At 38.5% G+C, this 118,497-nt stretch overlaps 1 protein-coding gene across 1 annotated transcript; it reads left to right on the top strand.

The window, feature by feature from the left end:
* Positions 1–1,252: 1,252 nt before the first annotated feature.
* ACSL6 (acyl-CoA synthetase long chain family member 6) lies at positions 1,253–92,943 on the top strand (the record flags this gene model as incomplete). The annotated part of the gene is made up of 21 exons (XM_083356917.1): positions 1,253–1,301; positions 48,800–49,020; positions 55,492–55,606; positions 56,766–56,830; positions 58,039–58,140; positions 58,229–58,328; positions 59,368–59,546; positions 60,105–60,137; positions 62,083–62,134; positions 63,875–63,948; positions 65,761–65,838; positions 67,447–67,581; positions 74,679–74,813; positions 76,857–76,952; positions 77,819–77,891; positions 78,455–78,543; positions 80,267–80,383; positions 81,094–81,237; positions 81,710–81,811; positions 90,250–90,321; positions 92,301–92,943. 21 exons carry the CDS (start codon positions 1,253–1,255, stop codon positions 92,439–92,441), a joined length of 2,172 nt encoding a protein of 723 aa, XP_083213043.1. The 3' UTR covers positions 92,442–92,943.
* Between the last annotated feature and the right edge of the window lie 25,554 nt (positions 92,944–118,497).

Raw genomic sequence — 118,497 nt, 5'->3', positions numbered from 1 at the left:
AGAAGGCAAGACAAGAAACAATGGGTAGAAACTAATCTAACTAAACTATCTAAACTAACTAACCTAGAACTAAGGAGAATTTCCTGACAGTGAGGACAATTAACCAGTGGAACACCTTGCCTCCAGAAGTTATGGATGCTCCCATCACTGGAGGCTTTTAAGAAGAGACTGGATAGCTTCTTACTTGTCTTGAATGGTAAAGGGTCTCCTGCTTGAGCAGAGGGTTGGACTAGAAGACCTCCAGGGTCCCTTCCAACTCTTAGTATTCTGTTATTCAAAGGAGACGCCATCAATGATCTAAGAATTTCATAATATATTGTTTATTTTTAGACAAGCCCGATCTAAGAATTTCATAATATATTTTTTATTTTTAGACAAGCCCGTCTTGCTTGTACCGGAATCCTTGAGGTGAATTGCCAATTTACACCATTATTTCCCCCCATATACTTGAAAAAAAAATCATGCATCTGCTTAAGTATATTTACAAGAGGTAGAGTGGAATTGTGACTATAGCCAGGGCTTTTTTTCTCATAGAATGCTCAGAACGGAGTTCCGGCACCTTTTTTGGGATGGAACCTTGTAGGATAGGTAAGGCAGGTTGTATGACATGTGTGAGTTCCGGCACCTTTTTCTTTTACAAAAAAAGCACTGACTATAGCACTACACGAAACTCACTTGTCAAACCAACAACGGAGCCGGATTGGCTGAAGAAACGGGTGAACAAAGGTTTTCACCGTTGGGCGAGGCGAGACACTGCATGCAATCCGATGCCTACTGGAGGACACCTCCGACCTTCGCTGCGTCCCGGACGAGATATTTCTTCCTGACCCACCGGGCTTTGTCAGCCCGCTGCTGCCGGTACCCGGGCTGGGGTCCACGCCTCCTCCGCCCGCCCAGGTTCGCGGCGGGCTCGGAAGGGGTTGCTGCGCGCGCCGGGAGACCGGTAGGTAGGTAGGTCCGGCTGCGTGGGTTGCCCAGGCGCGCGCGCGCCGCCACCTTTGTGGCGTCGGAGGAGCACGTTGCCTTCTCTCCTAGAGCCCGGGGCGCGAGGGGCGGGGCTAAAAAATAAATAAATAACCTTCGCCGCCGCGGGAACGCAGCGGCAGGCGGGCTTGCGCCTGGCAGCCGGGCGAGCGCCGCCGCTGTCACTGCAGCGAGTTTGCTGCAGTTTCCCCCCCCCCCCCGCCCCACACACACACTCGAGCTGCCTTGGCGCCTCAGGCCGCCCGTGCTGCAGCCCGCTCCGGTAGGCATGCTCACCCTTTTGCTGGTCTCGGGAGGCTCCATCTGGCTCTTTTGGGGTAAGTCTCAGCCCTTCGCCCGCAGTGCCTGTGCCGCAGTCCGAGGGCTTATAAAGAGGGGTTTCTCTTCACTCCCCACCCCACCCCCCCAATTGTAAGAAAATGAAGTAAGGTATCTTTGCCCGTTGGTCAACGGCACAAGCTCTGGCTTCCTCCCCCCCCCGCCCCTCCACCTCTCCCGGCTGCAGCTGCTTGAACGTGTCGCGGCTTCTAGGGGTCACCTCTTCGTCCTCTTCTCGTGTGAATGAGCTTAAGAGAGGTTGTTTAGCTGCCATTCCAGGAAAAGCGGGACAAAAGGCGGCGGGGTGGTTGTGGTTGTGTGTGTGTCTGTGTGTGTGTGTGTGTGAGAGAGAGAGAGAGGGGGGGGAACGGTGTTGGAAAATGACGGGTGCGCTCGGATCGACACTTTTGCAGTCCTGGGTCTAGAACAGGGGTCGGCAACCTCGGCTCTTTTATGACTCGTGGACTTTAACTCCCAGAATTCCTGAGCCAGCTATGCTGGCTCAGGAATTCTGGGAGTTGAAGTCCACGAGTCATAAAAGAGCCGAGGTTGCCGACCCCTGGTCTAGAATAAAAGGCTCGAGCCGGGGATGGACCGAAACGGATAAATAAATCACTCCGTTTCTCCGTAGCGACTTGGGGGGGGGAAACTGTACACACGCCTGAGCGTTGGTGAAGCCGAGGTTCGGTTTCTCCGCTCTGATGTCAAAAGTGGGGCGAGATGCGGGGATGGGTGGGCGCATGCGCCTCGGGAAACCGCTTTACGGCGGCATTGCACGTAGAAATGACGCTCGGCGATTTAAAGAGGAGGGGATCAAAGCCGAAAAAAGGATTACCGTACTCGGGATCTGGAGTAGTGGCCGTCGTCTTCGTAGTTTCCCGAATTAGGTTCTAAGTTGCGTGATCGAAATGATTTGACATACAACTTTTGGGAGGTTAGGGCACTGAAAGGGAGACGGGGCTGAATTTGTAACTGCTGTTGTTGATTGTAATTTGCAAGCGACCCGCACATTTTATATGCTGGACATTTTTTTTAATTCCATTTATATCCCGCCCTTCTCCGAAGACTCAGGGCGGCTTACAAGCTTAGCAGTAGCCTTCATTCTATGTATATGCCTGCTTATTAGGGCTTTCACACACACCCCCAAGCGGCATTTGCAAGACATTAACTTGTTTATATCTGAAATTGTTGAGGTGCACTATTCCTAGGGACTCGATTCTTGGTCTGAAACGGATAAATGGCCTCTGAGGGTATGAAACAGTTTTGTAATCCTAGGGACGCCTGTTCTCACCAATTTAACCGTTTCTACTTGTAAGAAAAAATTCTTGCGCAGCTTTGTTTGGAGTGGGATGCACTGTATAAATCGGTCATCAAATCAATATTTATTCATGGACAGAAGCACAAAAACAAAAACGAGGGGGGATAGCCATGATTTATTTTTACAGAAAACGAAGAGTCCGGTTAATGGATGTCATGTCCATTGTTTTGGGAGATGGCTATGATCGTCCTAGTATTTGAAAGTGTAGGTAGGCATAGATAGTGTGTTTTTTGTTTTATGCATTCCAGCAGCATGCTGGTGGGAAGAGCTTTTACAACTGGTCCTGAAACTCAGCCCTCTAGTTTAGCAACTATATCTCCAGCCTCAGAAAGACTTTGTCCCTTGCAGCTATCACCACCGTAGCCTCTGCAGAAGTCTTTCACTTGACTTCCCATTTCCAGTCAGCTGTAACTGAAGGACTCAAGTAGAACCTCAAGCCAATAACGCAAGGCAGGTCACTTTAGGAAAGGTAATTTTACTGTGAATAATGGTATTGAATGCTTCCGGGAAGAAAAATACTTCCAAAGGATATCAGTGTCTCAGAATAAAAATTCTTCAATATTAACTCATTTAATTGGGAACTCATGGTGAGACTATTACTTAAGACAAGATAATTCAGATCAAATTGTTATATTTGAAGTGGGGAAAATGAGGGACACATTGGTTGAATATTTGTTTATACAGTTGGCTCTGTGCTAAACTGATGTCACTGCCTTAATATCTACTGGTTTTAGGCATGCGCAGGTGCTCATCCAGAAGACCATCTAATTCACCTAAAATAAACTCAGTTTGCTCAGTCATCCTATGACACAGTCACTTCTGGGCTGCCTAGTCCAGTTTCTGAATTTTGCAGGGATGGAGGCAAATTATTATATTTTATAACAAAGCAAAGAGGATGTCTTGGGTGAGCTTTGTCTAACGTACCTATTTACCCATTGTTTAATGGAGCCTCAGATTTTGGGAGGATTTTTATCAATTGCCGGTCATGTTTATGCATTGTTTAAATGGTTGTTAAATACAGATTTGTATTTGTCTTGTTTGTGTGAGGTTCTTAAACAGTGTTAGGGTTGTTACTTAAGAAAATACAAACTAAAGATACAAATGCATGAACTGAATGAGTACCAGAACATTTGCTGTTGTGACTGTGGAATCGTCGGAAGGCAGAAGTTGGCTTTTCTTTTTGCGCACTGTATTAGTGCTCAAATTCCCCTCTGCCCCACCCAACCCTGTTCTGCAGCCAGAGACAGCAGTCTGTCAGCAAGTTGCTTTCATCCACTCTATTTTTGCAGGTCTAAAAAGCCTCAGAAAGATCCTTAAGGAAGCATAGGCAAACCACTCGGTGCATCCAGTAGGTCATGCAAGTTGTAGCTCACAAATTGTAGAAGCCTTGAATAACCACCAGACTTGCCTCAGGTCACTACATGTAAATCTGTATAATAAGAATATACTATATACTGTTCTTGTTTTGGAAATTTAAAATACTTTTCTCACATAGATGTATGTTTCGGTGTATGTGCTAAAATGTAAAGCTATGATACTCATTTATGTATAAGCTTCATCCATAAAAATAAGAGGAATAAAAGAGCTCCTCAGTTCATTAGACCAAAGTTGATTAAGTCAAATTAAATCATGCTGTGGGAAGTCAGCCCCCCCCAGAGAAAGAAATATTTTTGGAAATATTTAAAAGGCAGAATATATTTCCTAAAGAATTTTAAAAGCAGAAACCAACCCCGTCCCCAAGTCTCTCTGTCCCAAACAGAAACCAAATCTGCAAAAATGCAGATGTGATAATCTTGTCAGAAAGACTGGAGTCAGGAAGCTGGGATTAGGAAGAAAGATTCCTAGAATCAACAATTCCTCACTAAGAGTTATCAGCCACAGCCCCAGGAAAGCAGGACTGACCTTTGGGACATAATAGGATTAACCTCAAGGCAGAAAACATACATCCTTCCTCCTCCTATTTTCCCCACCACAACAACGCTCTGAATTGGGTTAAATTGAAGGAGAGTGACTGGCCCAAAGTCACCCAGCTAACTTTCATGCCTAAGGCAGGACTAGAACTCCCCGTCTCCTGGTTTCTATGCCAGCACTTCACCACTAGACCAAACTGGCTCTCTTAGTCATTTTATCTGGCCCTGGATAACAAATGATTTGTCATATTCTGATTTAAATTAGATCATGGAATTTAGTTGGAGATCTAAAAGCTTTAATCACTTTAAAATAACTAGACTGGTCCTGGGAGGTAGGAACGCTCAGTGTTACAGTACAAATTTACGTATTCCATTTAAGTAATCTTGCTTTGCTTTCCTTGATTTGTTTCTCATCCTTTGTAGTGGAAAAATAAATTTAACATTGTTTTTGTAGTACTTTAATCATATATTAGACAAAATTAGGGACAGAGAGAGTGAGTTTCGCTCTGACAGCTATCCCATAGTAAATCTCATTAAGCTCAATGGGCTGCATTTTTAATAAACATATATAGGACTGCTTGTATCATTTGTCCTGCACTCTTATATGTTACTACCTTTCAACTTTATTGCCATTTTTGGTATGTTTAATAGATTTGATACTTACCTTTAGTAGACATAATAGGAGTAAGCTGAAACTATGGATTATCTATCAGGATAGCACTATGCCTTCTACACTAACCTCATGGGAAAACTACAAATAATGAAATACATTCAGCCACACTTAAACAAGTTATGATAGGCTACATCAGATTCTAGGAATTCTACCAGATTCATATCCCCAAGTTTCAAAGAAAAAATTTATGGAAAAAGAACATTTTTCTCATAACCTCACCCTTCCGCATTTTTATTTGCTCTTCATCTTCATCTAGACCAATAGTTCTTAAACTGTTTATCCCAATTACCCTTTTACTGATGTCAAATAATGTGATTGTGCTCACCTTCCCAAAACCTCAGTCTTTATTGCTTTATAGTAAGTAGCATCTCAGCAGCAGCAGTTCCAAACTAGATTCTTAACCCACAAAGAAGTGATTGCAAATTGCTCCATTATCCCCAGAATATGCCCAAATTACTGTCTTTGTAAGAACCACTGATGTAGACTTTCCCAATTTTTTGACATCTAAGCAAGTTCATGCATCATCTTCATAATACTGAGACCAAATCCCATATTACTTAAGATCTTTCCTGACGGTTCAGTGAAGATATTTTGAAAGGTATGAGACAAATGTAAAACATAAGAAATCACATAGAGGAGTTTGCACAAGAATTTTTCTCTCTCTCCAGTCCCATTGCTGCATATTTATTTTTCAAAAGATTGAGAGGCAATCTCAAAAAGAAAAATGCCATGGTTACTGGCAAGAAATGTCTCGAGATATTTAGGAGAATAATACAATTATCTTATTTTTGTAGATTGTTTCCCAAGCAACTTGCAGATGAACAAGGCTACAGACCAGACTGATAAAGAACAGACTGGATTTCTCTACTTCAAAGTCTTAATAGTTATGCTGATTCTTTCAAAAGGAAAAAATATATATTTCACTTTCCATCAATTAAAAATACAGGCTTTATTTTCTATCAGATACCTTGAGTATTTACAGCCCAGGTCACGTCTTTTACTATTATCATACTATCTTTGACATGAAGATGTTCTGTTTGCAGAATAAATATAAAAAGGTAAAGGTAAAACTATTCTTGTCTTAGAATAAGTGATAGAAGTAAGATGGCTGACCTTGGTAGACGCTAAGTAGGATCAGCTCTGGTTAATACTTGTATAAAGGATCATTTAGGAATATTAAGGAATAGACTGGGAGGTACAGAACACAACTGGAGACAGTAGCTAACCACTTTAGCCACATGTGAGAAGCCTACAGGGTACAATAACCAGAAGTCAAGCTTGACTAAAAATGACCTTACCTTTCTATTTTGGATAATTGAAGGTTTAATATCCTGTTCTAAAAACAATTTTATTAAAGATAATAATTGCTATAGTAAAAATAATACAAAAAGAAAGAATAGAAAGAAAGTACTAAGTATAGATAGTCCTTGACTTACAACAGTTCACTTAGTCACTGAAAAAAATGACTGTTTTTCAGACTTACGGCCATTGCAGCATCCCTATGGTCACATGAACAAAATTCAGATGCTTGGCATCTATGGTATGTATTTATGATGGTTCCAGTGCTCCTGGGGTTGTGTGGTCAGCTTTTGACAAGCAAAGTCAATAGGGAAGCCAGATTCACTTGACAATGGTGTCATTAACTTAACTGCGGTGATTCACTTAACAGCTGTGCAAGAAAGGTCGTAAGATGGGGCAAGTCACTCAACAAATGTTTCACTTAGCAACATAAATTTTGGGCTCAATTATGGTCATAACTCGAGGACTACCTGTACAAAGGAAAAGGAAAAAAATAAGGGAACGGAAGGAAGGATATAGTAAAGAAAGAAAAAAAGGAAGAAAGGAGTTCCTTCCAACCTTCATCACACCAGCAACATTTTACCTCCTTAATTAACATCCAATGATCTTTTTATCGCATGTTCCATCTTTTATCTGTAAACAAATCTATAAAGTATTGTCATTTCAGCCATGGATTCTGGTAATTCTTAATGGACTTCAGCAAAAGTCCATTAAAGATTGCCAGAAATAACAACGTATTCATTTTAGTCTTGAACAAATAAACTTCCAATTTCTTCTTTTTACTTTTAATTCTCTTAATCTAAGGGACGCAGTGGCTCAGTGGGTTAGGACGCTGAGCTTGTCGATCAGAAGGTTGGCAGTTTGGCGGGTCGAATCCCGAGTGCCGTGTAACAGAGTGAGCGCCTGTTACTCGTCCCAGCTTCTGCCAACCTAGCAGTTCGAAAGCACGTAAAAATGCAAGTAGAAAAATAGGGACCACTACGGTGGGAAGGTAACAGCGTTCCGTGCGCCTTTGGTGTCTAGTCATGCCGGCCACATGACCACGGAGACGTCCTTGGACAAGCGCTGGCTCTTCGGCTCTGAAACGGAGATGAGCACCGGCCCCTAGAGTTGGAAACGACTAGCACGCATGTGCGGGGGAACCTTTACCTTTACCTTTACTCTTAATCTATATCCATTAAAGCAGACATGCCAAACTTGTGACGTCACGTGACATCACGCAATGTATCGGGATGGTTTTGCCATTGCCGGCAATGGGGTGGGCATGGCTTCTGGATGATGCGTCTGGCCCGTGGGCGGGCAGTTTGACACCCCTGCATTAATGTCATAGAATGTAATTTTATTTCTTTTTTACCCCTTCTCACGAGATTTATCCAAGCTTTAACTTCTTTTGTAAATCCAATAGAAGAGAATTATCCACTCTCTTAGTTTATTATTTGTAATTCCTTTTTGATTTTTTAAAGCATCAATTAATTTCTGTGTCAAATGAAACATCTTTTTCCATGTCATTCTTGTAGCCTGTCGTTTATAGATCCACTTTCAAAGTCAACTCTGTCTTTTCAGATAAAACTTGCTCCTCTTTTGCCATTTCTTCCCTAAGATCTTGTTATTAACATTGTGGATATTAACTTCTGATTCCATTTTTCAAAAGTGTCTTTCAGTATTTCTAATGTCATAATATTTTGTATTACTCCATAGATGTTAATTAGGTTTATATAGTCTAATTGAAATCTTTAGTTCCCTGTGATGTTCAGCTGTTAAAATTGTTTATCTCTTTTATATCTTAGAAAAAATTCAAAATAAGTTGGCTTTTCCATGGACACTGTATTCCTAGCTTTGTAAGAAGCAAGTTACCCCCTTATTTTCTGCATGCAACATATATCAATAACCAATATGCAGGTGATACACAGTTTTACGTCTCCACCCCCAGTGATACAAAAGATGCTGTGGATATCCTGTCTCAGTGCCTGGATGCTGTAGGGATTCTGGATGGGAGACAATAGGTTTCAGATGAAACCTGGCAAGACAGAATTTTGCAGGGACATTAGGATCCAGTCGTTTATCGTTTTAGTTCTGATGGAGTTGTGTTGCCCCAAAACAGACCTGCTGGAAGAGCAGGTGTTAGTTGTGACTACTACTACATCTGTGTCAGAAACACCTACCCTCCGTCACATTCTCTAAATCACAGGTCCCCAACTTATGTGACTTGGTGGCCCAGTTGGGAAGAGGAGAGGTAAACCGGGCCACGCGAGTGGCGGGCTAATGCGCAAGCGCACAGCTTGACTTATGCAAGCGGCAGGCTGGTGCATATGTGGATGTCTATGCGTGTGCAGCTTGACTTGCAGGTGTGTGTGCGCACTCGCCCACTGATTACATAGCCCAGTTACAAATGGGCCATGGCCTGGTACTGGGCGTGGCCCGGGGCTTGGGGACCCCTGCTTTAAAGGCTAGTTTACAGGAAAAGAAATGAATAATGGGGAATTTTAATTAAAAATAGGTGCCCTCATTTATGGATAGATTTGGTAGGATTGCATTCTGATGTTCATTGACAATTGCGATGTTAATCTATTACCATAACTCTTGGTTTGCTTTACTAAAGCTACGAGTTTTAGCAATTACTATGGCATAATTTTTGGTAATTTTTCCCATAAAAAATTAGTCCATGATAAATGCAGTTCTTTAAGTTCAACATTAATATTTGCTGTCTTCCTTTGCAAAGAATTTTGAGATATTAAAATAGCTTGTTCTTTCTTGTTAATTTCTCAGTATCTGTTCTAGATCTGTGCTGAGTTTCCTGAGCAAGGAATATATTAATAGTAACAATAGTAGAGACAGGCAAATGTTGTAATTTTAATTTCAGTTTTATTTTTGCCATCAGTAAGATAACACATTTCTTCATATATTTATATTGTTTATCTCTCACATACAAATTCGTACCCAACCACACACATTCCCCCTTTCAATTAAAGGTAAAGGTTCCCCCGCACACGCGTGCTGGTCGTTTCCAACTCTAGGGGCCGGTGCTCATCTCTGTTTCAAAGCCGAAGAGCCAGCGCTTGTTTGAGGACGTCTCCATGGTCATGTGGCCAGCATGACTAGACGCCATAGGCACACGGAACGCTGTTACCTTCCCACCGTAGTGGTCCCTATTTTTCTACTTGCATTTTTACGTGCTTTCGAACTGCTAGGTTGGCAGAAGCTGGGACAGTAACAGGGGCTCACTCTGTTACGCGGCGCTTGGGATTCGACCCGCCAAACTGCCGACCATTTCAATTAGATCAACACAATTTAGAAGTCTGTGTAAAAATAATGTTATCTGGGAGCTATGAATTTGGTGGTGTTTTTTTAAAAAAGACTAATATTTATAGTATTGAAGGAGAAATAACTATAGTAGTTAAAAATGAGGCATTGGGAATACGTTGTGTGGGGGTGAGGTTATCAGGATGATGAACATTTCACAGGGGAGAGATTACAGGTGCCTTATTAATTCACCATTGTAACATGTTAAAATCATTGTGCCTGATAAGACCCTCTGAAACAGCCTGAATCTTTTGATGTCAGAAACATTTCTCTTGCCTAAAGCTTCTTAGTTTTACTGGATTAAGCAAGTTGATCTGAGCTCAAGCTGTCATAACTTCAGGAAAAAGAGAAGAATGAACAATTACTTAGTTTAGACAGACGATCATTTAATTGTTCAGGTGAATTAAGAAATTTGAATTATGAAACCACCCTGAGGCTAATCTGAATTTGAACTTTTTCAGAGTGATTTACCCCCCCTCACTGATAGGAAAATCTTAATATCTCTGCTCTTTGTAGCTAGCATTTCTGGTCTCTGGTTCCCATTCTTGGAGTGTATTCTGTTTCATCTCAGAACTACAGCATTCAAAATGAGGCATGTGAGAGAAATTTGCAAGCTACTGTGTGTTTAAGCAATACACAGGTGTGCCTTGAAAATACCGTAAATGCGATTGTAGCTGCACTATTCTACCAGGAAAAAATATATATAAGTATAAAATATATATAAAATATATATAAGTATAAGTTTATACTCTGTTTAGTACCAGTGTGGTTAATCTGAATAAAATACTTTTAGAAGTATTTTATTCAGATTAACCACACTGGTACTAAACAGAGTATAAACTTCAGAGTTTTCCAGAATATTTAATTCAGTAGAAAGTTGCTGAAAGTAGGGAGTGAACAGTAGCAACATAGTGCTCAACATATGACCACAGTTGAGCCCAAAATGTCTGTTGCTAAGCAGACAGTTGTGAAGTGAGTTTTGCCCCATTTTATTACCTTTTTTGCCATAGTTATTAAGTGAATCATGCAGTCACTAATCTGGCTTCCCCCATTGACTTTGCTTGTCAGAAGCCGGCTGGAATGGTTACAAGTGGTGATTGCATGACCCCAGGACACTGCAACCATCATAAATACATGCCATTTGTCAAGTGTCCAAATTTTGATAATGTGACTATGGGGATGCTGCAATGGTTGTAAGTCACTTTTTTCAGTGTGCTGCAGCTGCCAAAAAAGCCAACACAGTGTTAGGCTGCATTAACAGAGGGATAGAATCAAGATCACGTGAAGTACTAATACCACTTTACAATGCCTTGGTATGGCCACACTTGGAATACTGCATCCAGTTTTGGTCACCACAGTGTAAAAAAGATGTTGAGACTCTAGAAAGGGTACAGAGAAGAGCAACAAAGATTATTGGGGGACTGGAGCTAAAACATATAGGGAACGGTTGCTGGAATTGGGTATGTGTAGTAACGAAGAGAAGGGTGAGGGGTGACATGATAGCAGTGTTCCAATATCTCAGGGGCTGCCACAAAGAAGAGGGATTCAAGCTATTCTCCAAAGCACCTGAAAGCAGGACAAGAAGCAACGGATGGAAACTAGTCAAGGAAAGAAGCAACCTAGAACTAAGGAGAAACTTCCTGACAGTTAGAACAATTAACCAGTGGAACAACCTGCCTCCAGAGGTGGTGAATGCTCCAACACTGGAAGTTTTTAAGAAGAGACTGGACAGCCATTTGCCTGAAATGGTATAGGGTTTCCTGCCTGAGCAAGGGGTTGGACTAGATTACCTCCAAGGTCCCTTCCAAATAATAATAATAATAATAATAATAATAATAATAATAATAATAATAATAATAATAATAATAATAATAATTACCTTGACTTGGTGAAGGGATCCAACTGTATTTTGCTGTCTAGCAGTGTTGTAGGTTGGAGATTGGCTTGATGGACAAACAGCTTTCAGATGTTTGAAAACTGTTACTGATTTTTCTCTCTGCACTCCTGGTAAGTTTCTGGGGAACTCTAAACTTTTCTATAGTTGGGAATATCACTTTTAGAGAAACTGCACATTCTGGAATCTGCTTTGCAATTTGCTTCAGACCCTCAAGGTATTTGCTTTGCTTGCCCGGTTTTAGGAAAGGGAGTCATTTGTTTGGATATGCTTGCTGAATTGCATGTTTGTCCTTTCTTCCCTGAGATTGTCTGTCATTTGCTGCAGCAGGACTTGAATAATAAAAATAGATACTTGGAGACAAATGGTAGAAGTGAATTAAGTGACTGTCCACTAAATAATGCTGCTTGAACAGATGCCAAAAACAGAGGAACTCAGTAACACAGCAAAAGGAATAATAATGCAGTTATTATTAGTTCACCATGAAAAAAGTTAATAGTCAGACTGCAGACTTTCTTAATCTACTTCCAGTAATTATTGAAGAATTTTAGGAAGGCTATGGTATTAACCAAACTGGTGAAGAAATGACATTGAAAGCCAAATAAACAAAACTGTGGCTTACAGCAGGTGGCATTATCTAGCTAGCTGACCTTAGTTGACTGAAAACTGAGTAGGGTGGGATATATACAGGACTTGGATAGGAGACCATCAGGAATTATCAGGCTTGCATGCTAGATTTAGAAGTTAAAAAACAAAACAAAAAACAAAACCACGAATAAGGCAATGGCAAACTACTTCCATATTGATGACAGGAAAATTAGACTCATTTCATGTAATTACGGTATGTCTTTGAATAGACATTAATTTTAGCTGGAGAAAATTATACTGGGTGTTTTGAATGTTAACTGCACATTTTAAATCCTCAACATGACTTCTTCAGAGAGCAATAAGAGCGTTGCTCAAATACAGTATTTCTGATTCTCCGAGAAACACTTCAGAAACTGGAAAACTAAAAAAAAAATAGATCCCTTTTTGTATCAGTCTGATTAACCTTGTTGTGATATCATATTATGGACTGTAATGGGATGTGAGAATAACCTTGAGAAACAGGAGGAAGAGCCTCAACTTAAACATGTCCATGTGGACTAACATGATTATGATTGCTTGTATAACTCTTCTCCAAGAATAACAGGCCCCTTCCTGATTTTATCTCCTACTGCTGCATTAGAGTTGAAGCATCCAGTTACATTGGCCTCTTCTTCTGACCAGGAGCTCAGCAGTTAAAGTCACTTGTATCTCTGCTGCTAATGAGAAACCAGCAGTTTCTACCATACCTGCAGCATTCATTGTGTGATCTCAGAGAGAAAAATGTAATGAGTTTAGAATAGGATTCCATTTTTAGGAGTTGGATTTTGCCCACATTAAAAACTCCTAATATCAATTAGCTGATGCATGACAATAGAAAGGGCTTTGAGTAATAGCTTTTGCCATCAAAATGTTAGACAGCTAGCAGTATGATGAAAAGGATCTGCCTTTATCTACCAGGAAATAAAAAGAGATGGTGGGTGCAGGGCAGTGCAGAATAATTTGTTGAGCATCTGTTGAACAAAATCACTAGAATTTGCTGACAGCTGGACATTGGCCTGGGCAGAAGTTTTGCACAGTTATCTAGGAATGGTTTGAACTTGTTGAGCTTGAGGAAGTGAACAGGGCTTTTAGGACTATGAACTCAACCACCTGTTCTTTAGATCCATGCCCCTGCTGGCTTGTTAACATAGATCACAGGTCTGCAACCCGCTGCTCCGGAGCCGCATGCGGCTCTTTCAGCCGTCTCCTGCGGCTCCCAGTCCTCTGCCATGTGCAGTCCCCCCAAAAAAAAGTGGGACTAAAAAAGTTCAACCAATCAATTCAAATATGCAGGGTAGGTGCATATCTCGCCTTGGCTCCACTCTTCAGTCAAACCCTGTTCTGCGCATGTGCGCATGTACATGCATGCGCACATATTTTTTGCGGCTCTCAGGTTTTCCTTTTGTGAGGGAACCGGTTCCGAGTGGCTCTTTCACTGTTTCAGGTTGCTGACCCCTGACATAGACCAAGGAGGTGTTGTGTTCTTCTTTAAGAAGCCACCATTGGACCCCACTATCGGACGTTTTTTGTCTAGTGTCTAACCTCCCCTTTTGGGGGAAGGTGGTTGAGAAAGTGGCTGTGCATCAGCTTAAGAGGACCTTGGATAAAGCAGATTGTTTGGATTTGTTTTAGTCAGGATTCAGAGCCAAATATGGGGTGGAAATGGCATTGTTTGTGCTTTTGAAAGATCCCTGGGAAGAGTGGGATGGGGGCTATGCATCCATCATTGCCCTATTTGATCTTTCTGCAGTTTTCAATAACATCAATCATGGTATCCTTCTTGATCCGACTAGAGGATTGGGGATGGGCAGCAATACGTTGTGCTGGTTCACCTCCTTTCTCTGGGATTGATTGCAGTTGATTGTAATTGAGGAGAGATCCTGTCGTCATCTCCTATTATGTGGGCTATAAGTTTTGGTGTCCTCTCTGCTCTTATTCAACATCTACATGAGGCTGCTAGGTGAGCTCATCAGTCGCATGCTGATGATTGCCAATTTTATATATCTGCCCAGCAAATTAAGTAAAGCCATGAACATCTTATCCTGGTGCATGGAGTTTGAAGAGACTGGATGGGGAACAACAAGCTTCAGTTGAACCCTGGCAAGACTGAATGGCTTTGGGTTTGGGGCCTGTTGGTTCTAGAACTGCCAGACAGATCCAATGCCAAATATGAGGGTCCTCCTGAATGCAACTCCTGCTTGAACAGCAGATGGCAGTGATGGCTAGGAGGGCCTTTGCAGGATTGTGCTCACTCCTGGATTGGGGAGCTCTGCTCACTCATGCCCTATCTTCTCCCAACTGGATTACTGTAATGGGCTCTACATGGTGCTGCCCTTGAAGAGTATTCAGAAGCTTCCGCTGGTGCAGAATGCAGCTGGCAGTTTTGTGCCCTTAGATCACCTTTGTTTTGTGAATTGATTGACAGTGTGCTTCTTGACTCATTTCAAGATTAGGGTTTTCATTTTGAAAGGCCCTTATGACATGAGGATGGGTTGTTTGAGGGACCACCTCTTCTCATTACATCTGCTGGTCCCATGAGATCCAGCAGAAGAGGCATGGTGCTATCAAAGACTTTTTAGGGAACTACATTTGCCGGGTTCCAGGAGGCAGGCCTTCTCTGCCATGACACCCACCTGATAGAACATTCTCCCTGAAGTCAGGTTAACTCAATCTCTGTAGATCTCCTGGAAGTCCCACGGGACCTGGCTTTGTCATCAGGCCTGGGGATCCCAGAGGATCAGTGGGAACCTGAGATGGCTCCATTATTGTTGTTAATAATGCCTTTTTAATATTTTTATGAATTTTTAAAATATCTTTAGTGTTTACTGTTTATAGTTTTGTTGTATGTGTGTCACTTTTGGTGATATTGGCCCTATATAAATTTGATAAGTAAATAAAATGAGAAACCTATTAAGCTAATTTTATAGGGCAGGAAGAATAAAGCTGATTATACTTAAGTGCTTGGTAGACATCTGGTTCAATGATGAATACAACATCCATAAACACCTAGAAAAATTTAACAATATACCGTAATTTGCTACTATAGGAACTAAAAGAAGTGTACATCTCTCCTTTATAGACTGCATCTGGTTCTTTTTCTATATCTCTTTTGAATTTGTGCTGATTGCTGCTCCCAATAAATACATGAGTTAGCTCATACTCTTTTCTTCTTACTTCACATCTTTTTCTTTATTATATGACAGGAGACTTTGTGCCCATCTTCTAATATGCAGGACTAAGATCTCTCTCTTTATATAAATTAGAAAATATATAAATCAGTTTCTAATAACAAAATGTGTTCATTATTCACTGTGCTAGAACATGCATAATTTTACTTGTAACTTGAAAAAAGTAATGATGATTTGGGCACAGTTTAAAAATGATGAGAAATACTTCTTATCCTTTTTTTTCGGTTCAGCAGCAAGACATTTTGTTACATAGCCAGCCTTGCCTAGTTGAAGAACTGGCACCTTCTCAAACTGAATCTTCAGTTTGGTCTTGAGAATAGAGTTGCAAGCTGAACAGTCATGTATAGAGGATCAATTATTCTAGTCAAACTGAATTCATACTCAAGTATAGAAAGATTCTATGTTGATTTTCACATGGGGTTGGAAGGTACGATTAATCTAGCTCAGTATTTATAGCGTATAATTTTTCTTGGACAGAGAGCTAAAATACTTTTCTAAGTGGCCCTCAGGAAGAGTATAAATAGTAGACTCTCTATGAAAATAGGCAGAGCCAGGTCAAAAATGGGGGCAAGACTTGGTCAAATATGACATTTTAATTTGATATAAATCCAGTTCATTAGCATTCACATGATTTATCCCCCCATCTGCTTAATAATTTCCTCCTCCTATGAAATTTAAAATTTAAATTTGAACACTTTGGGAGAGGTTGCGGGTGGGCTTCCAAGATTTGGTGGGGAGAGTCAAACGCATCACTGCTTGGCAGTAACTTTCCAGGTTTTAATGTGCCAGTTTATAGCTGTTACACATTTGGGGATAAGCGTAATATCTCTTTTGCATCTTTATAAATACTAAAGTGTATTAAATCATTGACCTTTCTCTGCTTGTTGAAAAAAGTAGCATATGCTGAAGATTTTTGAACAAGTTGACTTCACACATTCACAACGCAGACACACAAAAGCACCACTCAAAACCAGAGACCCTCCTGATTGAATGAACTAAAATAACCTCTTCACGGTACTTGGGTGTAATGCTTAAGTCCTAATTTTATTTTGTTCTGAATGGAATTTTTCATTGACAACAGCTTTATTCTGGCAGGATTTTTTAGCCAACTATCTGAATATTTTTTTTTAATCCTTTCTGTTCACTGGCTGCTGAGGATGGTGTGATTCTCTGATCTGCCGCCACCAATTCAGGCTTGTGTTTCTTTCAGAGAAGTTATTTGCATATTCTCTGTTCTCCCTATTTGTTCAAACTTATATGAACAGGCAAAGTTCTCAGCCACTCAGGTTGAAGAACTAGGTGTCTGGAAACTTAGCTGAGTTTTAATACTTGTTAGCGTTGCGACAGATTAAAGTCATGAGGTATCACTAAAATTCCTACTCTCGCTGAATAAAATAGTTTTTTTGGGGGGGGGGAGTTCATGGGAGGATGGGAAGTAGATTTTTGTTTTGTTGATTTATTGGCCATTAGATTTGCATGAACTAAAATGCACTAAACACTTGATTTTTTTCTGATTATTGCTTGGTCCCAAATGTTCCATAGCAATCAGAGGAGACACTACTGCTTTACCAAGCAAAATGAGTAAATCAACTTTAAACTTGTTGATGGGGCCAATATAGGAAACGAAAGCCAATGTTATGGTGGTAAAAATAGGAAGGGGAAGAAGAATTGTATATGTTCACTGCCTTGAATTACTTATAAGTAATAAAAGCTGGGTAATTTTTTTTAAAAAAATCTGCAGAATGTTCATTTGAAGATGGCTGATTTATATAATTCATTCAGAGATAATAATGGTCACTACACCTTATTAAATGTTCGTACAGATAGTCCTTAACTTACAACACAATTGGGGTAAGAAAATGTATTACTAAGAGGTGTGGTCATTAAGTGAGGCATCCTATTACTACACTCTGTTTTATGACCTTTTTGCCATTGTGGTTAAATCAATCACCACGTCATTGGAGACATCCTGATCGTGGTTTGTAGCATTCCCTCTCAGAATCTCAATGGGAAGGTGGCAAATCAGGATCACATGACCCCAGGATGCTACCACTGTTGCAAATGCAAGCTCATTACCAATCACCTTGATTGCCATCACTTGATTGTGAGGAGAGTCATATAGGCAAGGACCAGTCATAAGTCAGTTTCAATAGTTTTTAAACAAATGGTCATAAACATAAAAAAGTAAACTCTATTTTATATTTAGTGATTTGGCTTCCTTTTTTTAATGTTCTTTTTAAAAAAAATTAAAATCTCCCATTATCCAAAATTTCATGATTATACAAGACTGTGTAACCTTCTTGTGTTTCAAGACTGGCACAAGATTTATTATGTTCTGTTCTCTGCCTTTGGGGAGTAAGTCTACACAGGTAGTCTTTGACTTATGACCACAATTGAGTCCAAAATTTCCATTGCTAAGCAAGACCATTTTACAACTTTTCTTGCCACAGATGTTAAGGGAGTCACAGCAGCTGTTAAGTTATTAACACAGTTGTTAAAGTGATCTGGCTTCCCCATTGACTTTCCTTATTAGAAGGTCACCATGATGCAGGGACACTGCAACCGTCATAAATATGAGCCAGTTGCCAAGGATCTTAATTTGGATCACGTGACCATGGAGACGCTGCAAAATGGCCATGTCACTTTTTCAGTGCTGTTGTAACTTTGAATGGTCACTAAGGGAATGATTGTAAGTTGAGGACTACCTATATAATTTTTATTTTTCTAGAGCTGATTTGAAGGAAGAGATCCCAGGAGAGAGAGAGAGAGAGAGAGAGAGAGAGAGAGAGAGAGAGAGAGAGGAGGGAGGGAGGGAGGGAGGGAGGGAGGGAGAGAGAGAGAGAGAGAGAGAGAGAGAGAGAGAGAGAATATTCAGATGTTAATTTATTTCTGTTTTAGATAACTTTCCCAGATCCTTTGCCCAGTTTAAATATTTGGCACATTAGCATGTTGTTCAGTGCTTTTATTTTGTTTGTTTACTTAAACATTTATATAGCTTGTAGTCAAATCTTGGCAGCTCCCAGTCAAAAATTAACAAAGTGGATAAAATCATATTAAAGCTACAAAACTAAACAGATGGAAACATTAAAACCCGAAAAGGCCTAGGCCACATCAACCATCTAATCTGCAATTATTCAATTTTATTCCAGCATTTGGGGGGAAATCCAGGGCTTTAAAGTTTTGTGGAAGGTCTGCAGAACTTTAGGAAGTAGAGTATTCCAAGGGGAGGGGGGGCCTGCCATGGAAGAAGCACGCTTCATAGTAGGTGAATGGGTAAATGTCCTTAGGGAAACACAGACCTGCAAATAACTTGCCCCTTTAAAGGGAATAACCAGCACCTGGAAAGAAACTAGAAGCCAGTGCAGCTTGTGCAACATGGGCGCCTCTATTTGCCCATGTAACATCTTATGTTACATGGGCAAACAGAGGGGCCCATTTTGACTGTGCTTCCTCCCCTCCTTATATGGTTAGGACAGCACAAATTCACATGCCCACAGCACGAAGTTAGGTTTCCTGCATCTCTTTGCTGACATTTTGCAGCCATCTGGAGTTTTGCAAACAGATATGGTAGCTCTAAGTTTGGATCAAGCAAAGATGGGCGCTTTTCAGCTAGAGATGATACTGATTTGTGGAGATGGGCTTTGTCTTTATTCTACTGGAGAGCAGCAGAATATAAAGCCATAAGCAGAAATCCATGAGTCTAGGCTTAATAGTGCACACCCTCACACTAGGTACTTTTAAAGTGGAGATGGTGAAGTATCCAATGTCACATGGTCACACAGAGCTATTCTCTTTCCTTCTAAAGCTTCTGTGATATCAAATGTGTCATAGATAGAAGTACATCAGGTTTAGGTTTCTTTCTTGAAAGGATAAACAGATGAGCCTTAAGTTAAATGTACAGAAGTGGGGCTTACCAGCAAATAAAAAAGCCCTAGAAATTATAAATGTGTGACAGTAGATAATACAGCTTCTCGTATTTTAGGTTACAATATTTGGTAAACCCAGCCATCATTATTTTTAAGATCTGTGGCTTTGTGGTGTGGGAAGCCAGCCCCCAGAGAAGGAAATATTAAAAGGGTAGAAAAATATATTTCCTCAAAGGATCTTGAAGAGGCAGGAAAGCATGCCCAGTTTTTCCTTAATAGCCCCAGGTTTCCCTCCCTCCCTCAAGCAGAAAACAGCTCTATAGAAATGCAGATGTAAATCCAGGAAAGTTGGAGCTAGAAGCTTAGGAAGGCAAAGAAACCTAAAATCTACACAGGCCACCTAAACTCTTAAGACAGGACATAATAGGTTTAACCCACAAATGCCAAAGGGCAAACCCAGACTCAGCTCAGAATACATGACACAGGAAATAGCCTCAAACAGGAACAGGAAATCACTCCATACAAAAGGCTCAAGAGGGTATAAAAACCCACTCCCTACATGTGCTCAGTCCCTTTTTTCTGCCAGACCACCTTCCTGTCTCGCTCAGCTCTTCAATAAACTGCAACCTTCTTCCTAAAGCATTCGCCATGTTTATTCCCAGCTTGGATGGAACCATGATGAAGACTTTTCTTCCAACAGTGGAAAATGTAAAGTTAGCTAGCCATGCTGTATTCAGCAGACCATGGTTAAGCAATCTGTAGCTTAGTGCAATGAGTGATCTGGGTCACTGTACTGTTTTAGCGCAAGTTGCTTCTTCTGGGAAATAATTATGGAAGGGTGGAAGTTTATTTATTTGTTTGTTCATTTGTACCATTTATGTAGCTGCCCATCTATTAGCCAACCCTGGGCAGCTCCCAAGATAAGTTTATAAAATAAACTAGGATTGTAAAAAGAGAGCCAGTTTGTAGTAGTTAAAACATCAAGCTAAAAACTGGGAGGCTGTGAGTTCTAGTGGTGCCTTAAGCACGAGCTAGCCACTCACTCTCTCAGCCGTAGGAAGAAGTCAGTATAAAACTACTTTTCAAATTGTGCCAAAAAAACTGCATGGATTTTTCCAGGCAGTCACAAGGAGTCAAGACTGACTCAAAGGTGTGAGAAAAGGAGCTCTGAAAAATCATTGCAATAGGTACTTCAGGAGGCCTAGGAATAACCACAAATCTCTTCTAAAGGCTAAAGCAGCCAGGAATTAGCTCTGTGGAATTGTTTCAGAAGCTGCTCCCAATTGTCTCTATCTGTGCATGCGCAGTTGTTTCACTTTTCCCTGTAAACCAAAGCAGAGGTGCCTGAATATGCATACAGCACCTTGTGAAGGAAGCATCTCCATTGTGGGAAAAAACAGTGAAAACCAAGGAGATAGCATGTGGTGCACATTAAATAGAGATACTTGAATATTGTATTCAAGACAACTGTGTGCAATTTTTTTTTTAATTCCATTTATATCCCGCCCTTCTCCGAAGACTCAGGGCGGCTTACAAGCTTAGCATGAAAGCTGTAGGCATTCTCAGCCTCAGGCACTTTTGCTAGCAGAGATACTACACTAAATCTCTAAAATATATGCATCATCCTAGTTGTAGGACAAAAGATGTATTTAAAATATTTTACAGTATTTTTTTAAAAAATACCTTTCCACCCCAAATACAAATTATCAGCTGATTCTTTCCTCACTGCTATGTGGTCATTTGTGATCCAGTGAAGAACAAACGATATTGAAAGTGGCTCCAAGTGTTTTGCAAATAGGAAGAATATCTCAGCCTGCATAATGCAATTTCACAAGCTGCTGAATTCCTCATCCAGTTTGTAAAAGTCAGACATGGCTTTAATCTTAATCACTGGAATAAATAAATAAGCCAGATCTAAGCCACTGCCCTGCCTGCACGTATTTTTATTAATAGAGAAGTCCTAGATATTTTTTCTGTTTTGTGCCTTCAGTAAGTGTGACATAATTTGAGTAGGGTTTCAGTTAGAGAACCTGTTCAAAATGCTAGGATTCCGTTCTAAAATTTGCACTGGAAAGTACATTACTGTATGTGTAAAATAGTTTCTATTTGTAATCAAGTATACAAATTTGGGCATAGGTCAGGTAGCTTAAAATTCATTAGATATTCATGCATGCTGCTCTTGTTTTGCACATAAACTTCAAACATTTCAAGCAGCACTTCTTTAACATCTGCTTTTATTGAAGGATTGAATTTCTTGTGATGGTAACTCAGCAGGTGGCTGCTTTCTGTGTGAATAGATGAGCACAAAGGGCTCAGCCTTCATTTTCAGGAACAATGAGCATTTTACCAACTGAAAGGTTTTGCTTCTTAAGCAAAGCAATTTCATCTGACTAAATGTGACTGTAATATCCTGCTGCACTGAATACAGGATGGACTAGTTTACATAGTTAAGGCAACCTTGCTTTGTGAAAGAGTTGAATAATGGAAAACGAAGCTATGCACATTTTTTTGGAAAAAAAGTTCTCCCCCTTTGGCAAAATCCTGCATCCCTATATTTTATTTTAAAATCAACTTCTGTTAAAGTCGGGTGAGGTAGAAATTATGAATATATGGATACTGCCCAATCCACTTTGCAGACTGATCTGGAGATCCAGAAACATTCTCCACATTGTCACAATTTGTTCCCGATGTTTCCAGTCCAGTTCAATTATCAGATCTAGGTAACTTTTCCCACAAAAAAGGATCTCTTTTTTGTCTAAATAGGCTGCCCCCTGCCTCCAAGAAATGTCCATAACTCCTGCGGTACAACAGAAGCATCATTTGATTTAGGAAGGTGTCTTATCCTGAGTTGAACAGTTGGTCCATCCAGTAGATCCAATAGAAAGGGTCTTGTACTATACAAGAATAAAATATGTTTGCCCAGAAATTCAGGAAATATGTAATGGAAAGGAGAGAAACAAAAGTGACACTGACATGGAATGCATTATGGCAGGGATCTTCAAACTTGGCCCTGTCAATATGAGGAGACAATGTATGGTACAGAAAGATAGCAGTAGAACTGGCACACAATGGCTTCATTGGTTCCTGTGTTTCTAGAGTTTGGAGGGGGGAAAAATACATTATCACGCAAGAAGAAACCAAATGGCCATTACATTTTTATTCCCAAATCTCCAATATATCATGAATTGTCCAGGTAAATCAATGTAAAAAAGTTTACAGATTTAAGTATATTCTATAAAAGTAGACAAAATAAGCCCACTGTGAGGACACTTCTCTGTTTTTCCCATTCTAGGAGAGTCCTTCACTCTAGGAGTCTGCTTTCAACTGGAAGAAAAGCCTCTGACTGCTGAGAGCTTTCTATTGATGATCCACTGACTTTGTCTCTCTTTAATTAAGCTGTTGATCATGCTTTGAAATTTCTTTTGAAAAATGTATTTTGCTGAATAGAAGAATATGGTACAAATCAAATATTAATAATAATATTTGACTCCTGGAGGCTTGAAAGGAAAAGAGAGAAACCCATGGTCACTACATCATTAAAGGGTATCTTGCCCCCAGATAATAAAAAATTAAAAATAATTAAAATTCACTGCCCCTTGTATGGGTAGTTAGGAGGACCATTGAGCATGGGAAGGTTCATGTGCAAGGCTAATGGGATCATTTAGAAAAATACTATTTCTAAGGCCTCATAAAGTTTGAAGAGTCCTTCACAAAGGCCACTTGGAAGATGGTTTAGAGAACCATTCCTTGGTTGTTCTGTAGTAAGATGCTGACAGGAAAAATAGTGGAATTTATGCAGGAAGGAAAGGTGGTAGCAAAAGCTGTGGGATTCGTTAGGAATGGAATTGTGAGTTTCGTCCTAAAAAACTTTCACATTCAAATTATTATTATTGTACTATATAACTATCTGGATATATTTCCGACGGGTCAAACCTGCTATGGACGCTTGTGAGAAAGAGGGATATTCTAGAAAACATGAGTGTGGAGTCTCAGAAGTTACCTTCCCTCCTCTGACATTACGGGACATTATGACTGATGTTGATTTGGTTTATTTGATTTTGACTTAACATGCTATGCAAACCCAGATATGCTGTAATTTGTCAGCTATGGTGTAGACTTCAATACAGTATGGGAACACTGATGCCACATATTAGGTTGATGCTGGTGTTGAAGGAAAAGTCTTCATCATGTTCAGTCCAAGCTGGGGATAAACAACATGGCGACTGCTGTAGAAAGAAGGTTGTAATTTATTGAAGAGGAGAGCCAGATAGAAAAATGGCTCTGGAAGGAAAAGAGAGCACATGTAGGGAGTGTTTTTTATACCCTCTGGGGCTTTTGTTTGGAGTTGTTTCCTGCTTGAGGCTTTGTATTTCCTGTGTCATGTATTCTGACTTGAGTCTGGGTGTGCCCTTTGGCATCTGTGGGTTAATCCTATTATGTCCTGTCTTAGAGTTTGGGGGGGGCTATGTAGATTTTAGGTGTCTTTGTCTTCCTAAGCTTCTAGCTGGGGGCCTCCAACCTTCCTGGATTATTTACATCTGCATTCCTATAGAGCTGGTTTCTGCTTGGGGGAGGGAGTCTTGGGGCTGTTAAGAAAACTGGGCATGTGTTTCTGCCTCTTTAAGATCCTTTGAGGAAATATATTTTTCTGCCCTTTTAATATTTCCTTCTCTGGGGGGCTGACTTCCCACACTGGCAAAAGAAAGGTGAGGGTGTTTCAAATGGGGCAGAGTAGGAAGAAATGTTCAGATCTTTGCCTCATAAGGTTTCTTTCCATGCTGGACCCATGAGAACGCGAGAGATAAAGGCTTTCCTTCTCTCTCAGAGAGCCTTGTTTGAATAACTCTAGTTCATAAAATTTGCCAAAAATATCTTTAAATAAAATATTTAAAGAATGTTTTTTTTTCTTTTGCTAATTTCCTTTTGCAATTCAAGCCTTTTAAAATCATTTTTCTATTTATAAGTTGTTAACGTGATTAGACTGAATTAAAATTTTATCAGAATAATTTTTCCTGCTTAATTAATTTGGTCTTTCCTTCCTTTTTGATAAGCGTTTTTATAGAAAAGGAATGCTAATCATACACCAGAGGGGATTTGGGGCAAGGACTGGCAGCAAAAGCTACATATTGTAAATGATTTAACTTCCTGAACTTCAAACATTCCGTTCCAGATTTATTCCAGAAAGAATTGGTTCAGCAGAGAATTAGACTTCCACTATGTTGAAATTTCTTCTGCAAAGAGATCCTCAACAGGCCTCCAGTTTAACAAATTAGACATTTTGGATATCTGAGAGAGAAAGTACTATAGTGTGCTCAGTTTGGAGTACAAAGTGTATAGCATTCATGTATAGTTGTCTAAGCTTGCAACCTTCTGAAGAAGGAACAAGGATGTTGGCTGTAGGAGATCCATTCCAACTAAAATCTACCTACAGAAGAGGCAAGCTGAGAGGACAGGTTGCAGGATCTTACCCTTAGGAGAAATAAGTGGAGACACTGAGACTTTTCTATTATGGCTCCCTTCCTGAACCAGCTTGCTCCCCAAATCAGGATGGCTTCCTCCCTTTAAATTTTCAGGAAATTGGTTCAGATCTGCTGTTCAGCAGAGCCAAAGTGAAGCAGAAGGTGACTTCAGAAAGACCTGTCAGATAATTGTAATGAAGCATTTACAATTATTTTTTTCCATTTCCAAATAACCCTTCTCCCCATTCTGTCTGTGAGGCACAAGTCTGACTTAAAGGCAAAATGTTGGCTCCTCATCCCATCACTGAAAACACAAAAGGCGCTTGTTGCAGATTGGCAGATTCTTTCAAGAGTTCTGCAGGGAAAAAAAGTACTTTGGTTTCATCATTCAGGTCAAACCTCTTAAGACATCCAACTGGCTGGCTGGAGCTTTCTTAGCTCTGTTCGTAAGAATTTCTTTCAGCCCTGTTCTAGAAAAAAAGAAAAAGAATGTGCTCTGAATATCAGACTGAACAAAATCCACTGAATATCCTGAAAATACAAAGAGTAGCTACATAACTATAACTCTGCATGTGAAGATGGTTTTAATGAGAGACTCTTGTTTTAAAATTGCTTTACAGTACTTTCATTGTATGCCGCTATCAGTGAGTTCAGCAACCAAACTTCAATTCTATGCTTACATGAAACATTTCATAATTCAAATCTATTTTTATCTAATTTGAGATGTGTTTGAGATCTGTTTTATCTAATTTATATAGCTGCCCATCTTACAAAACAGGTGACTCTGGATGGAGTAGCTACCTATGTACTCTACTATATGCTTTTTTTTACTTTCATTCAGACTTTTTTTTCATTTTTCAATCACTTAATAAAGAGCAAAAATCTGATTTGCATTCCCCACAAAGGTGCATTGTAGTTTCTATATTTTGTTCATTGTAACACTGATTTGATCAGAATTTGGCCAAACTCTTCTCAAGACACCTTTAACAAATGAACATTCCTGGACTTTTTGTATTTCACTTTTGCCACCTTTTCTTTTGTATATGACAACAATAACATTATCTGTATCTGTTGAGAGGCAGATACAGTCTGTTCATGCATTTTAAACAAGTCATGCAAGTATTCCATAAGCAAGCCCATTTCTCTACTTATACTATCTACAACCAGGAAGATTAAAGAATAGCTTTATAGAACACAAATGCTTCTGCACTCTTTGGTATCATTTTGGATGGTCTTCTATTATCCATTAGCCATCAATTTTGGATTATTTTTTTTTATGGAGACCCATGACTGATTTTTCACTAGATTATTCATAGTAAAGCCGTACAGTGGTAGATTAGCATTAACATTTTATTAAGGGCATAAATATGTTGCTATTGGTAACAGACATTTTCTTCTTCCTTTCTGTTGGCATCCAAACATTGATTGACCATAGTGTGGATCAGTACCTTCCATTAAGAATGTGAGAGAACCCATTTTACATTTCTTAAGGAGACTAAAAATTCCGCATGCAGTCGCCTGGAGCCAACGAGAGGAAGGCTATTTTATTTCTGTGTGCTGCAGACTTTGCTTTTGGTGGGATTTGTGCAGGAGGGCAGATGGAGGCTCAACAAGAGATTTCAAGTTATTGGTGTGAGGGTGTGAGGGTGAACTGGCTGTAAGGGGTGATCCTGCCTGCCTTTAGGGGTGGAGTTTCTGTCATTCCTCTGAACACAGCTAGAGTGGAGTGATATTGCAATGCTAAAGAAACTCTCAGAACAGTTTCTTCTCTGCTGCAGCTGTTGTTCACCTGGGGGAATGAGGAAGAAGAGGTAGCTCTGAGTCAAATGATGTGTGGGAGAACCTTACAAATTCTCTTTGGACCAAGTAAGTGAGTGCATTTTGTTTTCTCCATGTAGATAGACAAAGACGGAGCAAGAAAACCTTGAGCATTGTTGTTTCAATTGCTGTTTTGCCCAGCTGAAAAACCTCATTGCAGTTTTTCCATAGCATTTTCTTCCTTTTTCTCTTGGAGCCTAAACGTTTGCTCACAGAAACATTGCTAAACCACAAGAGTGGTAGCTGGTACAAAAAAGAAAGAAAGAAAACTATTGGAGAGGATGTTTTGGGAGAACATTTAGCTAGTGTACCAGGTATACACACTGAAATAAGTAGGTTAGTAGGAATCCTTCTGTTGGGCATTTTTTTATTTTTTTTATCCCATTTATATCCCGCCCTTCTCCGAAGACTCAGGGCGGCTTACAATTTAAAGCACAAATCAATTTATGTAGATCAGGCTGAAAACTTTATTGAATTGAACAGTTTGGCTTCTACCTGCTTTTTAGCGTTTCTTTGTAAGCAACAAAATAGACTTGATACATGATCCTAAGATCAGCAAGCATTAGCAGTAAATACCTTCAAATAAATGACCTGAACTAATTAATTGGACAAGTGAATTCCTGGTGAATTTCACCTATTTCTGACAAAGGAAATGCATGGAAAAGAATCCAGAATGTCACAATAATTTACATCTCCATTTGCCAACCTCATGCTGGGAGAACTGCACGCTTGTAATAAATTAAAGGAGTAATGCTGACTGAAATTGTTGAAATTGTTATTGCAGTACAAAAGAAATTAGTGTTATTAGTGGTGTGCTAGAATAAATAGCAAAAATGCAATTCTTTTGCTATAACATCTTGCTGTTGGTTAATTTTTCCCCCCTAGCTGAACAGCATGGCTTTCTTGACCTATTTCCTTCTGTGTTTTATGTGTATGCACAAGATCAAATATTTTCAGCAGCTTGAAGGCATCAGTGTAACTAGAATGGTGTTACTGGTAACCAAATATCTTGATAATTGGACCTTTTTTCTTTTAACTCAGCAGATCAGTATCAGGCTGCAGCTTTTAAAGATCCTGTTGTAGTAGAACATTTAAGCAAACTGAAGCCCTTTGGCCCTGACCCCTTATACTTGGATATTTGGAGAGCAATAAACTCATTGTTTCCTAAACTGCAATCTAATCAAAGACAGATTAACCAACAGACCTAGTAGGGTGGGATAGTCTTTTTTACATGTTTGCAACTAAGTAGAGTTTGACTTAATGTTATATCCAACACAATAAACCCTCAAGTCAGAAATGAGAATTTGAGACAGGTTCTTTCTTTTTGCCTGCATGCTGCCTACAACTTCAGATTCTTTACTCTCATAAAGTCTTGTGAAATGACAGGAAAATGATGCACATTTGAAGACATTTCTGATTCAGTCTCAAGGAGGAGCACAACACTGAGAAGACCAAGCATTATTGCAACAATCGCTGGGTGCCTGCTTTACCAGAAAGAAGGGGGGCCGAACAATGGAAAAGCAAAAATTTGTATAGATGTTGAAAGATACAAGGTCGGAAATCCTAGGGATCTGATTTACTGGTCAGTTTTAGGGAAGGCAGGCCAGTCATTTTCTGTGTACCTGGATTATTTTTATTGTTAGGCAAAGCAGCCATTTTTGGAGGGGCAGCAGAGCTGCAGAGGTCCATTGGTAAAGGAGAAAGAACATTGAGGTCATCACACTGATTGAGGATGGACCTTGGAATTTTTCTAGTATGCAGTTTCCCTGTGAGGAAAATTCCACTGGCCTGGACTATGAGCTGGTGAGGAGGCTTCCATTCTTTGCTTTAGATGGGATCACAGAGGGCTTTGTTTGGGGGCAGGGAGATTCAGTTTGGGTCTGAGGGATGGGCATAGGAGGGAATGGAGTAGGCAGAGAGATGAACTGGTTTTGACCCGGGTCATGCCCAAAAGATTGACAGGGGGAGAAGGATGCATCTTCCATTTATTAGTTTTGTTTTCTCCACCATACTTCGATATTTAATATTGAAATCATTTTGAAGATCTTGGCATCAATATTTAACAGAGAGTACTTTAAGGATCACAAGTGTTTGATAACAACAATGTTGGTAAAAAGATACACAACCTTATGTAAATGTTTGACTCAGAATCCCAACCATTCAAGGCTGGTAGACCACCCTGTTTTATCAAAGCAGTATCCATTTTTCCCATTCTAAAGTGACTTTATGAGGAAATCCATCATTAAAAATTGAGAAAAAAGTGGTGATATGGAAAAACTGGATGAAAGTCACACTGTTGACTTTGGACCAATTGATAGATGATGAAGATGAATTTTAACATGGGCTGTGCCAGAAGAGAAATATCATCTATTAGATGTAACTCATTGGCAATATTTATAGCTACAACTTCTGTTAACACTGTTTGGACAACCAGCATTTTCAACTTCTGAAATACCCAGGATACTAAAATGACAGGTTAAATCTTTAAAAACTAAAAAAAATATTACTAATTTTTATAGATATGTTATCAATAAATCAGTTTGATATGTGGATGTTAAGAGATGAGTGGAATAAAGAATTAGAGGTTCCTATGTTGCCTAGACCATGAATGAGTGTCTTAACTTCTATAGCAAGAGTGTCAATGGACTTTAAAAATTATGACTTATACAACAAAAATAATACCTAGAATTTATTGGACTCCATTATGTCTGAATGGAAAAGATAATGCTTCTTTAAAACACTTGTTCTAAAAATGTCCTGAACTTTCTAAGTTTTTGAAGAAAGTAGTGGACTATATAAATGTGACTGTGAGACAAAAGCTAAAATTTTTAGAGGAAAATATTATCTTAAATTACATGCTTATTTCATGGAATTTGACAAGTGGACAACATAAAGTCTCTGTGCTCTTGTTATACCATAGCTAAAAGACTGACGTTGCAGCTATGGAAAAATAAATTATGTCCTATTTACATAATGGATTGAAGAACTTGCATTTATGAGCTATGGAACTCATTTATACAAAATACAATAAGTTAAAAACATAATTATACAAGTATATTATATATATATATATATATGTGTGTGTGTGTGTGTGTGTGTGTGTGTGTAGGTCTTGGCATATTCGGGTCTTTTCCCGTGTAAGATTGAGGGTGTCTTGGCGACGTTTCAACAAGGTCCCACTCGTCATCTTCAGGCTGGTGTCTTCGGCTTCGTGCTTGTGTGAGCAAAGCCTGAAGATAACGAGTGGGACCTCGTCAAAACGTCGCCAAGACACCCTCAATCTTACACGGGAAAAGACCCGAATACGCCAAGACCTGCATACCTGTACCTGTGAAAATCTACGAATATATATATATATATATATATATATATATATATATATATATATATTAGATAATTGCAGATAGAATTGGAATTGTTTACTGTTGCAACAACATTCTATATTTTTAGTTTTAAAAATCTTTGTTGTACTTTTCACTTGTTACAATGATTTTGCTCCTTTTGTTTTTTTGTTTTTTCTTTTGTTGCTAATTTAGAAGTAATAAAAAATAAATAAAAAAGCAATGTCCCATTCATTATCTTCTTCATTGGTAGCTTTTGGAAAGAACAGGGAATGGTTTTCCCAGATATCAGCCTTCTGCAGTAATTTGATTGGGCATGACCAGGGCGTTTTTTCTCATAGAACTCCCAGAACGGAGTTCCAGCACCTTTTTTGGATGGAACCTTGTAGGGTAGGCAAGGCAGGTTGTATGACGTGTGAGTTCTGGCACCTTTTTCTTTTACAAAAAAAGCACTGGGCATGACGGTGCTGGGAGGCTGTTGTCCACATTTCATTTATCCAAGCAATTTTGTGGAATGTGCAACAGAACGTAAAATATATTGTAAACATAGGTCTTTTTTCTTTGTCTGTATGAGACTGATTGAAATATGAAATTTCTATTTTCATAAAAATCAATAGGGTTTTTATAGTCATTGGTTGTCTTCCAAAGCAGCAATCTAAAAGGCTTTCACTGAAGTTGGTGGAACTATTGCAAGTAGAATATGCAAATGTTTGCTGACATACTGATTGAATAATATATCATGCTAAGGCTAAGCCATGGCTTTTATAACTGATTTGATTAAAGAACAATTAGGTGTACAGAATGTTGAGGTCTACCCAGGTCAAATACCCATTTGCATCATCAAGTGAGATGATGTAATAGACATCATTGTGTGCACTTTGATGAGGAGTCTGGAGAGTTTCCTGGAAGTTGAAGTGAAAGCTGTTTACTATTTCCAGAGTTTCAGACAGCTTATTTTATCTTGCAGCAATAATGAGAGAGAATTATCTCCCTTCTGTCCTCTTTGTAATATTTGCCCAGAATTGTGATGTGATCCCTAGGAAACACAGAATACTGTTGTTGCCCTGACTTGATTTCAGGTGAGATTTTGTCATTGCTAAATTAGTTCAGAATGGCAACCCTCATTTCTGATTAAATATTTTCTTAAGATATTGTTTGAACCAGAAGGAACCATAGAAAGAATCTGGAAGCAGCCGTTATGTGGCAGTATGCTGTACAAAATAATCAGCATAGTCACTTGATGTGTGCATTTCAGGAACATAAGTCCCACAAACTATGCATTACAGCTGTATTTTGAACGCCCATATGTTAATAAAGGCTGACTGACCCTGTGACGTATTACAATTGTCTTATTTAGCAGAGCTGTATAGCAATCACAAAAAGATTCTATGGGTTGTGAAGGGATAAGGACAGCACCCGGACATAAATAACTGCATCCTTCTTGGGGTACCCTCTCTACTGCTGTTGTGTGCTATCATAAAACAATGTAGCTGCATTCAAGACTTGCAAAAAGATGCTATGTTTGCATCCTTCTTGTCCCAAGGCTCCTTTTGCCATAGAATCTAAAGCACTGAATAGTCCCATGGTACACATACTAATGATAGAAAGTCTTGAGAACAGCTCCTATATACTCTGGTTTTCTGTTAAAATGTAGAAAAATAGAATTTATATTTGTAAAAAGCAAATGCACAACACACATCCAAATTGCCCAAGTAACTATTAGTTCATACAGTGATGTCTGCATATTAAGATAGATGCCTCTTTAATATTTTAATATTTAACAGGCATCATTTATTCAGGTTAATTTGGAAATTACTCCCTCCTCTGAAACCACTTGATCACTCAGAGGTAATTAGGATACTTTATTATATATAGTTTAATTTTTAACTGTTACTGTACAAATGTTTCATTGGGCACAGTGGAAGAGAATTTCCCCTAAAGGATAGTGTGAAGGATATGAAAAAAATTGTTCCTGAATGCTGAGGCTGACCTGTAAGATTTGGGAGGAGCATGCTATTTGTCTTTGAACGTTAATTAAACATTAAGTGTCTTATCTGTGCTGGGAATATTAAAAGGTTCAATTAATATGCTCCATGTGATGGAACCTTTTAAGATGAAAGATGGTTGAAAATTAGCCCGCTAGCCTGCTAATTAGTGAAGGGTAGCTTCCTACCCTTTCTTCCTAGCCTTTGCTGTGGTCCTCGGTGCCTTAACTCTGAAAAATAATTTGTTTGTTTGCTTTGAGTCTGTAAATCTTAGACCCCTGTTCCAAAATGCAGCTGTTTAATCTAGGCAACCAAGGACATAGTCACAAAGCCCTTATAAGCCCTAAATTTCACTGAAGATGTGACCTAGCCTGGTAATGAAACATTCATAAACCAATGCACAAGCTCGGAGAACAAACCTCCACCCTCATCCTACACCCGAGCTACAGATATTCTCCACTGACACAAACATAGTCACTTTCCATCCATTCTGGGATATAAAACAAAGTCAACTTTTGCAGGTATCAAGCCAAATAATACATGCATCACTGAAATGAAGAGACGAAAATAATGATGGAATTTTTTTAAAGAAACATGCTTTTAAAGTTTGTGGTGTGTGTGTGTGTGTGTGAGAGAGAGAGAGAGAGAGAGAGAGAGAGAGCAATACCCATAATATGTAATGTATTTGTTTTTAGATTAATTTAGTGTTTGCTCTGATTTAAATTTATCCTGCAAATTATTAGCAGAGTCTGAGCTTCAAAAGATCTTCTAGGATTACCTAATGATGAGCACAACTGGATTCTTTGTTACACTATGGATTAACATGTCTCCAGTGAAAAATATATTATTTTGTTCAGTTATTTATATAGGCATAATTTGCTCAGGTATTTTATTTCCTTTTTGTTGTATACACAGGGAAGGAGGCCGTACAAACTAAATTATTTTAAGCCTCTTTTGGAAAAAAAATCTGATTTTTTTTAAATCCAGTTGCATTTGTATCTAGGACAAATGGAAGCTGGTTTGTTTTCCCACTGTTTAGCAGAATCACGTGTTAATTATTTTTCCCCTCTTCCATGAAAGTATTTAGAAATATGTTGGCAAAGAACTAATCTTCTTGCAATTAAAAATAGGTTTCCTTTCCGGGAATTTTAGACCAAGCTTTGAAATAAAAACAGTGCTGATTATGACAAACATTTTTCAGACTTCTAATGATGAAAAATTGGATTCTGTGGGCTTCATTTCTTTGTAATATTAGATGGTTAGTTTGGAACCTTTTTATTGAACATTAATACTTAGTTGCATGTACACATTTTGTTTTAAATAAGAATTAAAATAAAAATGGTGAATTAGCAGTGCTTAGTTATGTAAATAATATTTGCAATCAGGAATATAGCCTAGTTCAGGGGTAGGCAACCTTGGCTCTTTTATGACTCATGGACTTCAACTCCCAGAATTCCTGAGCCAGCCATGCTGGCTCAGGAATTCTGGGAGTTGAAGTCCATGAGTCATAAAAGACCCAAGGTTGCCTACCCCTGGCCTAGTTTATGCAGCTGTCTATTCTCTGGTACATATTAAATGCAGCTCCTGTTTATATCCTGTTGTCAGATAAAATAGGAAGCTGAAAGAAGTTGCTTACACTGTAATTTAGGAAGTGTGATCAGTTCACGACAATAAGAACAATAATAATAAAAAACTATCCATATATACAGCCAAGATACTGTAATGGAGTTTGGCCTGGACAAATGTGCTACCTTTACCTTCAACAAGAAAAACTGAAGGAATCAAGATGCTTTGTGGAAATAAAATGGTTGAAGACGATCAGTACAAATTTCTGGGTATCCTTCAAGCTGACTACATAAAGCACATTGAAGCCAAGAAGAAGGCCAGACATGGATACATCATGGGAGTGAAAATCTTACAAGTCCTAACTCAATGGAGGAAATACTATCAAAGCAATTAACATCTGGGCAATTCTAGTCATTAGATACACTGCTGAAATACTGAACTCAAGCAACACTAAAGGCGCTGGATAGGAAGACCAGAAAAATAATGAAAATGAATCATGATCTTCATCCATGCAATGATGTTGACCAACTCTACTTAATAGGGAAAATAAGTGCATGTGGAATGTTGCAAATACACCGGACAGTTGAAGAAGGAAAAAAAGACATTGGAAGAATATATGAAGGACAGTGAAGAAGATGCACTGAAGCTAGTATACTATGAAGACTTTCAGAGTATGTGAGAGACCAAACTGGCCTGCAAGAAAGACCAAATGAAGAAAAGAGACCTGGCAAGGCAAAGTATTACATTGCCAGTACATTAAAAAAGTAGCAGGCAAAGCAGGTAATGAGATCTGGCAGTGGCTAAGAGCAGAAAAGTTGAAGAAAGAAACAGGTGAGAGTTGATTCTGGCTTCCCAAGACCAAGCCTTAAGAACAAATTTTTACAAAGACAGGATTGAGAGTGACAGCTGCAGACAAGCACATGCCACCTCTATAAAGAAGCTAAAGAGACAATGGACCACAAGAAGATCAATCACATAGATTGACTGCAAACAATGGCATGACAAAGTAGCATCAATAGTGCATTGGAAGATCTGCAAGATACCACTTGCCTACAAGCAAAAACTGGTGAGACCACAAAATAGACAAAGTCATCGAAAACAAAGAAGCTAAAGTGCGCTGGGACTTTAGAATTCAAACAGATAGACAGACTTAAAAATTGTCGATAAGAAAGACAAAAAGGCTGGATACTGGAAGTGGCAGTACCTGGAGACAGAAGAATAGAAGAGGAAGAACTGGGAAAAATAACTAGATACAAATAGTTGGTCATAGTTACCCAAAAAGTGGCCAAATTTTATTATTTGGAATAAATAATAATAATAATAATAATAATAATAATAATAATAATAATAATAATAATAATAATAAGAAGAAGAAGAAGAAGAAGAAGAAGAAGAAGAAGAAGAAGAAGAAGTAGTTGTTGGAAGGGACCTTGGAGGTCATCTAGTCCAACCACCTGCTCAGGCAGGAAACCCTATATCATTGCAGACAAAATGGAATCTCTGGACTTTATAGGCTATTTTAGTTAACCTTGTCAGCTATACCGTTATGCATTTATGTCACTGTATTATCAATGTGAGACATTCACACACAGGGCGTTTCTTATAGGCAGTAATATGTTACATGGTAGGAATTAGCTGCATGGAAGAATGAACAGCTGCAGCTACAATCTTGAATTGCAGTTTTTTTGGGAATGTTATCTTTTAAGTAGATGCAGCTTCATCAGCCTTCATGGCAGTTGAAGGATTATAGGACTTGAAATCAAAAGGGCACCAAGTTGCAGAAAGCTTTTGAAGTATTCATTTTCATTAGATTTATATCTTACCTTTAAGCCCAAAGTTCAAGATGGTCTATAAAGCAATCTGTTTGCAACCTCTCTGTTTTCCAGAAAGAGTGACTAATTCAAAATCTTCAACTGAGTTTCTCTGGCAGAAGGAGGACTCGAACCTGGATCTTCTAGTTCATACTCCAGTGTGTATGCCACTTTATCACCTTAGTTCTCATTGGGTGTAGCACTGGTTAGAATGTAACTGCCAAATGTTTGTTGCTAGCATAATTACACTTAGGACTCTGTTGTACTTCGTGGCTTTGAGTTTATGAAATATCTAACATTACTGTCTTGAGATTTCTAATATTTTAGAGAACCAGTGAATCATCTGACTTTTTTTCCCTCTTTGTAAATCTTAGTGCAAAATCTTTCCAGGCTGATTTCTCCTTTGAGTAATAGTCAAAGCCTCTAAACTAGGAGACCTTGAGAGACATTACAAAAACTGAACGTCAGCAAACAATCCCATATCCTATGCCCCAGGCACTAGCAGAGTGGTTTGCAGAAGATATTCTGGAAAGACCCTCAGGATGTGGAGCAATCTTGTTAATGTATTTTGTAGCCTTATTGAATGAGGGCATCAAAAAACCATGTAGGAATACCTGTTAGAGGGTTCAGAAACTGAAGCCATATGGTTGGTCAAGAACAAGGTCTCTAAATAATATATCATTCAAATTTTTATTTACTTGACCCTGCTTATATCACTGCTTATCTCTTGAACCTTGGTTTTGAGTTATTGCTTCAGGTATCTAATTTTTTTCTTCTGAATGCTGCCGTTATTAATTGGTTATACTCTAGAAAAAAGCAGGATACTCAGGGCAAGTATAAAGTTTGTCTTTTTTAAAATTGGTGATGTATGAGGATGAGCAAAAAGAAAGGCAAATGGAGGTATTGTGGGCTGCAATTGAATTACTCTGAATGGATTAATTCCATACTCAGCTTGGATATGAATATATCATTTGGTACTAAAAGCTAATTTACCACTGAGTCTCATTAGTAACCTTATCTATTATGCGTATCAGTTCTTGCCGTGTAATAATCATCTTTAATTTAGGCTATGGTAATTTACAGGTAGTTATCAACTTATAACCGCAACTGAGTGTAAAATTTATGTTGCTGAGACAGTTGTTAAGGGAATTTTGCTCTATTTTACAACCTTTCTTGCTGAAGTTGTTAAGTGAATCACTGCAGTTATTAAGTTAGTAATACAGTTGTTAAGTGAATCTGTCTTCCCCATTGACTTTGCTTATCAGAAGGTCACAAAAGACGATCACATGTCCCTGAGACACTGCAGCCATCATAATTATGAACCAGTTGCCAAGCATCCAAATTTTTACCACCTGACCATGCAATGGCCTAAGTGTGAAAAATGGTAATAAATCACTTTTTTTCAATGCCATAGTAACTTTGAGTAGTCACTAAATGAATTGTTGTAAGTCAAGGACTACCTGTATTTGGGCTGCCTTTAAAAACACTCTTTTATCTTCAGCTGGTACCTGGTGGATGCTACACGTAGCACCAGTTCTTTAAAAGTGGCACTAATTAGTATATTTCTGAACAGTTTAACTGCTGCATCTGTTCCCTAAATCAGCTGCTTTATCTAGCAAGTTACTTAAAATATTGCCCTTGAATAGAGAAACCTGCTCCAGGCACTCTTCTTGTAGGTCTGTTTTTACTGTCAAGATTTATGATTGGTTTGCCTACTATAAATGTTTATTTTATCAGCTCAATGAATTTGTCTAGTGATGTCAATCCATGAAACATATTAATACTTTGCAACTTCTATCAAAGAACTAAATTGTAAATACTCCTTTGGATAAAATTTGATTCAGATGATTACATGAATGTGTACCAACGTACAGAGGTGGATTGTCATTTTACCTCCTTCTGGTACATTTTCCCCCCCTTAATTTCCTAGACTTTCCTAGATCTATGGTGCTTTCCCATCCAATCACTAATTAGCTCTGACCCTTTTTGGGATTTTGTAAGGTCAAGTAAGTGCTTGCTATAACATAGGAGATTTAAAAAAGTTCACATCAGCCTTTCATGAAATTGTACTTAAGTTATTCTGTTTTCACCACACAATACTTATACTCACTGTGAAGTATCAATAAACATTTTCAAAAGCCCATTTTAATGCCTTGCCATCAGCAGCACTGGATGGCAGATTTAATAAACTTCCAATGCCTATGTGTAATAGATGAAAATAAACATATAGAACATAATTCTTTTGCATGTGAATTTTGGTTTAATCAAAGACTTGGTCTGCTTTGGCTTTTAATTAATTTTTTTCCAAACCATTATGTTGGTTTTCACCAAAACCACCATAGTAAATAAAAACTCTTAAGATTAACTATGCAGTTGCAACATTTTATATCCTGACATTAAGTCATTGCTCTCACATAAAATCAAATGCTTACTATACAGGCAAGATAAGAAGCAATGGACGGAAAGTAACCAAAGAGAGAAGCAACCTAGAACTAAGGAGAAATTTCCTAGCAGTTAGAACAATTAATCAGTTGCCTCCAGAAGCTGTGAATGCTCCAACACTGGAGGTTTTTAAGAAGAGCCTGGACAGCCATTTGTCTGAAATGTTATAGGGTTTGCTGCCTGAGCAGGGGGTTGGACTAGATGACCTCTAATGTCCCTTCCAACTTTATTACTATTACTATATATATATGATAAATTCTAGATTGCATGGGCATAAAATAATAGTTGATTTACACAAACTCTGGTACAAGATTATTGCAAATTTTTGCTCTTCTTATTCAGATGACAAAGTTTAGTTATTTGTTTGGGTGAATCTTAATGTAAACATACTGTGAAACTTGCCATGTTTTTGTTGCTATCATTAAAACAAGATTATTGATAGTAGCTTTGAACTGATCTCCATAATTTTAGTTGCTTATTTTGTAAATAGAAATAGACTTTAGAATTTGTTTATTTAAAAGAGACCTCCTAATTTATCTGTTTTATTAATTTGACAGTAAAGTAGCTATTCTTGTATATGTTGTTCACAGTAATTACTGTGATACATAACTGCATTGTTTTATGCACATGATCAAAAATAAAATCTCTCCAGAATGTATATGGGTCAATATAAAAGAGAAAAAAGTGACATTACTATAGGTGTATATTACAGACCATCCAGCCAATCAGAAGAAATAGATGAACTCTTTGCCAAACAGTTAACAAAAGCATGTAGGAAGCATAATATAGTAGTTATGAGAGACTTCAACTATCCAGATATCAGTTGGGAGACAAACTCTGCTGCAAGCCGGAGATCAAACAGATTCGTAACCAACCTAGCTGACAACTTTGTCACCCAAAAGGTGGAGGAGAGAACTAGACGTAAAGCTATACTGGACTTAATCCTTACAAATAGAGAAGTGATAGAGGGAATCGAAATTGCCAGAACCTTGGGTGAAAGTGACCACGTCATAATATAATGCAAATACTAGCAATAGAAAACAATCCAACCAATGTCTTAAACTTCAAAAGAGCCGACTTTAACAAATTCAGAGAGAACCTAGGAAAGATCCCATGGATGAATATCCTAAAGGGGAAAACAACCCAAGAAGCCTGGGAAACCCTGAAAAATGTGATCACAAAAGCTCAGACGAGCACAATACCATTGAGAAAGAAAAACAAGAAATCCAAGAAGAAACCAGCATGGCTGCACAAAGGTCTCTCTAACAAACTGAAAGACAAAAAGGACAAATACAAAAAATGGAAAGAGGGGAACATAACTAAGGCCAATTATCAGCAGACAGTCAGAACATGCAAAGATGAAGTCAGGAAAGCAAAGCCTCAGAAAGAACAACGACTTGCAACAGAAATCAAGGACAATAAAAATGTTTCTTCCAACATATTAACAACAAGAAAAAAGTCAAGGAAACTGTAGGCCCACTAAAGAGAGAAGATGGCAAGGAAATTACAGACAACAGGGAGAAAGCACAGCTGCTTACCTCATACTTTGCGTCAGTCTTCACACAAAAAGAAACTATAGCCCAACATACCAAAAAACCACTGCAAAAGACATACTAGAAACAAAAATTAAAATAAGCAAGAAAACGGTAAGAGAACACCTATCCAACCTTGACAAATATAAATCACTGGGACCTGACAGATTACATCCCAGAGTTCTGAAAAGAGCTGGCAGATGTTATCTCAGAACCATTGCATCACATCTTTCATAAATCCTGGAGCACCGGGGAAGTACCTGAGGATTGGAAAAGGGGTGATGTGGTCCTCATCTTCAAGAAAAGGAAAAAAAAACGGACCCAGGAAACTACAGACCAATCAGTTTAACATCAATACCTGGGAAGATCCTAGAAAAGATAATCAAAAAACAGATTTGCAAACAACTAGAATCAAACAAAGTCATAACTGGTAGCCAGCACAGGTTTGTTAAAAACAGATCATGCCAAACCAATCTTATCTAATTCTTCAATAAAGTGACTAAACTAGTAGACCAGCGAAATGCAGTGGCCGTAGTATCTTAGATTTCAATAAAGCATTTGACAAAGTAGACCACAACCTATTCTTTGGTATGCTAGGAAAAGGTGGAATAGAGACAACATCACCACCTGATGGATCTGTAGCTGGCTGACAAATCATACTCAATGAGTAGTCCTCAATGGCACTACATCCACATGGAGAGAAGTACCACAAGGTTCCGTCTTAGGCCCAGTACTCTTCAATATCTTCATCAATGACTTAGATGAGGGAATTGAAGGGGAACTCATCAAATTTGCAGATGACACCAAACTGACAGGAGTAGTCAACACCCTAGAAGACAAACTCAGGATCCAAAAAGATCTTGACAAACTTGAACAATGAGCCCCAACCAACAAAATAAGTTTCAATGTGGAGAAAACCAAAGTCTTACATTTAGGCAGGAAAAACCAAAGGTATAAATACAGATTGGGTGAGATCTGGCTTAAAAACAGTAACTGTGAAAGGGACCTTGGAGTCCTAGTGGACGATCACTTAACTAAGAGCCAGCAGTGTGCAGCAGCAACCCAAAAAGCTAATACAATCCTGGGTTGTATAAACAGAGGCATAGAATCAAGATCACGTGAAATATTAGTATTGCTTTATAAAACCCTAGTAAGACCACACCTGGAATACTGCAGCCAATTTTGGTCACCATATCACAAAAAAGATCTTGAGTGTCTAGAAAAAATTCAGAGAAAGCAACAAAGATGATCAAAGGCCTGGAGACTAAAACATACAAAGAACGGCTATGGGACTTGGGTTTGGCTAGTCTAAAGAAAAGAAGAAATAGGGGAGACATGATAGCAGTGTTCCAGTATCTGAGGGGCTGCCACAAGTCAGAGGGGGCCAGATTGTTCACCAAAGCACCAAAGGGAAGGACGAGAAACAATGGTTGGAAACTGATCAAAGAGAGAAGCAACCTGGAATTAAGGAGAAATTTCCTAACAGTGAGGACAATCAACCAGTGGAACAGCTTACCCCCAGAAATCGTGGGTGCTCCATCACTGGAGATTTTTAAGAAGAGACTAGACATTCACCTGTCTGAGACGGTATAGGTTCTCCTGCTTGAGCAGGGGGCTGGACCAGAAGACCTCCAAGGTCCCTTCCAGGTCTATTCTATTCTATTCTATTCTATTCTATTCTATTCTATTCTATTCTATTCTATTCTATTCTATTCTATTCTATTCTATTCTACTCTACTCTACTCTACTCTACTCTACTCTACTCTACTCTACTCTACTCTATTCTCATTTAGTTACTATTGAAAGTATGTTTAATTAGTATTATATTGGCATTTACGGAGTGATATTTACAAACATAAATGATGACTTTTATTTGAATAACTGGAAAATTGGGTTGCTATCTACAGCTTATTAGTATCTGCAATTGGAAAGCAGAAAGATTGACAATCAAGCTACACAATATGACTAGAGGACTACATTTAAATTTGGTAAATTGCAAGTTGTATAGGCTTCATATAAATTGAAGTCACTTTCTAAATTGCCCAGCGAGGAGTGAGTAAATGGAGATTGGATCCAAGTACAACTACACTAGATTTGTATTTTCCCCTACTCAAGCAGTAGGTGTGAACTAAAAAAATTCAATTTACAGATGCAAAGGGGGAGTGGTTAAAAGTTGTATCTCATCCTTGTTGTATGAGATATCTTGCAAGTGTGATTACAGGATGTATCCTACACACTCTTTCTGAAAAACAACTCTGTGGGTGCTTCTCAACACAAAGGGTTGCTGCCATAGTAACAGGGTGTTACTTAGCAAGCTTCCACTTTGCTTGGCCAAAGGGAAGAGTTTTGAATATAGAAAGGAGGCACAATCAATTCTGCCAGAATATGAATGGCTGCTTGTAGCAGCAGAAGACTGGTAGGCTTGCAAAAGAAGTCTGGATCTTGAAGTAATTGAAAATGTCCTTCTATTAGCCAGCCAAAGCAGTTACAGCTACGACAGGGGAACAGAAAACTAAGAAAGAGACAAATTCTGGATAGCCAAGATGTATAAAGATCGGAAAAACTGTGAAGTGGCCATGTGAAACCAGGGTCCCAAAAGAATCAGTAAAGCTTGAAGGGCAGTTAAGAGGACAGTGTAGAAAGATACAACATGTCCTTAGTCTGATAATGATGTTGATTTTGGGGTTAAAGTCCACAATGACACGGTAAAAAAGATGCAGCTCCACCAGGAGCTTTCTTAAGGTAGGCAGGCTTCTTGGGTAGGTTAAGTATATTAGCAAAGAGGTAGTGAGGATTGTTGACCTTTGCTGCCAAAAATGTTATATTACAAAGTGTTATATTATAACTGGACTGGATTTGTTTTCCTCTCAAGCAATTGTATGACTGCTCTTTCACACTTAACCAAGGTAAGTGCATATTAATTCTGTGCGACTTCTTTATTTTTTCTATTGTGGAAAATTCTTTTGGATTTTTTGCAAACAACTCTGATGATTGTTTTGTTTATAAAGAAGCAAAAAAAGTTGCTTCCTCACCACTGCTTGATTGCCCATACTTACCAAGTAGCAATGCTATTCTCAGTGTATGTAAAGCCTCACATTGATTGCACTGGCTACTGAAGCAAGATTGGAGCTGAAGTATTAAGAAATAAAATCCTGACTTTGAACGGTCTTCTATCTCCCCTTTGCTGTAGAATTTGAATATTGTTGGCCTTAATGATAGGGTGAGAAAATGAAAACTGGGAGTTTTCAGAAAGGTGAATTCTTGGAACCAAAAACATTATGCATGTATTTTATTCTTTCTAAATCCAAGCAAAAATTATTTGCTTCCTTGAACTAGGTTTTGGGGCTGGCTGTGCATTTTTACTCTTGTGATCTGTAGCGTATAATTTGTTAGAGAAAAGTTTTGTTCTTTTGTTGATGGTTTTTAATTTGGCTAAAAGAAAGAAAATAAAATAGTTTTGTGTGACCCCAAAGAAACAAAAAGAAGCATTGTTATGTACAAGCTGAGTGATTATATTGCAATGGGGCAAAGGTTAAAACTTTACTTTCACCTGCTTTTCCATAATCCTCAAGGTTCACTGTTTCTGTCAAAGTTAAACGGGACACTATCAAATCATTGGCCAGCAAATCATTGCTCTTTAAGATCAGTAGGGTGAAAGACACTGGAGATACATTCATTTCTTTGCTAAGGAGATCTTTCATGACAGCTACTTCATTATTAATATTTGCCATTTGACACCTTTGAATTGTGTATAGTAAAAATGCCCTGAACTAATTGTTCCTTGTTAATATTTCTCAGATGGGTCTAGGACAACTTGGTGTGGCCAGCTTGCCACCATCAAGTCGCCTCTGCCCACTCACCACTGCCAAGTGGCCGCAGGATGACTCAAAATAGCCAATTCACAGTTTGGGCTGTTGGATGACAGTGGCGGTATTCAAGCCATTCGGCGGTGGGCAGGACAGGTGGCAGGGAGGTGGTGGCTGATGTGCCCCATTTTCATATCCCTTGCCTCTGCTGCCAGATGTGAAAATGGGACACTCCCAGCTGCTGCTGCTGCTGCCTGCCTGCTGCCGCCAAATGGCCTGAATTCTGAATGGCCCAGAGTTCAGCGTAGCAGTGGTGGCGAGGGATGTGTGTGAAAATGGGAAGCTCCCACATTCTGCCCACCCACCCACCTGCCTGCCTGCCTGCCCAGTTCTCCCTCCAGCCACCCATAGAGTGTTGTCCCTGCAGTGAATTGGCTGTAGTGAATTGTCCTTCAACGACTCAGAGGTGGTGAGTTGGCAGAGGTGACTTGTGGCGGCGGGCTGGCAGCAGTGAGCTGGCCGCACCAAGTTGCTCCGTTCCATCCTCAGATATGGGAGATTCCTGTTCCCCATCAAAGATCCTGATTCATATCATGTTTTGGGATTTGGTTGGGGAAAGATCTACCTTGTTCCATTCTGAGATGAAGAGCTTTTGGTTGTGCCACAAGGCAGGGCCTTCCTTTGCTGAGCGAGTGCTCGAAATAGCCCTCCAGCAAGAAACTTTATTGATATTGTACTGCCTCATCCACCAGGCATATTTATATATGTTTACTGGCCATTTTTAGAAATGCAATGAGATCTGTTCTTTACATTGTAGTCCCTCTGCTGGTGTATTGTTATATGAATGTGCTTTGCTAATGCTTGATTGACATGTCTTTACATTGTAGCTACTAGTCTGAGGTTTAAATAAAAAATATGAAGGTAAACCACAAGTGAAAAGTTATATTGAATACCTACTTGAAAATATTCAAAATGAATGCATACAGAAGAAAAGTGTACATGAGTCCATTTCCACTAGGATCAGGGGTAGGCAACCTTGGCTCTTTTATGACTCATGGACTTCAACTCCCAGAATTCTGGGAGTTGAAGTCCATGAGTCATAAAAGAGCCAGGTTGCCTACCCCTGCACTAGTCAGTTGAGTAGTTATTATTATAAATATAAATGGTGGAACTCAGATGGGAACAGGTATAGCCAACAAAATTTCTGCCTTTCTCTTTCTCGATCTTCGTGGAACATTTTGGAATAACTACAGCTTGGTTTCATGTTGATTATGAACAATTATTTCTTAAGCCATTTTAACAAAAAAGATACCATACTGTCTATAAATGCAATTCACTCAAAAAGTGACCCACATTCCTTAAGAAGAATTAAATCAAAAGGGTAAGAATTAGAGTAAGTTGCTTGCCTTTGTTAATAAAAGAAATGAAGAATAACCAAGGGATTTTATTTAAAATCATTAGTCCAGTAGTACGGAAAGAAAAAAAGGGGGGGGGAGGAAATGGTACTGTACTCTGTAATTTTTAAAGTATAAGCAAAGAAAAAGCATCTCCCCCTTCTCCCGCAATATTTGGTGCAATTTAACTTGTAAAGAAATGAAAGAAACTGAGAAAGTGGAATAAATAGTGATTTATTGATGTGATGGCTATAACTGGAGCTTCTGAGACAGGACAACTACAGGTAGTCCTCGAGTTATGACCATAATTCAGCCAAAAAATTGTGTTGCTAAATGAGACATTTGTTAAGTGAGTGTTAACATTTTATGACCATTTTACGACCTTTCTTGCCACCGTCGTTAAGTGAATCACTGCAGTTGATAAGTTAGTAACCCGGTCGTTGAGTGAATCTGGCTTCCCCATTGACTTTGCTTCTCAGAAGGTCGCAAAAGGGGATCACATGACCCCAGACCCACAACGGTCATACATAGGAACCAATTGCCAAGCTTCTGAATTTTAATCACATGATCATAGGGATGCTGCTAAGGTCAATAACCACTTTTTTCAGTGCTAGTGCAACTTTGGTCACTAAATGAACTGTTGTAAGTCAAGGACTACCTGTACTGCTGTTAGAGCTCCTTTCTGCTTCTTAATTTCTTCATGATAGCCATCAAAGGTTAGGTTTACCAAGGTTTACCATTCATTTTTGAAATATTCTTCAGTTGTATCATAACTTAAAGTTAAACCCTGACACTATGGTTCATCCCAGAGAGATGATTTCACCTATACTTTGGTGGTTACATAGTCTTTTAATTTTCACTTATGTATATAGAGCAGACATGTCAAACACAAGGCCCGGGGGCCAGATCCGGCCCGCAAAGTGGTTTCATGTGGCCCGCGAAGCCATCCTGGAACCAGTGAGGGAACGGCCTCTACTGCCTTGGCCCTGGCCCAGAGACCCTCAGATCTGTCCCACTCCTGCCCAGGCCCACATAGGCACCCTTGATGTGAACGATGTAGAGCTGGCCATGCCCACCCAGTAGACCATACGCACTTTAGCCACGCCCACCCAGTAGGCCACGCCCACCCACGACACACCCACCCAGCCCCCTGGGGGCAACCGCAATGCTGATACGGCCCTCAATGAAATTGAGTTTGACACCCCTGATATAGAGGAACAGTAAGTTTGTTGTAGCATGTTTGGAGAGAAGCCATACTTGTCCTCTGCTTGTTACCGTATTAGCATAAATAACATTCATTTCTCTGATGCTACCTCATTAATTTATTTATCTGTCGTCTTTATGATTCACTGCTCCCAGTGTGTCAGCCATTAATTATTATAAATACAAATTCTAATTGATGAAATCCAACTATGATAAGAAAACTAAAACTTCAAAGTACAATATAAATTCTATAAATGGGAGCCGTGCCCCTATATATTACATTATATGATTCCTCAATTGAAAACAAATATTAGGAAAGGGAGGCTTGAGTGTAGAAATGAGAGGGAGGACTTCGTACATACGGTGCATCCCGCAGAAAACTCTTAACTTGGCCCTTTTATGACTTGTGGACTTCAACTCCCAGAATTCCTCAGCAGGCATGCTGGCTGAGGAATTCTGGGAGTTGAAGTCCACAAGTCATAAAAGGGCCAAATTTGAAGACCCCTGCTTTTGCCCTGGTCAGTTCCAACAGGTTATCTTTCCGGGTAGGATCATTCAATAAATCTTTGGAGCTCCGGGTCTGTAACATATAATAATAATAATAATAATAATAATAATAATAATAATAATAATAATAATAATAATAATAATAATAATAATAATAATAATAATTTAATTTCTATATGTAAGAAGCTGCTCCTTCAAACAGATAGGCTAATATCTCCAAGCTATTTAAGGAATCATTTCAAAAACTGAAAATGAACATTTGTCAACTATCCTCTGTTCAAAGTTCTGCAGTTGTTCTCACACTGAAGCTCTGCATACTTAGTATGCAGTCAAGGAAAACTGTCATATCTTGTCAGTGTGTTGCAGTATTTTTTACCAGGAGTTAATGCTCAAAATGAAAAGCATCACATTACATACACTATGGCATCTAGAAATGAATTTGTTTTGACAGCATCTTCTCTTAGTAAGAGTTTGTTGTCACAGGATAGGAGTTACCACACATAGACAATAATCTAGAGCTAGTATCTACATTATTTTAGTCAGAAAAGCTGGCAATTATACGCTTAGTAATGGAAAGAAAAAGAGAGGATGAACTTTAAAATTCACTCAACTGGCAGAAATAGTGAAATTAACAGCATTGATTAGAGCAGGTATCCCCAGCCTGTGAGCTTCAGCCCACTACCGGGCCGTGACCTATTTGCAACCAGGCTGCGTGAGTGGTGGGTTGGTGCACATATGCACGCAGCTCCACTCATGTGAGTGATGGACACCCACCAAATTGCCATTCACACAAATGAAACTATGCGCATGCGCACTTGCCCCTCACTCAAAACCATCCTCTTTCCCCCCCCCATGCCGGGTTGCCAAGCCAGAAAAATTGGAGAACGCTGCATTAGAGACAGTGGTTTAGAAAATTTATAAGTCTTTGGAAGCTGTGGAGTTTCTGCTTGTTAACTACAATAATCAATGGTTAAACAGAGGGCTTCAGAGATTAGTTTTATTCTTGGGGTTACCTGTTGACTGTTTTCTTTTTTTATATAAAGTGAACAGATGATGGGTCGACAGATTGTTAAATAGATTGTTAAATAGATTTCCACATAGGTGACTTTTTTATGAAACATAGTATTTTTATTAAATATAAATGGGAAAGTTTCTAATTACTTGCAGACCTGTTATATAACGGGGGAGAATGTACCAAATATATCAGATATATTTTTCAGCATTCAACCAGGGTGGACAATTTATATTTAACCTTAGTGCTAATAAATATGTTTGTCATTTATTATATTTTGTACAAGTAGTTTTTATTTTTATTTTGTCAGCACTTGATGTTTATTTTTTTTCTTCCTTTTTGTTTTTCCCAATTTTGTATTTTAACTTTGGAGATAGATAGATAGATAGATAGATAGATAGATAGATAGATAGATAGATAGATAGATAGATAGATAGATAGGAAAGAAAGAAAGAAAGAAAGAAAGAAAGAAAGAGAAAAGTTTGACAGTTGAGTGGCAAAGGTCCTATTTCTTTCTTTCTTTGGAAATACTGTGAAGCAGAATATATTCTGGAAATCAGAAGCTCACTGACTGGCCTGCTGCAAAGTACTTTACATAACACAGAAAATACAATTGTTTCAAATGGCAGAAGCCCGCATGCTAGCATGTCAGGAACACTTCAATCTTGTGACCCTTACTCTGGCCATTGCATTAACTCCCAGGGATTTCTTAGTTCTCTGGTTTGTCCAGGACACTTTCTCAGAATTAACCCATCCTGTGTGCACATTTTTGTTAGAGATGCTTGGTATATGAGAAATGAGAACTGTGGGAACCTTTAGACCAGGAGTGTCAAACTGCCGGCCTGCAGGCTGGTTACATCATGTGGAGGCCCTGCCCACCCCAGCTCTGGCAATGCAAGAAAAGTCGTGATACGTCACAACACGTCATGTGACGCGGCAAGTTTGACACCCGTGCTTTAGACAATACAGTATTTTCCCATTGCTTTTAGGGCTGCCAAGATAGGACTGTTCCAATGGGCTTTTGAAGTAAAGTGCTGTATTGCCATGATTGATTATACTGGCGCATGTGATTTTTACTTCATCGCTTTTATTGATTGGCCATTGTAATAATATATCTGTTTTATAGTTATGCATATTGTAAATCATCACAGTTTGCTCCAAATATGGTAGTATAAATGTGGAAGGAAGGAAGGAAGAAAGGCCCTCATTTCACAATAGCTTCAAACCTCATTAGAAGTGTTTGAAAGGAGCAATAATGTCAGAATAGAAAGTTGTAGCCCTGTTTTTAAAGTTCTTGGAGAAAATCTATGTGATCACTAAGACTGAACACCATCAATCTATTTAAAAAGTAATGTTTAGGTCAGCCCCTTGGTTTCTGTTTAACTAATTTAAGCCTGGGAACATTTTAACAATTGCACTTCGATTTATTGTGCTGAGATTGTAAGTTGAATTTTGGCCTTCAACCTAATGGAGTAGTTCTTTCTCTGGTCTGCAATTCTTAAACCTTGTCAACTTAATTTCATTATTTCTTTTCTGGATCCTGCAGAGGTAGTGATTTCAGTCTTTGAAAAGATGCAAGCACAAGAAATTCTAAGGAATTTACGCCTTCCAGAATTTGAAGACTTCAGCCAGTTTTTCCGAAGCCTACCAGCTTCTACTTTGGTGGGAATTGGTGCCTTTGCAGCTATCATTGCATATTGGTTTGTCAACCGTCCCAAAGCGGTAAAACCACCATGTGATCTCCTAATGCAATCAGAAGAAATTGAGGTGAGGATTATCTTGGTAGAATTAAATGTTATGGCATGCCTTTTCTCAGCAGTGCTTTTATTAGCAGTTGCTGTTCCTTTTATTACATTGATCTTTTGACAATTTTCATAAGTAGATTTGTAAATATTGTGGTCTGTTCATCTAATAATTAGTACAATGGCTGACCCAGAGAGGCTTTCCTGGGCCTTAGTTGTGAGGGACATGCTATTCTGCAAAATGTGACGTTCATATTTAGGTACATGAAAAGAGTCTGCAAGTGATTCATAGTATGGATTTTATAGGATGTATTCTTTGTGTGATGATGTATGAGTCTTTTTAACAAATAGTCAAATATTGTCTTAGCAAGATTTTCAAGAGAAAAACTTGAGGTTAGCTCTGTGGAAGTGTATGAATTAAGGTAAAATGGTTATGTCCCTTATTTGCTTATTAGAAGAAATTGTATTAGTGAATATGGTAATCCAAATAATACTTCAGCATTTAATTAGCTTGGTGTTGCTTAATAAACCACTTAATTATGGCAGAATGTGCTGAAGTAAAATCTGATTCAGGAAAAAGAATATCTTAAAGATTGGTTTGTGCTTAAATTGTAAGCCGCCCTGAGTCTTCGGAGAAGGGTGGGATATAAATGGGATTAAAATAAAAATAAAATATTCTTTGAAAAATAACATTTTACTGGGTATGTTTCCTGAATAACATGGATGATGCAATCAATTCTCTTAAGATTTTTTTTATATTGTTTATTTGTTTGAAGTATGCTGTGTAATCCTTGGAGATATATTTGTAAAAGCACAGACAAAACAAACTAATTAAGCTATTGAGGTTCCTTTTATAGTATCTGTGAATCTTCATTATTGCCTTATTTAAAATGTATTACATTTCCTTTGGAAACGATACACATACATTATTTGATTGTGCTTGGGAGGGTTAAAACATGGTTATTCAAAAATGTTAATTTGAGATGTTCCATGCCCATGTTTGAGCATGACATCTTAGATCTTTGAAATAATTGTGGTTTGTGGAGCTATTGCTGAATTAATTGAGTTGTTTAATCCAGGATATATCTGGCATTTTTCTTGAGGAAAAATATTAAGCATTCAGTAAGCTGGAGGTGATTCAACTAGAAAGGACAATTCAGCAAAAAAGAACCAAACCAGATATAGAAGATTTAAAACAATAACAACAACCAATTTAACACTATACCATTTTTCATCTCAGCAGTCAAATTAATATTTATTTGCTTTCTACCTTTCCTCCAGGAATTCATGGCAGCTTAGCTTAAATTCCTAGAGTTTATTATATCTCCCCTCATTTTATTCCTACAGAGATTGGCTGGGCTGAGAGTAACTGGCTACATTCATCTAGAGAGCTTTGTGTTTGAGTGGCACTTTGAACCCAAGTTTTTCTGTCCTCACTTCTTAACTATGGCATTGCACTATAGGACAGTGGTGGCAAACCTATGGCATGTATGCCAGAGGTGGCACGCAGAGCCCTCTCTGAGGGCATGCACACCGTTGCCCCAACCCCGCCTCCCCCCTGGCTACTTCCTCACCAGCAGTCCCCCTGGAGGAGAGTCACCCCCGGGCATGGCCCATGCAGAGCAGCGCAACCAAGGACATGGCAGCCGGGCAGTGGGAACAAGACACCGCCCTCGCGCCCCATCACGTGCAGATCATGCTGCGGGGCACATGCGCAGGGCGTGGCTGAAATGGTGCTGCAGGTGCGGTGCGGTGGGCCATGGAGGGAGTGGGTGGCCCTGCAGGAGGACGGGGCGGAGCATGGGGGGCAGTTTTGGGGCACTCTGTGTCTAAAAGGTTCGCCATCACTGCTATAGGACATATATTTTTCTATTTTAATTATAAATTATGAAGGCATCTTCTTTATTTAGTACCACTAGAAGTGACATGAGTTGTTGTGGAGATACCCCTCAGTTATTGATAGCTGGAGGAATTCCTTGGCTGAATAGTTCCTTTTCTGTGACTCTCCATCCCACAGTGATAATTCTTTAAGTCCAGGCTGTAGGCAAGTAGTGTTGAATGATGGATGTTTTTGAGAAAAAGAATCTTTGGGGCATCAAATCGGAGATTGGTCTATGCTTCAACCTTATTCCTTTTTTCCTCCTGAGCTACATAATCTCTATATGTAAAACTGAATATTTAAACAGAATAGTTTTTTAAAACTTAGTTCTTTATTCTATTATTATGGATAAATTTAATGGCTTCCATATTTTATAAATTAAAGATAACCCTACAGTATCAACCAACATTTTGGGGGGACTATTTCCCTGGTGTAGATGTTTGTAAATACATATATTCCAATTCATACATATGTGCCCATGCAGAGATGGATGGAGAATTCACTTTAACTTTGTACTTTGGGGGCTTGCCTGAGGCACAGTAAGGAAAAATATTTACAGATCTGCTTGACATAAGCATTTTAGCAGTGCATTCCCAACAGTTAAACAAAGGAATTGTGCACATATTCTAATACCGAACCTAATAATTAATAAGATACTATTGATGTGTTTCCTCACTCAAATTATACAGAATAATACTGTACTGCAAAATACAAAGCATTGTACTTTGATTTGCTTGCAACCTTCCTTTTTACACCATTTAAGAGGCACGGAAGCTCAGAATTAGTAATGGTGAATCTGAGCAATCTTTTTTTTTATTGAAAAGTTTTAAAATACATTTTTAGAACATATACCCCATCTCCCCCACCCTCCCCTTCCCTCCCTTCCCAACACCCTGCCCCCGACTTCCCAGAGCTGAATACAGGGTATTACATCATACAATCTTACTCTAAAATATTCTAATTACTATAATTACTCTTTAAATCCTATCGCGCTTTAACTCTCCTTAACCATAGAAAAGATAAATAATATATCCTCTAATTATAATAACTAATAACTATTCATATGCTAAATGATACTTTGTAGTCCCATATTTATTCTGAATATAATCAATCCATCTTCTCCATTCCACTATATATCTTGGTTGCGAGTGATCTTTCACATATGCCGAGATTTTGGCCATTTCTGCCAAATTCAAAACTTTCAAAGTCCATTCTTCTATAGTAGGCAGATCCTCCTTCTTCCAGTATTGCGCTACCAAAAGTCTTGCAGCTGTTATTAAGTTCTGCATCAATTTAGTTTCTATAGCAGTACAGTCAGTGATAATACCCAACAAAAACAATTGTGGTGAAAATCTTATCTTTTTCTTAAAGATCTTCTGCATGTTCCACCAGATTTTGATCCAAAAAGCTTTAACTTTTTTACAAGTCCACCATACATGATAATACGTTGTATCATCACAACCACATCTCCAACATTTTGGCTGACAATTTGGATACATACGTGCTAATTTTTTGGGATCTAAATGCCATCTATAAAACATTTTGTAAAAATTCTTCCTTAAGTTTTGTGCCTGTGTAAATTTAACATTCCTAACCCATATTTTCTCCCAAGTGTCCATTATTATTGGTTCTTGAAAATTCTGGGCCCATTTTATCATACAATCCTTAACCAGTTCCGCTTCTGAGTCAATTTCTATCAATGCATTATATATCCTTCTTATATGCGCTCAACTTTGATCTCTAATTTGCTTTACCAAATTCCCATCTGATATTGAAATACCAATTTTCTGATCTTCTTTCCATCTGGCCTGTAACTGCCCATAGTGAAACCAAGTTTGTACTATTTTTTCTTCTTTTAGAATATTAAAAGACTTCAATTGCCATTCATTCTTTTCCAATCTAAGAATTTCTTTATACAGTAAGTTATCACATCATGTTTAAATCCCACATTTATATTTTCTATTGCATGTTTAGGTATTGCCCAAATAGGAATTTTATAATTCAACTTATATTGATATTTTTTCCAAATTCTCAACATGGCAGACCTTAATGTATGTGTTTTAAAAACTTTATCCACTTTTTTGTCATACAATAAATAAGCATGCCAACCATATAACAAATCACACCCTTCAATATTCAATAATCTCCTTTGTGTTAAATTAAACCAATCACTAATTGACGATAATGCCACCGCCTCATAATATAATTTAAGATTGGGCACTTTGAGACTACCTCTTTCATGTACATCTTGCATTATCTTAAATTTAACTCTCAGTCTCTTCCCTGCCCAAATAAATTTATTAATACCTCTCTGCCATTCCTCCAAATTTGAATCTTTTTTGAAATAAAAATAAAAATTTAGGTAAAACATTCATTTTCACAGCTGCAATTCTTCCCAATAAAGACAGTTGTATTTTTCTCCAACTAACTAGCTCTTTTTGTATTTTTGACCATAAGAATTCATAATTATTCTTATATAATTTAGTATTTGAAGCTGAAAGATGTACCCCCAAATATTTAACCTTTTTAACTATTTCAAATCCCGTTAATTTTTCTAAGGCTACCTTTTGTTCTATGGTCATATTTTTAGACAATATCTTAGTTTTTTGTCTGTTTACCTTGAATCCAGAAACTTGTCCATATTGTAAAATTATTTCCATTAAATCTATAACTGATTGAATTGGTTGACTTAACGTAATAACCAAGTCATCTGCAAACGCTCTCAATCTATAGTCTTGATCTTTTATTTTAATTCCCTTTATTTTCTTTGAATCACGTATTTTAATCAATAATATTTCCAATGTTAAAACAAACAACAATGGCAACAGTGGACATCCCTGTCTTGTACCCTTTTCAATTTTACAAGCTTCTGATAAGCTACCATTAGCCCTGATAGGTTGTAAAAACTTATCCTCAAACTGCATCTTCTCTAATACTTTAAATAAGAATTGCCAATCCAATTGATTGAAAGCTTTTTCAGCATCCAGAAAAATCAGCGCTGCAGGGACTTGTTTATTTCTTTCTAAATATTCTAATACATTTACAATATGTCTCACGTTATTTTTCATTTGCCTACCGCTTATGAATCCTGTTTGATCAATATGAATCATTTGTTGCATAACCTTCATCAATCTATTTGCTAAAATTTTTGCAAATATCTAATAATCAGTATTCAACAACGATATAGGTCTATAATTTTTAGTTTGTATAGGATCTTGATCTTCCTTTGGAATCAACATTATAAATGCTGTTTTCCATGATGGAGGAACCTCCCCTCCGGATTGAATTGTTCTAAACAATTCTTTTAAAGGTTCCACCATCTCTAGTTGTAAATTTTTATAATAAGTAGCAGTCAATCCATCTGTCCCAGGTACCTTACCTACTTTTAATTGTTTAATTACTAGAATAATTTCTTCAGTGGTTATCAATTGATTCATCTCTTCCCGTTGCTCTTGTGTGAGCGCCGGGATATTCACTCCTTGCAAATAACTATCTATGTCTAAACCTTGACTTTTATCCCTTGCATACAGCTTAGAATAAAATTCGACAAAGGCCTTTTTAATGAGATTTTGCTGAAACACTTCTTTACCCTTATAAACTATGTTATCTATATGACAAGATCTTTGTTTTTTCCTTAATAAATAAGCTAACCACCTACCAGGTTTATTTGCGTTATTAAAAATATTATGTTTAGCATATCTTAAATTAGTTGCCATCTGATCCGCCATCAGCATATCAAACTGACCTCTTAACAAGTTAATTGAATCTTTTAGCCTCTTGTCAGATGGATCCATAGTAAAAGCTTTCTCTTTCCTCTTTATTTCCTCCTCTATTTCTTTACGCTTAAATTCCATTCTACGTCTATATTTATTATTCAAATATATTAAAACTCCTCTCATATAAGCTTTACTTGCATCCCATACCTTTTCAATAGAAATGCCTTTGTGCACATTCATACTAAAAAATTCTTTCATCTGCTTTTTACATTCTTCCACATTTTCTACATATCTAAATAAATTTTCATTTAATCTCCATGATCTTCTGTCACCATTACCCTGTGAATCTGAGCAATCTTGTATGTAGTTTGTCTGGGGACTGAAAAATATTAAACAAAGTACTGTTATTTCACAATGCAACTTTATTGGCTTCTGTAAACTTCCAGAAACTGGAATAAGGATCTAGCTACAGATACAATGCACCTGTATGTGCACAGATAGTCCTTGACTTATGATCACAATTGAGCCCACTTATGTTGCTAACTTTGCCCCATTTTACAACTTTTCTTGCCACATTTGTTAAATGAATCACTGCAGTTGTTATGTTAGTAACGTGGTTGTTAAGTGAATCTGGCTTCCCCATTGACTTTGCTTGTCATTAAGTTGCAAAACAGGATCACATGACCTCAGGATACTGCAACCATTATAAATATGAACCAGTTCTCAGACATCCGAATGTAAATGCCATGGCCATGGGGATGCTGCAATGGCTATAAGTCACCTTTTTCAGTGATGTTCTAACTCTGAACGGTCACTAAATGAACTGTTGTAAGTCAAGGACTACCTGTTTTGTTTCCCCTTTATAGACTCTTGATCTGCACTTACCTATATTTCATTGTAGGGCTGGAATGGTGCACGGAGATCTGTAATTGGTGACAGGACACATTTGCTAACTCATTACTATGATGACGCAAGGACCATGTATGAAGTTTTTAGAAGGGGTTTTAATATATCTGGTAAGTTTTTGAAAGACAGTCTTTGATCATACTGAATTTATTTTAAGCAAAAATATTGTTACAGCTCTATATGAAACTCCAACTTCTATAGAGGACAGATGTAGGAGCTTGGATGAAGAAAAACTGTATTTAGATGATAATTCATTCTTGGGGCAGTTAAACTTTGTTGTTGAGTGTGTTTGAACTTACCATGCCGACAGTTACAGGGGCTAATCTTAGTTTAGAAGGACTAATAGTTACCTTCAATACACTTGATATTTTACTGCTGTAATAGCATAAATATTGAGTACACATTTTTAATCCCAATTAGGAAACAAGTCACTCTTATTTTTTTCAGTCCCCATAAATTGTAGGGTCACAAAAGTTGTCTTGGAATCTTTCATAATTGAGTGGTTATTTTAGCTTATTTACAGAATTTTTAATCTATTGGGGTAATTTATGATCAGATAGAAAGCCCACAATAGAGGGAAATATTGATTATTTATTCTGGGCTACTATAATACTAAAAAATGTTGATTCTGAACAGCTTATGTACCCATCATCTGTAAATCAAATTAATAAATAACAATTACACCTTAACACTTGTAGGAGGAGAGCTGTGTGACTCCATGGAGTCTGATAACACATTTTCCAAATAATTTCATATGTCGGATGAATGAGATGTCACCGACAAAAGCTTGTGCCTTTTAATAAAATTTATTACTAGTAAAAATCCTTACCACTTCTTCTGACATAAAGCAGCTTCACCATGGCTTTCATGAATATTGCTTATGTTATAGGACACACCAAACCAATGGGATATTATTTGGAATGGAAGCCAATTTTGATTAACTCATTGTAGTATTATAGAGAAAAGATAAATGTTAAGAGAGCATGTGTGCTTCATGTCATGTCAGAGTCATACATCAAAAATAAAATTGTCATTGTTGGAATTATTTAAAAAAATGAAATCCCATTTATCAAGATAACTGTCTTTTGAGTTTTATGATCCTTGATATAAATGGCTGACACGGCACATTGTTAATAATACCACTGGTTTATTTTTAAATATGCTATCCTGCTGAGATATACGTAGGCCATCAGGAAATGCATTATTAAGGAGCTTTGAAAATGGCTTATCACACGTACTATTCCTGGTGTCGGTTTTTTCTCTCTCTAGAAAATGGTCCCTGCTTAGGATTTAGGAAACCTAATCAGCCTTATCAATGGTTATCCTATAAAGAGGTAAGATTGATATTATTACTTTTTCTCTTAATTGTACAACAATAAAAATGGAACTGTAATCTGAAATATTTTTTCTACTGCACTCTGATCTGGATAGCTGAGGAAGATAATTACCTGGTTAGAGATGATTATACTAAGAGAACAGTATATTATAGGGCAGTGGTGGGAGGGCGGTTTTGGGGCACTTGGTCTCTAAAAGGTTTGCCATCACTGTTATAGGGGCTGCTGATGTGCCTTCCCCACTCCCAAGATATCCAAAATCTACTGTAATATAATATAATATATAATATAATATAATATACAGTAATCCTCTATTGTTTAGTTTGTAAGAAGCACCTTTTCGAGTGGACTATGCCTGCAGTAATGGCAAACAGGTAGTACCGTGTTTCTCTGAAAATAAGACCCAACCAGAAAATAAGCCGTAGCGTGATTTTTTCAGGATGCTCGTTAATATAAGCCCCATCCAAAAATAAGCCCCAGTTAAGATTGTCAACCAGATGGATGCATTTAGTACCATATTTCCTCAAAAATAATACCTACCTGGAAAATAAGCCCTAATGTGTCTTTTGGAGCAAAAATTAACATAAGACCTGGTGTTATTTTAGGAAAAACACGGTAGCCTCGACTTACAACAGTTCATTTAATCACCATTTGAAGTTACAATAGCACTGAAAAAAGGGATTTATAACTGTTTTTCACACAACCATTGCAGCATCCCCATTGTCAGGGCAACTGACTCATATTTATGGCGGTTGCAGTGTCCTGGGGCCATGTGATCGCCTTTTGCAACCCTCTGACAAGCAAAGTTAATGGGAAGCCAGATTCACTGAATAACCTTGTTACTAAATTAACAACTGCAGTGATTCACTTAACAACAGTGGCAAGAAAAGTTGTAAAATGGGGCAAAATATACTTAACAAATTCACTTAACAATAGAAATTGTGGGCTCAGTTGTGACTGTAAGTCGTGGACTACCTGTACTGTTGTATAGTCCATTTCTGAATCACCTGGAAATGAAGTAACTGGAAATGAGTGGGGAGAAGGCTCTCTTAAACGATTAGTAAACCTGGAACTGCCTTGAGGTTAGACAACAACTAAATTAATTGGCAGTAACAATTCTCAATTTTGAGGTAAGTTGAAAAATTGCTTGTGGAAATGTCTCAGTGAATTCCACCTGACATTTTAAAGTGCTTAATTTCCACTTTCAGGTTGCTGAAAGAGCAGAAGCATTGGGATCAGGCTTACTCCAAAAGGGATGCAAACCATCACCAAACCAATTTATTGGGGTCTTTGCACAAAACTGTCCAGAGGTGAGACTGCAAGAAACCGAATCTTATTTCCAGACTCTCATTATATTCACATTTCTTTCTATTTATATCTTTTATCATCTTCTTCCAGTGGATCATTTCTGAGCTGGCTTGCTATACCTATTCCATGGTTGTGGTTCCCCTGTATGATACATTAGGCCCCGGATCCATTCGTTATATTATTAATACAGGTAAAGACAGTAGATTTGTTTGAGCAATTTTTTCAAATACACTTTTTGGTATTTTAAGCAGGGGTTTGGTTGTTCAAAAGATGTATTTCAGAAGCAAAAATTCCTTTAAAGTTGATTTTTCAATGAGACGTTAGAAGAAGGACCAAGATCATACAGGAATAAAATTCAATTAATTGGATTTTTACAATTTGCCATTTTACTACATCTCTGCATTTAATATCTGCAGGATCACATGGACCACATGGACTGTAGAAAACCATGTAGCTTTCTTTCTCTGTTTCTTCACTTAAAAGGTCCTCATTCTAAAATCTAGAGATAATATTTTACTCAAAATATTTTGCTTCTTAATCAAAATTGCTTATGTAATTAGAATTTTAGCAGAGAATCAAGGTTCAACTATTAGATCTTAAAATTCATATGAGATTTCCAATATGGGAATTTACTGTTTAAAATTTCTATATTTTGAGCCTTTTCTGCAGCTTTTGAAGTTTACTAATCACTTGGAGAGGCCAGGTTGAGAAAGTCTAGGGATAAATATCTTATGGTTTAAAATATAATTCCCATTCACAAATATATGATACCAGAAATACTTGCCATTTCTCTTCTGACTTTAAAATATAAAAATTATTTAAGCTATGAACTAGTAGTTTGGAATGGAACAGTTTTGAATTGGTTTAATTTAGTTTGAGCTTTGAAGCTCATTTTGATTACAGCTTAAAAATTCAAGTTAGTCAATTCCTTAGTCTAAGTCCCTTCTAAATTTTACTCTTTTAAAATTAGAATAATCCAGACAAGAGGGACAACTAGGGCTGGAAAATTGGGAAGATATTGATTCAGAATAAAAAATTCTGTACCTCTGTATACACAATGGAAATAAAAATACATTTGCAATAGTTGGCTATTAGAGGGTTGGAATTTTCAGGAATTGATACGTATTCTTTGAATAAATGTCACCTATTTTAGATTGCTTGTGATTTGTAAATAAAAATGCGATGATATTTCAGTATAATTATCTGTATCATTTTATTTATTTTATTAGCTGATATTTCTATAGTAGTTTGTGATAAACCTGAAAAAGCCAGAGTCCTACTAGAACATGTAGAGAAAAAACAAACACCAGGCTTGAAATCAATTATCTTGATGGACCCCTTTGAAAAGGATCTTAAAGAAAGAGGACAAAGATGTGGAGTCCAAATCCAGGCAATGTTGGAAGTAGAGGTGCGGTTCTTTTCCAGTGCTTTATCTGAGCTTACGTCATACTTTCGTGAAATGAAAAACTATTTCAAGGGGTGAGAATAAATGTAGTATTTTGTAATGTGATGAAGAAAGACAATTTTAAAAAACCGAAGACAAGTCAAAGTTAATAAATATTACAATTCCATTTTTTTAATGTCTTTGAGTCAGTATTAATTCCGGGTGACTGTATGGACAAGTCCCTGCCATTTTCTTGGAATGGTTTGCCTTTGAATGATTCCTAGGGCTGAGTGAGAAGAACTTAGCTGGCTTTATACCTAAGGCAAGACTAGAACTCACAGTTTCCTGGTTTCTATCTTGATGCCTTAATCACTATGCCAAAGTAGTTCAATAATAATAATGTTCCAAAAAGAATTTACATTTGATAGTGTGAAACTTCTTTATTAGTCCAGTCTTTCCAATATATCACAGCATGATGTAAGTTTAAAGAAGTAAACAGCAATGGGAAAGACAAGTCAGGCCAGAGAACTGTTCACATATTATTACAAATATGAATTATTATTATTTTTTTGTATTCTTCAGAATTGTGGTCGGGAATGCTGGCATGCTCCTGTAGTGAGTATAACCCATCCTTTTCTATCTTTAGTATTATATTGTAAACAAACAACTAAATCCACCATTACCTGTTCGAGGAAAGAATGAAAATCACAGAAGATCACACTGGATGTTTGTTCACATTGCATTTCTCTTAGTGGAAAATGGTACAGATGTTTTAGTGAATTTTTCAATAAGCTACTTATAAATAGCACTTCAGGAAAATATAGCATTTTTAAAAAAATGGCTGTTTGTTCAGAAAAGAGGCACCAGAGTTGCCCAGCACATATGAATACTTACATCCAGAGAATTCCTGTATCTTGTGAGATATTTGGCATATTCTAGACTAAAATACAAAAGAAATAATTATTTCATGCTATTTTTTACTGCCATGGGAGAATGTTACTGAGGAGAAGCTGGGTTTCTTTCCTCTCATAGTGTGAATGTCCTGTGAGAAAATTTTCTGTGCAGAAGGTTCTGATTTTGTTCTGATTTTAATCTTTGTATGCCTTCACAACTAATATGAGCATCCCGAGAAAAATGCTGTGGTTCTTAGCATATGAGAATTGTGTAATGATAACCTTGCCCAAGCTATGGTGTAAAAGCTCCAAAAACTCATTGTTGGATGCGTTGTATATTACTGGAGTGGAGATGATAGTTGATGGGATGTCTGCGGCCTTCCTCTTCTTCTTTGTAAGTCCCAAGCACTCAAAGAGTTATTTGGCAGTACAGGAATGAATGAATGATTGGATAGATAGATAGATAGATAGATAGATAGATAGATAGATAGATAGATAGATAGATAGATAGATAGTGAGATTGAGAATAGAAAACACCTGGGAGATGAATTTTTCTTATTCCCCATCCTTAATACACCTTATTCTCCACTCCCCCAAAACCTGATATTTATGTAAGTGGCTGAACTTATTCAGTTTGGTGATTTCAAGAACTGACCCTCTTGAGTATTTTCCTGAATAAAATTTAAGCTTAGAATTAAAAGCAACAAAAGCCATGGGTCCTGAAGGTATTGGGGTCTCTGATATCTTATTAGCCCTATTCAGAAGTTCCCCCTCACCTTCAAGTCCAGTGTGAGGTGAGTACATACAGAGTTGCTCTAGCTTCTCTCTCTCTCTCTCTCTCTCTCTCTCTCTCTCTCTCTCTCTCTGTGTGTGTGTGTGTGTGTGTGTGTTTGTGTGTGTGTGTGTGTGTGTGTGTGGTCTCTGGATAAAGGCTGTATCCCTGCCTATGCTGTCTTACAAATAGAGATGCCAGGTATTTCTTTAGGTTCTGTCCAGCTCAGCCCCAAATAAAGATGCATACAATTGTAGTATAAGATTCTAGCATAATAGTCTATTCACAAAAAAGTATATGCATACAACCCCAGTTGAGACTGGTAACTCCATTGCTAAGTGACGTGGTTGTGAGCAAGACATCATATGAATGTAACGAACTTAGGATCTCATTGTGAAGTGCTTAAATCTCAATCACATGTCCATGGAAACCTTGTAAGTTCAAGAATCAGTTACAAATTTACTTTCTCAGTGCCTTCATTACAGTGGTACCTTGGTTCTCAATTGCTTTGAAACTCATAAAATGTGGTACTCATTTGACGTGGAAATTTTGTCTTGGTACTCAACGCACAAGCTAGAACTTGTTGATGTTGGCTGCCTTGTGACTCACTACATTATTCCTTATGGGAAAAAATTGTTTGGTACTCATCCTTTTTGGAACTATTTGCGCATCCTGGAATCAATTAATGATGCATACTGAGGTACCTCTGTAGTTCGCTAAATAGGGCCATTGTTAAGTAAGGTCTACTTTTATTTTGAACTAGATTTTTTGTAGAAAAAGTAAGCAACACATTATGGAAATGATCGCATTAAAATGATAATATTATTTCTCTGTTTTTGAAAATGATAAATCTGATGCAAGAAACTGTATTTCTTATTCTTATGATTTTTTTTAGCCTCCTCGCCCAGAAGATCTATCAATTGTCTGCTTTACTAGTGGTACCACAGGTAAAATTTATCAGTTTAATGCTGATGAAATTTAACAAAAGTATAGTTTATAGTATAACTCTTTAAGACCCATTTAAAATGTTTGTAAATAGAAAAGTGTATATTTTAATTCTGATTATTTTTACATATTTTATAATATTTTGGTTGAAAAATGCAAAAGCATAATGATTTGTTTGGCCCATTCAGCGCCAGTGGATATTAGAATTTAAATCTTGTATTCAAAGATTTGTGAACTCTGCCTAGAGTAACTAAATCACCCCTTTGCTAAATATTTCCCATCTTGATCTTTTATTTGTATCTCATTTTTTTGACTTGGAGTTATATGTATAGCAACTGCAATTTCCAACCAGTTTGAAAGTAGCAGGGTATCTAAATATTCCATGGACAGTCAAATACATGAGTATTGAAAATATTATTTCTTTCTTTGTAAAATTATATTTCCAGAAATATTTAAATCTTAGCTACTTGGATTTTGGTAATACTAGTTCTGATTACTGCAATTTGATTTATTTAATTTGAGAAATGAAAAATCATACTTACTCATGCCTTTTTCTCACACTATAGTAGAATGTACTTAATTCAGATATTTTTATTATTTCCTTTCTAAATCTATCAGTTCTATTAATGAGGTATACATTTGGAAAATTATTATTTTTATCTACTTTTCAATTAGTGTTTTGGAACTTGACCTCATTCATTCAAATTTATCTTAAGTTAAATGCACCAAGAAAAGATCTTTAGGAAATAAAATTGGAACAAGTGAAAGCCAAATGTCATATATTCGGATTTTTAAAGGACTTTGTATTAGCTCTCCTTTTGAAGAAATGTCCTTGGTTGGGAGCAATAATCCTGCCATCTCCATCTATCCTCAAATACTGCATTTATTTAATGCATTTCTTAATACTTTCAAGCCTATAGATATTTGAAAGAAAACAACCTTGGTTGCTGTCCATCAGATAGAACTAGGAGAATTGGCTGTAGTTGTAGGAGATGACCTGACAGTGTTGCAGAAAGACTGTATTGAGTTCCAGATTCTATAAAAAGCTCTAATACAAATCAACATTTGAACCCTGATAATAGCTGATTGATTTCAAAGATAGCTCTGAAAAAACAAGGTGATTTAAAATACGTTATTCTTAAAATATGAATGGTTATAGTGGAGTATCCTCAGCTTGATTGTAAAAGTTTGTAGTAGCCTCATACTGAATGAGAGGTGAATTGACAAAAAGAAGAAAACAAGCATCAGAGAGATGGTGGATGGTCCTGCCTGGAGCTTCTTGTTTAGCATTCTCCACCAAATTGGGCATATTTTCCAAAAGATTATCACAATGGAAATGTTGCCTTTAAATGAGAGGCAGGGAAGGAGCTGTTATTCCTAATGTAGATGATAAGACTTCACATTTAGTGCAGTGAGGGGAAAGCCTATGGGAGCCAAATTGCAACACCAGAACAATAATTGTTCGTAGGAAATATTTTGTAGAGTCCTTGAAAGTGTCTTTTTTGTATATATGTTGAATTGTTTGATTGATCTGTCTTGCCTTCACTGATACTATATAAATGAAAACTTTGTAATCTGTAAGTTTAAAGGCTGGCAATGTACATCCTGTCAAAGATCATTTCATTCGCAAATAAGAAAGAGATTTTGAAATAATTCTCTGTGGTGACGACTTCTTTGTCCATGTTTCCTATCTGGTAAATGAGAATATTTATTTGATAGGTGCTTCTTCCTCCTTTTTCCAGGTAACCCAAAAGGTGCTATGCTGACTCATGGAAATGTGGTGGCTGATTTTTCAGGTTTTTTGAAAGTGACAGAGGTGAATACTCTTTTTACTTTAAAACCTGATAGTAAAATGAGCTATATAATTTTGGAAATAGAAACACCTACAAGATAGGAAACTATCTTAGGAGACTGCTTGTGAGTCATTACTGTAATTTCCAATGCCCTTGGTTTAAGAACAGAGCAACAAACAGAAGGTGTTAATAAAGAATCCATGTAATTTAAAGCATGAAAGCATGAACAGGCATCCAGAAAGCAAGGTTGCAAGATTAATTTTTACAACATGATATTTAAAAAAACTTGGAAGGATTCCTATTCCTTTAATAGCTGAACTAAACAGATTTTACTTGGCTATGAATTGTGTATTGTATCTCATCCTCATAAAAGCATCACATGGTATAATCTATTTAGGACTCAGAGATTGCCTTATGCTAACTGGGATCAATCAGATTAACTATATTCTATTAAACAAGCTGTAGTGGCCTTGTTGAGATATTCTGCTAATTTACAGTATTATGGATGGATTCACACAGTACACTAAGCCAGAATCAAACACAGTATATTACAAATATCCTAACCACTACTTAGCTCCAAATATCCAGGATTTTGTAGGAACCCTTTTCAGCCCTATCTTGATATGTGACTGATAAGCTCTTCAATCTATTATATACAAATCATGATCTGTAGATTATAGCTGATCCTGTGAATCAAACAGTTATTATGGGCCACAGATTTCCTCCTACAGGAGGATAAGGAAAACTACTAGTCTTGCAGTCCCGTGTTGTAATTATCCAAATGCTATTATTGTTTCATTTTATTTCATTATTTTATTTTATTCTTTTTGTTTTATTTTATTATTTATTATTATATGCTGCCCTCTTAACTACCTAGAAGGGATCTTATTATTTTAATAATAATTTAATAATTTAATAATAATGTTTCATTAAATAAATAGATTGATGTTTCTATAAATAAATGAATATCCTGTTTTTCCATTACAAATAGAATGTCTGCTAGCTAAATGGTTTGACTTGATCTAAAATATGTCCCTAACTTATGTGGATGTCAATAGTAATTGGTCAATCTTGGTGAAAATGTTAAACGGAGGCACTTCTTTGGGGAAAACTCCAAACAGCAAAAGTATCCAAAGTGAACCACACAGCATTCTTGGGAGCAGGACATTTTGAGTTGGCATCACAGATGTTTGAATAGAGGGCATGTTCATACCTCTGGTCTCAGAACATACAGGTCTTGCCTAGGTGTCTGGAGAAGGTTGTCGGGGAGGGGGGGACAGAGGGATAAAATATGCGCCATGATGCAAACTCCATTCCTCCCATAATTGCACAATTGCATAATTGTTACGATGCAAATATGAAAGGGCAGAGTTTGTGTCAGTGATAGATAATACAGTGCACGCTTTGTCATTTTGGTGTTGTGATTAGGAACGGATACCTTTGGTGCCCTGTACAGTGGAGAGAGCTCTCTGCATTACACCCTTGTGTTACTCACCGCTCCTGCTAACATAGCTCCATTGGTGTCGTGGCCTAACACATTATTTCAAACACTGATCTCTTTTCTCACGTAATAATCTCTAACCCCCCCTTTTGCTCCTCTTGGTGCCATTTTTCTTTTTATTGTTTTATGACTTTCTTGTTGTGTCTTCCTGTCAGTGTTTCTTTCCTTTCTGTCTCCCATGCCCTTCATCTGCAGAAAGTGATCTTTCCGAGACAGGACGATGTACTCATCTCGTTCCTACCTTTGGCTCACATGTTTGAAAGAGTGATACAGGTAAGAAACTGCCTAGACTGACCAGGCCTTGTGGGGCTCCCTGTTGTGTTTTTTTTTCCAGAGTCAGTGGTCTCCTACATATGAGGATGTACACATTTCCTATTTGCCTTTAGCACACATGTTTGAGCGAATGGTACAGGTAAGGCCTCAGTGTCAGTGGAAGCCAACATTTTTTTCCCCACTGAACAATAAAAAGGGATTAAATAGACAATGGGATGGCCCAGATGTGCTACTAGGTCAGTGTTTTTCCAACCTGACAAATTTAAGATATGTGGATGTCAACAGCATGCTGGCTCAGGAATTCTGGGAGTTGAAATCTACATATTTTAAAGTTGCCAAGATTGAAAAACACTGCACTGAATCATGGCATAAGAATGACTCACCTGTGCCTGGCTTCACCCATGCCCTACCTATTCAACTCATTAAACAAACCATCTCCACAGACTGGCTTGAAGCCCTTTCTACTAATTATAGTGACAATTATCCTTAATTTAAGATGCAGAAACATGCTGAATTGGACTTAATTACATGACTGACTCAAAGTTGACTCAGCCTTCTATCCCTCTGAGGTCGGTAAAATGATGACTCAGATTGTTTGCTGACTCTGTAAATTGCTTAAAGAGGGCTGTAAAGCACTGTGAAGCAGTATATAAGTCTTAAGTGCTAGTGCTATTAATCTAAAACAGAAGGTGAACTTTGCATTTTTTTCCTTGAAGCTAAGAAGAATACTTAAAGGGGAACTAAGTTCTTTCTCCATAGTTTAACCATGGTTAAAAATTACATACAAGTCCTGCTAGTGACTGCTTTAAACCTAAAATTTCAATTATTCCAGAAGGATTGTTGTTTTAAAATATATTTTATTGCTTCACTTGGAAAAGCATACTTTTAATTCTCAGGTCTTATAAAGTGATTATTCAAACCTACAACTTATAATAAACTACCTCTCTTCCAAAGACTATATTTCCTAAACGTCATAGCTAGCTGTTTGCCTTACAACTAGTGTTGAATTTTTTAATGGAATTTCTTTACCAAGAGAATGTAAAATACAGAGTGGAGAGCCATCACCCATCACTAATGGCTTTCTAAGTAAATCAGTAGTGCAAGGAAGCAAATTTTGGCTTCTTTAATAGAATCGTCTGCCCCCCTATTGGGTAGGACCTTCTTATGAGAAGTTATTTAATAGTGAGGGTGAAGGTTCATTCTCCAACCATTACCCTCACTATTAAATGTGGGTTGTGGGTTGGTTTCTGAACGTTTTGTTACCAGGCTAGGTAATGTCTTCAGCAGAGTTTAGGAGATGTCAGTGTTCTTTTGTTTTTATAAAGGCTTCAGGTGTGGGTGTGTCAAGTGAGAGTCTGTGATGGGTTTTTTTGATGGGTCAGGTGTGAGTCATCATTGAGTCTTGTGCTGGATCTTGTGATGGGGAGGTTAACTCAGGTAAGGGTCATTGGGAGGTGAACTGCCAGTGGGGGAGGCTTGTATGGGTTGGTTGAGGGTCGATGCTGTCTCTGGTTGGCTGTGCAGTTGATTTGGATTCTGAGGGGTTCATAGGCTGGTTGTAGGTCAATATGTATGTTGAGGGAATTGCTTGTGGAGTGCTACTATTAAATATTATTTAACAGTGACTTTGTGGTACCACCAATAAGAAAGATGCCTGAAGAGTACTGTATGGGTTTTATAATGCACAATTGGGGCATATTGGCTAAAAACAGGAATTAATTTGTTTCCTTTGCCTTTCTCATTACAGTCTGTAGTGTATTGTCATGGGGGACGAATTGGCTTCTTCCAAGGGGATATTCGTTTGCTGTCCGATGACATGAAAGCTCTGCGTCCCACCATTTTTCCTGTTGTGCCAAGGCTGCTCAACAGGATGTATGATAAGGTACTTCTTTTGTATTTACTTATTTTTGTCATATTTATGTAGTGTATATTGGAGGTGGTGACCCTTTGAGAACTGTATGCAACAAAATTTCATTTTAATATATGCCGATTAGTGTATATTCAAAAAGACAATAATTATTCTATTCTATTCTTCTATTCTTATCATTTCTTCTGTTGGCAAATTAAAGGGAAAAAATGATCTTCTCTAATATGGTAGGACTGGATGCTTCTTTCTTTCCTTAAATTCTTTGGCTGCTGCATTTATAACTTTTATGTAAGCCAGCTTACTTATCCAGAATGTTGTACGAGAAATTTGCAGTGGAACAGTATGTTCCATTTAAATTTATTTCAGAACTTGAATACTTCTTAAGTTGGATGTTGTTTTTATGAACAAATGGGATGCAAAATATTTATCTGATGTTTGAAAATTAATTTTGTTGAAGAATGCAAAAAAATCTATCATCATCTAAGTGGCAGTATCATCGGAATAATTATAATTATGTGCATGCTCTAGTCCAGACATATCAAACTCGTGATGTCATGCGACGTATCAGAGCTTTTTCTCCATTGCCGGCAATGGGGTGGGCGCAGTTTCCTGATGACACATCCGGCTGTGTGCCGGCAGTTTGATACCCCTGCTCTAGTTTAAAGGGTTGCTACATTTTTGTTTCAAAACAGCTCATGTGTCTTTTTAAAATACATAAGAAACAATCTAATGATTATAATATTGCAATAGGCCTGTAGTACTAGGTGCACTTTTGTTAGGCAGCAAGTAAAATAAACTTGGTTCTTTTGTTTCTGTGTAAAAAGAATCCTATTCAGTAAAATGTGTTTTATTTTCTGCTATTTCTTTAGCTTTTTAACCATTTCTAGCAATTGTCAAACTTCTGTTCTTTCCCCACATTTCATTCTCAGGTTCTCCATCACTTCCATTCTCACACACCTGTTTACGTATCTTAATGACAGCAGATTTGGTTGAACAATTTCATGTTAAATTCTGACCGCTCACATTTTGCAAATTGTCTTTGCTTGCAAAGAAGAAGGAAAAATCCCCCAAACGTTGTCATATCTTGTTCCCTCCATTCTTCATGATCAGTGCTGGTGTAATCAGTCACTATGCCTTGAACTGGAAGATAGAAAATAAGGGTAATGATGTGATGTGACATTAACCACCACACAGTGCCATAGAATTAAAGACAATAGATAAAGTGCCAAAAAACCCCTGTGCAATGGCTCAGTTTTGTGGCCGTCACAATGTATCTTCAAATGAACTTGTGTGTACAAATTGTTTTCTTTTAATACTCCTATACAGAGGTCAAACTATGTCCAGCCTCGCTATTATTTATTTATTTATTTATTTATTTATTTATTTATTAGTTTTTATAAACCGCCCTTCTCCCGAGGGACTCGGGGCGGTGTACAGAGGAAGGAAGGTATACAGATGAACAATAAAAAGTAATAAAAACAATAGTGAAAACAAACTGGGACCCCAATTAACGCTATCATGCCAGGCCGGACTGCTGGAACAGGAAATATTATGCTATGTGAGAATTGCAATTACTGTAGATTCCTTTTCATAATGAATTCCATGCATAGGATAGGAAGGAGAATATGAGCATGGAGTCATGGGGGTTGGTTGGTGCCATGAGAGCCCTCCCTTTGCTTTTGCCGACTAATTTTAACAAGCTTTGGTTATTCTTGCCTCCATTAATTTTTTAACTTTTTAATAATTAACACTTTAATTTTTATATACTGTTTTATATTTTGATGTTTTATTGCATACCGCTCAGAGTCCCTCTTTGAGGAGATGGGAAGTATAAATACTGCAGTATAAAATACTAAATATGTCTATACAGCACAATTAGTAGCTTGGAAAGACTTTGGCTTCAAAATGTTGGTCTCAGGTTTCCATCTCTATGCCTGTGCCTCCGTGGAAACATGCAGGCAGTCTTCTGGCTAGCAGCATAAGCTGACTGGGCTTTGGCCGCCTGCGTCCTCCCCAGGGGATGGGGAATGATACTAGAGTCTGTGGTGGCGGAGGCACCAGCAATGCTTGGGTGTGTTTTATTAGTGATGCTGAACTGCTTTTCTTTCTTCTTCTTTTTAAAATATATTTTATTTTATTTTTACAATAACAGTCTTTAGTGCTTAGTGAACAATGTGTTGTCTGGGTTCATATATTTATTTTATTTTATTTATTTTTTATTTTATTAAATTTATATACCGCCCTTTCCCGAAGGACTCAGGGCGGTTTACAGGGTATTTTAAAATCAAACCAATACAAAGTACAAAAGTTAAAAAACAATTAAAAAGATTAAATTATCCCTAAAAATAAAAACCCCAGTTAAAAATTCTCAGCCTGGGCCGGAGAGCTCAAAGAGCCAGGTCTTCAGGTCCCGGCGGAATGATCGAAGGTCAGGGGCAGTCCTAAGCTCCACGGGTAGCTGGTTCCAGAGGGCAGGCGCACCCACAGAGAAGGCCCTGTCCCTGGGTGTTATCCGCCGGCAATCTTTTACCGGCGGCACCCTGAGAAGACCCTCCCTATGTGAGCGCACTGGACGAAGGGAACTTGATGCTGGCAGCAGGTGTTCCCTCAAATAACCCGGACCCAAGCCATTCAGGGCTTTATAGGTCATCACCAGCACCTTGAATCTCACCCGGAGGGCAACCGGAAGCCAATGCAGCTCGCGTAGTAGAGGTGTTACATGGGAGTATCGGGAAACCCCCATCACAACTCGCGCGGCCGCATTCTGCACCAGTTGAAGCCTCCGAGTGGTCCTCAAGGGCAGCCCCATGTAGAGAGCGTTGCAGTAGTCTAAACGGGAGGTCACGAGCACATGAGTGACTGTGTGTAGGGCATCTCGGTCCAGGTAGGGTCGCAACTGGCGCACCAGGCGAACCTGGGCAAAAGCCCAGGTTATAATTGATCAATATGTTAGTTGTTAATATATTTCCTTGATCCTCTCTTCTTCCAGTAATTTATTTATTTATTTTAATTCCATTTATATCCCGCCCTTCTCCGAAGACTCAGGGCGGCTTACAAGCTTAGCAGTAGCCTTCATTCTATGTATATGCCTGCTTATTAGGGCTTTCACACACACCCCAAGCGGCATTATTACAAAGTCAGCTTAATTGCCCCCAACAATCTGGGTTCTCCTTTTGTCTACATTAAACAAATATAATTCTTAGTGCTTTCAATACATACAGAATTGGGTATAAACATTTTTCTAGTATTTGTATATATAATAATAACATCAACATATAACATTTTTTCTAATCAACTTATGTTTCAGTTGTATTTATAGAAGTCATCTTATCAAGTCATTATATATATCTCCTGTTTTCAAGATTCTTATTTAAACTTAATTTCCCCTCAGTATTGAAACCACTGTTATCAGTCATAATTTTCTCAAAATTCATTACCTTTGAATATCCAAACTTTTCATTCAAATACACCATCTCAATATTTTTACTTCATATTATACTACTTATATATCTTATCCCTCTTACTATAGGGCCCCTTTATTTCCAAGCTTTGTCTATTCTTTTAACCATGTTCAAACAAATATTTAATCATATAGTACACAATCTAGAAATCTTACAATAGGACCTCTTTATATCCAAACTTTATCTTCTTTAACTGTATTCAAACAGGTTTTTAGTCATATAATATTCCATCTGGTAAATTGAATCACATCTCTTAAATCTAATTTTGATCTTTTTCCAGATCGCTTTCCAAATCAGTAGGTTTAGCTTGCCAAGTTGTATTTTTGTAGATATTGTTGGGGATAAAAAAGACAAATTAAGTAGAATATTCATTTTTTGTCTCCTACGCTTTAATGATTCTCCTGACAGCTCCTTAATCCATTTTATTAAATCTTCTTTTTTGTCCTCAAGTTTGTTTTGAAGTCCTGGAAGGTAAAGCATCTTTTTTGTTTCCTTTGTTGTAGCAAGATTTTGTGGATTTTCTTTTGTTTGTATTAAGTTTTAGTTCTCTTCATTTGTAGCTTCCATATTTAAGTCATTTTCCTCTGATTTGTATTTTATTGTCTGATTTATTTGTTCATTCTTTATCATCATTTTTTTAGCATTGTTTAATTGTGAATTTAGGTTAGAGATATGTTCATTTATATTATCAAAGTTGTTTTAATCTCATCATGATTTAAGACAATTGTCATTTGAATCTGTCACAGCTTTGAATATATTTTCTCCTGGAATGTATTTGCTTTGTCTTGAGTCATTGTTCCTGCAGATCTCTGATGTTCCATGCTGGGTCTTCAGCAGGAGGTGTTAGGTATAGTTTTCTGTCACTTTTAGATAAATATAAAACATCCATTTTTTCTCCCTACTCTAATTAGTTTTTCACCAGTACCATAGTCTCTTTAATTAGCTTTATCAAACTTAAAATCTTAAAATCCAAAAAAACAAATCTTGCATAGTTCTTATCTTTATATATGGTTTTTGTAATCCAATATGTTTCCAATTATCAAAGCACCACTGAAAACAGTATTTTGTAACAGTTCTTCTTTTCAGGGTTCTTATTGATTATCAGCCAGCCAAGATTTCAGTCCAAAGTGTTTAACCACCTGAAACCTTTCCAGTAACTTCCCCTTTAGAAGATTAACCAAAGGCCAAGGTTTCTATTTCTGTGCAAGCAGTTTGTAAACTTAAAAATGCAGCTCAGTGTGTTTATAATTCCAGAAGGTCAGCAGTTTTTAAACATATATAATTTCACTCTGTAGCAGATAGCCCAATACTTTTTTCCCAGCTGTTTTTTGCTATTTCTGGGCGTCTTGCCAAATTCTAAGTCAATGCAGCTATCGTTTTTTCTAATCCTCCAGTAGGTATCAGTAGCTGTTCGTTTTCCAGCTTTTAAAGCAAAGAAAGAGTTATTATTATTTTTATACATATATAATTTCATCAATATTTTTCAGGTATGGAATTTTAACAGTTTTCTTAGTTTTCAAATTTATCCAGACTAGTATTTTTAACCTCATTTCAGTATATTTTTGTTCCCCATAAGAGTTTTCACTGCTTCCGTCTATGTGAGGGTGGGGGTGTTGTCCTCTCCCTTCTCACTTTGGGAGGATTTTTGCTTCTTGGGAATCTTTTCCAGGAAATCAGATGCAAAATAGAAGAGAGAAGATCAAATTCCTCACCCAGTTTCAAGCACACTGTTCACCATTGTTCTGGTTAGTGCCTTTGGACTTCGGCTGCAAGTAGCTTTCTCCTGTTGGGTTAGAGGGCTTCTCCCGGATTGAGCATCGTTCCACGATCATCAGGGCACCCATCTTTCTTCGTTGCCTCTCTGGGGTGACTTTAGACCAATTTAGGGTCCCCCGGCAGGGTGAAACTAGCCGTGGGCTGAGGAGCTGCGCAATCCCTCAGCCGTGCTCTATGGCACAAAACCGGATTTTGAACTGCTTTTGTTGTCACGTGGTGTTAATGTTGGACTTTGAATGACTAGATCTTGCTTACTTTAATTACTTAACTCCGTTATCACTGAATTTTAGTATGCCAAAGATACAGAATTTGCCTACCTTATTTTATAATTTTATAATGATGTTCAAATACAGTAGGGAATGGGACTTGCTAGTTAGGATTTTTATTCTGGTTCCCAGCGGTGTCTAAGGAAACTTTCTGCTTCCCTCAAAAATGACAGAAGCAGCATCATGTTGCTAGCTCAATCCATATGGGCATCTATGGGACATCATGACAAAGGCCCCAAAGGGGTGGGGCTTGTATTGGGACAGCAGAATACAGGACCCTACCTTTGGTAGTAGCGCTTAAGATTTTAAGTAGCAAGGTACTAGAATAATTGAGAAAATATTTTTTATCTAAACCTGCCCAGCTTTTGCGAGCATCATTGGATAATAATAACAACATAATTACCATCATTATCAAATGTTATGTCCAATGGAGTTTTCTTTCATAACAGCTAGGAAGAGAGTCAGTTCCCTTACAGCAATCTTTTGACTATCTTCTCTTTGTAATAGCATATTTACTCCATTGCAGTTTAGGCTATTCAATGTTATTTTAGCCTGCATTTTAATGTAATTGTTTCTGCAGTATATTCGTATATACAAATACGTATATACAAACATACTTGACAGGCAGTGTATAGTTCTGTGGAATGATTAATGCAACGTAAATGAAGATGACTTCAGTTCTTAACTCTTTTTGTATGTAAAACTGTGTATAAAATGTGATTGTAGTGATTTATCCTGAAGAGTGGCATAATTACTGCTTTATATGATAGTAATAAAAATAATGATCAGCCACAAATGGCTTTTAAGAGCTAAGGATTTCTCTGCAGTTACCAGATGTCTTTTTATTCTGTTGCCATAATTTCCCAAATAATTATATATAACCATGCCAAACTAAACATCTAAAACTCTCAAAATATCTTAATCTCCATTTAGATTTCAGTTATTTAATTGCCTTGCAGAATAAATGTCTCTGGAGATTCTCAGTCATCTGGGTCCTAGTTGTCTGAAAGGTGCTTTTTCAAAAAGCAACTGGACTGTTGTTTTTTTCCTTGAGGAAGAAAAGGAAGTTTCGCTTCTTATCCAAGAAGCTTCACCGGTTCTGCCAGAACCGATAAAACGTCTTAGATGAGAAACGAAACATCTTCTTGTTCTTCCTCAAGGAAAAAACCTGCAGAGTGAAGATGAAGAGAGCATAATTCAAACAATTATAGATTAGCTTTTTCCTAATAACTTTATGACGCAGTTACTATTAACTCCAGAAACTGTATAGAGCAAATGGCATTTGTGAGAGCCGTTTTGGTCTAGTGGTTAAGGCATCAGGCTAGAAACAAAGATGTCATGAGTTGTATTCCTGCCTTAGACACAAAGCCAGTTGGGTGTCTTTGGGCCAGTCACTTTCTCTCAACAATGACAAGCAATGACAAACCATTTCTAAAAAAAATGCCAAGAAAACTGAAGGGATTTGTCCACAAAGTCCCTGAGAATTGAATCAAAGGGGAGAAAAAGACATTTGTAGAATCATATCTGCTTATATAAGCAATACATTTGCTTCTTGTCATTTTTTTTCTGTCAAAGTGACATTTTCTTGCCTTTCTCCTTGTTCTTTTAGATTTTTAGTCAAGCAGACACTCCTGTGAAACGCTGGCTTCTTGAATTTGCTGCTAATCGGAAAAAAGCAGAAGTTCAAAATGGAATTGTTAGAAATGACAGTCTGTGGGATTTATTATTCTTTAACAAAATACAGGTAAGGATTTATTAAAAACCGGAACTTGTGAGAATTACTCACAGTAGGGATGCAATTTACCTTGGATGTTTCTCAAGACATTTAAAAATACTAGCTTAAATGTAGGGATGGGTGAAGCCCCTGAGCGTATACTAGATTCTGGTGATAAAAATGGGGAAATAGCTTGGTTATAACCAAGTCATTTTTTCCCTTTGGTGCAAACCTGTTGAACAGCCTTGCCTCTGGGGTAGAGGGGCATCCATACTCTATGGAAGCACCTTGTAAGTGAAGGTATTGGAGAGTTAGCCAACATAACTCATTTTAAATAAATCTTCTCGTAAGCAAAGCTTAAATATTTCAAACCAAACATTTAAAAAAATAATTTTAAGTCCAAGAGAAAAGAAAAGGGAGTATTTGTTTGTATTTTTAAAACTGTTTAATTATTGAGATCAGTAGGAAAGGTGCTTTAGAAGATGGCTCAGCTGCCTCAAAGTAGCTGTGAGTGCAGAAAAGGGCTTTCTCCTATATGGACCTCAAGCTCCAGAATGTTCTTTCCAGGAAGATGGATTTAGCCCTCATTTCTCCAGTATTTAGGAAAGTGCTAAGACTCACACTCAACATTCACATTGAGAATGTTGATTTTAATCGTATTGATTTTATTGCTATATAATATACTAAAACAGTGGGATTTATATAAGCAGCTATGTATATCTGAGGCCATATAAGCAAATCTTCCTTAAATCACAACTATAGTAGAAATGTATAGGAATTTGCTATGGGAGGAAGGAAATTTTCCATTTTTTAAATTGCCCTTCTATTCCCATTCCCCAGATATTTATCCTGGTGGATTGTTTAGCTAATTTGCTTTTTTTTCTTTCTTTTTATTTATTTGAATTGTGTTCGGCAAGATTTGAGTTGTTATTGATCCTTTTCAGTAGATTAGGTGATCTTGATATAGTACTGGAGAATGAGGATTGGAAAGTACATTAAGTCCTGAAATACAGTACACATATTTAAATCGTCTTTGAATCTCATTAAAAAAATGGATCCCTTCATGATTTCAAGCATACTCTGCTAATGTAAACAATATATAGTAACTGCTTTCCTCACTTGTTTTCTATATCAACTGAGCTCTCTCCAACAGAACTGAAGGGAATCGTGTTGTGGGAACCAATAATATACAAGCAATATGGATAGTCCTCAACTTTCTGATGTTCTGATGGGAGGAACTTGCAATCTGCATTCAAAATCCTGATGGTTCCTTCCCTGTGGGCATATGACTGTGGTTTGGGTACTCTGCAGTTGGGCTGCTTTTATGGTTGTTTGCAGCGTCCTGCAGTTATGTGACCATGTTTTATGATGTTTTTGCCAAAAATTGGCGTTTACTTCCAGTTTTTGGCAAAAACGCATCCACTGATTGGCTTTATGACTGTGGTAGTTACTTAACAATTGCAGATTCACTTAACGACTATGATGATTCACTTTAAAAATTACTGCAAAATAGATTGTAAAATCAAGTGGGTCACATGACTGACCTGCTTTATGAACATCAACAGTTACAATTGTGATGGGTGGGCTCCATTACGATTGAGAATTACCTGTCTTCAGGCATTTGGAACTGTAGCAAAATTTACCTTGCAAGCAGCAATGAGCAGTCCCACTTATCTTTGTCTCTGACGTTAGTTAATCAACATGAATAGACCTTTGACCTTTGTCTTTGCACTTTGTGGACAGTCACGCCATATTACCATGGCTTATATACCACTCCAATTAAATGTGGCTCTGAGCAGTGTATACACCATGATCCAGCAGTCAGATTCATTTTCTAGCAAAGCAGAAAATCTAAAACCAGCTCTTCCACCATCTTTGGTGCCAGAGCTTCTGGACTCGCACATTTCCCTGCAAAAGCCTTTTGGAAGAACTAGGTGTGAAAGAATAGCAAAGATGGAATTACTTTTGTGTGGAGTCGGGTTGCTTATATGGAGAATTTCACTATTTTCTCACAGCAATAAATAAGGATAGGTTGATACTATGTTGTATTTCAAAATTGTGTTTATCTAACAGGCAAACCTGGGTGGTTGTGTTAGGATGATTGTTACTGGAGCTGCCCCTGCTTCACCTACAGTTCTGGGCTTCCTCCGAGCGGCGTTAGGATGTCAGGTAGGATGTACTAGCGAATCATTCAGATGTACCTTTTCTGTAATTCTACCTAAGGGTCAGGTGGGGATCAGATACATTCATAATAGAAATTGTAACTATCCTAACAAGATCAGTTTCTTATAAGGATATTTATGTCTTATAGGAATCATAGGAAAGGCCAGATTTGACTTTTTCCCTCAACTTTAGCCAAATTATTGGATTGAATCTTTACAGGATGAAGCTAAATTACTATGGTTACCATTCTTTTGCCTTCCAGTTCTGCTGATTAGCTACCCTCTTGAAATTATCTTTAATTTAAATTTAAGACCCTTATTATTTTAATGTTTTATGGTGCATTTTATTCAGTGCCTTTAAGCCACCTATGGTCACTTTTGGCAAGATGGGAGGCATACAAATTTGATAAATATATCTGTGTTCTCCAGGTGGATTGTCTACAAGCCAAGCTTTCTTTCCAGGACTTTGACATAGTAGACACATATTCAAACTCTCAGGGGTTCAAGGTCATCTTGGGCCTTGACTTACAGTGCCCTCTTCCTTTGTTTACAGGAATAAATACTTCTTCCTCAGTCCAGGCAGAGCCTACCTTCAGAAATGTTATTATTGGCGGATATCAATAATTTAGCTCTCAGCCGCTTAATTTTTTCCTGGCTTAGCAACAAAATCCCAAAAAACCTTTCCCTTTCCACTTTCTGAGTTTATAAGAAGAAAGAACATTAACCACCATTTCTAATTTCTTTATTTACCTGTTACGATCAAGAACCAAAAGTTTGGCTCATACAGTAGTAATGTCAGTGAATTTTACTCCTCCCAGTTTTTAAATAAAATGCTAACATTAGTGTCTTGTTTAAATAATGTGTCTTTGACAGGTTTATGAAGGCTATGGTCAAACAGAGTGTACAGCTGGGTGTACCTTCACCACTCCAGGAGATTGGACATCAGGTAACAAGGAGGCAGGAGCTTCATAAAAGACAGGTGAATGTGGTCATGTAAGGTTGAAAGCACCAAGACCAGAATCCTAAAACATGCTGGCCTGGAAGACAGTTACCTATTTAGGCTGCTTCTGACTCATTTAATGTCCTCTGCCAAACAGGCAAGTTCTTTTTAAAACTAATCAATAATTTACTCCAGTGGAAAGTATAAATAATGCTAAGCAAAATGCTGTTATGTAAATCTCTAGTTATGTAGCTTACTGGGATTCCAGGTTCAATATTTGTGATAAATTGCAGCTCTATTTCTGCACTGTTCCCCCCCCCCTTTTTGGGAATAATTTTCAGGAAGAGACAAGCAGTGGGTGTATAGGCTGTTTCCTCCACCAATCTCACTGTTAGATACTGTGATTTTGTAATTAATTTTCTCACTCAGTTACACATACTTGACTTCCACTATTTTATTAATATGCAGATAGCTATGTGATAACAAACTGCTGTGGGTTTTTTTCTTTTGTTTCTTTGTTGTTCCTTTTTAAGAGAAGAAAACCACATATTTCTTAATTTGATTTTCAGGCCACGTTGGAGCACCTCTGCCTTGTAATTTAATTAAACTGGTGGATGTTGAAGAATTAAATTACTTTTCTTCCAAACGGGAGGGAGAGGTAATATGTACAGTATTGGTTCTTCTTCATTTCTGTTTCTTAGCTTCAGATTTAAACGCACCATTTGTTATAAATAAGAGCTGTAGAATAGGAACCAAAATAGACCATTTCAAAATATGTTCCATTACAGTAGGTTGAAAAGGAATTTGCTAGAAGTAAAGCAAATGTTCTTTTTTAAAGGTTTTTTTTAACGTTTTTAAGTTTACTATCCACTTGATAGTAACAAGAAAGTTCTTAACTGATATGGAAAGGAACATAAATTCCTGTCTGCACTATTAAAGCATTGTAGGTTTTAGGGTGACCCATTATATCTTTCTGCACTAATGAAAGTCAGTCCTTGCAAGCTTTCTTGTTGTAGTGTGCTTTTCGTAATTTTTTTTCTCACTGCCCCCTTTCCACTTTTAAAAATTATGGAGAATCCCTAAAACAGCTTGTGTTTGTGTGAGTTATGTTTATTAATATTTACCATATTAAAGTTTTACATTGATGAATTTGTAGAATATTTGTTGAATTATGTAAAAATAACAGTATTAAATCCATTAGGTACTAACAGATTCACAAAAAATCCCTTTTAACAAATAAATAATAATGAGAAGAAGAGTGACATTATTTTACATTGTTGCAAATATCTTCAATATCTGGCAAATGATTTTGATTTTGCAGACTTCTTAGAGGGTTTTAAAGGACCCTCAGGAGTTTCGGGCACTTTCAGAAATCCTTTTTGCTTTTGCTGCGCCAGAACTGGTTCTCTAAAAGGAATGTCAAAAGGGGGGTTTCTGGGAGTGAAAATGGAATCCCCAATCTTTCCTGATTGCACTCACACTGGGCTATGGTGTCTAGTTACCTGCCCACCTGCCTGCCTGCTTCCGAGCTCCCCGGGACTTGCAATTTCCTACCAGCTTCCCCATTGAGTTTGCTTTTTAGAAGTCAGCAGGAAGTTGCCAGGAGTCCTTGCTTAATGATGGCAATGAGAACTTCTGGGATTGCCATTGCTGAGCAATGCAGTCACATGACATTGCACATTACGACCTCATTGTTTAGTGCTGCAAATTCCAGTCCCAATTACCATTGTTAACCAAGGTCCATCTGCATAATAGTGATAGTAGAGCAGAGAACAGTTGTTCACCTGTTGTCAGAGTTAAGAATATTATTTATTTTGATTTGTTGCATAGTCAGCCAGGTATTTAGTCAGGATTTGGCATTTTCATTCACTTATTTTCAAGGACCTGGGATAGGCAGATGTGGAAGTTGACGATGTTAAAGGCATCGTCACAGGATGTAAGTTGTTCTGAGTAAAGTTGCCTTTTGCAATTGACTGGTAGTGATTTTGTCAGTGCCAGCAGTGTTCAAGTGGTGCTCCACTTATTTTGAAATTATTATTATTAGTTATTAAACCTGTATGCCGTATTGATTAGTACTTGCTGAATTTCTATCCAAATTTTATTTATAATAGTTCTACTCTGCAAAATTCAGACAACTCTTGGCAGCTTACAGGCAATGGTGAATAAGGTTGGCAGCACTGGTTTGCCCAGAAGCAGTTGGGTTATCAGCCCAAATGAATGCTTGAAGTCCCTTTACAGTCTGTAAGTGCTTTATGGGAGATTGCCATATTAGTCTAGCAGTACATAACCTAATTAGTTCTCATTGCATCTATCAGCTGTTTTGTAAATATCAAGCTGTTTACTACTCTTACTGGTAAGCAGCATGTTGCTCTGTCTTTCAGATCTGTGTCAAAGGTCCCAATGTTTTCAAGGGCTACTTAAAAGATAAAGAGAGAACAGCTGAAGCCTTGGACAAGGATGGCTGGCTTCACACAGGGGACATTGGAAAGTGGCTGTCTGTATGTACTGAACTGCTAATTTTTCATTACTGTATTAAGAATAAAGTTGAAAAGCTACATCTTCATTGATTTGGGATATGTTTGGAAATGATAAAGGGATAAATGAGTTGGGCACCAATATTTATGTGTATATAGATGATGAGATACTATAATGTAGCAAGAAAGTATCAGGATTTCTCCAGAGAAATTTGGGTTTAATTTGATCACCCTTTTGGTAATTCAGGTTGTTCTTGTTTGTTAGCTTTATGGTCTACCATTTCTCCATGAGCTCAGTCTGTATCCCCAATTCCAATATTGTGAAGTAGGTTGAATTACAGAGTTTGACCACAAATGTCCAAATCTCTGTGGTTGAGGATAGATTAGAACCTAAATCTCCCCAGTCCTGCAAACTTAACCACTACGACATATTGGCTCTCTTGTTGAGGGACCTTCAGAGGAAAGACAGACTATGGATGTGATTTAATGTAATGTCAGATTGTGATCCCAAAACCATTTACTAAATGGGCAGTCTCATTCATAATAGCAGATTTTTTTTCTATTAAGTATAGGGTTGTACCACATGCTGCCACTTTTCCTAAACCATGGAGATAACTTTAGCTTTTCTTACCATTCCCAAAATGTAAAATAAGTTGAAATATTGCCTAAGTATAGTTCTATTGCCTAATAATTTTTCTTAGATCAACATAATTTTTTTGGTGGTTTGCTCACAGAATGGGACACTCAAAATCATCGATCGAAAGAAACATATATTTAAATTGGCTCAGGGAGAATACATTGCACCAGAAAAAATTGAAAATATCTACATTCGTAGTGAACCTGTCTCCCAAATATATGTGCACGGAGATAGCTTACAGGTAACTCTTGGCATTTCTATAATTTTCCTGTTTTGTAATTTGAAATATCTATTGTGACTTCCTATCTAATTCAGATAGCTGTTTTCTTCTGTGGTACACTAGTTCCGTATTACGAGTGTGGCATAGTTGTCTCAAGATAATTATTTGTTTTCTTTCCACATATGTGAAATATAGGTACAGTATAATGTATAATGTGGAGAATATACCGTATATCGCCTGATGGTGCCACAAGTCTTTTGGAATAAATTCAGTTATTAGAAAGTGCTATTTTGCTGATGCAAGAGGCATTTCAGAATATGTAGCAAGTGGAGATGTGCAAAACGGTTTCAGATTTGAAATGACCCACTTCAATTGTTTTGGGCATGAAACATACATCTGCTTTCATTTGATAATGGCTAGTTTAACCATTTGGGGATTATAGGATTAAGCTGAAAAGCTGGTCACAAATGTGGCTTCCAATTTTATCTTGCAGGCCTTTCTGGTGGGGATAGTTGTACCGGATGCTGAAGTCATGCCAGGCTGGGCCAAGAAAAGGGGCTTTGATGGAACTTTTACAGAGCTTTGTAACAATACAGTATGTGATCTTCTGCTTTTGTTCTCTACTCCAAATATAGAAGTACAATGTTCCTTTAGCAAGATTATGCAAGTAAAAGGCAAGATGAAAATACTAGTGGGATCAGAATTTGCCAGGGTACTAAAAGAATTATGTGGAAGGCAGCTATTGTTAAAGTGAAGGGTTAGGCTATGTGTATGTAGTTGTATATGTCAAATGTTTGGAACACCATTCATGCTCTATGAATTAGCATCTTATGTCATAATAGTGGTACAACTTAAAACATTTCACATAAACCATTAATTTATTTAGGAGGCCACCTAACTCCAGAATGTCTATAAGCAACTATCAAAACCAAAGATCAGTAGAGGTAGAATTTTAAACTTTCAGTCAATGTAACCCATAATAAAAGCAAACAACAGAGCTCCATTCCCAAATCCTGGGAGAATAATTGTATCTGGAAGGAGCAAGGAAACTTAATTGGGGTGGGAGCTATTGGGTTAATGAATAGGTACCGTGTTTCCGCGAAAATAAAGACCTACCCCCAAAATAAGACCTAGCTTGATTTTTGGGGGGTAGGCCTTATATAAGCCCTACCCCGAAAATTAACTCCATTTATTTGCTAAGACACAAGGATAGATGAGGCAGGGGCAGGGGGGAGCTGCCCCATGAGCCCAACACCCACTTACCATGCCGCAGGACTCCTACTGGTGCTGTCACCGCAAGGCGCATCTCGCCACCATTGCTGTGAGGTGCATCCTGTTCTTGCGGCCACTGAGAGGTACATCCTAGTGTTGCCACTGCCGTGAGGCACATCCTACCACCACTGCGAGGCATGTTGTGCTGCTGTTGCCATTGCCACAAGGTGCATCATGCTGCCACAAAGTGGGTTGTGCCATTACAAGGTGCATCCCACCGTTGCTGCCACTGCTGTGAGGGGTGTCGTAGGACGTGCCTGACAGTGGTGGTGGCTGCAGCACAACAGGCCTCGCGGCGGCACAACACACCTCACGGTGGCAGCATTGGTGGTGATGGCTGCAGTGTGATGGGCCTCACGGCAATAAAACACAATAGATGGCAATGGCAGGATGCGCCTCGAGGCAGCAGCAATAATAGCAGGACATGCCTCGCAGCTGCAATGCAACAGGCCTTACGGCTGCAGCAGCAAAAACCCTGTGGCCTCATAAGCAGGTGCAGGGCACATGGGACAGCTCCTGGGGAAAAAATAAGACATTCCCCCGAAAATAAGACCTAATGCCTCTTTTGGAGGCAAAAAAATATATATGACTGTGTCTTATTTTCAGGGAAACACAGTATCATTCTGGAGAAGGTATGTTTCTTGGACCTGGTTAGATACCATTGTTTAATTTAAGGGATCTGAAGTGTATCAAGTCTGCTCTGGATTCTGGAATTAGAGTTCTGTGGTAAAATGTAGGAGGTGTCATCGAGTTCCATTTGAAGAAAGATTTATCTGTGGTACACCTGCTGTTGAAGACATTGCACATATCATCTGATTGTAAACTACATTCTGCAGAAAGGAGAATTTATTTAGATTCTTATTTAAAAACTAAAAAATACTGGGACACGCAGGAGAAACAGTCTTACCCTTTGCAGGAAATGAACCTACATCACTAGTAAGACTGCACTCTTTATGATGATGATGGTTATCATTCAGTCATGTCTGACTCTTGGCGATTCTGTGGGGCCAGGTCTCTCTGCATCTAAGGGGCGTATCTAAGATGGCGGCCGTGCGGGCGGCCGTGTGAGGTTGAGCTCTGCAGGTCCGAGAAGATAGGCGTCTTAGGAGCCCCTCAGGGCTTTTTTCTTTATGCCCTGGGCTGGGGGAAGGGTGGCAGCAATGAATTTTGCAACTGTCTAGGTCTTTTTACCAGCTTGACCGGCGTTTCGCTGGGCTGCCGGTTTGCTTTCTGCTCAGCTGCTCAGCTGGTCGTCGGGAGTTTCCGGCTATGTCGGGCGGTCTTGGCTTCTTCGGCGGCGTTTGGAGTTCCCGGCGGCTGGCGGCGGCGGTGCTACGGCGGCGGCGACGGCGGCGACGGAGCTGTTTGCGACCTGCGTGGCCTGCCTTTTCTACCGCTTTCTTTTCGACCGACCTGCCTCTGCTTTCTGCCTGCTTTCTGCCTGCATCAGCCTAATGGCGACGACGACGGCGGCGGCGGCGGCGGCGGCGTTCCCGGGCCGTTTTCGGGCCACTTTACCATCGATTATTGTGGTTTGGCCTGCTTTTATCGAACCGTTTGTCCCTCTGCCTCCTGGACCTTTTTGGTCCGTTTCTTATCGGCGGTGGCGGTGGCTCTTCCCGGATTGTTTGCGGCCTTGGCGGCGTTCTGATGGCTACGGTGGCTACGGTGATGGCGGCGGCTGTGTCCATAGCGGCTCAGCGGCAGCGGCTTCGATGACTCAGCGATGGTGTTATGCCCGGTTTGCCGGCCCCCCGGTTGGTTTTGCATATCCCAGATGGGTTGGCACCCCCACTGCTTCTGATGGCCCTGAAGGTTCCTGGGCTAGCCGGTTGATCCCGGTGGAGCCCAGTGGGGCCTTGTGGACTTGGGCCATTTTGAAGGACTTTGGAAGATCGGCGGGGAATTTAATGGACCTGGGGGAGCCAATCTTTGTTGACCACAGTCTGGAAGGCCCCAATAATTATCAAACTGAGGGCCTATGGACTGGTGGTCAGTTACAACCTCTGGGAATGACGAGACAACGGGGGTCTTGGCTGTCATCAGAATTGACTATGATGGTTTGTTTTTGTTTTTTACAATCGACTGCGCATTGCACCTTATACCCCAAAGGACAGAGAATTCTGGGTATGGGCCATTGTGAGAGGATGGCCGAATTTACATCTCCTGCCCCTAGAGGTGAGAGCTCTATGGGGCAGGCCATACCCAGTGGGGTTGCTCCAGACTTCCATCCCCCCCCCCGAGAATTGGCTCTGTAACCGTAGTGAGAGGACGGTGGTAGGCCTGCCCGGGGGGCTTATCCAGCTGAGTGGCAGCGGCTGGACGGAGGCCTGGGACTCCCTCTCCGAATAGATCCTCCTCATGGACTATCATCTATGGACTGCCTACGATTCGGACTGCTATTTATGCCTTCCTTTAAATATTCGTCCACGGACTTATGCGCCCTCAGGGGTGCTCCCCCCTCCTGGGTGCGACCCGCCTTGCCAGCCGATTATAACCTCGAGGAAGGGCCCATTTATTGGGACCCTGAGAGTTGGCTGGGCACGGGTAGGGGCCTTCGTCGTAGACCTAATAAGAGGCCCCTGATTATTTTTCTTTCAAAATTTTTTAGGGGGTTAGGGAAGCGGGAGGGTTCTTTTGGTTGTTTGGATAAGGGGGGCTATCCAACTACCGCTGTTCTGGCTAGGGCCGATGGAGATTGCTGGGGGGAGGAGCGGGGGTCGGTCACCTCCGGGGCTCCAGGGCTGGTCGTGGGGCTACCTATTCCCACGACATCAGGGAATGGCAGCAGATGGAGGAGCAGAGGGCCGTATCGATCTCAGGGAAGGCCTCTCCGCTACTTACAAGCGGTGAGGCACTCCGACCCTCTGGCTCTACCCCAAGGTCCCGGGAGTGAGGGTGTGCAGCCCCCTGAGCTCCGGCTGGTGTATTTGAACGCCAGGTCCGTCGCTAATAAGGCTCCTCTCGTTCGTGATCTGGTCGAGGGTGAGCAGGCGGACCTGGCGTGCATCACGGAGACTTGGTTGGGCCCAGAGGGCGGGATTCCTCTGGTTGATCTTTGCCCACCAGGTTTCCGGGTGCTGCACCGGCCTCGGGCTCAGGGTAGGGGTGGGGGTGTGGCTGTTGTTGTGAGGGAGACCTTGTGTCCGCGGGAGGCCACTGTTCCTCAGATAGTCGGGTGTGAGTCTCTCTTTTTGAGATGCGGCCCTGGTGCGCAGTTGGGCTTGCTGCTGGTGTACCTTTCGCCTAGTCATGCAGCAGCAGCCCTGCCTGAGCTGCTCGATGTCCTCTCTGCGCTGGTGGTTGAGTTCCCGAAACTTATAGTTTTGGGGGATTTCAACCTACCATCGCTGGGAGGATCATCTGAGTTGGCCCGGGAGTTCATGGCTTCCATGACGGCCATGGACCTGACGCAGGTAATTTCGGGACCGACTCATGAGGGAGGCCACACCCTTGACCTAGTTTTTTTATCTGGACAGTGGTTAGATGATCTTGGTGGGGGCTCTCCAATTATTATGCCCCTGTCATGGACCGATCATCATCTCCTGCGACTGGTCTTCCGTTTTGCCACCCCCCGCCGTGGGTGTTTGGAACCAATTAAATGGTACCGCCCCAGACGCTTAATGGATCCCCAGAGGTTCCAGACAGCTCTGGGGTCCCCACCTGCCTCCCTTGCTCACAGCTCGGCAGATGCCTTAGTGGAAGCCTGGGAAAGGACGGCCACTGAGGCTCTTGATCGAGTTGTACCCCTGCGGCCCCTGACCCGGTGCAGATCCCGTCGAGCTCCATGGTTCTCTGCGGAGCTTCGGGAGATGAAGCGTCGGAGACGGGGCCTAGAGAGCGGTTGGAGGTCCAGCCGATCCGAATCCGACCGATTGCGACTAAGAGCCTACATTAGGTCTTATCTCGCTGCGATAAGGGAGGCGAGGTCTAACCACTTCGCCACCCTTATCGCGTCCGCAGATAATCGCCCGGCCGCCCTGTTTAGGGTGACTCGCTCCCTCCTAAATCAGGAGGTGAGGGAGGATCCCTTGCAGGGCCGTGCCGAGGAGTTTAACCAACATCTGTCGGACAAAATCGCTCGGATTCGGACCGGTCTGGACTCTGACTGGGCAGAGTCTGACGATCAGGACACGGGTGGTCTTGTCGATATCATCTGGGAGGAGTTTGATTCTGTGACTCCGGAGGAAGTGGACAGGATCATGGGGAGGCTGAGCACCACCACATGTTTATTGGACCCGTGCCCTTCCTGGCTGGTTTATGCAGCCCGGGAGAGGACACGCAGCTGGTTCCAGGCAGTTATATCGGCTTCTTTGAGTGAGGGTATCTTCCCCGCCGTCTTGAAGGAGGCGGTGGTGAGGCCTCTCCTCAAGAAGCCTGCCCTGGACCCTGCTGTATTGAATAACTTTCGTCCTGTCTCCAACCTTCGCTTTCTTGCGAAGGTTGTTGAGAGTGTGGTGGCGCATCAGCTCCCTCTGGTCCTGGATGAAGCGGATTATCTAGACCCGTACCAATCGGGTTTCAGGCCCGGGCACAGCACGGAGACGGCATTGGTCGCGCTGGTGAATGATCTCTGGAGGGCTCGGGACAGGGGGCATTCCTCTGTCCTAGTCCTATTAGACCTCTCGGCGGCTTTCGATACCATCGACCATGGTATCTTGCTGCGGCGTCTCAGGGGATTGGGAGTGGGAGGCACAGTTTTACGGTGGTTCTCCTCCTATCTCTTGGGACGTTCGCAGTCGGTGTTGGCAGGGGGGCAGAGGTCGACCGCGAGGTCTCTCATTTGTGGAGTTCCTCAGGGGTCGGTCCTCTCGCCTCTCCTGTTCAACATCTATATGAAGCCGCTGGGTGAGATCATTCGTGGCTTTGGAGTTGGGTATCATCAGTACGCTGATGATACCCAACTTTTCTTTTCGACCCCAAACCACCCCAGTGATGCCCTCGACGTGATGTCCCGTTGCCTGGAGGCGGTTCGGGTCTGGATGGGGAGGAACAGACTCCAGCTCAACCCCGACAAGACTGAGTGGCTCTGCATATCTTCATCCCGGGTTTATTCGGACATTCCACCTCTAACTATGGGGGGTGAATTATTACCCCCCGTAGATAGGGCTCGCAACTTGGGGGTCCTCCTAGATTCACGGCTCACCTTGGAAGATCATATAGGAGCCGTGACTAGGGGGGCCTTTGCACAGGTTCGCCTGGTGCGTCAGTTGCGGCCCTATCTTAGCCGGGATGATCTGTGCACGGTCACTCATGCGCTCGTGTCCTCTCGTCTGGACTACTGCAACGCTCTCTACATGGGGCTGCCCTTGAGGACCACTCGGAAGCTCCAACTGGTACAGAATGCAGCCGCGAGAGTGGTGTTGGGAGTCTCCCGATACTCCCACGTTACACCTCTGCTCCGTGAGCTGCATTGGTTGCCAGTTGTCTTCCGGGTGAGATTCAAGGTACTGGTAACGGTATTCAAAGCACTCCATGGCATGGGGCCGGAGTACCTCAGGGAACATCTGCTGCCGGCATCAAGCTCCCTGCGCCCTGTGCGTTCTCACAGAGAGGGCCTCCTCAGGGTGCCACCGATCAGAGAATGTCGATTGGTGGCCCCCAGGGGGAGATCCTTCTCTGTGGGCGCTCCGGAGCTGTGGAATCAGCTACCGGTAGAGCTCCGGATGGCGCCCGATCTTCGCTCCTTTCGCCGCGATCTCAAGACATTTTTGTTTGTACAAGCCGGCCTAGCCTGAGGGGGAGTGTTGGGGTTGTTTTATTTTTTGTTTTTTAATTTTTCTGGGGGTTTTTAGCGTTGTATCATATTGTTTTTAACTTGGGCAATTGTTTAATCTGTTTTTAATGTTTGTATTGGTTATTTTATTCTGCCCTGTGAACCGCCCTGAGTCCTCAGGGAGAAGGGCGGTATATAAATGTTATTAAATTAAATTAAATTAAATCTTCCAATCTTGCACTGCTTTCTTTGAGTTTCTCTATGTTCTGGCTGGTGTCAGCTTTGATGGTGTCCAGCCATTGTATTTTTTGGCCTTGTTTCCTTTTACTGCTAACTCTTCCCAACATTATTGCTTTCTCCAATGAATTCCCTTGTATGGCCAAAATAACTGAGACACAGTTTCATGACTTTTTTTTCTTCTAGTGACGTGTCTGGTGTTATGTGCTCCAGTACTTGGTTGTTGATCACCTTTGCCTTCCAAGGACACTTTATATCAAAGGCCATTTCAGAGAGGACACTATTTAGGACAGATTGGATTTAAATGTAGGGGCGACAAACTATTGTCCTGTTGTTATCTTTGTATATGTATTTGTATTGGTTTTATACTTTTCATATGGTCAGATGACTAAATCAATACATCAATAAAGATTCTATTCTGTTCCACCCCATCCACTCTACCCCATCTGTTAATGTAGACACAACAGCTTTCCACAGATCAGAGTTCAAATTCAGTATAAAGCAACTTCTTCCATTCTTAAATGCCAGACACAAAATGGGAAAAGCCAGATTAGGCCAGTATGAGAAGTTAGGAAAATTCAAACATTTCTGACTCTTGTTTGAATTTGGGATGGGGTGATGAGAAAGGAATGCATAGTTAAGAATGCTCAGGAAGTATGGATTACAGCTGCTTTTTTAAAATAATTTTTATTAAAGTTGTTAATTTTTAATAATGAAAGCAATACAACTTTTAGAGAAAGGATAAAAGAAATAAGTGAATACATAAGGAAGAAAATAAGAAAAAAGAAAGAGAAGAAAACAATATAAAGAAACAATTTCCAATTCAATAGCAGTTACAAATGCCTGTACTATATATATTACTCTCTTAAGATTACATCATAATTTCCTTCTTTCCATAATCTAGCCTTTCTAACAGTCAAACCCATAAATCACAAGTTCTTTTTTTTTCTCTACAGCAAAAAATTCCATAAGGGGTTTCCAGTCAGTAATAAATGAGGTCATTGTTCTTTCCCTAATCAGACAAATCATTCTTGCCATCTCTGCTAGTTCTATCATCTTTACTAAGTACCCCTCCATTGTGGGTATTTCAGAATATTTCCATCTATGTGCATATAATAGTCTTGCAGCAGTTATCATATAGCGAATGATGTCCCATAGCTCTTTTTTAAAAGTAAACAATACTTAAAACTGGGTCAGCTAGGGAGCTTGCCTTTACCAAATGCCTAGTGGAGGAATTACATTATACATTTAAACTGGCATAACCTTGGCAAATTATATAGCATTTGAATTACTGTTTTCCTTGTAATAGAAGGTAACCCATCATGTGTGCATTGGCCCATGAATTCTTTCAGGCCTTAATGCTAAATCCAGCATGAAAATGAAAGCTTTAGAAATTCAGTTCCAACTGCCAAATAACAGTTCAGCTTGTGTGTGATGTGCAGGCATGTACACGCATACATGCATGCTTGAAAAATAAAGATGAAGGGGTCTTTTTGGAGATTGTTTACAGGGCTTTCTACCAAGGTTTTTGAACATTGCTTTTTATTGGGCAAGGAGGTACAACCTTCAATTAAATCAATTAAAGGCCACCACAAGTGATGCTTGAATGAAGCCAGAATTAACAATTGGGGTGTGCAGAATCGTTGGGATTTAAAGTGGTACATACCTTTTTGATTGAGGCATTCCATGCCTCCTACCCTGCTACCTGTCCAGCACAAAAAAAGGAGGAAAGTATTTGAACATTAATCTTTTCTTCTTGCTAAATTGAGCTTCGTAGCTATAAATAAATGTCTTATGTTCTTATTTAGGAGCTGAAAGACGCTGTAATGGAAGATATGGTGAGATTAGGAAAAGAAAGCGGACTTTATTCATTTGAACAGGTAAATACTGAAAATAACTTTGATGACTAAAATGAGATGAACTCCTTTTGGAGATGAACAGGAGATTTTAGCATGCATTATGTAAAACCTCACATGTGTCACTGTGCTTTGTGGTTCAACCATATATTCACTGACATTTCTATTTTTATTAAAATATCTTTATTTAAATTGGTATAAGAGTCACTTTCAAAAACTCTTGTAATAGATAGTACATATCAAAATAAGCTGAAAGCAGTTCTGGGAAGTGAGTTCAGGCCCTTAATTCTTATAGCTGACCTAGAAAATACAGCAGTTCTTTTTGTTCTCTGCATAGACTATTTTCTCATAGGTGCATAGATAGTTTTGTAACAGACTTACAGAACTTAAAATAGATGTTTGTTAATGGGGACTTTACACCCGTAGGGCGGAGGAAGAGAACTTACTGAAAAAATCCCTTGGGATATAATCCCATACAGACTTACCTGACAGAATGTCTAGGTCAGGGGTAGGCAACCTTGGCTCTTTTATGACTCGTGGACTTCAACTCCCAGAATTCCTGAGCCAGCATGGCTGGCTCAGGAATTCTCAGAGTTGAAGTCCACGAGTCATAAAAGAGCCAAGGTTGCCTACTCCTGGTCTAGGTCCATTCTGTGAAATTTATGTTTCTACCATCTTGCATTTCACCACTGTCACAAATTGTTTTTTAATTTATTAAATTACAAGCTGCTCGAGTGCACAAAATATATTGCATGGCATGCAGAGCCAGATTAAAACCGACTGATGCACCCTTCATTGGAAGAAATCAATGTGATATATGATAAGACTTTTAAACCAGAGAAAGATAACTACAGGACACATAACCAATTTCAATGTTAAAAACTGAAAGTATTTTTAATATTGCAAAAGCATGTTTTCCTGTGACAGTCCTTTGCAGCTAATAGGAAGATAAAAAATATTTTAAATCGTTTTCGGCCACAGAACATTTTATTATTTTGATTTTTTATATGTATTTTTAAAAGTCTGTTCAAAAAGATAAATGTGAAATGCCAAGTGAGAGCATGAGCAAAATATATTATTTATTTATAAAATAAATAAATGAACACAAATAATGCCACTCTGAGTAGTTTACAGCAGAAAACACAAACAATAAATCTAAGTCATATAACATTAAACATGTACAATAAATAAATATTAGCTGCAGTTCAGGCCTTTGCATAACTATATCAAGGGTTCTAGATTTTGAGTATGAAGCAGTTCTGCATTGATTGTTTTAGTCTAGGCTGTCTAAGAGTCTTATGTTTGTAACAGTGGTTACCATTTAAATTAATTTAGAGTCCATTTAAATTTAGTATAAATACCCACCCCAAAAGATCTGTGTGGGCATAATAAAAGTTAATATAGAATATATTGTTAAATATTATTATTATACTGGTAATAAGGACTATACACAGAGAAAGAGTGAGAGAAAGAGAGAGAAACAGCCTTCCGTGGATAACAGCATTTACTCACAGAGAAAAATGCAGATTCCTAAATGAAAAGGTACAAATTGGTAGCAAAATAAAGTTAAATTTATTTATTTATTTAGGAAAACTGGGATGAAGCAAATGAATGCAGGGTTAAATAGTCTAATGAATGAATGTATATCTTGCCAGAAAATGAAAGTAACAGTTGGGCTCAGCTTTTTTTTTTTAAAGGTCAACCATAAACATCTGTCAGTGATTATACAATAAAAATAAAGCATATAGTGCAGGTCAAAGGCATTTGCTTCATACAAAACCAGAGTAAAACAAAGCATATTCATATTTCATCAATTGGAATCAATGAATGTAATTTTTGTCAGAAAGGTTGTAAATTATGTTTGCTTTGCCTAATAAAATCCACAATTTATCGGCAAATTTCAGGAAGCAACCAAGTGGAGTTTTCACATAGGGATTTAGTTTTGTTTTTCCTTTTGATCCTTTTACACCTGTATAATTTTATTTCATTTTTTTACATTTCAGGTTAAAGCAGTTTACATCCACTCTGAAATGTTCTCAGTACAAAATGGTTTGTTGACACCTACATTAAAAGCCAGGAGACCCGAACTGAGAGAATACTTCAAGAAACAAATAGAAGACCTTTATTCAAGTATCTGCATCTGACAGCACAGGAAGGTTCTTCAGAATAATGTACTCTGTAGCAATATTAGGATAATTTTGAAAATGGGAAGGATGCAGTTGACATGAATAAGCATCTGACTTTCCACATGAGCCTTCTGCTGTCTGAAGACACGGTCACCGAGTAATACTTTGCCATCTAGTTCTAGGTCCTAGAAGATTGCATAGACCATACTGGACAACCATTAAACTTTTAAAAAGTTCCACTCCTTGAAAGTATTTGACAGGCCTTTCTTTATTAATGCGTGCAAAATTTCCTTAGCAAACAGGAAAGAAATCTGCTTTTGTGGGATGCTCCTCTAAATCTGGATTCAGCCGTGCAATCTGTAGGATTTCCAGATGTCTCTCTGGATGGATACTACTAAGAACTCTTTAGAAGCAGGAGGTTCTTGCCCTGATTCACAGGTATACATCATGCACCATCTTCTTTAAGAGTTTGTCCTCCCAACTACCACTGAGTGCATATGTAACCAAGAATTCCTCATTGCAACTGAGCTCTTAAAATTCCAGGGAGATATCTGACAAAGGCTAGTAGTCTACCTCAAATATTCTTTGATGCTCAAAGCCACAATAAATCTATTAACCTGATATGAGAACTGAAAGCTGGAATTGTGTAATTGTTTTTTAAATGGCAGCTGTTATGCTCTGCAATACAAAAATTGAATTTGTTGGGGGTAATCAATTCACACATAGGAATAACTTGTATTTCATATGTATTAAATATGCTGAATCTAGTGCCACATGCTAGATGAATGCTAACCTGTGATTGTCACTATAGGGCCTCACACTTTTCAAAATGGGCAAGACTTGTTTACTGGATACACTTTTGAAAGATGTTGATTGCTGTCTATTTTGGCAGCTACCCAACTGAAATTTATAAAAGGAAATCTAGTTTTTATGAACATGCTGTATAACTTTCATTTATAGCTCCTACTCTAAATATTTTTTCCCCAGATATTTAAGAGAAGAATGGGGGAGTGCCTGTTTTCCCTTTGCACCACTTTAGACTACAGCATCTTGACATTCTGAGCAGTCTCACTCATGTAAATATTGCTGAGATTATTGGGGATCTAATATTTAATAATATATTATTAATAATATATTAATAAATATGGAAGGCCTCAGTGTTCTTGACACACTTTTTCAAGAGTTCTGGAGAAATAATTTAAAATGATATAAAGAGGATGTGGGGTTTCTTAAGTCAATTGGTGGGTCTCGAGTAACAGATTTTAAGGTATTTTAAAGTAGACTATCCACCTTTGGCTGAATGAACAATACAAAAACTAGAAATCTTTTGGTCCTATATTTGAGACTTCCTTTCTGTGTTCAGCCCGTGAATAGTTCACTTAAATCAATATCAGAGCTTCCGTGAAGAAATTAACTGTTTTGGAGAAACTATCTAAAAAGAAAAGGTTGCTTGACTCCTATGCATCAGACATTAGTTCTTCTGTGGAAATTGAAAACTTAATAGTATTGGGTTTGATTCTACAGACTTGAAAGCAAAATCATTTACAAATATACTAAATAAGATGTGGCCCTGTAGAACTGTTAGTATAATCAGTTTTTAAGGCAAGTCTCATTTTTTATTCTTTTTATGGTTTATTCTAAGTTCAAAGTGCTAAAGTAGTGGTTGAAATTAAGTTACATTTTGCTGGAATATTCATACCTAAAATTCAGTTTATTATTTTTTTTAAAGAAGGGACAGAATGAAAAAATGAAAAATGTAGGCAGGGCATTTATTCATATCTCTTTTATATTAACTTAAGTTATTCTTTAAAAGAAGAATTTGTTCATTTGTTCCAGTAGTCTTGTTGCAAAAGTACATTTTGTGTCTGTTTTCCAATCTCTTCATCGCCTAACTAAAAGATTTTACTTCATACTTCAAAATTTGTTGTTCAGCTGTGTCCCCTAAGCTGATCCATACAGACTGTGAAGATTAATATTGTTTGTACAAATTCCCCAAGTAGGTGTCATAGCCATGCCAGCTGGGGATTATGAGGGCTGGAATTTAGCATATGGTATGCTTAAGATAGGCTGGTATAGTTTCTTCAATCTACACTGAAAAGTAGCTAGTAGTTCCATTAATTTAGATCCAAACCTAAACTGTAATTTTATAATAGATAAAGGAGACTCTTAATGTTTATATATTCACTGCAGGAAGACGTAGAAATATATCTTCCCCTTTTTTTAGCTAGATTGCTATAATGCTTGGAGATAATTATTTTTATGTTAAGTTCCCAACAACTAATATTTTGAGAAAACTGGCATACAGAATAAGCTGTATATTATTTTGATTATATAAATTCAGCATTGCCAGAAATGTCTGTCATGACCTTTTTTACTTAGAATTATTAAGTACAATCTTATATATTTATTAAAAGGTTTAGCATTATTTAAAACAGCACCTAGGAATATGTTGGATATAATCTATCTGAATTAAATTTTGATTTAAAGAATAAATTAAGCAACATCTTAAAATGCTCTTATAGAGAGGAAATTGTTTGCTTGATTATGCTTTTTTATCTAAAGTAATATATTTATTTCAGTTGTACATCCTCTCCTTTTCCCCAACAGTTACTGGAACTGTTTTAAAGACAATCTTAGAGCATCCTAACAACCTAGTGATTAAACTGTGTTCTGTATACTCAGGATCACCTTTAAGGAACATATGTTTTAAAAAGGGCTGAGCTGTCTGTAACTAATAAAAAAAAGAACTTGGGCCTAATGTATAGCTTCATAAAGATGTCAAATCACTGTTCTTCAGCTTAGAAAAAAGCAAATTCCATGCCATGGATCATTAGCAGAGGGATTGAAAATAAAACTGGCCAAAAACCATACTGTAATACCCTTTCATAAATGCTATGGTTATATCTGCATCTGAAATACTATAGATTATTAGTGTCCAACCTTTTGGATTGCCTGGGCCTCATTGAATGAAAAGGAATTGTTCTGGGCCACATATAAAATATAATATAGTTAATGTATATAAATCATGTAATAGAGTTAAAAGGCTGCATTACTAGCTGTCTAGGGCCACATGTGGCCCATGGGCTGTGGATTGGACATGCCTGCTGTAGATGGTTCTGATTACATTTGATTTTTTTTCCAAATTGTGGTCAAGATCTGCTGGAAAAAGTGCAGAAGACAACCAAAACTATCAGGGGCTCAAACACTTTCCTTACAAACAAATATTAGAACATTGGAAATCTTTAGCTTAGAAAAAAAAGAAATGATTGAGGTGTACAAAATCATTCATGGAAGGGAGAATTGTTTTCTCCTTTTTTTTCTCAAGTCACTAAAAACAAGAGTCATCCTATGAACTTGATTGGTAGAAGATTTAGAACAGGTAAAAGAAACCAATTCTTCACCTAGCAAATAATTCACCTAAGGAATTCATTACTGCAAGAAACAGACTAAATTGCATTGATGACTTTAAAGAAGGGTTGCATATATTCATGGAGGATAAATCTATCAAGTGCTATCAATTTCGAAGACTCAGATGTTCCCTCTGGTCTCAGGTCAGCATGTCTTCAAAGGGGAACAAAAGCAGGAGAGAGAGAATTATCTGTTGCTCAAGAGTACCTTAAAAGTATCACATGTTGGACAAGATGGGTCTTGGTCCGAACCAGCAGGATAGTCTCATATTTCTATGTAAGTGAAAGATCAAAAGATAAAAATCCACTTAGAATCAGTCTATTCCTAGTCAATTCATAAGGCAAATCGGAACATTGTAGTTTAGGGAGTTATCACTACAAACTATTACCGTATTAGCACAGCATGAGTGACTTTTTGCAGCTGGGGGCTGAATTTTCAGTACTGTATTTTTTTCTGGTCAGAATCTGCTGTATATAACAGTTACATGAATGAGAAGCAAGGCTGTTTTGTGGTATGGGCTTGTGTGCAAAATAGGTGCATTAGACGAAGTCTAAAAACTAAACACTGAAGCTCTGGAAGTATGCAACACACGTTGTCTATTCTGTACAGTGAGCAACAATGCTGGTTTATCCCTAGATTTAGAAAATATTGAACTTGGATGTACTGACTAGCACGAGAGCTTCTTGTTTTGTTTTGTTAAAACCCCTGAAGCAGAGCTCAGTCCCTGTGTTGTTGGGATCTATCCCCATCTTGGCAACAACACAATGGTTTGCTATTCCATCAAAGGATTTATGTATTTTTTTTTAACTTCCCAGGCTAGCCTAGAGCCATGAAGCTTGCTGGTGTTTACCCACCAAACTAGGTTCAATTCTAATTTGTTTCAGACAGCTAAGATTAACTAGATTCAATTCTAACTTGTTTGAGACCAGCTAAGATTGACTAGATGCTGCCACCTATGGAGGCTGAATGCTGCTTATTGATGTCTTTATTCACCACTGTTACATTTGGCTGCACGTACACTTGCTGAGCTCATATAAAACCTTTCTGCCTGCTGTTGAACTTATCTCAGGTGGACAGCAAGTACATTGGAGGTTCCTAAGTGATTTTGTCTGCTCACCTGGTCCTATTTTAAAAAATAGATACATATATAGAAAAAAATATCTAAGGCCCTAATCAAAATATCTAATTAAATAGCCATGTGTAGGTTGAGCTGTTGGTCTTCAAAGGAATACATTTGCATTCCGTTAAACAGCAGATTTATTTGAATTGCACAATTTGTTATCAACCAGTTTTATTAAGTATAATAAAAATAAAGTTGGAAGGGACCTTGGAGGTCATCTAGTCCAACCCCCTGCTCAGGCAGGAAACCCTACACCATTTCAGACAAATGGCTGTCCAGTCTCTTCTTAAAAACTTCCAGTATTGGAGCATTCACAGCTTCTGGAGGCAGGTTGTTCCACTGGTTAATTGTTCTGTCAGGAAGTTTCTCCTTAGTTCTAGGTTGCTTCTCTCTGGTTAGTTTCCATATGTTGCTTTTTGTCCTGCCTTCAGGTGCTTTGGAGAATAGCTTGACTCCTATGTGGCAACCCCTGAGATATTGGAACACTGCTGTCATGTCACCCCTCGTCCTTCTCTTCATTAAACTAGACATACCCAATTCCAGCAACCGTTCCTTATGTTTTAGCTTCCAAACCCTAATCATCTTTGTTGCTCTTCTCTGTATGTATGTAAGTATGTATGACTAGTTTAACATTACAACTGCTGTTGGATATAGAAAAGTTCTAATTATTCTAGATTAAAATGTTGGCACCAACGTTAATAATTTCAGTCTAAGATGCTATCAGTATGCTGTATAATATATCACTAGAAGCAATAGTAAAGATAATGGAATTAGTTCATCAGTCTAAATTTACACACCAGTAAACTAAAATTGGGTTCATAGTGATTATGAAATCCTGGTCATCATAAAAGTAGCCATTCTCCCTTCAATGAATCATAAGTGGATGTTCATTGCTTAATAAGTTGCATAAGTGAATTATGTCTAGTGGATGTTTGAGTGACATACTAGAAACTTTGTATTAGTATATTTGTGATATTCACTGTTGAGTGAGGAACATGTAGGAATAAATAAGAGATGAGACTAATCTCTCACAAGAAGAATGGGCCATTCTAGTTATAAAAATGTTGCATAGTTTTACATTATAAATATACAGTATACTGCTAACACAGACTTTCCTCCAAAATATCAATGAGATTATGTAAGTAAAATTTAAAGTTTCACTTGGGCCATATAATATTTTGGGGAAAATAAAAAAACCTGAACTGAAACATGAACTTATCTTACATGAAAGAAATGCAGAAAATCCTTTACAAAAGTTTTTATGGCACTTTGCCTGTAAGACTTAACAAAATCCCATTTTTGGGGATTAAATTATTAGTGCATATATCAGAAAATAGCTTCAGTTTTCTTGGCATGCATCAAATCAACTTGAAAAAATAGTCTTTGGTTTTCAATATGTGGAAAGCACAAATCTATATGTAAATAAACATGTGAAATGAAATGTAAATTTTAGAGGAATATACTATTTTTGCATGAAATTGAGCAATTTAACAGATGTGCTGATGTCTCATGGAAAATGTTATTATACAGATGGCTCATACCATAGCTGCATATTGGTTTGCTTTCTTTACATTCCTCTTACATAGTTTTAATTGAACTTGCACTAAAGATAGAACTGTTGTTGCTTAGTAGAATTTGCCTTAAGAAGGCCACGTGCCTCTAAATGACACTATGCCAGCGTGCTGCATGTTCTAGCTTCATTTTAATGTGTCATCCTTCGATTTGAACTTTCCACTAACTAACTGGCTGAGTTATTCTGGGAGCTGAAGTCCACAAGTCATAAAAGGGCCAAGTTTGAAGACCCCTGAACTAACTAGTAGAAACATCATACTTTGCTTGATGCCCTTTTATAAACCAAACTTATCCTTTCATTCACTGGGAATGTTCTTCAGTAGAAAGCAACAATACTTTAAAAAAAATACCTTCAAAGTTACTGGTAACAAAGGTAGAAGGAAGCAACCTTTTTGTCATTTTGCTTGTGATCAGTGCTCAAGCAAGCAAACATGCCGTAAAGCCTAGTCTTAAAAAGTTAAATCAAGCTACTTTTCACTCCACACTGCTAAGTACTTCATGTACTACACTTTGAAATCGGATGGAACAATACTGTCATTTCCCTCAACTTCCATCTTCTGCAGATATGATGGGACAATGGTTCCTGGAAATCTTCAACTGTATGTTAGCTGGAGAATTCTAGGTGTTGAATTGCAAACACATCTCAAGGAGATGAGGCTTGCACTAGATTTATATCAGTTCACATTAGAAAAGGTTGCAGGGGCGTCAAACTGCTGGCCCGTGGGCCGGACGTGTCACCAGGAAACCACGCCCACCCCATTGCCGGCAATGGGGAAAAAGTTCCGATACGTTGCGCGACGTCATGTGATGTCGCAAGTTTGACATTATGAATTCCTATGAATTCCTATTAAAAACAAAAAAGTGAGCAAATCTACCAAATACCCAAAATAAAAAAATCAATGAATAATACTCAAGTCAATACCAAAGGAAAGGAATTCCTTCCTAATTATTATTTCTCCACAGGTGAGAGGATTGAGCATTTTCCTTCTATTTTTCCTAATTTGCTAGACAGGTTAAGCAAAACAGTAATGATGAATAGACTAAAAATAGTTTCTACTAGGAGGAAAGGAGACTTTATTAAGTAAACTTTTTTTAAAAAAATATTGCATCTTGATTTATGCTCATTTCCACATCAAGGAAAACTCCACTCACCTTATTCATTCCTACTGTTACCATTGGAGAATTTTGCTTAACTATTTTCCCCCCCAAATAAATTGCTACATTTAGCTGTTTTATTAAAGACAAACATAAAATACAAGTTAAAAATATAGTTATGCAACTTCAGAACAGTTGCAAAAATACCGTAGTTCTGATTTTGTAGAAACAGTTAATAAACAAAGAAAAAAAATCTAGCTCTAAATAAATCGGTTAGGAAACCAATCCAAGCAACTGAAGGGATTTGGGATCCAGTAGCTTCAATGTTACTTGCAGTATTCTCCATTTCAATCTCTACTAGCAGAATTGTCACCTGTGACATGTCATGTTCTTGAACATTTTCACCGTTAAGGTTTTCAGAGCTCATCTTCTGCCCTTCCATTATAGCATCTTCTATTATGGGCGATGCAGCAGCTCTTCCAATCTGCCTAAAGGAGGCTCAGTTGAGTTCCATTTCCTGAATTTGGGATTAATCTCAACATTCTGAAACCAAATAATGCATCTATTTTGCTGGGCAACAACTTCAGGACATTATAAAAATATTAGTGTATTTCTGTTGCATTATATTCAAGTAGAAATTCTATCCTGTTTTACCAGGGAGTACATCCCACTGAACACATTCTAGTTTATTTCTGAATAGACAGAGCAAATAAGAAGACATTAAACAAATAGCAGTTTTAGTGTGTCCAGTTTTAACAGAACAAAATTAGTGTTGCCTTAGCACGTTTAGAAAAGAGACATTTCAGCACTTGCAACTTTTAATATTGCATGAGCATCCAAATCTACCAAAATGACCTCTTCCTGAGAAACACTAAACAGCACAAAATCCTGCATTGAGTTATACACCCTGGTGGTAAGCAAGAAAACCAGGAAGAAAAATAATACATGTTTTTCAGTTTTTTTCCCCTGTGAGATAACAGCACCTCACCATACCTTTCTATCATGTAACAGGACAACATATCTGCATTGAAATAAACTGCAAGTAAATCAGCCATTTGCTTATATATTACTTATTCTATTTTCAATAAAAAGTGAAGATTAAAAATGTGATGACTAATTAAAACATCTAAGTAACCATTTTTTCTTTCAATTTTGGGATATCCGCATGTACTGTACACAAGATGCAAAGGGGAAGATGCAGACTTTTATTTTGTAAAAAAAATGTCAGGTTTATTATTTGTTAATAATATTTGTTAATATTCCTCTTGACTTGACAAATAAAATATTTTTTAAAATCCTGTTTTATTCCAAAAATCTGTCTATGGACTCAATTATGTTCAGAAATGAGCGCCTATTTTAAAATGTGTGAACTTTCCTTTTTTAAAAAAAATATCCACAAGTACACTTTGGAAATTCTTCAGTGAACTCAAAATTCCAGTATTGAAAATGAAGACAATTTTTGAACTTCTTCAGTAATTTGACAGTATTATAAAATTGGCAGCACAGCACAATGTATTAGCTTATTCAACATGAACTACAAACTAGAAATGTATAGCTTTTTTTTTAGATGATGTCTCTAAAATAACGAAGTTGCAAGAACTGTTCTGCTTATGTTGTCCCTTAGTATCTGACAATACTGGATTCAGATGACAATGTTACTTTTTGGTTGCATGTAAGGAAAATCTGTAAGGCAAACTTTTAATAATGCAAAGGAGCCATATGATCTGTCAGGCCTCAGATCTAATACTTCAAATTTTAATGGAGCAAAAAAAAATCCTGTATTTTTTTATTTATTTCTGTTTTTATAGAATGAAACTTGGATTCTATGAGAATACAGACTCTCTGAACTTAAAGCCACAGCAAACTTTTATTGACATATATATTGGCAAATATATATGCAAATATATATCCATGAAAAAGCCAACCTGAAAATTTTTAACCACAATACCATGAAAAATATGCCATCCACTGATAAGAAGCCTTGAATTTTTTGTATGTTTTTTCAATATATTCTGAAGTACTTCATTTGTTTTTATATTTTGTATCAATAAATGTTTTATAGAACAGATTCTGTTTTAAATTTCCCCAATTGGCTTACCCGCCCCATGGTCCTTTTTTGCAACAGCTCCCATATATTCATGTGTTCTCCCTCAGTCCTTTACTAACCGAATTCCTTTCTCACAAAGCTGGCCAGGAATTGCCAGGCCTGACACAAAATGACTCAAGAACTGGAGTAGCCCAGGATCCCCTTTTTATCCCTAATAGTCATTATAACATGATCTATGATGTGATATGACATATGATAAATATGATATAATCTAGAATCTAATGTGTAGTACAATCATGGTGAACCTTTAAGAGACCGAGTGCCCAAACTGCGGCCCATTTGGTGGGTGTGGCTGCGGTGGTAACGGCAGACTGGGTCGCACTAAAAGGTTCAGTCAATTAATTCCAACTTTGTGAGATTCTTTTTCCTGCGAGAAGTTGAAATTGATTGATTGAACTGTTATTTTGCACATGGCGGCGGAGGCCTAAAGTGAAAAAGTTTTATAAAAGCCAGCTGAAGGCCTACGACTGGGGAGACGGCAGGCATGCCCACAGAAAGGGCTCTGCGTGCCACCTGTGGAATACGTCCCATACTTTCGCCACCATAGACTTAGCGTTAGGGTTAGGTCACCATGACCTCAGAGAGAAAAATGGACATCGCCATCAAACTGGACATCACCAGAAACTCACGAGTGGTTGGGTATGGTTAGGAGGGCACTTATTTTTCTAGCCTGCCCTATCTATGTTTCCTGGTAAAATACATGGGTAAATCCCATAGGAGGAAAATTCCACTTAGGGTTAGGGTTAGGTCACCATGAACTCATACAGCAAAATGAACATCGCCCACAAACTCGGAATGCTTGGGCATGGTTAGGAGGGCACTTACTTTTCTAGGCTGCTCTATCTATGTTTCCTGATAAAATACATGGGTAAATCCCATAGGAGGAAAATTCCACTTAGGGTTAGGGTTAGGTCACCATGAACTCATACAGCAAAATGAACATCGCCCACAAACTCGGAATGCTTGGGCATGGTTAGGAGGGCACTTACTTTTCTAGGCTGCTCTATCTATATTTCCTGATAAAATACATGGAAAAATCCCATTGGAGGAAAATTCCACTTACGGTTAGGGGTAGGTCACCATGAACCCAGAGAGCAAAATGGACATTGCCAACAAACTCCGAGGGCTTGGGTATGCTTAGGAGGGCACTCACCTTTCTAGGCTGCCCTATCTATGTTTCCTGGTAAAATAAATGGTAAAATCCCATTAGAAGAAAATTCCACTTAGGGTTAGGGTTAGGTCACCATGAACTCAGAGATGAAAATAGATATCGCCAACAAACCCGGAGTGCTTGGGAATGGTTAGGAGGGGACTTACTTTTATAGGCTGCCCTATCTGTTTCCTGATAAAATACATGGGAAAAACCCATTGGAGGAAAATTCAACTTAGGGTTAGGGTTAGGTCACCGTGAACTCTTAGAGCAAAATGGACATCGCCAACAAACTCAGAGTGTTTGGGTATGGTTAGGAGGGCGCTTATTTTTCTAGGCTGCCCTATCTATGTTTCCTGGTAAAATACATGGGAAAATCCCATTGGAGAAAAATTCAACTTAGGGTTAGGATTAGGGTTAGTTCACCATGAACTCAAAAAGCAAAATGGACATCGCCATCAAACTCGGAGTAGTTGGGCATGGTTAGGAGAGAACTTACTTTTCTAGGCTGCCCTATCTATGTTTTCTGGTAAAATACATGGGAAAATCCCATTGGAGGAAAATTCCACTTAGGGTTAGGGTTAGGTCACCATGAACTCAAAGAGCAACATGGACATCGCCAACAAACTCGGAGTGGTTCGGTATGGTTAGGAGGGCACTTACTTTTCTAGGCTGCCCTATCCATGTTTCCTAGTAAAATACATGGGAAAATTCCATTGGAGGAAAATTCCACTTAGGTTTAGTGTTAGGTCAACATGAACTCATAGAGCAAAATGGATATCACCAAGAAACTCAGAGTTCTTGGGTATGGTTAGGAGGGTACTTACTTTTCTAGCCTGCCCTATCTATGTTTCCTGGTAAAATACATGGGAAAATCCCATTGGAAGAAAATTCCATTTAGGGTTAGGATTACCTCACTATGAATTCATAGAGCAAAATGGATATCGCTGGTGTGGGTTTTTTTGCACACGGTGGCAGAGGCCTAAAGTGAAGTTTTATAAAACCTAGCTGAAGGCCTAGGTTTGTGGCGACGGCACGCATGCCAACAGACGTGCCATAGGTTCGCTACCATGGGTATAGTATAATATATAAGGCGCAGTGGTCTAGTTGTTAAGACACAGGGGTTGTCAACTGGATTGTTGGCAGTTTGAGACCTAGGATACTGCATGATGAGGTGAGCTCCTAGTTCTGCCCCAGTTCTCCAAACATAGTAGTTTGAAACAAAATGCAAGTAGATAAATAGGTACCACTGAGGTGGGAAGGTAACAGCATTCTGTGTGCCTTGGCGTATAGTCATGCTGGCCACATGATCATGGAAATGTCTTTGGACAATGCTGGCTCACTTGGCTAGGGAAATGGAGATGAGCACCACTTCTTATAGTGAGGTACAGGGCAGGGGAAACCTATAATAATGTCATATCATACCATCATATATATCACATATGTTATATCAATCATATCTTAACAAAAGTCTGGCTTTTGTGTGTTCTGCATAAATACCTACAACCCTACGTGTTTCATTAAGAATGGGTTCCACAAGGTTGTAAGGAAACAGGTAAGATTTCCGAATGGAACTTTATGCCAGGGGTGTCAAACTGGCAGCCCGCATGCCGGATGCGCCATACCCAGGCCACGCCCACCCTGGCTCCCCAAAGGCAAAAAACATAACATGTCACAATATGTCATGTGACGCAATCAAGTTTGACATCCATGTCTTAGGAAATGTTATCAAGGCTCAAATTTCAGAAGAGGTTACAAGGGAAGTAAAACTAGATTCCAAGCAGTTTTAACACGCTGTAGCTAAAGGGAAGAGATATGCTTTGCTTGCAGTCCCAGGACCAATTCAAGTAGGTTAGCACATATTCCTTCCTGAAATCTGCCAAGCTGTCTGGACAATATTCTTCTGCTAAATGCATCTTTCTAACATATGAAACATGCTGGCATGCCGCAAATCAGAAAAGGGAAAAAAAAAACCTTACTTCCTGTCCTGGGGAATCTTTTGGCATATTTCCTGAGACAGTGATCTTAATGTTCTTTAGTATCTTCTTCTTTTTGCTGAGTAATAATAAAACTAATAGTTGAAAAATAAGTAAAAGTATTTATTTCTGAAAGACTGTAAAATATTTAAATTCACGTAATTTTATAAAAATACTTAAAATATTTAAAAGTAAGTAAATATGCATTGCTCAGTGTTCAGCATTTGGACCCTACAAGGGTGTATTCTTTCTCACATGTACACAGCCATGTATACGCCCGAGAAAAAAAGCCCCAAATCTCTAGCTGAACAGTAGCTATGTTAAAATTTAGCAAAATGATGCAAAAGTTCCTGCAAACTTGAGATCTCCAACACTCATCAGAATGAGAGTACTAAATACAAAAAATGGGGAAAAGAAGAGGAAAAGGTTTTTTTTTAAAAAAATAAAGGCCAATTCTTAATCATGAAACCTTCAACTTCAAATCCATCTCAGAAGGGCAACTGGAGAAGTGAACACATTAATCACTATTTAATAGTCATAGAGGCCAATCACACCTAAGCAGTGCTGAACAAACAAAACATTCGGCAAACACAATGAGTCTTGTCAATTTGACAACGGCGTCTCCTTGAGTGACAGAAGGTAGGAGGATAAAGAAATTACAGAGGCTTCCGTATTTAAAAAGCCCAGATTCTACGTCAGGTTGTACACAAGTAAAGATTATGCAACAAGTCAAATTGTACAGTAGGAGGTGGCGGGAATAAACTCTTCAAAGTCTTAGCACTCCTCTTAGTTCGCAGAAATCAATCCCCCTTTGGGAGGATAATGAGATCTGCCACCGAACGCATCTGGAAAGCATCAAATTAAGAAGCGAAATACACGACGAAGCGCGCACGTGTAAAGTAAATCAGACACGAGTATCGGCAGCCGGGCTTTTGGTTCGATCGAAGCCTTTCTGCAGATTGTTCTCATTATAGACGTCCAGCCGCTGCCGTTCGTGAGCTGAACAAATGAGGCGAAGGAAGCAGAGGGTTGAGGACTCCGATAGGATCATTGGACTCGTTCCTGAGCGGTGATTGGGTGAAAGTAGCTGTCTATCAGAATGCCGAGTTGTCTTTTTTTTTCCCCCGCGGGAGGCGACTGTCTGTTATTAAGGAAACTAGTGCAGTGGACGGAGAGGCCGATTGTGGGTTGTGGGTTGTGGGAACAGTTTGTAGCCATAGGACCTCTCGGAACAGGAGGTTCTCGTCCTTTCGCTGGTATTTTGAGACAGCTTTTGCTACCCTTAAAATCAGGCGGTCACGTTAACGATAGGGCAGTTTGTTCACCTGGTCATCTCACTTTGGGCCCAAGCTTTATAATTAGATCTGGGTTTATAATCTATAGTTAGGTCTGGATTTATAATTACATCCAAGCATCCTTACTTCTCCCACACCTGCATCTCTTCATCTGCTGATCCTTGGCTGTTCTGCATTTCTCTCTCTATCGGCTAAATTTTCACTTCAGCTCTTGAATCGTTTTCCTGAGAGGGCGTCCTGGGTGCAGCATATATTAATGCAAACCTAATTATCCTTTTTGAGTAGCTGTCTGTCTGTAACAAACAATATTCCTCTAGTCTAGAAAATACCTTTTGGTATTTTTATCTTGGAGGAAAATGGTATTTGACTGATTTGTAGAAATAATAGCAGATTTGGAGTTAGTTGCTGCAGCTCCTGGGCAGCATGACAAGAGTTGGAAGGGACCTTGGAAGTCTTCCAGACAAGCTCCCTGCTCAAGAAAGTGCTAGTAGTCAAACCCTGTTTTCTCTTTTTTAGGGCACGTTATGTTGGATCACTGCTTTATTCACTGAAATGATATCCTTGTGTTCTTTTTGTGTCAAGGTTTGTTGTACCTTGGTTCCTGTTTTCCTGAGCCATCATGGCTTCAGTAGAGCAAGTATTGACAACCAGTAGTATATCTGAAGATCTTTAGACTTCAAAAAGATGCCTTGGCTTATATTTGACTTATTTTATTTATATTTTAATTCCATTTATATCCCGCCCTTCTCCGAAGAGAGAAGAGGATATAAATGCTACTTAGCAGTAGCCTTCATTCTATGTATATGCAGTAGCCTTCATTCTATGTATATGCCTGCTTATTAGGGCTTTCACACACACCAAGCAGCATTATTACAAAGTCAGCTTAATTGCCCCCAACAATCTGGGTCCTCATTTTACCTACCTCGGAAGGATGGAAGGCTGAGTCAACCTTGAGCCTGGTGGGATGCGAACCTGCACTAATTGCAGGCAGCTGGTGTTACTTAAGGAGGCATTAGCCCACTGCTCCACCGAGGCTCTTAGGGCTTGTCTTATTTTTTTTCCTTTTAGACAGCAGTTTTGAAGGAGGAACAGCAGAGGAAAAGAGGATGGATTGGATGAAATTACGTTCATATTCCCAGAAGAGGCAAACCCCAAAGAGAACACATTGTGCTTCTCCATTGCCAGCTAAAACAGCATCTGTTGCAATGGTTGGAATGAAGAGTGAAGCCAAAGCCTCTCGGGAGCGTCCAGTTCAGCTTTCTAACTTTAACTGTGATCCTCAGGTGAAAAGTACTGCTGGTAAAAAAAAAGGTGAGATCTTCATGAACAATTAAAGGATTTTTTATGTTTCAGACTGTATAATCTCTGTACTTATTTGATCATCCTCTAGAGATTTTAGATGACCTGAAGGCTGAAGAAGAGCTGATTTAGTTTGAACATTTCTCTACATCCCATTTAAATTACTTATGGTTTCTGTGAATTTGATTTTCAGTTAAAGTATAGGAGGACAATACAGCTCTAAGGCTCAAGATTTTTTACAACAGATGTTTTTCCTGTATGAAATAAATGAATTTGACTGCTAATAGTTCCTGAGTTGTGGTGAACTAATGTAGATACCTAACATGATGGTTAGAGTTATTAGAATCATTTGAAATCCTCTCAAAGCTCTGAAGAGGTAACTTCAAGTTTTGAGGCAAGACATTTTTGAAATAATGCACTCCATCCTCTTGCCTTCCCTGAGTTAATGGTGAAGGTCTGAAGTTGAAATGTACCCCTGATTTTATAGAGCCCTGGATCTCACAAAAATATACAGGGCAATCCTTTTAAGGATTGAAGATTCATATGGAAGAACCAGGTGGTTTGGTGAGGACCCATTTCATCTCCCTGCTTCCATTTCCTCAGCAGTTTGTACTTTCCAAATAGTTTCCTTCTGCAATCTGACAAACTGATTTCAAGAGTCGGGAGGGTGTCTGGAGTTGTTCATTATGTAGCTTTAGGAGAAATACTATAAGTTCTAGTTACATCGCAGCCTTATGTATTTTATTAGGAAATTTATTCCACAATATATTTTGTGGTTTGCTTATTGCCATGTGTGCTTATAACTGCAAGTGGATTAGTCTCTGAATTGCAAACTAGGTTTGAGCTGGAAAAGAAACAACTCTCCCCTCCCCCCAAAAACCCCCACCAAAAACTAATCCTTGACAACTTTTGGAATAAGAGCACAATAGGATGGAATGTGACAAGAGTGCATTTATCTAGGATTCAAGTGTTTAAAGAGCCTTGCTTTAAAAAAAAATAGGTTCATATTGGTACAGCTGGGATTAAAATGTTCATTTTGTGTAGGCTGATAGTTTTTGGATGAAGGAAAAGCACTTTTTGCTGGACAGTTCGAGGGAAGATAGTTTCAAGAGTAGAGAGAGCTACTTGGATTTTCCTAGGCTTGAAATGGATGGCATATGCACTGCATCTGCTTTATAGCCTACACTTATTTTTTTCTTGAATACAGGTTTCCTTGACTTACTATCCCATTTGAAGCCAACATTTCTGTTACTGAGTGAGACAGTTAAGTGAGTTTTGCCCCATTTTATGACCTTTCTTGCCATGGTTGTTAAGTGAATTATTGCACTTGTTAATTTAGTAACAGGGTTGTTAAGTGAGCTTGACTTTGCTTGTCAGAAGGTTGCAAAAGGTGATCCTATGAGCCCCAGCACCCTGCAAATGTCATACATGTGAGTCAGTTGCCGACCATGTGAATTTAAATGATCTGACCATGGAGATGCTGCAACTGTCCTAAGTCACTCTTTCAGTGCCATTGTAACTCTGAACAGTCACTAAAGGAAATGCTGTAAGTCAAGGATTACCTGTGTGCATTTTAAAGAAGCTTTATGGAGAATACTGCTAAGCTTGTAAGCCGCCCTGAGTCTTTGGAGAAGGGCGGGATATAAATGAAATTAAAATAAATAAAAATAAATAAATATTCTGATTCTGAGATCCAGGAGCACTTCAGGAACAAGAAACAAGGCCTTCTGGCTCATTTTTAGTTACATGGGTAAGTTGTTTATTCTATTAGACTTATATGCTGCTCCAATCATAGCTACTTCTGAGCAGTGTACATACCGATACTTTATAGCAGGGGTCTTCAAACCTGGCCCTTTTATGACTTGTGGACTCCAACTCCCAGAATTCCTCAGCCAGGCACGCTGGCTGAGGAATTCTGGGAGTTGAAGTCCACAAGTCATAAAAGGGCCAAGTTTGAAGACCCCTGCTTTATAGCAATAAACTATAAAAAACTAATGTAATACAGAGAGTCCTCAACTTATAACCATTTTGTTTAGTGACCGTTCAAAGTTACAACAGCACTGAAAAAAATGATTTATGACTTTTTCACATTTGCAACCATTGCAGCGTCCCCACGGTCACGCCATCAAAATTCAGACGCTTGGCAACTGGCTCATATTTATGACGGTTGCAGTGTCCTGGAGTCATGTGATCCCCTTTTACAACTTTCTGACAAGCAAAGTCAATGGGGAAGCCAGATTCACTTAACTACTGTGTTGCTAATCTAAGAATTGCAGCGATTCACTTAACAACTGTGGCAAGAATGGGACAAAACTCACTTAACTCTCTCACTTAGCAACAGAAATTTTGGGCTGCATTGTAATCTTAAGTCGAGGCTACTTGTAAAATACTCCACTGAACAGCCAATGCAAACATTTCCCCTGCTAAGGGGCTCAATGCTAACTGGAAAAAACCCCAGTTCTTAATTGCATTTTGAAACTTAAAGCTGAAGCTGTTTTCATGTCTAGGTATATGTACCAGAAAAAAGGAAAGGCCATCAGATGACACTTTATACCATGGGCACCTTTATACTTTTGGCTTGCCTGGACTTCACTAAATCAAGAGGAATGGTCTTGGGACACACATAAAATACAGAATATAGTTAATGTACATAAACAAACTTTATCTTAATATTTTTTATTATCTCTTACGGGGCACATTACTAGCAGTCCAGAGTGGCAGGTGGCCCATGGGACGTGGGTTGGACACGTGCTTGTACAGTAATGGCACAGGTCCAATGTGATCTTTTTTTGGAAAGTTTAATAGATGAATAGAAACAACCAGGAGAAGGGCTTATGAGCCTATAAAGGTAACAACGCACGCCTTGAAATGCTCCCCAAAGCAAACTACTAACCATTGCAGCTCTCAAAGTAGTGATCTTATGTGACTAAATTGTGTGGGTCTCCTAACTGCCCAAACCACTCCATTCTGGACTAAAAGTTTTCAAGTGGTTTTCAGTGGCATCCCCATGGACAACATAAGAGCCTTGGTGGAGCAGTGGGCTAATGCCTCCTTAAGTAACACCAGCTGCCTGCAATTAGTGCAGGTTCGCATCCCACCAGGCTCAAGGTTGACTCAGCCTTCTATCCTTCCGAGGTAGGTAAAATGAGGACCCAAATTGTTGGGGGCAATTAAGCTGACTTTGTAATAATGCCACTGGGGTGTGTGTGAAAGCCCTAATAAGCAGGCATATACATAGAATGAAGGCTACTGCTAAGCTTGTAAGCCGCCCTGAGTCTTCGGAGAAGGGCGGGATATAAATGGAATTAAAATAAAAAAAAACATATTGCCATAGTCCAAATGAAAGATGATTCAGTGACTGAGGAAGGCCTTCCAGTTCAGGAAAGGTTGTCCAGGAGAAACACACACAGGCCCGTCCAGATAACAGTTCGGCTTGGGGAAGCGTGATCATATCCAGAAGGTGCAATATCTTTTACTCAAACTATAAAAATATGGTAATTTATGGAAGAGAGACACAGTTCCTCGTTTTAAGCTGGTGATCCAGGCCTCCTTTTCCAATAATTTTTGACAATGTTTAACCCAGAAGTGTGATCATGAACAGGCTTCACCACGTGTACCATATATGTAAGAAATTTTTCCCCAATTTGTGAATAGTAACTCGCCTCTTGATTAGTCTGCCACCTTAAAACCGCCTAAACTTGGAAAAATGAAAGCTTTCTGTGTACTGTGTAGGTGGATTGCTTACAAAGTTATTAAATTGAGTAACCAGAAGGGGGAGCACTTCTCCTTTTGAAGAGAAAGTAAGTTTAGAGCGTAGGGAAGGTTTTCCAGAAATGATTTGCCATTGCCTCTTTCTTAGGCTGGGAGAGAGGGATCACCCAGCTTATTTTGTGCATGAGTCAGAACTAGAACCCACAACCTCGTGGTTTGTAGTCTGATGCCTTAGGCCAGGGGTTCGGCTCTTTTATGACTCATGGACTTCAACTCCCAGAATTCCTGAGCCAGCTATGCTGACTCAGGAATTCTGGGAGTTGAAGTCCATGAGTCGTAAAAGAGCCGAGGTTGCCTACCCCTGCCTTAGGCACTACACCAAACCGGTTCTCTATGCCCCGTTTACGTAAAACAAAACATTAGGTGTTAGATAAGCTTAATAATGTTGAAGCTCTTAAAACTCTTATTTTCCTCCTCCCTCCTGCTCTTCTAGTAACTTCTCTCCTTTCTGTCTTGTTAGGGCAAAGGAAAAGAAGCACTGTTACAAAAGCATTACCAAAAATACAAGAACACTCTCAGATGGTTTGTCCTTCATCTGAAGAAAGGTAAGGAATAATAGGCATTCAGGACTTTTTAATATATTTTTTTCCTTTTAATCTTATGAAAGGTTTTAGATCACTTTGTTTTAACAGTAAAACTCCACGGGGACTGGGACTGTGATGGGACTGTCATCCAGTACAATAAGGGAATGGTGTTCCTGGGCCAGTTTTCTCATCAACCGCATTCTCATTAAATGAATGCTCAGGAGCAAGAGTAATACACTTACTGTTTTACTGAAGGAAGTTGTAGATATCTGAAAAGATCTGAAATTGCCTCTGGAAATATAATTGCCCTCATTTTTCCCCCCTAAATAGCATTGAATTAAATTGCAGTGAACATAGAAGTATGGAGGTGACCAACGATATCAGTGACGTGAAAACAACTCCTTTAAAGGTAGACATAGTATTGTGAGATCACTTACACTGAATAAATTTCACTGGTGTGGAGGCGTAGATGAGGCTAGTATCCAGGATTTCATTAAACCACTTTCAGCTATGATTGTAATTTGAGAAAGTTGATCATATCTGGCTCCTATTGACTTATATTGGGTTTACACAAAACACTGAATCATAAATTAACCAAACTATCCACTTAAGTAATAAAACATTAACCAGGGTTAAAACTAAGTTTAGTATGTTTTATAACAGTCGTCCCCAACCCCTGGTCCGTCGACTGGCACTGGGCCACTGCATGCCAGAAACGGCTACACAAGCAAAGCCCCATCCATGGGATGTGGGCAGCACACAAAACCACGCCCCTCCAGTCCATAGAAAAACCTCTCTCCACGGAACTGGTCCCTGGTGCCCAAAAGTTTGAGGGGGAGTGCTGTTTTATAAGTTTACTAGGACATGGAGGAGCATGCAAGGGGAAGTCAAAGAGTATTTTACACAGCAAGACGTTGTCCTGGGACATTGTGGTGACCTTTCCAGTCTTCTTGATGAGAAGGATGATAATCGTAATAATTTACTACATTTATGTGATATCTGATTCCCAACAACTGTGGGCAGTTTACAGATGGTTAAAACGTTTGAAACAACACTACAAAAATATAGAAGAAAGTAATAAGATGTCTAATAAAAAAGAGCCCAGATGGGATGATGAACAGTAGACCTAGATATAATATGATATATTATTTATTTATTTGCTTGCTAATTTGGTTTCTTTGTGTTCACTGGTGTAATAGTTTGATCATAAGAATATTAGTCCCTGCTTGAGGAAATATTTTGCCGTTTCAGAATTACAGCATAGCTTGGGTAGGTTAACTGAAGAAAACATTGTGGTGACCTTTCCAGTCTTCTTGATGAGAAGGATGATAATCGTAATAATTTACTACATTTATGTGATATCTGATTCCCAACAACTGTGGGCAGTTTACAGATGGTTAAAACGTTTAAAACAACACTACAAAAATATAGAAGAAAGTAATAAGATGTCTAATAAAAAAGAGCCCAGATGGGATGATGAACAGTAGACCTAGATATAATATGATATATTATTTATTTATTTGCTTGCTAATTTGGTTTCTTTGTGTTCACTGGTGTAATAGTTTGATCATAAGAATATTAGTCCCTGCTTGAGGAAATATTTTGCCATTTCAGAATTACAGCATAGCTTGGGTAGGTTAACTGAAGAAAACACGTGAAGGGTCACTCCCAGGAAACAATTTGTGAGAAATTGTATGATGATATTTTCTATGACATCTGGTCTTTCATTGTTGCCCATAGGATTCCTTGCATTTAGCCTCTGCAGGTACACAAAGCCCGAGATACAGTGAAGCTACTTCAGGTGAGCCTTCCCATGTATGCCGTGCTATTCTTTTCACTATAACTTGAAGCTTTAGTTTTGCACGTGGGTCTCATAAAGTAATATATAACATCCCTGCTCCTTGTCAGTTTTTCTCATGAGGATTGGCACCATTTATTATTTGCTAGTTTGTTCAGATTTGTTATAGACCTCCAACTCCAAAATCAAAAAATCCATACAAACTTATAAAACATAAAAGACACATAGCCTGGACTAAAACAGTCTCAAAGGCAATACAAATCAGACATCTCTGGATGGTCTGGATGGGGAGGAACAGGCTTCGACTCAACCCTGACAAGACTGAGTGGCTGTGCGTACCGGCATCTCGGGATATTCAGGATATCCCACCCCTCACTATGGGGGGGTGAGTCATTACCTCCGGTAGATAGGGCTCGCAACTTGGGAGTCCTCCTAGATTCACAGCTCTCCCTAGAAGACCATATAGTAGCTGTGACTAGGGAGGCCTTCGCCCAGGTTCGCCTGGTGCACCAGTTGCGGCCCTATCTAGACCGGGATGCCTTACGTACGGTCACTCATGTGCTCGTGACCTCTTGTCTTGATTACTGCAACGTTCTCTACATGGGGCTTACCCTTGAAGACCACTCGGAGGCTCCAACTGGTACAGAATGCAGCCGCAAGAGTTGTATTGGGAGTTTCCCGATACTCCCATGTCACACCTTTGCTCCGCAAGCTGCATTGGCTACCAGTTGTCTTCCGGGTGAGGTTCAAGGTGTTAGTAATGACCTACAAAGCCCTTCATGGCATGGGTCCGGAATACCTTGGGGAGCACCTGCAGCCGGCGTCAACTTCCCTCCGCCCAGTACGCTCCCACAGAGAGGGCCTCCTCAGGGTGCCACCGGTCAAAGAATGCCGACTGGTGGCCCCCAGGGGGAGGGCGTTCTCTGTGGGTGCACCGGATTTATGGAACCATCTTCCGGTCGAGCTCCGGATGGCGCCCGATCTCCGCTCCTTCCGGCGCGATCTTAAAACCCATCTCTTTAAACAAGCTGGCCTGGCCTGATGGGACGGGGTGGGATTTTTATAAATGAACTTCAATTTTAATCTGTATTAATTTATTATGGGCATTGTTTAATCACGTTTTAATAATTTTAAATTTTTGTATCTAGTTTTTATGTATTGCCCTGTTCACCGCCCTGAGTCCTCCGGGAGAAGGGCGGTATATAAATTAAATAAATAAATAAATAAATAAATAAATAAATAAATAATCTCAAAATACAATGATACATACATTAACTCCAGGACTGGGACCAAAGCCAGATTTTAAAAGCTTTTTGGAACCCTAGGAAAGAGGACACAGTCCGTATCTCTGGGAGAACGCCGTTGGGGGGGGGGCACAAAAAAAGGACCTGCTGCGTGGGTACATACAGAATAAGTGAAAATATTGGAGACAAGATGTCCCTCAGCTCTCCAGACCCTATGCAATATGCATATTATTGTATATTGTATATGAGGTGAAGAAGTGGAATTAATGGAGGAATCTAGAATCGCGTTAGATTTCCTTAGCTAGTTACTACTAAATAATTGGGGTTTGAGTTTATGTTAGTGATGTCATTTCAGGCAAAATGATTAATTTTTAATTTGAAAATTTTAGAAGATTTTTGACATGTGGTCTTCAGACTGTGATATACCTCTTTTATATCTCAAAGACTTGTAGAGGCCAGAACTATAAATGAATTTTCAAGCCTGCCACCATGGGAAATGGTAGCTTATAGTGGCTCTTTGTAGTAAGCATTGGTTTTGCTTACTTATTTCTTTTGTTAAATTTGTGCACTACTTCTCTATAGCAAATGAATAATTAAACACTTAATTTAGCAGACCATTCGAGGAGATGAGTATGTATGTGAAACCTAGATGTACATTAAATCCATAAATGAACCAAGTCTATACTAACAATGCAATTTACATGAATAATCCTCAGATACAACTGATTAGTTTGAGGTAATGTTTGGAGGAAATTTTTATCTGTTGAATCCTAAGTCTGCTATAGCAGGCTTATTTAAAAGTTTGCTGCTTTGGAATATTATTCAAAACAGATGTTTGCCTGGAAATATGATCGCTTAGTAGTTTCCATGTTCACAAAATACGATTAACCCCCCCCCCAAAATGCCCATTTCTTCCTCAGTGAATCTAAAAGAATTCTGTCATTTAAAATTATATTATTTGGGGGAAATGTAATTTTGAGAACTTCAACTTTACTAAAGATGTGTTAGAAAACGTAATATAAATAAGAATAAATATTATATATATATACTTCATTAATTGCATTAAGTAGGTATATGTATGTATATGCATTATATATATATATATATATATATATATATATATATATATATATATATATATATATATATATATAAAGTATTTGTCAAGGCTTTTTTGAAAGCACCTTGCTACTTAACTCTTTCATTCCTGTTTTGGCCTGTCTCAAGGCTTATCTACAGGATATAGTCAACTTATGACAGCTCATTATTTGTGCAAATTATTCAAATTGCTAATAAAGAATTTGGGAGGCTGAGATGGCCATTTCGAACTCTTTATGTTCTCCTCAGTCAGTCAGTCGAATCTCAGATAAAGGGTATGACTGACTGATGAGAACATAAAGAGTTCGAAATGGCCATCTCAGCCTCCCAAATTCTTTATTAGCAATTTGAATAATTTGCATATATATAAATAAAGGGAACACTTAAACAACACAATGTACTGTATTTAATAGTAGGATGTCTTATCTTGTGTTCTCTTTATTTTTTTGAGCAGTATATATACACACACACTGTTACATTGATCTATCTATATCTATCTTGCTTTGTTGTATTTTTTTGGTCATTATTTCAAAAGTATTAAAATAATGTATAAGTTTAATATCTACTATAACAATTTGTCAACCAATTAAAATGTATTTCAGCACATAAGTCACCTTGATATTCTTCCTGATTAACATCTTATGTTTGTTTATTTTTGGTTTTTAATTGAAAGCAAACAACACGTAGTGAAAAAGAAAACAAAAACAAACAGTGTATACATATATGACAATTCCACCTAAGCCTTTCAGCAAATGGTATTGATATTTTATTAGAATCATCCACAGCTAATCAGTGTCAATCAGTAATTTGTTCACACGTTTGTCATAACAACAACTTAGCACACCATTGAGTGGTTGGGGTTTTATGTTTATCCCACCAGCCCATGTTTTCTGATTGCTTATTAAAGACAAGCATGGTTCTAACCTGACTGATGTGTTACCGTGCATGTGTATTTATTGAAGAACAGATTCATGGGAACTAAATTTGTATATGTATATACATAATTTGGTGTAATGGTTAAGATGATGGCCTAAAAACCAGGAGACTATGAGTTTTAGTCCTGCCTTAAGCATGAAAGTCAGCTGGGTGAATTTGAGCTAGTCACACTCTCTTAGCCCAACCCACCTCGCAGGGATGTTGTGGGGAAGATGAGAAGGAAGAAGGAATATTAAGCATGTTTGCCACCTTGAGTTACTTATAAAAATACAATAAAAGGTGGGTAAAAATGTAATTAATTAAAAATAGTATGTACAAACCTTTTGAGTGTATTTGATATTGTCTTGGTGATAGAAATACAATTAAGTTTGCTTTTTTTCCCTTTGTTGCTAAATACACTTATTTGAGAAAGATCATTTTGTCATGGAAAAAGATTTTTAGTTTACCTTGATCAGCTTGTATGCTTCCTTTCGGTTTCATAACAGTGTGCTCCACAATGGAGGTAAGCAATTCGATAAAACTTAAATCTTTCTGTATTATTTTCCTGCTGCTTCCTGCAGAAGCTTTTCTGGGCTTCTGCAAAGTTAAAATTATCTTTTGATAATGTTACATTTTGCTGTAATTCCAGAAATGACATTACCAACAGGAGTTTCAGACTTTTTGCTGGATTGTTTGGATATGGAGACTATTCGGGACTGTAGTTATACCGAGAGTATTGATTCTACAAGTAGTTATTCATCACCTGAAATATTCAGGGATGAAACTGGCTTAGGTACACATTTTTAAAATTATTTGTGAGAATAAATTAAAAGAGATGCATGTATCTTTTATGTTTTATATATGTACCTGTATTTATGTTTTTTTTCTTTGAATTAGAAGGCAGACCATTAGTACATTGTATTTCAATATATTAAGGAAGAAAGCAGATTAAATAGTCTTCTGCCCAATCCCGTTTAATTTGCTAATGTATGCATATTCCTTCAATCAACTCATGAATTCAAAATTACCCTTATTTTTTTTAACTTGATTTGACAATTCATGATCCAAGTTTCCCAAACCCAGCGATAAATCAGTTCCATTATGCATTAAGCAAAACATTTGCTTCTGATTATACTCTCATTATCAACCTATTTGTTCACTCCCATCAAATATATGGGAAATGTTCTGCAGACATTATAAAAAGGCATTATTAACCTTATAGATTTTTCTGAATTTTAATAATAGTGCCATTAACTGTATTGTCTTCTGTCTTCAGAAGACACTGCTAGTCCTGAAACACACCTTGCGTGCAAAAATTCAACTCTCTTGGATACCAGCAAAGCCATCAACATAGATAAGATGCCGCAACTGCCAAACCTTTCTAAAATACTCGGTAACTTTCAGAATATTTAATTTTAATTTTAGGTTCTATAGAAAAACAGAATATATTCAGCAGCTGACTTAGGAATATAGGTAGGAACAGTGCTTTTTTGTAAAAGAAAAAGGTGCCGGAACTCACACATGTCATACAACCCACCTTCCCTACCCTACAAGGTTCCATCCAAAAAAGGTGCCGGAACTCTGTTCTGAGCGTTCTATGACAAAAAAAGCCCTGGGTAGGAATATGATATGGATGAACTTGTGTCAGGAAAAAAAGAAGCTGGGGGAGAAAAGTAATGGACAGAGCAAACAATAGGTGCCA

Source organism: Vipera ursinii (assembly GCF_947247035.1).
Source record: "Vipera ursinii genome assembly, chromosome: 2".
Lineage (NCBI taxonomy): Eukaryota > Metazoa > Chordata > Lepidosauria > Squamata > Viperidae > Vipera > Vipera ursinii.
The sequence above is the reverse complement of the archived record's forward strand: the minus strand, read 5'-3'. Positions and strand labels throughout refer to the sequence as shown.